This window comes from Quercus lobata, chromosome 2, assembly GCF_001633185.2.
Source record: "Quercus lobata isolate SW786 chromosome 2, ValleyOak3.0 Primary Assembly, whole genome shotgun sequence".
NCBI classification, from domain to species: domain Eukaryota; kingdom Viridiplantae; phylum Streptophyta; class Magnoliopsida; order Fagales; family Fagaceae; genus Quercus; species Quercus lobata.
In genome coordinates this window covers 68,917,397-69,061,575 of record NC_044905.1, presented here as the reverse complement: position 1 = coordinate 69,061,575, position 144,179 = coordinate 68,917,397, and the positions used below count along the sequence as shown (strand labels likewise).

Genomic DNA, 144,179 nt, shown 5'->3' with positions numbered 1-144,179 from the left:
GTGCAAGGCATGTGCTTGCTGTGGAAAAAAAGTACTATAGAAATTAAGGTTAATTCTAGATTTTATTTGTATTACAAAACAAAGATATAAATCATTTGATTTTTAAATTATATAGAGATTTACATTAATCAAAATATACATTAATTTTAAGAATTTTGATAATTATGTCGTAAAAATTTAATTATATAAATAAATAAATAACAAGCATACTCTTTTGTTATTAGCATTTTAATTATATTTATAAGGACTTCTCTTGCCTTGAAAGTTGAATGGGCAAGCCCTATTTTTGTTGGACACGTAAAGAACATTTTCTTTTTATTACTAGCATTTCGCAAGTTCTACTCTCACCAAAAACTGTTGGTCACGTAAAGATATTATTATTATTATTGATAAGATTTATTATTTTTTTTATGAAGATATTATTATTATTATTATTATACAATCGTTCTTGACTTATTATAATTACTAGTTAGGGCAGCACGTGCAAGGCATGTGCTTGCTGTGGAAAAAAAGTACTATAGAAATTAAGGTTAATTCTAGATTTTATTTGTATTACAAAACAAAGATATAAATCATTTGATTTTTAAATTATATAGAGATTTACATTAATCAAAATATACATTAATTTTAAGAATTTTGATAATTATGTCGTAAAAATTTAATCTCATTCGTTTAAGAATTTTGATCAACCACAAAGTTAGGGTAGCTATTTAACATATAAATATTTATTTAACTATAATAGTTTTTTAGTACCTACTTGCTAAAGACAATATATTTATTCTCTAAAAACTTCTAAAAATGATAATGAATATCATCATTCTAACTTTCTAAGAATTTTTATCATTTAAAACTAAAAATACGTAAAGAAAATTTTTAGAATGTTAAAATTTAGCAGGAGTAATTTAGACATTACACAATAAAATATTTTAAGAATCATAAGTTTTCATTAGGGTTTAATTGAGAGAATAATAATATGACATATTTGCTATTTTCCAAAATATTAAGGGAAAAATTGCTTGATTTTAAAGTTTAAGGAAGAATTGTAAACTACCCCAAAAATAAAGGATGAAAAATGTTTTTTTCCTAAGTTTTTTTTTTGTTTTTGTGTGGAAAACTATGTGTTTTTACTTAAAATAGTGTGTAAAAAAAATTTAAAAAAAAAAAAAAAAAAAAAAACAAACAAACAAACAAACAAACAAAATGTCAACCCAAGAAAATTGTATATGGAATAGTGAATTTTGGCTCAACAAAGTTGATTAAACCAATAAAAAAAATTTCTAAAAACACAACAGAATGACGCAACATTTTCATAATACCTTTATAATTTTGTTATATTTTATTTTAACTTGTAAAGAATTGACAACTCAGCAGTTTTGAAAATATTATGACAACATCAAGATATTTTAACATTTTTCACACAAAAAATGTTATGTCCATGACATTTTCACAACAAATTATAAGTAGTAGGTTACTACAAGTTGTTATTGGTATGCAAAAAAGTAGTTTAATTGGTAAGTTTAAATTAGAACCAATAACAATTTACCATATTTGATTTGTTGTAAAAGTATTGTGATAATTATTGTGGATAAACAAAAAATAATATAGCAAATATACTACAACTTTATGCATTCACCAAAGAAAAAAAAAAAAAAAACGGCCAGCAAAACATCGAAAGTTAAACAAACCAAAGCTACTGTAGCAAAATTACTGTAACTTTTCTCATTCACTCTTTTTATATAATATATATATATATATATATATATATATATATATACACATTGCACTTACAATGTAAATTTATATTGTAAACACATAAAAATTGATAAATATTGTACACATTTGCAAAATTTGTACAATTTTTTTTTTTTTTTTGCAAATGTAAATAATATTTGCTGCTTTTTGTGTATTTACAATGTAAGCTTACATTAAAGTAAACATATAAAGATCCTTTAAAAGAAAAAAAACAAGCTCAAACCAAGTTGGTGAATTTGAAGGAAAAAAATGAAGAAAAAGGCAAGTCACTAAACCAAAAATACTGTTAATAACACTATTCATGAGCCTATTCACTTTTTTTATATATAGAAAAAAAGAGCACAAATCGATGACCCAAAAAAAAATAATAATAAAAAGTGATGAATAGTACATATTGAACAAACCAAAAGTACTATACCTTTTACACATTCACCCAACAAGTGTCACAACATTTTCACAAAATATTTATTTTCAGTTGTGGTTGGTTACAGTTTCATATTTTATTATTTTATTTTGACTTATAAGAAATTGACACTTCAATAATTGTGAAATTTGTTGTGTTAGTATAACAATATGTTAGGTTCTAAAGTTTAGGATTTCATGTATTTAGAACTCCAATGTGTAATGTTGGCAAACCATGATCAAAACAATGTATTTAGAAGTGTTTAAAACTAGCTCAAAGTTGTATGTCAATGTAAAGTTGGAATCGAATTTAAAGCAGGAAGCACTGTGGCTTTCGGCCTGGCTCGATCGATCGAAGTTTAGGCTCGATCGATCGAAGCTCGGGCAGATTGCTTTTTGCAGATTCAACCAACTCAGCCCTATTTGTTTTAAAACGTTTTTAGGATTTCTTATTTGTCCTAAGTATAAAAGGCAAACCCTAGCCACGTTTTAGTGTTGCTCATATTGCGGTTTGTGTAAATCTCTTGTGAGATCTAGATGAGCTTTCCTTTACACAAACTTAGGGTTTTCAAGGAGGAGACATTTTCTACACCTTGATGATCAATTCAATTGCTGCCATTGAAGCTTAAAGACTACACAAGCAGGTGTGCTTGTAGCTGGTGGGAATCCAAGAAAGAAGGAGTCCGTGGATTCAAAGCTTGCACGTGGTCGTGCCAGTAAGTTCTACTGGTTGGTAGCAATAAGAAGTCGAGCGTGGGGGCTTGTAAATCTTATTGTATGAACTTCGATTCTTTCAAGATAGTGGATTCAAGTTTACCTTGAGGATAGTTAGGTCAAATCCTCCCCAGGTTTTTACCGGTTTGGTTTCCTGGGTGATCATATCTTGTGTTATTTATTTTCCGCTGCTTTGCATGATTTGATCTTTATTATTGTGATAACCTAGACTTGTTTAATTGGACTAAGTAACAACTTGGCTAATTACCTAGGTTTAATCAATTGTTTAAGGGGTCTAAAAACTGTCAAGTGGTATCAGAGCGGGTAGCTCTTTTGTTGTTGATCTTTTGATCACCGAGCTGATCCTTGACCCATTTGGTATGGATTTTTGGAAATTCTTTCTGCTTATTCATCAACTTGCTTACTTTGTATATTTGTCTCTTGTTGAGTTTGTTAAATCTTTCCTTGAGCATCTTGATCTTATCATATGTGGTAATAATTATTTGTGTTATACTGCCTTAACCGCCTTAAAGGCACGTGATTCTTGTCTTTGGTTTTTGGATAGTGGTTGTTCCAGGCATATGACAGGAAATAAAGGATTATTCAAGACTCTTTTTGAAGGAAAGATTGGGACAGTCACTTTTGGAGATGGAAGCAAATTTGTCATCAGAGGCATTGGAACTGTGGACATCCTTGGGTTACCGGTCTTTGAAGATGTTTGGTATATTGATGGACTAAAGGCAAATTTACTTAGCATCAGTCAGATTTGTGACAATGGACTAAATGTTCTCTTCACTAAGCATGAATGTGAGATACTTGATGGTGGAGGTGACTGTATGTGTGTTGGTGTATGAACAGCGAACAACTGTTATGGATTGACACCTAGCATAAGCAACAAGTTTTTTAGTGTAAAGATTGATTAAGTTGATTTGTGGCATCAACGGCTGGGGCATGCAAGTCATAAGCAGTTAGAAAAGATTTCAAAATGTGATGCTGTTGTTGGTTTACCTAAGTTTGAGAAGATAGATAAGTGCATATGTGGACCATGTCAGATAGGTAAACAGATAAAATCTAAACACCCATCTGTGGCTAGTGTTCAAACTTCAAGACCTCTGGAGTTACTGCACATTGATCTTATGGGTCCTACTCGAGTTCAGAGTTTGGGAGGAAAGAAATATATTCTAGTGGTTGTGGATGACTTTACCAGATATACTTGGGTTGTGCTCTTGAAAGATAAAGCTGAGGCTCCTGAGAAGATGATACATCATTGTAAGAAATTGCAGGTTGAAAAAGATACAGTTGTAGCCAGAATCAGAAGTGACCATGGAAGAGAATTTGAGAATACCAAGCTAGCTACTTTCTGCAATGAACAGGGCACACATCAAGAATTTTCATCACCCAAGACACCGCAACAAAATGGAATAGTTGAACGAAAAAATAGGGTCGTTCAAGAGATGGCACGTGTGATGTTGCACAATAAAAAATTGCCAAAATCTTTTTGGAGAAAAGCAGTTAACACTGCTTGCCATACACTAAACCGGGTGTATTTCAGACCTGACTCTAAGAAGACTCCTTATGAACTCTAGAGAGGAAAGAAGCCAGTTGTCAAGTATTTCAGGATTTTTGGTAGTGATTGTTACATTCTACGTGATAGAGAGCACCTAGAGAAATTTGATGCTAAGAGTGACAAAGGATATTTTCTAGGGTACTCCTCTACTAGTAGGGCATATAGAGTGTACAATCTGAGAACCAAAACTGTCATGGAATCTTCAAATGTTGTGATCAATGATGAAGTATGTCCAGAAGCACATCCAGAAAGCACTACTCAGGTTCAAGATAAGCCAATGGAGATTAATGACTCTCTCCCTGATGATTATGTTGTGAAACATAGTGATGAGGAGCTAATGGTGTTGAATGATGCAATATCTATGCCATCAAGTCCTGAACCATCCACTCCAGTTCATGAGACTCAACAGGTTCAACATGAGTTTAGTCCTTCATCAGAACAGAGAGGTACATCCAAGTCTCTGGTTAAAGGTCCTTCCTCTAGAGTGAGGCTGAATCATCCCTCCTCAAATATATTGGGAAGTCTAAATGACAATATGAGATTAAGGTCAAAAGCCTTAAGTGTAATTACACACTCATGCTATCTATCCCAATTTGAACCGAAGAAGGTAGATGAAGGACTTCAAGATGCTGATTGGGTAAACTCTATGCATGAAGAACTTCATCAATTTATTAGGAATGATGTGTGGGAATTAGTTCCTAGACCAAAGGGTGTGAATGTAATTGGAACTAAGTGGATCTTCAAGAACAAGTCAAATGAACATGGCACTGTCATCAGAAATAAATCAAAACTTGTTGCTCAAGGCTACACACAAGTGGAAGGGATTGACTTTGATGAGACCTTTGCTCTAGTAGCAAGATTGGAATCCATTAGAATATTGCTGGCTATAGCTAGTCATTTGAACTTCAAGTTATATCAAATGGATGTCAAAAGTGCTTTCTTGAATGGAATGCTGCAAGAAGAAGTTTATGTTGAACAACCTAAAGGATTTGTTGACCCTCACAGACCGGATGATGTGTATAAATTGAAGAGAGCACTGTATGGTTTGAAACAAGCTCCACGGGCTTTGTATGATAGATTGACTGCATATCTCACTGAGCACTCTCTTTATAAGAAAGGATAAGAACATAAGAAAGGATAAAAATAGTTTTGTTGTAGCTCAAATTTATGTAGATGATATTGTTTTTGGTGCTACTAATGACTCTCTTGCTCATTCTTTTGCAGATGAAATGAAGGCAATGTTTGAAATGATAGTTGGTGAACTAACATATTTCTTGGGATTACAGATGAAGCAAACAGATTCAGGGATCTACATCAACCAAGCCAAATACGCAAAGAATCTAGTCAAGAGATTTGGACTGGATCATGTTGCCCATGCTAGAACACCAATGGCCGCCAATGCAAAACTAACAAATGATCCATCAGGTGAGTCTGTTGATGTTACACTATACAGAAGTATGATTAGATGTTTGCTATATTTGACTGCTAGTCGGCCTGATATTGCTTTTAGTGTCGGTGTTTGTTCTAGATTTCAGTCTAATCCTAAGGTTTCACACTTAAATGTTGTCAAAAGAATAATTAAATATGTTGCTGAAACTTGTGACTATGGATTATTTTATAACAAAGAGTCTAATCAATCTCTTGCTGGCTTTTCTGATTCTGATTGGGCTGGTAATGCTGATGATAGAAAAAGCACCACTGGTGGATGTTTTTATGTTGGTGCTAACCTTGTTGCCTGGATGAGCAAAAAGCAAAATTCTGTGTCCTTGTCTACTGCCGAGGCAGAATATATTGCTGCTAGAAGTTGTTGCTCACAACTTCTTTGGATGAAAAAAGTTTTAACAGATTATGAGATATCCCAAGATACCATGGGGGTTTACTGTGATAACTCTAGTGCTATTGACATATCTAAGAACCCTGTTTAGCATTCTAAGACTAAGCACATAGAGATTAGGTATCACTTCATTAGGGATCTTGTTGAAAGAAAAATTGTGTGTCTTGAGTATATTCCTACTAAGCGTCAGAATGCCGACATTTTTACCAAACCTCTTGATAGAAGTAAGTTTGAGACTCTTTGTCAAGTGATTGGTGTGATTCTGTGTCCCTGATTTGTCTTTGGCCTCTTGGTCCTTGTACTTCTTTGCTCTACCCTTTATGACCATTGTTCTTTGGTTTTGTTTTTTTTTTTTTTGTCTCTAGGATTTGCATAGCATAACATTCATGCATTTCATTCTAGGTGTTTTTGTATTTTTATTTAAAAATAAAAATAAATAAAAAAACAATTAAAAAAAAATGGAAAAGGAAGCGCATTTTGTTTTGCACTATTCTTCTTGGTTTTTGAGAACAAGATTGGTCAATTTATTTTCACATAACATGTCTTTTGTACCTTGTTTAGTTTTGATGAGTTTATTTATTGCACTCTACTAGTTGAAGATTTGTAGTGCATGTTGTGTGGGAAAGATGTGTATAGTTTTTAATTACTATGTCTTAATCTTGAAGTCACATGTTTTTAAATATTGGACTTGAACTTTTAGAGAAAGGCATAAATAACCATCTCACCACTGTTCACTAGCCAATCATGAACACCTTAGTGCATATCATAAGATTTTGTGCTCGAGAAAGTGTAGCACATGCACAAAAAGAACATAAGGTGAAGCCTCGGTTAAAGTGCTTAATTCTTAAAATCAAAATTGGTGTGTACTATTAGGCTTGATGCCAAACTCACATAACTTAAAATTGGAATGTATATTATGAGGCATAAATACAAGAAACTTACATGATTGCAAGCTTATGATCTATGAGATGTGGGAGTTATATGATGTAATTCTTTAGGTGATAGTCTCTTTTAAATTCTTTGTAATGAATTTTGTAGACTTTGTGATTGATTGCTATTCACATATCACCTCACATGTATCTCAAGTCTTTGCTAGTTGCACGCACTACACGAGTTATTCTTTGCTAAACATCGTACATGTTATTGTGTGTGTTTAAGGTCTGACCAACCACGTTTTTGCAATTACTTTGAATTATGTGCAAACTAAATTTGTTGCTTGAAAATTTGTGGAGAATGCAAAAAATTTTGTTTTTGGGAATTTTGGGCTTAAAATTCTTGATTTTGAAAAACATACCATCTCATACTCATGCATTTTTGTTCTCAAAATTCAATGCTTTGAGTCAAATCATCTTGGATTTTCAAAAATTGTGTTTTTCCAAAAATGGTGAGTCTCTACCTGATTCGATCGATCCATTTTGTTTTTCAACTGATCGAAATTTTTAAAATTTTTTAAAATTTGAGAGAGGGTGTCTTTGTCTGTTTCGACCGGTCGAGGCTGATTTTCAACCGATCGAAACTTGTGGATAAGGTTTTTTAAAAGGCAGAATTGGACTTTTTCAAAGTCACTTTTCAAATAGTTTCTTGCTCTTCTCTCTCTCCGCGTTGGCTCTAGGCTCCACCATCCATTTTTTTGTTGTTTTCCTTCAAGTTTTTTTGCAAAGTTTTTTGTCCTTGGTAGCCAGTAAGTCCCTTTTGCCCTTCTTTTTCAAGTTTATTTCTTTCTTTCATGCATTTTTCATGCATTCTCATGGGTATTTTCAGCATCTTCAAACTTATTGGGGTTTTTGATGTTTCAAGCCTATTCTTGTGAAATTGATCAATGGGTTTTTGTGCCATGATGTTATATTGATGTTCCCTATAGTTTAATTTGATCAATTTTGTGGTTTTTGAAAAATTGAAAATTCTAGGGTTTTAAATTTGATCCGAATTGGGGATTTTGTCAAATTGGCTTAAATTGATGAAATTGGCTTATCCAATTGATGTATTTGGTCATTATTTTTGTTATTATATCATGTGTAATGATCAATTCATCAATATTTTTCAAATTGTTCAAGTGGTTTCTATAATTTTGGGGTTTTTGTGTTAAAAACCTTAATGTTCAAGCCAATTTTGTAATTTGAACCTTTTTAGCTTAATTCACTGCATTAGAACATGCATCATGACATTTAAACTTGTTCATGCATTATATAGATTTTGATTCTATATTTTGTTTTTATGCTAACTTGCAGTCTGCCCTTGGTTTTGGTTTGTGGTTTATTGTTCTTTCACTCTATGTTTTGATCTTATCTTAGCACCATGCCTAGGAAAACTAGAGCTCATAGGACCACTTCCACTTCCTCTGAGTCTCCCACTAGAGTTAAGCCGTTTAAGAATGATAAGTGTAGAGAAGCCTATAACTCTTTGAATTGTAAGCATAAGATCTGGTCTGAGCGAGCAGTTGTTTTAGATCAGCTTGATCCGGCCATTAGGGCCAATTTTGAGTCTAGAGGTTGGTTGCCTCTCTTAGAGATAGATCATCCACCCCCGACCGCCCTAATTAAAGAGTTCTACTCGAACCTCTCTTGCCACGTCTATGATTCCAACACCCTAGTTAGGAGTTGGATACGAGGTGTAGAGTTCACCATTACCCCTCGGGTAGTGGCTGAGGCTCTTAGGGTGTCGTTTGTTCGGGATGCTGACTATCCCTATGATGAGTCACCCTCTTTAGACGTTGTCATGTCTTACATCACTGGGTCATCTATCCAGTGGGGTTTTGATTCTCGGATCACGTCTGCTGAGCTTACCGAGATGGCCTATCTCATCTTTAGGATTGCGTGTCATTCCTTGTGGCCTATCTCTCACTTCCACACCATCCCTTTAGAGCGATGTGTGTTTTTGTACGCCTTTGCTTCTGGAGCGTCCATCAGTTTTCCTCACTTGTTCCTTCGTTCTTTGAACGAGGTTCATAAGAGTTCTGCTGTAAGGCATGTGCTGATTCATCCTATTTTCATTCATAGGATTCTATTCTACTTAGGTCTAGATGGTTTTCCGTCGTGTGAGCCTGTTCTTGTGATAGCTCCCATAGGTGCCACCTTTCTTCGTCAGAGGGCTGCTCAGTTAAGAGTTGCTCTTCCTTGTACTAGAGGTGCGTCATCTAATTGTGTTCCCCCTCCTCCCTCTTCTACAGGTACAGCTGCTGCTGAGACTTCAGGTGCTGCTGCTGATGTTGATGCTACTGTTCCTCCACCGACTGTTTCGGATGATTCAGACATTCGTCGCACGTTGGATCATGTTTTGACTGTTCAGGTGGCTCAAGGACAGATTTTGGTGGATGTACTTGATGAGATCCATGCCTTGCGTGCGGAGTTGGCGCAGTTTAGACCACCTCCCTTTTGATGATGGATATCTTGTTTGCCCTTTGGCATTCCGTCACAAAATGGGGGAGTACTTGTAGGTTTTTTTTTGTTTTTAGGGGGAGATTATTTGTTTTTGGTTGGAGCTTGTAGAGTTTTAGATAGTATCTAGGTGCTTCACTATGTACTTAACATTTTTAGCTCTTGCCTTATTTTTTATGGGATATTCATGTTAGGGGGAGTTTTATGTTTTTGTTAGTACTTTATTTGTTTCTTATTTCAAACTGCTTATTGATTTATATTTACGAGTATTCATTGATATATCTCTTTATTTGTGTGTTGTTTGAATCAAGAAGTTATTTTGTTTACTTGTATTATTTCCACACATGCGGTTATGCATTTTGTTTAGTGTTTCAGGAAATATACAGGTTGATTCAATTGAGCTGCTGTCTACACTTGCAACTGATGGATAGTAGTTAGGATTGAATTTGGTTTATGAGCATTTTTTTTGTAAAGGGCTCTTCATTTTGTAAACTTTGAGCTTCTAAGTTGTGTTTTGTCACAGATTGCCAAAGTGGGAGTTTGTTAGGTTCTAAAGTTTAGGATTTTATGTATTTAGAACTCTAATGTGTAATGTTGGCAAACCATGATCAAAAAAATGTGTTTAGAAGTGTTTAAAACTAGCTCAAAGTTGTATGTCAATGTAAAGTTGGAATCGAGTTTAAAGCAGGAAGCACTGTGGCTTTTGGCCTGGCTCGATCGATCAAAACTTAGGCTCGACCGATTGAAGCTCGGGCAGATTACTTTTCTGCAGATTCGTCCAACTTAGCCCTATTTGTTTTAAAATGTTTTTAGAGTTTCTTATTTGTCCTAAGTATAAAAGGCAAATACTAGCCACGTTTTAGTGTTGCTCATATTGCAGTTTGTATAAATCTCTTGTGAGATCTAGAGGAGCTTTCCTTTACACAAACTTAGGGTTTTCAAGGAGGAGATATTTTCTACACCTTGATGATCAATTCAGTTGCTGCCATTGAAACTTAAAGACTACACAAGCGGGTGTGCTTGTAGCTGGTAGGAATCCAAGAAAGAAGGAGTCCGTGGATTCGAAGCTTGCACGTGGTCGTGTCAGTAAGTTCTACTGGTTGGTAGCAATAAGAAGTTGAGCGTGGGGGCTTGTAAGTCTTATTGTATGAACTTCGATTCTTTCAAGATAGTGGATTCAAGTTTACCTTAAGGATAGCTAAGTCAAATCCTCCTTAGGTTTTTACCGGTTTGGTTTCCTGGGTGATCATATCTTGTGTTATTTATTTTCCGTTACTTTGCATGATTTGATCTTTATTATTGTGATAACCTAGACTTGTTTAATTGGACTAGGTAACAACTTGGCTAATAACCTAGGTTTAATCAATTGTTTAAGGGGTCTAAAAACTGTCACAATATATATGCAGGTTCTTATAAATATTTAAAAGAAGAAAAAAAAAAAAAAAACACTATAGCTACTTTAGCTATAGTTCCACTTGAACAAACCAAAGTGACACTGTAGCAACTATTCAAAACTTGAGGGCAAAAAAAAGTAGCTCAATATACCAAAAGGAGCACTGTAGAGGCATTGCCTCTTTCTATATAGTTTCATATTTTATTATTTTATATTGACTTATAAGAAATTAACACCTCAATAATTGTGAAAATATTGTAAAATTTATTGTGTCAGTATAACAATATATGTAAAAGGAAAAAAAAAAAGTACAAATGGAAGACTGAAGAAAAAAAAAAAGATAAACTAGAAAAGATAAAGTGGCTCAATAAACCAAAATGGCACAGCAGAGGCATTGCCTCTTTTTATACAGTTAATAGATATATAGAACAGTCCCATGCTTCCAACTTGTGGCTACCCCATGCGTTAGTTGGACGTACGCTCGTGGTGGTAGCTAGGTTTAGAGATTTTAGTAACAATCGAAAAATCTAGTAAAACAAATAGCTTACGAAACCAAAAGAATATTCAGATAAAACTACAATCTTTTATTATTATTTTTTTTTTTAAATTTCTAATGGGAAAAGTCATAGTTTATCTTCTCAGCACACACTACGGAACTCTACCTAACATAATACTCCTATAATGTATAGTGATATTTTACTCAACAAAATGTATCTCTCTAGTCTATTAGTAGCTGACGCTATATAATAATCCTTAGACAGTTAAGAGCTCTAATTTCTTTATCAAATTTGCTACTCTTAAAAATTCCATATACTCATCAAAAAACAAAATAAAATAAAATTCCATATATGTCATAGGTGTTTTTATAAAATGCAAACAAAGAATCTACGTACCTTTCAAACTTCTATCAATTGAAGCACTAACTATGCGTGTCTTTAGTTGTGCCGTGCTGCCAAAGTTTAGATACTGAACATGAAACCTACATGAGATCTATTTGAAACGAAATCAAAATGACAACCCTGTGTTCCCATGTATAAAAACCAAAGCTTTTCTAATCTAAAATCAATCAGCAGGGTCAGAGATCAATTAACAGGGTAATATCTGATCATGGGTTTAACGGCCAAGTCGATGGTGCCTGTTCTTGCAGTGCTATTGCTAGTGTACTTGGGAGTGGCCCATGAAGAAGCCTCGAACCCAAATTCGCTGGCGCTATGCAGTAATTTATGTGAGCAAGATGTGTTCAAGTGCCTCACAGACTGTTTGTCAAAGGGAAAGGACTTCCTGGGTATAATACAATGCCTGCTTTCATGTGCCACAAAAGGCAATACATGCTTGACTAGTTGCACCAGCATCCCCGATACACTGGGAAGAACTTAATCCTATAGCGTTCAGTTAGAACTGTTCGCATCAACCAAAGCCGGGAATCAGAATAAATACAATGACGATAATTGTAATAAATCATGCTTATGAGCATTGAATAAAATGAAATCACGACACTAGTCTTCTGGTGATTTCTTTCTTATTGAATTCATCAATTATATTTGGTTCATGAGCCAAAACTCTTCCCCCCTCCCCCCTTTTTTTCTTCTCTCTTGTTCTTTTCCCTTAAATATATAAATCAGTAATGCTACACTCCTCTTATGCAGTCAAAAGTACTTTCAAAACCAATGGAGCAAATGCCCATCAATGAAGTAGTCAGTACATGTACAGACTTCTTTTTCAACAATGTTTAATCACAATGCTGCTACAAAAGCTGGATGGTAGCTAATATTTCCTGATTTAAAATTATTTTCATTCACAATCAAATACAAATAAGTTCACAGCAATCTGAATACATTCCCAAAACAATAATTCAGATTGATTTCCAAGGAAAATAGTTGCAACAAATTTGTGTCTTTACCAAAAAGCTTAAACAATGTCATCCAGAGCCAAACCAGTTCCCAGAGTAAAACAGCTAGACTGGGGTATGCAAGAGCTAGGATAATGCGAGTCCCAGGGCACTCAAAATGGACTACAGGTGATCATGCATATATCATAATTACCCATTACGATGGTAATGGAAGCTGCAATATGAAGGTAAATATGTACAGACGGAGCAACCTATACAGCCCATATCTAGCCTTGAGATATTCGACCTCTCTTTTCCTCGACTGAGAAAATCTCTGCCGAAGAACTTGCATAACATCTTCTATTTTCACATCTTTATTTGCCAAAAGAACCATGGCATGATAGAGGACATCTGCCATCTCTGAGGCAGTACGTGACTTATCTTCATTCTCCTCCAATGCTCGACACAACTCATCAGCCAGCTTACCTAAGCTTACTATTTCTTCGTTGACATATTATCTTAATATTTATATATTTACATACCATCCCAACAATTAATTAAAACCAAGATGCCAAGATCTAGAAAGATTGTTGCACTCATCACAAACCAAAGAGAGAATGTTTGTAGAGTTAAAAATATAGTGACAAAAGCAAAATATACAGTGATAAAAGGAAAAAGGGAAGAGGGCCATAGAATTCATTTTATATAATTATGTCTTCACTACAAAGGGAGCGTTTATTTGAATAATCCAAATCTTAGTAATTATGGCTTCACCATAAGATGAAATAGTATACTGCCTAGATTTGCATAAGATGAAGCCTGTGAGAATTATCAGAATGGTTTATTCAAAAGAAAATAACAAGCAAAGGTAATGCATCCATGCAATCAAGGGGGGTGGGGAGGGGGGAGAATAAACAAAAGAGGAAAAAAATGAAACCAGTTGCTACTGGTACAAGTAATTATGTAATTGAAAGTTTATGGTGTCCCACAAAGCTGAAGTTCATATAAAAGTTCCTTTCCAACATCAACAACAATATTGAAATCTAGAGCCCATATGTGGCTCACATAATCAATATATGTTGATTATGATCAGGCCACCATGAACACCGCAAGAGAAATTGGGAACATGATTCTTAAGTAGTATTATCTGTCTTCTCTTTGCCATAAATGTGAAGGTCCATACCACTATGACCATAATAGAAACTTAACCATGCGCAGTTGACTTTAACAAGAAACGAGATGTCAAACAGTATGTAATCAGAGGGTGCAGGGCCTGCTGGCTCAAGCAACACTAAAGGCGCAGTAATGTGCATGCGTGTGTGCAGGAGCAAGCACACACACCTTTGGGGATACATAATACGTGCATAATACCTATTACCCTTAGGTATGCAACTAAGCATGGATACAAATGTAATTGTTGGCCAGTTTGGATAGAGGGCGAGAGAGGAGGAATAGAAGGGAGTAGAATAGAGTTGGCCAAAAATGATTATCTTGGAGGACAAGAGGGAAAGTGGAGGTTGGAATGTAAACTCCAGTTTTTTTTTTTTTTTTTTCGCAAGTATATATGGAGCCCAGATGTAGCTTGAGTAAGGATATAAAGCATATAATCAAGCAACAATGGACACCTTCAAGAGATATTTATTAGATGAATGGGAAACCCATCCATCAGATTTCCTTCTCCCTATTTTGTTTTCCAGACGTGTAACAGTACCTACCATAAGTCCATAATGGCCACAGTAGACACCTGACTATGGCTGGTTAAATCTTGAGCTTTCATTATTAAATAGATAATGATGTTGTGACAGCCTGACAGGGTTTTCTCCCCCATTAACTTTACCAACACAAATTTGGGAGAAGATAAAATAGAGATTAGTTGGGTACGATTACTAGTGCATTCTGGTAGACAATTTCTGCCAAGGGTCTCAGTCTTTTTTTCTTTTTCTTTTTTCATCTCTAAACTAATACCACTCACATAATATCAAAAGCCAATTAATTTTCGTATCCCCACCATGTTGTGTCTTAAAGTTTCAAGAATTGACATGTCTCATGTAGTGTCTGTGTTCGTGTCTATACTTCTTAGGTTACGTTTGGATTCGGCTAAAAAAGCTTGCGCATCTACGTCTGACATTTTTTTTTTTTTTTCCATGCATTTAGGAGACAAATTTTACTGTTACGGCTACTGTTCATGAACAGTAGCCATAATATTTGATTTTTTAACTCTTTTTTAGCACATTAGTGGGTCCTGTGCACTATTCATTGGACCCACAAACTTGCAACTTTTTCATTAAAAATGAGTCTTACAGTACTATTTACATATTTAAAAATTATTTTGCTACAATGTTTTTCAGTTTTCAATTGTATCCAAATGGACCCTTAGTAACAACTCATAACCATAATTGCAAAGACACCACTATAAATTCCAATCCTATCATTTGCAACACATTTCATCCGTATTAAATTGCCACATTCTTATTTCCAAACTTTATTCCATGCACAAACACACATGCACACACACATGCTTTATATAACTAAGCTAAACTAATAAAGAAATGGTGAAATGGTAAATTGGCTTTTGATATTATGTTGATACTTAGAAGATCAAATCATTGATTCAGTCCTTAGAGCATCAACCAATGCACACAATATATAATCACAATTGAACAGTCCAAGTGAATAACAAAATAAACACTAAAGCAAAACAACAAGCACATAAGAGGCAATAACTTTAGATTGTTTTAGTAAAGTACCTTGGATTCAAGACAAAGACCTTTCCCTTGTTTATTAATGGAAGCATAAACAAGATGATGGGTCTTCTTCTTATGGTTGTCCCAACTGTAACCACTATGGGAAATGCAAAGACGAGATCCAAAGGACACTCTGAGAGATTGAGGGTAGAGAAAATATGACACCGCCATTATAGAATTGTGAGAGATCGCGCCCCCGGCCCGTTTTCATTTGGAATGTTGGGCCAAACCCACGTGAATGGGTGAAGTCATGTTATTGCCTCTCAAAATGGAGGTTTGACTAGTTATATTTTTCCCTTTAGATTAAGGGTTTCACAATGGAGTCTCCACTTATTTAATTATTGGAAAAATAAGAAAACCATGAATGAAAAATTCCTCATTTTATTAATTTGAAATTGAATTTACATTGATCATAGGAAAATTACATGGCTTTGGTCCTAGATACAATCTAAGATAAAGTACATGGCTTTGTTTTCTAGTTACAATCTAAAAATAAAAAATTACATGGATAAGTATTTGATCTACTAACCCTTGATTTAAGCTCGGAGGCTATGTTACAAGATGGGAAGGTATTAGGCACCCATCTTGCCCGGTGAAACCGGTCTTCTAGACTATGGTGGCCAACATTCATATCACATCATCCAATATGTCAATCAATTTGTATGTTGAATTTAATGTGTGTGTATGTGATAAACCCTAATTCAATTTATTAAGCATGACATTTGGATTGAAAAATAAATTCTAGTGAATATGTGTGGATAGTGATAACCTAGATTCAAGGATTTGAAAGCATTACTAAACAAACATGTTTTTCACATTTTTGATGTGGAGTTAAGATTAAATCTAGTGATATGCATGAACATGTGATGAACAACTAAGAACATGTGAAGAACACATAAAAACAATTAAGAACATTCAAACATATTCAAGAGAATTATCATACTTTAATCTTAAATTCTCATCATGACAATATAAGCAAACAGTTAGGGAAGGGGATTATACCTTCATGCAAGATCCATGTAATGGAGGAGGAGATTCTTGATGGAGGTCCTAAGGGTGGAGGAAAAGAAGAACTAGGAGAGGGAGAGTGAGTCTCACTCAATACCTTGAGTCTCAGGAAGACCAAGATATGACAAGACTACTCAACTTTACTAGAACTCAAGAGAAGAGAAGAGAGAGGATTTTTTTTGTGTCCTGGAATGAAGGAGATAGGAGGTTTATATAGTAGTGGTGGAGGAAATATGAATGGAAGGCCATTTAATGAGGGTTAACAAAGAATCATGAACCTAGACCTCATTTTAGGCTTGGGGGAAATCTGGTGCATTAAATGGAAAGATATGTAGGAGTAAGGAGCAAGCCAAAATTCGGTTTTCCCGTAGCTGCTATAACAGCCTATAGAGCCAACTTTGAAAAATCATATCTGCCTCAATTATGATCGGAATTGTCTCATTCTTGTGCTAAAATTGAAGCCCTGGATGTCTAGTTTCTGGAAAAAATAACCTCATTCACAAATTCAAAATATTCTGAAAGATATTGATGAAATGGTGAGCAGAGATCATTTGTTAGAAAATAGTTTCAGCACAATTAACACCAATAGGTCCCCAAATTAGCTCCCAATTAACATTAAATGGCTCCAATCATTTCCATTTCAGACTTAATTGGTTCCAAATTTACTCTAATTAAACGATAATTGAACAAATTACTCATTGAATAATTAATGTTTAACTATCTAATTAATTAGGTGTGTGTGACCTTACCATAAAATGTAGTCCTAACCAACCAAATTATGACACATCATCGATCTCAAATTGATTATATTTATAACCAATTGAAATCAATTGTTCATAATCACATATAGTCGGACTCAATTTGTGATAGTGCATCTCAGCCATTAAAACTTGATTTGATGATAACTTTCAATCTAATAGTCCGATTAGGGCTCATGATCAGTCGATTTAATCGTTACAACATCAAGATCACTTTGGTGAAATGAGATTAAAAATCTAATGACCAGAATCAAGATGCATATTTTCAATGTGAAATTACCTTTTTACCCTTTATATGAGGTTAAATACGAGTTGCAAAATAGGGTGTCAACAGAATGCCCCTCATTGGTAAAGCTTGAAAAGCGAATGCTAATGTATGAAAGAGACACCTAACTTTGCAATCAGTATTTAACGTTGGTGAATGTATGATGCATGCAAATAAAAATGCAGACAGTCATGTTCTAGATCAAAATGTGGACCGAATCTCGAGGGAGATTGCCTACGTACCTCTTAGTGGGAGGATCAGGTCTAAATGTAGTTCATGCATGCAGAATTTTTTTATTCTTTTTTTTATATATTTTTTATGAGTACAAGATATGCTTACCTAGAGGACGACGGATTTGGGCTTTGGCTCATGCTTTTAGAGGACCAAAGGTTCTAGATCCTGGCTCATGTTTTCAGAGACCTAGGATTTTTGGATCTTGGCTTATGTTTTTAGAGGACAAAAGGTTTTTTGGGCTTTGGCTCATGTTTTCAGAGGACCAAAGGTTCTAGATCCTGGCTCATGTTTTCAGAGGCCTAGGATTTTTGGATCTTGGCTCATGTTTTCAAAGAACTAAGGGTTTTTGGGCTTTGGCTTATGTTTTTAGAGGACCAAAGGTTCCGGATCCTGGCTCATGTTTTCAGAGACCTAGGATTTTTGGATCTTGGCTCATGTTTTCAGACGACCAAGGGTTTTTTGGGCTTTGGCTCATGTTTTCAGAGGACCAAAGGTTTTGGATCCTGGCTCATGTTTTCAGAGGCCTAGGATTTTTGGATCTTGGCTCATGTTTTCAGAGAACCAAGGGTTTTTTGGGCTTTGGCTCATGTTTTCAGAGGACCAAAAGTTCTAGATCCTGGCTCATGTTTTCAGAGGCCCAAGATTTTTGGATCTTGGCTCATGTTTTCAGAGGACCAAGGGTTTTTTAGGCTTTGGTTCATGTTTTCAGAGGGCCAAAGATTCTGGATCCTGGCTCATGTTTTTAGAGGCCTAGGATTTTTGGATCTCGGCTCATGTTTTCAGAGGACCAAGGGTTTTTGGGCTTTGGCTCATGTTTTCAGAGGACCAAAGGTTCTGGATCCTGACTCATGTTTTCAAAGGCCTAGGATTTTTGGATCTTGGCTCATGTTTTCAGAGGACCAAGGGTTTTTAGGCTTTGGCTCATGTTTTCAGAGGACCAAAGGTTCTGGATCCTGGCTCATGTTTTCAGAGGCCTAGGATTTTTGGATCTTGGCTCATGTTTTCAGAGGACCAAGGGTTTTTGGGCTTTGGCTCATGTTTTCAGAGGACCAAAGGTTCTGGATCCTGGCTCATGTTTTCAGAGGCCTAGGATTTTTGGATCTTGGCTCATGTTTTCAGAGGACCAAGGGTTTTTTGGGCTTTGGCTCATGTTTTCAGAGGACCAAAGGTTCCGGATCCTGGCTCTTGTTTTTAGAGACCTAGGATTTTTGGATCTTGGCTCATGCCGATGTGTGTGGCCTTTTATACTAGTACCTGCAAAATAAACGTTTTCAATTAGTAACAGAGTTATTCATTGAAAAGAAGTTGGCATACCTGGCGAATGCCCCTAGTTTTGGACATGTTCCATGCTTTGATGAATGTTGAGGGTGGACAGTTGACTTGATGTTGCACCACTGGAAAATGTGGAAGAAGATCATAGTTTTCTGTTCCTGGAGAAGAATTTAATGAAGATTTTTTTTTTTTTTTTTTTAAATTTTGGAAAACCTGAAATTTTTTGAAGGAATTGAACATTTTGATTGATGATTTTTTTTTGGAAAGAATTAGAAAGAATTGATTTTTTTTTTTTTTTTTGAAAGATTTAAAAAATTGAATTTGGAAAACTTGAATTTTTCAAGGAATTGAAAATTTTTGATTGATGATCTTTTTTTTTTTGAAAGCAACCTAAGAAGTATGAGCCCAATGCCCCTAGTCCTAAGGCCTTTTTTTGAAAATTTCCTTTTCTTTTTCTTTTTTTTTTTGAAAATTTTGTCTTTTTTTTTTTTTTTTTTTTTTTTGAAATATGAAGATTTTTTCATTATCAAAAAGTGAAGAAGATGAAGATGGAGTAAAAGTGATGAAGATTTATTCATGATGATGTTTTTTGAAAAACCTATCCTTTGAATAAGAGCAACTTTCGTTGGGAGTTGATGCAGATTGCTGGATAAGTCCTTGCTTAATTCCTGCAAAAAGATAATTTCAATTAGCAATGGATTTATTCATTGAAATGAATTGGAAGTATTTACCCAATGCCCCTAGTTTGAGGCATATTCCATGCTTAAATTGAAGTTGAGTTCATTTGATGTTGCGACAATTGGGGAACATGAGAGAAGATCACGGTCCGTCATCATTGGTTCCTACAAAAAGGCTTTCTTTCTCTAGCTTGTTAGAAACCAATTATCATGAAAACTTGCATACAATATAAATAGGCCAATACTCTAAGTTTAAACATGCTTAATGCAAAACAAATGAGTTTAGCCTAACATGCACCCAAACAATTTTGTCACATTATTTTGACTTTGTTCTCCAAGGTTGTTTGAGTGAAAGGGACCAGGCCTCTGCAAGGCTGCCTACATACCTCTATCACAGAGGATCAGGTCAAGACGTAGTTCAAGAGAACTGGATTTTGGAAAAGAATGAATTTTTTATTTTTTTTTTTTTTTTTGAAATGAGATTTCACTTCTTTTTTGAAAAAAAAACAAATTTCATGTAATCAAATTTGCTTCATCCTTTTGAACATCATCAGATTAAGTCTCTAAAGGCAATCAAGAAATGAAATGTGATAATATTTATGAATCACATTGTTGGGTGCAAAAAAGGAGAGTGCTCCAAGTTTGGAAGTTCTTTTGAGTCATTTTAAGGATTTGAGAATTTGAGGAATTTTTTCTCGGACATGTCATCCTATGGAGTTTGACAATTTTAAGCATTTTTCATTTTCAATTCAAGAGAAAATATTATTAGAGTTTAAGATGCGCCTACAATTAGCAAGACTTCAAGGAGGTCTTATTCATGGGTTGTAATGTAAGTCGGGTTTGGGTTATGAAATGAAAGATATAAAAGGCTCAAAATTCCCTATGATGTTTCCCCCAAGTATGCATTACTTGAAAATCAAGCATTGAAGGAGTTTTCCCATTTCTTCTTTGTCATCTTTGCACTAGTCTTCATTGGTCACTTGTATCAACAATTGTTTTTATGCTCATTCCTCTTGAACCATACCTCTAGCCTTTTATCTTGTAAAAATATTCTCTTTTTAGGTTGCATCTTCTAGTTTCCAATTTTTTCTTTTCTTCTTCTTCTTTTCTTTGGCCCTAACTTTTGGCTAGACCGCCCTTTTGGGTTTTCAGCCTAGCGGGCTCTTTTTTTTTTTTTTTTTTTTGGCCCTAGCTTTTGCCTAGACCGCCCTTTTGGGTTTTCAGCCTAGCGGGCTTATTTTCTTTTCATTTTTTGGGTCTTTCATCTCTTGATTGAATGAACTTTTGGGGACCTTTTGCCCTCCTTGTATTTCTCAGCTTAATGATTTTTGGTCATTTTGATGCACTCTCTAAACTTCTTTCTTGCCTCAATGCACTTGCACCTTTTTGTGCTTGATGAATTTTTTCCTTTTTTGATGAACTTTCTTTTGGATGAACCTTCTACTCTTCTTGGCATGATGAATTTTTGGTTCTTTAAACTTGATGCACATTTTGTTCTCTCACATTGATGGAATTTCATTTCTCTTTTCTTGATTGAGTGAAAACTCCTTTTACTTTGATGATCTCTTATCTTTAGCTTAATGAATTCTCCACTTGTCTTTCATGTCTTCTAGGAGAGCTTTATCAATTAACTTCAAAGATACAAGGTCGACTCCTCCTCAACATGAGATTTAAGCATGCATACTTTGAATTTTCCCACCCTAGGTTTAGATTTTAGTGGATTCATGCAAAAAAGAGGTTAAGTGTTTAAAGGCTCAAATGGGCCAGCAAAGGATAATGATCATTCTAGGTATTAAGGTATAATCTTGTTTTACTAAAGACGGCCTCCTATTCCTAGTAATGCTTGCTTGCAGGCACAGTGACTTGAGCTCTTTTAATAAATTACTCTTAAAAGAAAAGGTATGAATGCTCTATTGGAGACACAAAAGTTTTCAAAAATTTGGAATGAATGCATGAGCTTTTTGAATTTTCTGATGGATAGATTTTCTTTGATTGCCTTGTAAGACCATTTCTTCTTTTATTCAAAGTAATTTAGCAAAAGTGTTTACATGGATCAAATGAAATTAATCCTTTCTCAGTACACCTTGATCGTTCAAGCCTTTAAACATCACAACTTAGAAAAAATTTTGTCCAAGGGATCCTCATGTACCATTTTGAAAAGGAGGCTTCTTCTTTTTTCTTTTCTTTTTTTTTAAAAAAAATCTTGAAAGAAGAAAAAAAAAGGGTCTTTTTGAAAAAGTCACTAGGAAGTCCAACGCCCCTAGTTCAAAGATTTTTTTGTTTTTTTTTTTAATGACTTAAGGGCTCAATGCCCCTAGTCCAAAGAATTTTTTCATTTGAAAATTTTTCTCTTTTTTTTGGGAAAGATTTGGAAATATTGAAATATTTTTTGAATTTTTTTTTTTAAATATATATACACAAACAAAGCTCATTAAATGCTACATGAAATTTTTGAATTCAAAAAAACATAGAAACAAACTTTAAGCTTAACCATGATGTTGCAAACCAAATGTGGAGTAAAGCAAAGTTGGGCCACTTGCTTCTTCTTGGTCCATTTAGGATGCTTGAGGCTTGGTGTGCTTGAACCTTGATTATGATGAAATGGCTTGGTCTTGCACTTGGAAGGCTTGCATCTTGTGAGCTTTTGGCCTTTGATGTTGATCATGCTTATACACCTTTTATGGGCTCAAGTGTTGGGCTTAGACTCATTCAAGAAACAAATTGACTTCCATTTCAAGTAGAGTTCAATCTCAGGCCTTTGGGCTTGAGTTCATTCATAGCATACAAGGTTCAAAAAATTATGATGGGCTTAAGCGTTGGACTTAGGCTCATCATGGTTCAAGCAACAGCCAAACACATGCATAATGCAATGCAATTAACATGGTCCGACCTAAAGGTAAGTTCTATGGGTCATTACAATATGGGTAAAAGGTAGGTTCCCCACAAGCTAGGACGTTGTACCTCCCAACTTGTGACGCCAGGAGCGCCGCGTTGGTCCGAACGGTACAGTTTGTCCCTATGAACCACCATGGCATAACCATGATAATCCTTGTCGCGGTGGGTGGTAGGTTCACCACTGGGTATGTGAGTCTCAGGAAGACCACAATCCACGGCTAATACTACCGGGCTTCCGGGCTAACACACAAATAAAATAAATTTCATTCAAGAAAATGATGCATGAAATGCAATAGAATGACATATTAGACATATTTTATACAAAAAGTAATAAACAAACAATGACATGGTTGGCCACCATAACCTAATTGAAGCTTAGCCCTCAATGTCCCCAGTGGAGTCACCACTGTGAGAGACCGCGCCCCCGGCCCGTTTTCATTTGGAATGTTGGGCCAAACCCACGTGAACGGGTGGAGTCGTGTTATTGCCTCTCAAAATGGAGGTTCGACTAGTTATATTTTTCCCTTTAGATTAAGGGTTTTACAATGGAGTCGCCACTTATTTAATTATTGAAAAAATAAGAAAACCATGAATGAAAAATTCCTCATTTTATTAATTTGAAATTGAATTTACATTGATCATAGGAAAATTACATGGTTTTGGTCCTAGATACAATCTAAGATAAAGTATATGGTTTTGTTTCCTAGTTAGAATCTAAAAATCAAAAATTACATGGATAAGTATTTGATCTACTAACCCTTGATCTAAGCTCGGAGGCTATGTTACAAGATGGGAAGGTATTAGGCACCTATCTTGCCCGGTGAAACCAGTCTTCTAGACTATGATGGCCAATATTAATATCACATCATCCAATATGTCAATCAATTTGTATGTTAAATTTAATGTGTGTGCATGTGATAAACCCTAATTCAATTTATTAAGCATGACATTTGGATTGAAAAATAAACTCTAGTGAATGTGTGTGGATAGTGATAACCTAGATTCAAGGATTTGAAAGAATTACTAAACAAACATGTTTTTCATATTTTTGATGTGGATTTAAGATTAAATCTAGTGATATGCATGAACATGTGATGAACAACTAAGAATATGTGAATAACACATAAGAACAATTAAGAACATTCAAACATATTCAAGAAAATTATCATGCTTTAATCTTAAATTCTCATCATAACAATATAAACAAACAGTTAAGAAAGGGGATTATACCTTCATGCAAGATTCATGTAATGGAGGAGGAGATTCTTGATGGAGGTCCTAAGGGTGGAGGAAAAGAAGAACTAGGAGAGGGAGAGTGAGTCTCACTCAATACCTTAAGTCTCAAGAAGACCAAGATATGACAAGACTACTCAACTTCACTAGAACTCAAGAGAAGAGAAGAGGGGGGATTTTTTTGTATGTCCTGGAATGAAGGAGATAGGGGATTTATATAGTAGTGGTGGAGGAAATATGAATGGAAGACCATTTAATGAGAGTTAACAAAGAATCATGAACCTAGACCTCATTTTAGCCTTGGGGGAAATCTGGTGCATTAAATGGAAAGATTTGTGGGAGTGAGGAGCAAGCCAAAATTCAGTTTTCCCTTAGCTGCTGTAACAGCCTATAGAGCCAATTTTGAAAAATCATATCTGCCTCAATTCTGATCGGAATTGTCTCATTCTTGTGCTCAAATTGAAGCCCTGGATGTCTAGTGTCTGGGAAAAATAACCTCATTCACAAATTTAAAATATTCTGAAAGATATCGATGAAATGGTGAGCAGAGGTCATTTGTTAGAAAATAGTTTCAGCACAATTAACACCAATAGGTCCCCAAATTAGCTCCCAATTAACATTAAATGGCTCCAATCACTCCCATTTTAGACTTAATTGGTTCCAAATTTACTCTAATTAAAAGATAATTGAACAAATTACTCATTGAATAATTAATGTTTAACTATCTAGTTAATTAGGTGTGTACAACCTTACTATAAAATGTAGTCCTAACCAACCAAATTATGACACATCATTGATCTCAAATTGATTATACTTATAACCAATTGAAATCAATTGTTCATAATCACATATAGTCGGACTCAATTTGTGATAGTGCATCTCAGCCATTAAAACTTGATTTGATGATAACTTTTAATCTAACGGTCCGATTAGGGCTCATGATCAGTCGATTTAATTATTACAACATCAAGATCACTTTGGTGAAATGAGATTAAGGATCTAATGACCAAAATCAAGATGCATATTTCCAATGTAAAATTACCTTTTTACCCTTCATGTGAGGTTAAATACGGGTTGCAAAATAGGGTGTCAACAAGAAACCCCCCCCCCCCCCCCCCCCCCAAAAAAAAGAAATGTAAGCTCTCAATGTCTCTTTTCACATTAGTTTCGGGCTATCATGGAAATATAAAATGTGACAATGAATTAAATTTAGGTAAAAATACCATTTTTCAAACTTATATTTTTTTGGTTATTGTCAATTTAGTCATTTGTTTTTTTTATACAAAATAAAAATTCTACTATAACTTAATCTAAATGTATATGTGTTAGACAAATCTAATTTAGAATTTAAAAACCACTAACACACTACCAAAGTAAATTAGTATATTAAAAAAATTACAAATTATATTATTTAATTTTGTCATGTAAGGGCATTTGGCACACCAAACACTAAAAACCCACCAACATCAAATATTCCAAATGCCAAATAAATTTGTCATTTGTTACAGTACCATCCTACTATTAGAACAGTACGGACAACACTATTGCACACCCTTGATGCAATGGTCACTTCACAAGTATAAGTGCTTATGGAGAGTAAGGGTAAGGGCTAGAGTTCAAGTCTCTAGGAGGGAGCTTCACACACATATGCACTTAGATTAGGTTAGAGTAGAAATTTTATCTTGTATAAAAAATAAAAAATAAAAAAAGAACATTACGGACAATCATGCTAAAAATATTTATTATTATTTTATTAAACTTTTATCTCTCTCTCTCTCTCTCTCTCTCTCTCTCTCTCTCTCTTATTTGCTAAGCTCACAGCATTGTCAAACTCACCAAATCGTTCACCATTCATTTGGACCACCCACCTTTAGATCTCTCTCAATTAGCCGGTTGTTATTGTGGTGGTAGTTTTTTTTTTTTTTTTTTGGTTTATGGGTTGTGGTGGGTTGGTTGTGGTTACAATAGCGGGTGGTGGTTGAGTTGATTTTAGGTTTTGGTTACAGGGGTCGGTGGTGGTTGGTTAATTTTAAGTGACAACAGGTTTGCAGTAGTGGTGGATTGTGGTGGTGGTGGTAGTAGAGATTTCAATTTGGTGGAGGAGAGCTGTGGGTTTTGTATTTATTGTAGGAGTTTTTAAAGGTTATTTTAATATATTGTATATATTATTTTAATGTATTGTATGGAATAATAGAATATCTGATGTAGATGAATTGTAAAATGGTATATTAAAATAGATAAAGATAACTTTTTGATGTGTCAAAATTGCATTTTTTTTACCACAGCTAATATTGATTCTCATATAATTAAATCCTCTAATTGTTTTATTTTATTTTTTTCACTTCATTTCAATCCTTTTAACTTTAACATGTTTTTAAATTAATCCTTCTGTCCAAACCACACTACTCAAAAATGATATATAGTTTAAGTTTCGTGAGTTTTAAAAATTAAAGAAAAAAAGCTACAATGAATTTAAAAAAATAAAATAAATACGTAAAATCAATTAAAACCCACACAACATCACTCAAAAATCAAGAGACACTATTTTGGTGATGGAGAAAGTTGAGGGTGCAAATAGAGGAAAAGCACCAAATCGAAACCCAAAATTGTCATCCAAGTCATCTTCATTATTAATTTGTAACATTTAGGGTCTGTTTAGATATCACTTATTTGCTAAAAGCTGAAAACTTATTGCTGAAAATACTGTAACAAAATAATTTTTAAATGTGTGAATAATACTGTGGGATCCAAATTTATATTGAAATCTATGTTTGGATGACTTTTTGATAGTATTCATGAGTCCCATAGTACTATTTCAGCTAATTTTTACATTTATTTATAGTACTTTCAGCAAAATAGGTGGATCCCAAACAAATTCAAAAAATTATATAAAAGTTAATTATATTTTTCATTTTTGAGAGAAAGAAAGTTTTGACCTATGGTGTTCACTGATAACTCTTTATTATCAAACCAAGATGACAATCAGTTTTTGATGTAGGCAGAAATTGAACGCTGGATCTCTTATATAACTACTAGAGACTTTACCAATTGAATTAACTGGAACCCATATTTTTTATTTATTTTTATTTTTTTAGTAAAACTCAATACAATTTTATATTTATAATATCAAACTTTTTGGTAGGATAAGTTACAAAGGATGATCTAGAATAAAGGAGCTGTATCACCGGCAGGTAAATTTAGCATAGCTGATTGTAATAATGAACTAGAAAAAGTGTATTCCGTAAGCTAAGTCGAAGCTTGATTCATACGCCATCACTCTCGCTAAAGTAACTGCGGTCTGTTTCTTTCTTTAGTCTCAGTTATAACAAGACGGTATCAACTGCCTTTTACTTTCAATTTTCATTCACGTTATTATCTTTCCGCTTTCCCAGATCAAAATTGAAAAACCATGTTGATCTCTCAAACTCAAACTGAGCTTGGTGCTTCAGCTACTCCTCCAGTAACTCCACCACCATCCCAACAAAGCTTTGCACTCTCACTTTCACAGAGAATGCAAAAGGACACTTGCTTCCATTGCCGTCAGCAAGGCCACTGGGCCAGAGATTGCCCCCTCAAGAAATCTCAGCCCTCCACCTCTTTCTCCAACGGTCTTGATCTCCCCCTCTTTCGCTGCCCATGTGGCCTCGGATTCTGTCTTGTTCGGGTTTCCCATTCCGACAAGAACCCCGGCAGAAAGTTTTTCACTTGCCCTGGCATTAACGTAAGATCAAAGACACACTCTCTCTCTCTCTCTTTTCAATTTCCAATACTTTCTGATTTTTTTTTTTTTTTTTTGCTTTTGTAGGGTAATAAATGTGGGTTTTTTATTAAGTGGTGTGACGAAGTGACAACGGGTGAAACTAGCAAGTCTCCTCCTGAGTGTGTGTATCCGTATCCTAAGTGTTCATGTGAAGCCGGAGTCTGTAAAAGAATTATGCTGAATAGGAGCCCAAATGCGGGTCGAACCTGCTTTGTCTGTCGAGTCCCAAGGGTATGTCCTCATTGTTACTTTGGATTTCCTTAATTAGATTCCAACTTGAAGTTGTATGTACGTGGTGGTTCTTTAACGTAATTCCTGTAGCTAATTCATAATTTCTGGATTCTTGTGTGGTTGCTTAACTATATGGTCGTACTCGTACCCCGTGTACAAAACTCCCACTTTTGAAGACTATGGTTGCTCAAATATATGACATGCACAGAAAATATTGATTTAAATAAGTTCACCAACTCATAATCTCATGGTATAAGTCACACTAAATTTGGGTCTTTCTTTGCCATGGCGTGTCATTTGTATTGGTACAACAAAATATGCGTGCGGGATGCTTAAATGTAGTTTGTTTCATGTTCTATCTTTCTGATTGGCACTTGTCATGGAATTTCATTTGCTTCAAACAATTGAATCATTTGATAGTATTTGATTCATTTATCAATGACACTCATGTCTTATGTACTTGATGACAAGATAAATTTTTTATGCCAAAAAGGGAAACTCAAGATCAAGAACAGCTGGGTATATTGTTGATGGCGTGATTAATCCTTCTTGCAATACCTGTGACTTATTAACATGCTATATGATGGAAATGTGAATACTTCTTGTGCTCATAGCTGTATTTTCCATTTAACACACATTTCCATTGATCCACCAGCAAGCTTAGGCATGGGGTACGCATTTGCACAAACTGGAATTCAATCATCTTATAAATCATAAAGCAATATTTTGTGATATAAGTTCTCTCAGTATGCAAAATGCAAACCGTGTGGTATTTTGGGTCCGTTTGGATTGAACTTATTGCTGCTGAAACTGAAAACTGAAAGTACTGTAGCAAAATAATTTTTAAATGTGTGAATAGTACCGTGAGATCCATTTTTAATATTTTTTAGTACGTGAACAATACTATGAACAGTGATAAACAGTGCATGAATAATAGTGATTTTTGTCCCGTGAACTCATGTGAGGTTACCGTTCACGTGTAGGGGAAAAAAAAAAAAAAAAAAAGCATGAAAACGCAAAACGTGGACGCGTGATTCAGTGGAATCCAAACGGGTACTTTGATGATTTTAATTTTGGCATTAAATTTTGTGAAATATATGGGCCAAACATATGATCTTGTTCAATTCCAACTACACATACATCACCTTGTCCTTAAACTAAGACACATTTGAATAAACTGAGTAATTGGATAGAGTTTGATCCGATGGTGGCATTTCAGGAGAGCAGCCTGTGTATCCTTTTGTAGCATTTTAAAATCTTGGATTTGCCATTTTATTGCATGTTAGTTGATATCTGATTAATGGACTGTGGCTTTGAGACAGGGTTTTGGAGCTTGTTGTTTCCTCCAATGGGAGGATACTCAAGAAATTACCACAGTGAATGATATTGCAGATGAAAGCAAACATGAAATATATGCAAAGACTACTTTGAGAAAACGTCCATTTGATATTGACTTGGGTGATTCAAGTATTGAGAATCCAAAAAGGATGAAGTTTGATTCACTGGAGATGGAAAGTCCTCAACATTTCCCAACTGTCGCGCATGCACGTGAACTTTTTGGGAAAGAACAAGAACCCCTCATGGAGAGGGGGGAATGTGATGAAAGCTCAGATAAAACTCCCTCAAAGGGTATTGAGTCCTCTTCAAATCTGCAAGGCCTAGTTATGCTGGAGGCTGAGTCGAGGAGTCCCATTATGAAGAAATCACTGGTAATTTCCCATCTACGGTCTCCGTCTCAGATTTGTCGCCGACAGGCAGAGTTCTGGAGGCAGATTACTGCTGCTGGAGACACATCTACTGCAGGTATTTACTATTTTCTTGTGTATATCCATGTATCTATCTGTATCTTATACTTGATGGCCAAAACCGAATCTTTGTCTTATATTTGATGTTTCTCTTGCTGCTTTTTCTTTTAGCTAACTTGCCACACCCTTGTCTCTTTTTTGTGTTAATCTTTTTTTCTTCTTCTTCTTTTTTAAATGACAGATCGTAGCAATCAAATCTTAGGTCTTCATATTACAGGTTGGCTAGGCCGGCTTGCTTTCCCTCCTCCTAGATGTTTATCAGTTCTCCTACCACGGTGTTTCTTTTGCTGTAAGTGTGGTCTTACACTCCATTTCTTTGTTTTTTTTTTTTTTTTTCCTACCATGGTGTTTCTTTTGCTGTAAGTGTGGTCTTATAGTCCATTTCTTTGTTTGTTTGTTTTTTTTTTTTTTTCCTTTCACCTTTGGTTATGACTCCAAATTCATATTTTTTTTATAGGTGTTTTCCCTTCATTTGATCCCATGTTCGTTCCTCAAGATAAAAATGTGTCTAATTATGAATGCTTTAGTTACCTGCCTCATAGTCCTTTAATTGTTGAATTTGATGAGCCATCATCACAAATATCCGGTCAGGATGCTCAGGCTTTGTGTGATGTTTCTCTGGAAATGCCAATTGCCAAGAGTCCTCCTGCTATGTCAGAAAGCAGTATAACAACGTTAAACATGGAGGTTCTTGAGCAGACAGTGTTGGATGTCCAAAATATGTTTCTTGCCCATCTAGAGTCCATGGCACAGGAAGCGGAATCAACTTTTAATGTTTTGGATATTCTATTAGTCAATCATGCACCTTTTCATGAGCTAGTGAAGAAATTCATTGTCTGTGCATCATCACTAGCTGACAAAGAAAAGTCAGTCAACCAGGAACAATCTTTGCAATCATTGATTGAACGGTATCATAGTGAGAAAGTTAGATATGATGATATTTCTTGCATCCATGCTGAGACAGAAACTGCTTTAACAGCCTCCAATCGTCACCTTGTATCACTTCGTGAAGAGGCTTCCTGTGTCAAAGATTTGCTTCTTCGAATTGAGAATCAGTTGTCCAGTTGTGAGGCTGAGACAAAGGAGCTAGAGACTCGTTTGGGCAAGATTTCTAGGAATATGTTGGAGTCCCAAAAGAGTTTGCAGGCTGCATATGGGGAAGCAGAAGAGGCACTGAAGCTTCATCAACTGAAATTCTGTCAGCAGAGGGAGCAAATGCAAAATGCAATCATGGCAGGGCTAGAGTTAGTAAGAAGTAAGCTTCGGAAGTGATTTTATATTAACCTTTAAAACAGTGTAAAATATGACATGATGCTAATATAAAAAAATGTAGATAGTGCCACTTATTATTAGTAGTGTAGGTTGATGTGTCCTTCCCCTTCTCTCCGAGCAGAAATAATTATAGCTCAAGTTTTTTTTTTTTTTTTTTCTTGGTAATTCAGGGGATTAAAGAAACAAAACAATCTTACAAAGGGTCTTCTGGACCACCAAAAACAGGGGAAACAATCCACACACATACACAAAAACCACAGCATTGAGTCTGAGACAGAGCAACACTAACAAAGTCAGCAAAATCGAAGTGAGCATCAACTTATCCTTGCATCTGCTATTTTTCCTATATTATTCCAGAATTAAACTTGCCAAGAAAAAAAAAAAAAAAAAAAAACCAAATCTTTTTAAATTCTGTGCCATTGGGCTGTCTAACTCCAGAGGAGGGTGGCCCAAACCATGGCCCAATATGCTGACCCAAACGCCACCTGTGAGATTCATTGTAAAGCAAAAACATACAAACTCTTTTCACAATATTATTGTGATTTGGGATCAGCAGAAGTGCATTTTACACTAACAAAAAATTAAAATGACAATACGACCAAAAATTTCTAACATAGTTCAACTTGTTTCAAGCCTACGAGCTATGATCCAACAAAAAAATCCACTATCAATTGTAAAGATCATACCCATTCTTCCAAACTTTTTTTTATAAAAGCACAAACATAAAATAACCCAAATCCCTATGATCTTGTTTGGATGTAGTGAGTTTTGAGTGATATAACTCAGTTTTTTGTTTTCATCATCCAATTCATGTGGGTCCAACGGAAGAGCACTTGTTTGGATGAGTTTTGGATCATTATTTTCATCACTTAATTCTCTGATTTTTAAGTGATGAGTTGTGAAAATTGAAAACACATTTTAATTGTTTTTAGTTTCCATAACTCTGTTTTCAATGACATTTTCGTAATTAAACATACATTGAGGGACCCACTAGTCAAGTCAGCCGTAACTTTTGACTTTTTTTTTCTTTTTTTCTCACTAGGTTCGGTGAGTTTGGGTATTGGTGGTTCAAGAAAAAAAAAAAAAAAAAAATACTTTTTTCAACAAAAATAACTTTAAAATTGGGTCTCATAGTACTATTTACACATTTAAAAATTATTTTACTACAGTATTTTCAGTTTTCAGTAATAAGTAGTATCTGAACATACCCTTAATACACCGCCTTGTTATTCTTATAAAAAAAATTGCACAAAAAAAGTCAAAAGAATTTACAAATAAAAAAAACTCTACTCACTAATTAGGATTGAGATCTAGGTATTGCACTTGATGCAATAGCTCTCAATGGTTAAGATTCAAATTTGAAAAAAAAAAAAAAATTGACTTTCAGTCTCAACTATTGAATAAATAAAATGAGAAAAAGTTAAATTATGAAAGTCAAAAAAGTTAAAGCAGTAAAAAAAAAAAATATATGAGTATAGAGGGGATAATTGCTCCAGGTGCAAATGCCTAATCCCACTAATCTCATATACAAACTCTAACACTATAAATCTTCATAGTTCATAAACATCCAAATATCATGTTGTTTGTTCCTAGTGATGGTGTCTTTGTAAAACCACTGGAGGATGGACTGGAGACGATAGACTTGATTATGTGCAAAGTTAAACATAACTAGAAGAATATTACTAAAAAAAAACAAATAAGATTAAAAAAGTAGATCATCATATATAATATAATTTAACATCAAATACAACAAGTCAAATCCATAACATGCAGCCTTTATTTTCCAAAGTTCACATCTCTCTTTTCTATCTTTCCCAAAACAAAGTGATATAAAAGAAGTAACATAAAAAAGAAGAACAAAATGTTCACTTATCACTCTCTCTCAAAGTAATACCATCACCACCAAAGTCCCAATTCCCATAACAACAGTCATAAATCCAGCGCTTAATCCATGAGCATAACCAGGATTTGGTGAATTTGCTGGTGCTAGTTCCGGAGAACTATTTGTTATCGAAGTGTGAAGGCTATGTTCTCCATTAGACAAGACAACCACAATTAGCTTCTGACCTCTTTCATTACATTTCCCCTCAGACCCACCTATGAAATAGAATGGTCCTGAATGGTTCAACTCAATCTAGGTCATGCCCTCCTTGTATTTTTCAATTGGCTTCGCTTTGTTGCAACTCTCGTAGTCCTCTTTTGTCACTCTTAGTACTGAGTCAATTTTGGGGTCATACTCAAAGACTGTGTAGGCAAGAAAACGAGGATACATGCAGTAGTATTAAAGTAGAAAGAAGATGCAAGAATAGAATTAAAAATAATATGGAAAGTAATAAAAAATAAATCAACAAAAAGATGCTAATTCATGATAACTCGATGGATTGCATGGCCATCGTGCTAGTAACACATCATTCAAATTTCTACCCTAATCAACTTGAACTAATTTAGACTGTAAAACTGTGAATGACTCATTAAATCAAAGAAATTAGCAGAAAGATGTCAATGATAAAATATGGCACACAGCAATGTTTGGAGAAAAAAAAGGAAGTTCCCTTCTCTTTTATCCAGCAATTCTCCTTATAATTTGGAGGTAATTTCAAAATCAAATTCTAAATTTAAAAAAAGAAATTAATTAAAACATTAGACTATTTAAATTATTTAAACTCTCCTCCTTTGAGTATTATTGTTAATTAAAATTTGAAAGTAATGAAAGTAAATTGCATAACATTTATTTGATTTTTGAGTACCAAAAGACCCGTAATATAAACATCACGTGGTATTTTATTGGGGAAAAAAAAATCACATCTTTATTAAACTTTATTTATCTGTTGGGCTTTTTCAAAGTTTTCTTCATAGTTTATACAATTTGTTTTGGGGCCAAAGTAATATATGTCATTTATATGGAAGCCACTTTTTTATGTTTAAATTGAAACATTTAGAAAGTTTAAGTTTTAGTTAATACTTTTTAAAATCACCTCCAAATAATAGGGAGAATTACATAATCTATAATCCATCGAGAAAAGTTATTTAATAGTGCACGGATACAACTTTTTTCACAACTAATTTTACAATTTTTGAAGTGATTGATAGTGAGTGATAGAAAAAAAAAAATAGTGAGCCTAAGTGTTAGTTGTCTCTATTACTCATAATCGATCACTTTAGTAATTATAAAATTATTTATGAAAAAAAAAATTGTCCTTAGCATTATTGGCAGTTACTAAGAATTGAGATAGAGAATTACTCGTGGTTTTAAAAACCGGACCGAATTGGCCGGTTCAACCGGAAACCGGCCTTTAATCTGGTTCGGTTGAGTAAAAACCAAAAATAGCTTAAAAACTGGGAAAATTAGAAAACCAATCGGTTCAATCGGAGAATCAGCAACCGACATGGTCGAACTGATTACTGACCGATTGGGATTTTTTGACTTTTTCCCAGCCTAAAACTACGTCATTTTGGCTAGGAAGCTAAAATCTAACCCTAAAGTCCTAACTCCTAGACACTCTCACAGAATCATGCCTCTCTCAAAGCTCTCTGCCTCTTTGCCTCACTCTCACGGTCTCACCTTACTCAACTCATCTCAACTCTCAAGCTCTCTACCTCATGCACACGACACGCCTCTTAATCCTCACGACATCTGAAGTGTTCTCTGTTCCCTCAGGTCTTGCCATCACCATCGATATTTTTTTCTTTTTTCCTTCTTGGTCTCGCCCTCGAGCTCTTCTCTTTGCTTTTCGGCTTCATAAGGTAATATTCTTTTCTTCTGATTTTGATTATTGATTTTGATCATTTTCTCGGTTCTTTTTTTTTTTTTTTTTTTTCATTTCATTTCTCTCGGCTTCATCTTAGATTCTATGTTCATGTTCTCGACTTCATCTCAAGTTCTCCGTTTTGTGACTTCACTGGTAAGTGGTAACTTCTATCGTTAATTCTCATTTCAATTATTAGTTTACAGAGCATGTTGTGGATTTGATTTACAGAGCATGTTGTGGATTTGATTTACAGAGCATTTGTGTTTGTGAAATATAGTCTATAGAGTATTATACTATTGTTTGTGTATTTTGTGTTGATAAATTTATTTGTTGATAAATGGTTGTTGCCAATCTGAAATTGTTGAGTGAAATGGAGTCTGCCTCTATACCATCTAATGAACATGCTTCTACAATTGAGTCTAATGCTAATTCTTCATCTATGAGAGCAAAATGTGATGTTATAAACTTATTTGCTTGAAACTTTAAAACTAATTTGCTATTTGGATGTAATGAACTTATTTGTTATTTGCCATTTGGATGTAAATGTAATGACTAATGAACTTATTTATTTGGTTTTGTTGAAATTTTATTATGTTAAGGATGATTGTTTGTAATGTTATTATGTTAAATTCTTTAAAAAGATGTTATATACTTATATACTTGTATTTTTTTTAAAGGAAACATATATATTACTATTGGTTTGTTAGTTTTAGTATATTAAAAAACTTATTAATTATTTATATAATTTAAATAAATAATAATTAAATTATCTATGATGTCACCGGTTCGACCATTGGTCGAACCCTGGTCGGACCAGAAAACCGGTAATTAGCTCATTTTCCGGTTCTATTACTGTACCAGTTTTTAAAACCTTGGTTTTAATCCTAAAATTTGGCCATGTACTACACATCCATAACAAAAAGTTAAAACAACTTATATTTAAAATTTAGCAACTACCATTTTTCTTTCTTTTACGGTAAAAGGATCAGTTTTAATCCTAAAATGTACTGTTTTAATCCTAAAAGTTAGCCACTTACTACAAATCCATAACAAAAGTTAAAAAGAGTTTAAATTTCAAATATATTTCTTTTATAGTAAAAGGATCAATTTTAATCCTAAAATGTAGTGTTTTAATCCTAATAGTTAGCCACTTACTACACATCCATAACAAAAGTTAAAAAGAGTTTAAATTTCAAATATATCAACTACCCTTAAAATTGAGAAAAAGGTACGTAACATTTTTTTAAGGTGTAGTAAATTAATAATTATTAAAAAAAATGGAAATTGAATTTCACATAGAATTATACAAATGATAAATATAATTTATGTTACAAAAGAAATTTTTTTACAACAATTTATTAGATAACAACCACCTCATGTAAGACTTGAACTTATCTAATATTCCATTCTAATGCCTTTGCAATGCAATCCAATTAATTTGTACATACATCAACCTGAGAGAGATAAAAGAGTTAGGTTAAATATAAGATTACTTATACATTTTGAATGAGAAGTTAATTTTTGGTTTTGGATATTGGGAAACAAAGTAGCGTGTAATACCCTCCAAAACTAAGAGTAGCGTAAATTACATTTAAAAAAAAAAAATCCAAAAAGAGAGTTTGTGTTTGTTTTAAATTGGGTAACTATTAACATGATTCACCAAATATATAATAATACCCTCTAAAAAAAAGTAGCATAGATTACATTTAAAAAAATTAGTGTAAATTACATTTTTTTTAAAGTAGCGTAAATTACATGGCAAAGGTTGTTTACATTTGTTTAGGTTCCAAAAACGAAATGGTCGATTTTGCATTGCTTACAATTCATGTGTCTAGGAAATTGGCTATGTTCAAGTCTGGGAATAAAAATTGGTGTATAATTGATGATATGCCTTCGGTTAATGATATGCTTTTGCCTTATGATGATGTTGTTTTGTTATCACAGAGAAGCGTAATTCCTATAAAAAAAAAGGGAGTAAATTCCTATAAATAAATTAAAAAAAAAAAAAAACTAAACCAATTATCTTAATTCCCTTAAAAACAATACCGTAAAATCCAAAAAAAAAAAAGCCCTTACCAATATTCTTTTTCAAGCAACCAGTTCAAGCACAAATCCTCCTATTTGAAATCTCAAAGTCAACCATGGTAATAAGCCACTGTCAAACACCCTTGAATCCCTAATCACATTCACCCATAGGTAAGTACTCCTCAAACTATGAATACTTGGCAGCCATGGCAGGTAAGAACTCAAAGAAAGTCAATGATAAACAAAAGTAAAGAAAAGAAAACAAAGAGGAACTTGCAAAAGATAGAACCTGAAAAGTTGTTGAAGCCTTTGATAGTAAATATCTTCAATCTAAAGAAAAAGAAAAGAAGGATGTAGAGCTAAACTAAATGTCTTCAATTTAAAGAAGAATGAAAGATAGAAAGTGAGATAGAAACTGGCAAAGCGTACGTGAGTTTGTAAGTCTTAAAGTGTAGGAATTTTAATTTACATACTTGTAAGTGAGTATGATGATGATATTTTAGGCATCAAAATTGAGGAATCCAAACAAGAGAAGCTCCTTAAATAGTACATAGATAACTTGACATAAAATAAAATAAAATTTTAAAAAAAACTGAATGATTCTAATAAAACCATGAAATTCAGTATTTTTCTATTAAAAATAAATTCTAGTTTTTGATGGTTTAATTGGGTTTTTGGAAAATCCGGTATTTCTTCATACCAATCCAGAAATTTTGTATGTTTCATCGGTTTGATAGTTCAATCACTAATTTTAGTATGCCAATGACAACTATGTTAGTGATAGAGTAATTGCCAAGATTGCATGTGAAACTTGTTATTTGATTACCTATACCTCATTCTCTTGCAAGACAATGACCAACAAATCGTTATGGTAGGAGTAAAAGATGTTAGAAAAAAGTTTGGTTTGGTTCTAGTACAAGGCTAATAATGAATAAATCTTAAATGGAAAAACTTAGATACAGTACCTTAGATGCTGTAACTTAGGTTCTCATCTTAAAATTCAGCAATATGGCATTATTCTCATGGGATGGAAGTGTATTTTTAGTTAAATACAACCACGTGGTTCAATTTTAAAAGCAGAATCTAAGGAATAGCACCTATGTACTATACCTAAGTTTTGTCAAATCATAAAATTGTACAGGATTGAAGATATGTTCAATTATTGAAATTTGTATTCATAGATTCCCAAATGGACTAAATTGCAGCACTGAAAATATGGCACCAAGGGAGTGGTGCAAACAATAAATTAGTTATGGCTCATGTTAACAGATGCCCTTAAGGCATTTATTAATAAATTATTTTTGAAAAGTTTTGATACCATTTTTATGAAAAATATTAAAAATTGTCAAAAAAGTCAATTGTTTTTTTTAAAAAATGGTCCATTAATAAAATTAAGGCATTTGTTATCATTTCCCATTAGGTATATACTAGCTCTATAGGTTAGAAACTAAGATCAAACCAATCTAATACTTAATAAGGGACTAAAATTGAATGCACTCCATAATTTAAAAGACCAAAAACGCAGATAAAAAATGGCCAAAAAAAAATTAATTGACGAAAAAAAATAGACAAGTATACTAATAAAGTATTATAATTTAAAATTTTAAAATATCAAATCAAAAATTGAATCAATGCAATATTTGAAGGACAAAAGTTTTTGATTTACCCCTTCTTATCATATACTATTAACATTACTAGTGTGTAGTCTCGTGCATATACACGGATACAATTGAAAATAATTACAATTACATGGTTCAAATTATACATGGTATTAACTTATACTTTTTTAAAACCATACATTTCTAAAATATGTAATGATTTATATATATATATATATATATATATATATATTTATATATATATATATGATGGTGGGCTAAATCAAGTTCCATTCGTCCATGATGGTCGTCTATGCCAAACTACGTCCAGACTAGTTCACGAGAAAGGCAGCCCAAATAAAAAGTACCACAGATAATGAATAGGATTCATCCACAAACGTCATGACCGTCCAAAGTAACCTAGTCGTCTATGTCACATAGAGACATGGACGACCAAATGACACTTAGTAAATTTCGAAGGATTTTTCTACAAACACCAAGTAATTAGACCACAATCTATCATTTCAGAACGTGTGGAGGATTCCTCAATATCCGCTCCATTTTCTCCACTAATTACACACATCTCCCATGATGGTAGTGGATCCAAACAAGTAGACCCACTAAAAACTCTCTATAAAAGGGATCTAACCCCATCAACCCAAGGTACATTATGTTATTCATCTACTCACTATTCTTGTATTCTAGAGAGAAAAATTGACTTAACCGTCGGAGGGTCCTTGGTTGGTTCACCTCGGTCACCCTTGACAATTGTTTTCTTTCTCTTTAGGTCATCAAATAGTCGTTGTAGCCTGGAGCATTCAGCCTACTAATTTTAGTACGTCATTAGTTGGCGCCATCTATGGGAAGGTAAGCAAAGTTTTGAAGTGTTAACCACCTTGCTTTCCAAGACAAAAGGCTGCATGGTTTTGACTAGGTTGATGGCCACAAGTCTAGAACACTAGTAGAGTGAAAATGCCTTCAGTCATTCAAATTGTGCACCAACATCGCAACCAGCATCTGTCCAACAACAGTTGCAGTCCATGGCAGCTACAATGGTAGACTTGACGCAACAAAACCAGGAGTTAACTAGAGAGGTCAATAGCGACGCGCCGAGGAACATAGGCAAAACTCAAAAAATGGAGGGACGAAGAATGGCGCTGAAGGAGGAGATCAGCCCAGAGGTATCATCACTCAAAGTGTGCCACATTTAGAGAGAGAAATGGACTAGATGAAGAAGGCCATGGAGGAGATGAAGGACTCCATAAGGAGGGCGAACCATGTTGATGATCTCATCCACAAAACTGACTCTCCATTCACTGCATCCATCACGTGTCATCCTCTACCCTCCAAGTTCAAAATGCCTACCTTGGACTCATATGATGGAATGCGAGATCCTTGTGATTACATTGCCACGTTCAAGACAACCATGCACCTCCAAGGCGTTCTAGATGAAATCATGTGCAAAACCTTCCCTACTACGCAGAAAGGCCCAGCCAGGGTGTGGTTTGGTAAACTACCACCAAACACCATAACTTCATTCTAGGAGTTAAGTAAGCTGTTCATCAACAACTTCGTCGAAGGCTAAAGACATAAGCGTTCCTCGTCCAACCTACTGAACATAGAGCAAGGATAAAATGAGAGTCTTTAGACTTTCATAAGTCGTTTTAACAGGAAAGCCCTATTGGTAGACGAGATAGACAACAAAATCCTCTTGGCAGCCTTTTACAATAGAGTTACTTCTGATTTGTTCATCCATAAGTTGTGTGACCAAAAGCCATAGACGATGGCCGAGCTAATACACGCATCCCAAAGATTCATGAATGCTGAGGATGCGATTATTGTCAAGAAAAAGAAGAAGATTGAATGAGTGGAAGCTAGGTACATGCACCATCCAGAATAAGGCTCTTGTCTAAAGAAGGCCAAGACGAGAGAAAAAAGAAATTGAGACGGTAGGAAAGCAGGATCGTCCTCAACATGACCAAGTGTTGATGCAAATCAAGGATGACCCATCCTTGAAATGGCTAGAGAAGATGAAAGGAGACCCTAGCAAGCGGAACAAAAGCAAGTATTGTCGTTTCTGCTGAGATCATAGACATGACATAGACGAGTGTTATGACTTAAAGCAGCAAATTGAAGTTCTTATTAAGTAAGGAAAGTTGAAGAATTTCCTTGGACGAGACCACAAGGACGAAAGGCTACCATTGAAAGGCAAAGCAAAAGAACCAGTGTGTCAACCACTTGGAGAAATAAGGGTTATTGTAGGAGAAATATCAACTAGAAGTTCGTCCAAAGCCAAGAAGACTTACTTATGGGTAGTTTAGAATGTTCAACTCACTAGCCGCCCATTAAGGATGTCCAGAGTAGACGAGCCTGCTATCACTTTCACAGGCAAAGATGCAAGGAGATTGCATCATCCTCATGATGATGCAATTGTTATCACTTTAACGATTGCGAATTACATAACAAGAAGAGTGTTAATTGATAATGGGAGTTCTACAGATATTCTCTACTATTCGACCTTCCAACAAATGAGGGTTAGCAAGGAATTACTTCATTCAGTGAATGTACCTTTGATTGGGTTTGGAGGAATGAAAGTTCTACTGGTGGGCACCATTTCCTTACCAGTCGTGGTTGGTTCTTACCCACGACAAATCAATAAGGAAGTAAATTTCCTTGTTGTGGATTGTTCGTCCTTATATAATGCCATCATAGGACGACCAAATTTAAATAGTTGGAGGGCTGTAACGTCTACATATTACTTGTCCCTTAAATTCCCAACAGAATATGGCATAGGAGAAGTACAAAAAGACCAGCTGGCAGCTAGAGAATGTTACTTGGCTATGTTAGCAATGGAAGAGCAGATGCAGACGATGAACATTGAAGAAAGAAGAATAGTTGTTGAGCCAATTGAAGTATTGGAAGATGTCCGAGATGTCGCCCTAGATGAGTCCAACTCAGAAAGGTTCATTAGAGTCGGAACAAGCATGGAGGAGAAGACGAAGTAGGATCTCGCCCAATTCCTCAAGATGAGCTCAGATGTTTTTGCTTGGAGCCACGAAGACATGCCTGAGATTGACCCAAGTGTGATTACTCATTGCCTAAATGTGTCTTCGTCTTATAAGCCCGTCTGTCAGAAGAGAAAAGTGTTCACCCCAGAATGAGACAATGCCATCAAAGAAGAAGTCCAGAAGTTGGTAACAATAGAGTTCATCCGCGAAGTCTATTACCTTGATTGGCTAGCTAATATAGTGATGGTAAAAGAAGCCAATGACAAATGGAGAATGTACGTGGACTTCACAAATTTGAACAAGGCATGACCCAAAGATAGTTATCCCCTTCCACGCATTGACCAGCTGGTAGATTCAATAGCTAGGCACCAATTGTTGAGCTTTATGGATGCATTCTCGGGGTACAATCAGATCAAGATAGACGAGGCAAACCAAGAGAAAACATCCTTTATCACAAGCCAAGGTTTTTTTTTGCTACAAAGTAATGTCTTTTGGTTTGAAAAATGCAAGGGCAACTTATCAGAGGCTAGTCAACCATATGTTTTGTCCACAAATTGGACGAAATGTTGAAGTGTACATGGACGACATGCTAGTCAAAAGCGCAAAGGAGGCATAGCACTTGGACGACCTCCAGGAGACTTTTGACACGCTTAGATGATACAACATAAAGTTAAACCTAAGCAAATGCGCCTTCGGAGTTTCATTAGGAAAGTTCCTTGGTTTCATGGTTTCACAGAGGAGAATTGAGGCAAATCCTGACAAAATCCAAGCGATACTAAGCATGGAGCCGCCAAAGAATTTCAAGGAAGTGCAAAGTCTCATTGGATGAGTAGCAACTCTCAACAGGTTTGTCTCAAAAGCTACTAACAAGTGTTTGCCATTCTTTAAGGTGTTAAGGAAAGCACTTGAATGGATGGATAAATGTCAATGAGCATTTGAAGAACTCAAGGCGTATCCCACAACAAATCCCTTGTTGAGCCCGTCCAAACCGAGTAAGGAACTATACCTCTACCTAGCAGTTTCTCCTCATGCAATAAGCTTGGCCTTAGTCAGAGAAGAAAGAAAGGCACAGAAGCCCATCTACTAGACCAGCAAAGCTTTAAGAGGAGCTAAAGGAAGATACCCCCCCCCCCCCCAATAGAGAGGTTGGAATTTTCGTTGATAACAGCGGTAAGGAAGCTCAGGCCTTACTTCCAAGCTCACATCATCAACGTCTTGACAGACCATCCACTCAAGAAGGCCACAAACAAGCTAGAAGCGGTTGGAAGATTGATTCAATGAGCAATTGAACTTAGTGAGTTTAACGTAAGGTATCAACCAAGAGAAGTGATAAAAGCCCAGCCCTTGCAGATTTCATTGTAGAATTCACTCCTGCCCATGATCAGCAGCGTAGGGACTAAGAGGCAAAAGAATGGGTCGTCCGTATGGATGGTTCGTCCACTTAGCATGCAGGAGGAATTGGAGTAGTATTGCAGTCACCTGAAGGGGATCGTCTAAAGTATGTCGTCTGTTTATAGTTCCCGATAACCAACAACAAAGCTGAGTATTAAGCTTTTATTAAGGGCTTAAATCTAACTAAGGCATTGGGAGCTGAATCATTGGTCGTTCAAGGAGATTCACAACTGATCATAAGTCCGATGAATGGAACATGCAAAACTAAGGAGGAACGAATGAAGAGATATTTAAGCAAAGTTAAGTAGTGCATCAAAGGCTTCACAATGGCAAAGTTTCACCAGATCCCAAAGGAAGAAAACATGGAAGCTGACAGCCTAGCCAAGGCAGCATATGCAGACAAGTTGATTGAACCCTTACTCCAATACCCAATTGGACTTGTTCTGTAGTGACAATCTCTCTTTTTCAATGCACGGCTCCCAGAATGTGACTACCCAATTGAGCGGATCCTAGTATGCGACTTCAATCACCAACTAGAGAAGGTTGTTGGTTACAAAGTTCTTCTGTTCATCACTCGATTAAGATCATGAAGTTGCTTGGTCACAAAACCATATGGTGTACAAAACACAGCAGGTTCTTGAAGAGAATGAAGAACTAGGGCAAACTAGGTTTCCGGTTACACTTTTCTTCACACTTATGCAATTTTATCTTGTGCAATTGTGCGTAACCTTTTACGGCCCTTAAAATAATCCTTATATATGTTAAGGGTTGTGAGAAAAGAAAGCTCAAACACATACTCGGATTGGATGAAAAACAGTCCTGAAAAACTGAGTTTCATAAACCTCAACAAATACCTATCTGTCGAGCAACTGTCAAGCCACGAGATGCAGACAACTCTCTAAGCCTTGATAGATGCTAGCTGTTGAGCTTTAATGAGCAGCACTTTCATACTTGATTCTTGGACAGACTTGCATGACTTTAACACTTGAACTTGAAACCTTGTTTCTTGAGGCATTAAACATCCTAAATCTACCAAATTACAGGTAAAGTGCGTTTTGTCAAAGTATGAGCCAATTACATAAAATAGTGATATATGTTCCTAACATTGAATCACATATGTCCTAACATTTAACTCTTATTCCTCCCACAAGCCTGCTGGCTGTCATTCCTGCCATGTTGGTCCATTGGGTTACTACCTCTTTCCTTGGGCTTCTTTGGCCCATTTACTCTATATGTACCTCTTATTCCTCCGACGGGCCTACTGGCTGTCATTTTTACCATGTTAACCCATTGGGCTTGCTATCTCTTTCCTTGGGCATCCTCGACCAATTTACTCTATCTTTACCTCTTATTTGTCCCAAGGGCCTGCTAACTATCATTCCTGCCATGTTAGCCCATTGGATTTAATAACTTGCTTTTACCATTCATATTTCCTTTTCCTTCCACTTTCCTTATTGTTGGGCTTTTTCTGCTATTGGGCTTTTTGTCAAAAGTGGGCATCAACAATGATAAAGAGTAATCATCATGGAATAGACATTATAAGTTGAAATTCTATCCAATTTATAAAATTAATATAATAATAATAATAATAATAATAATAATATACATAGGACTGTAAAACTATAAATCATATTTTTCAATATATTTGAATTTACCATTTCAAATAACATTTCCAGGCTGTGTGCCCAAGCAAATTGGCAATGTGTGCCACAAAGACAATACCATCTACTTGACTGGTAGGTTCAACCTTTCAAACCTGAAACTAGAATATATGCCACCGAATAAAGGCATTTAGAGACCGTTGGAGTGCCATCATTTTCTCGCAAGAACTACCTAACCTACTCAAATAGTTACAAGTTATAGATTATAACTAATTCACTGCTTAGGGGGAAAAAGAGTTATCACCAATTTACTGCCATTTATTTAAAGAGCGAAAGTAAGCTAACAATAGCATTTTTTTTCAAGCCTCCCAATCTTATATACGAAAATTTCAAACAATCAAATGTAATAGATATGGATTGGCTTAGCTTCTTGTGGGTTTTTTCACTATTCATGGCACCCCCAAAAGGTAAGTGGAACATTGCACTCACCCAATTGACAATTGAACTTATCTCCCAATTTACTGTCATTTATTTAAAGAGTGAAAGTAAACTAACAATAACATTTTTTTTCTAGCCTCCCAGTTTCATAGCAAGGTTTTAACAATCAATGCGATAGACTATGGATTGGCTTTGCTTCTTGTGGTGTAATCATGGCACCACCAAAAGTCAAGTGGAACATTGCACCCATTCAATTGACATTATTTTCCACAAGTCTTATCCATCTATGCAATCTTGGTGCAGTTATTAAGATTTGTTTCTTAAGAAAATACACATTTGCAGGAGTTACTAACTGCAAATATGGTTTGTAACTCAATGAACACTCTCTAATGGAGATTTCTAAACTTCCTCATTGTATCTATCCAATTTTATTGCAAATTTTCAACAAATATGATTGACAATGGGTTGGCTTTGTTTCTTGTGGGTGTAATCATGACACAACCAAAAGTCAAGTGAACATTGCACCCATTCAATTGACCATTGACATTACTTTCCACAAGTCTTAAGTCTTAACCCATATATGCAATCTTGCTAGAGTTATTATGATTTGTTTCTTAGGACAATACACATTGATAGAGTTACTAATCACAAACATAATTTGTAGCTCAACTAACACCTCAAAATATTTCCAACCGAAACTTTTAGAATTCAAATCCTCTCTTCTCGCTATATCTATCCAATTATATAAAAATAAATAAATAAATAACAAGCATACTCTTTCGTTATTAGCACTTTAATTATATTTATAAGGGCTTCTCTTGCCTTGAAATTTGAAAGGGCAAGCCCTATTGCTGTTGGACACATAAAGAACATTTTCTTTTTATTACTAGCATTTCACTAGTGCTTCTCTCACCTTAAATGGGCAAACTAAACTGTTGGTCACGTAAAGATATTATTATTATTGATAAGATTTTTTTTATTATTATTATTTTGATGAAGATATTATTATTATTATTATTATTATTATTATTATTATTATTATTATTATTATACGATCGTTCTTGACTTGTTATAATTATATATAGAAGTCCCATGATTCCAACTTGTGGCTACCCCATGCGTTAGTTGGACGTATGCTCGTGGTGGTGGCTTGGTTTGGAGATTTTAGTAACAAACGAAAAATCTAATAAAGCAAATAGCTTACGAAACCAAAAGAATATTCAGATAAAACTACAATCTTTTATTTGTCTTTTTATTTATAATGGGAAAAGTCATAGTTTATCTTCTCAGCACCCTCTACGGAACTCTACCCAACATTTATATGTATAGTGACATTTTACTCAACAAAATGTATCTCTCTAGCCTAGTAGCTGGCGCTATAATAATCCTTTGACAGTTAAGAGCTCTAATTTCTTTATCAAATTTGCTACTCTTTAAAAATTCCATATGTCATAGGTGTTTTTATAAAATGCAAACAAAGAATCTATGTACCTTTCAAACTTCTCTCAATTGAAGCACTAACTATGCGTGTCTTTAGTTGTGCCGTGCTGCCAAAGTTTAGATACTGAACATGAAACCTACATGAGATCTATTTGAAACGAAATCAAAATGACAACCCTGTGTTCCCGTGTATAAAAACCATAGCTTTTCTAATCTAAAATCAATCAGCAGAGTCAGACATCAATTAACAGGGGTAATATCTGATCATGGGTTTAACGGCCAAGTCGATGGTGCTTGTTCTTGCAGTGCTATTGCTAGTGTACTTGGGAGTGGCCCATGAAGAAGCCCCGAACCCGAATTCGCTGGCGCTATGCAGTAATTTATGTTTGCAAGATGTGTTCGGGTGCTTCATAGGCTGTTTTTCAAAGGGGCCGGTGGTCATCCTGGATATAATACAATGCCTGCTTGCATGTAGCCTACCTGCCAATACATGCTTGACTAGTTGCTCCAGCATCCCCGATACACCGGGAAGAACTTAATCCTGTAGCGTTCAGTTAGAACTGTTCGCATCAACCAAAGCCGGGAATCAGAATAAATAAATACAATGACGATAATTGTAATAAATCATGCTTATGAGCATTGAATAAAATGAAATCACGACACTAGTCTTCTGGTGATTTCTTTCTTATTGAATTCATCAATTATATTTGGTTCATGAGCCGAAACTCTCTCTCCCCCCCCCCCCCCCCCCTTTTTTTTCTTCTCTCTTGTTCTTTTCCCTTAAATATATAAATCAGTAATGCTACACTCCACTTACGTAGTCAAAGTACTTTCAAAACCAATGGAGCAAATGCCATCAATGAAGTAGTCAGTACTTGTACAGACTTCTTTTTCAACAATGTTTAATCACAATGCTGCTACAAAAGTTGGGTGGTAGCTAGTATTTCCTGATTTAAAATTCTTTTCATTCACATTCAAATACAAATAAGTTCACAGAAATATGAATACATTCCCAAAACAATAATTCAGATTGATTTCCAAGGAAAATAGTTGCAACAAATTTGTGTCTTTACCAAAAAGGCTTAAACAAAGTCATCCAGAGCTAAACCAGTTCCCAGAGTACAACACCTACACTGGGGTATGCAAGATCTAGGATAATGCGAGTCCAAGGCACTCAAAATGGACTACAGTTGATCATGCATATATCATAATTACTCATTACGATGGTAATGGAAGCTGCAATATGAAGGTAAATATGTACAGACTGAGCAGCCTATGCAGCCCATACCTAGCCTTGAGATATTCGACCTCTATTTTCCTTGACACCTGACTGAGAAAATCTCTGCCGAAGAACTTGCATACCATCTTCTATTTTCACATCTTTATTTGCCAAAAGAACCATGGCATGATAGAGGACATCTGCCATCTCTGAGGCCGTACGTGACTTACCTTCATTCTCCTCCAATGTTCGACACAACTCATCTGCTTCCTCCCTGCAAATGAAAGTTCACATAAAAATCTTAAGTCAAAACACAGACACAAACACACCCCTCACACAGATAATTCTCTTTGGTTTATTGAAGATTTCTTCTCTGACTCATTCTTTATTCTTTGACTGAAGCAAAGAAATCCACCAGAATCAATCGACAGTCCAATAAAATCCATACTACCTGATTTTTGAGAACAGAAGTTTATTATCAAGTAACAATCATTTTGTCCACGAGCGTTTTCCATTTTGTTCTGCTGCTAATTCTGCTTTGCGTTGGGAGATTGTTGACTCTAATGAGTACAACGTGCTTAATGCCAACTTATTTCCTTCAACCTGCAAAAAATGGTAAGCAATGCTAACATACCTCCACTTTCTTCAAGATTTATCAATACGTGGGTGCCCAAGTATCGTATCCTTTCCGGAAGAGGGTTCCCCACCAACCTTAGAGAGCTTAGTTTGTCAGGGGCGAATATCTGTGGGCAAGTATTTGAGTTTGGACTGCACAAACTCACGTCGCTTACATTTCTCTGGATTGGTTATGGAATTATGGATTCGTTTCCAGAAGAGGAAGATGGGAAGACGATGTTGATGTTGCCTACATCTCTCACTACCCTGAGGTTTTTTGAAATTCTAAATTTGAAATTCCTCTCCTGGAAGTTCTTTCAAAACCTCTCTGCACTTGAAGAACTTTCCATCTTTTTGTGCCCTAAACTCGCGTCTCTCTCAGAGAAGTATTTTCCTCCCTCGCTTCAGCAATTTCATTTTTATGAATGTCCTGTGCTGAAACAAAACTGCGAGAAAGACAAAGGGATAATGTGGTCAAAGATTACATATCAAGTTGAGGAACAATGATCAATGGAGATATGCACATAATGGCAGGATGGCTTTTTAATATGATGCCTGAGCAGCATGTCATTTTAACCAAAGATCATGCCTTGCACAAATGATCAAAGCATTCTCACCTGTGCTGCACATGGCAGGTATTTCACAATATAAGGTCTGATCAAGTACTCATTCTACATTAACCAAAACTAATCCAGGTCATTTGTAAAATAATTTTTCAGGTAGTTTCCAGTATTAGAAACCAACCAATCAAGACAAAAGAGGAACAAACTATTTTTTAATTAACAGTTAATATTAGTTCAAAGTGAAAATAGGTATTACTGTAACTTTTTTTGGCTTCCCCACACCAACCTCTTTGTTTATAGGTAAGATAAAATTTTATTAAAAAAAAAAAAAAAATACCACATGGAAATAGAACATAAGGTAGCCAAGAAAGTAGGTATCATAACTGCCACGTAGTGTCAAAGTATTTCATTGGTTCCAAAGCACTTTTGGGGTGAAATAAAATATCATAGATTCATTATAAATTTATAATGTGAACAGACCTTATATTAGAATGAAATAAACAAACTTGATTATTCAAATAAGTTACGTTGATACTCACCATTTCATTAGATATCCTCCACAGATGCTTGCTTTTTTTCTTATGTTATTCTTGATATTCTTTGTAGATTCAGGAATGTGACCATATGGTCATGATCTGTCAAGGTGTGCAATTGGATACAATTTGGCGATAGTCAGCAGTGGCAAGTGTTGATCTTTGGTGGAGGTGGTGGGTTTGGAGCGGGTGAGGTGCACGCTTTGTTATAAAATTTGTGAAGCATTATCCTATGTACTTGCGAAAGGTGTGGTAGCTGCACTTGTACTTACGAGTATGTCTGGGGTTTACAGCCTTTGTTGTGGATTAAAAACATGAAGCTATTAACATATTGTTGTGCTGTTGGTGAATTCCCACTAAGGCTCATCACCTGGAGGAGCAGCAGCAATAATTGTATAAAACATATTTACACAATTGGTACCACCCGTGTGGAATGCATATTCAAGGTAGTGGATGCAAACTTTCATGCATTTCTTTTATAATTTTTGGTCAAAAGGTTTCATATTCTTCAAAGGAATTTCATTCGTAGTTTTCATTGGGGGGACAATATAAAATTTACCTTGGTGATATAAATTTTGGTCCTTTGTGTGTTTTCACACTTTCACGTCTGTGATGAACTATAGCTATTAAGAGACATATAAAGCCTTATTCTGTGGGTAATTGGCTTGGGAACAGAAATAGTTCATTGGCTAATGACAATTACTTAAAAGGAAAAGATTTTTAGATTTGTCAATTCAACATAATAAATTACTCTTTTGCAGCTACAGGCTGTGGGTGATTTAGGCTTTCAGAAACAAAGCTACCACCAAAGACAGTGAGTGAGATCAAGGCTGTGACAGTGCTTGATTATAGTAAAAAAATGGAACAGCTTTGTAGGGAGGCTTGCTTGTTAAAGAAGGACCGAGTTATCAAGCTGAGGGAAGTACTTTGGATGTGGCAAGTTAGAGGCAGACAAGGATGGCAAGTCCTGGTTATGCAGGATGTGATAAGAGATGAAGTTGGAAAGGGTAATGTTGTTACCGCTGGATTCTTTAGCTGGGAAAAAAAACTCCAAATCCACTGCCTTCCTCCTCCTTTTGAGACAAGCTCTGTGGCCTTGAAGCATATGGGAATTCTAAGTGTTTTTGTGCTCTCAACCGGCATATAGCTTGAGAAACTTTTTGAAAACAGACAAAATCAGGACTGGGTGAGTGCCGGTGTTATTGGTGACCTTCAAAGTCTATTCACCAGTGTAAGAAGTGTTGGCTCTAAACTCTAATAGGATTGATCCCAGAATTCTTTGTCAAGTCAGGCACCATGCTAAGATGACATCAAACTGCTATATGACTATCTTTGGGTCCTCTGCTGGTAGGTAGGGGCTCTATTTTGGTCTTGTCTATATCGAACCTTCTGCTGTGTTTGTGTCTTGTCTCCTTTGTATCTAACTTATGTTTTGTTTTGTGCCTAATCAAAGTTACTAGTTTACACTATATACTAAGGGATGTGGTTGACGTGCAACCAGTTTGGACAATTTGTTGGAAGATTGTTTTTTGAAACCTTAGTTTCAGGTTCAGTAGTCAAATAATCTTGGCTTACAAAATCATTCAGACAGCATTACACATTGTGCTTGAAATCGCAGCTTCTCGATCAACCACTATGGTGAGCACAATAATTTACTATATAGTTAGACAATCAATATTTTTTTTGATAGTGTTAGCACAGAAATTTCAGCATTTGATTTGTTTATCTAGCTCGAATTCATTTCAAGTTTTCAGCTACTCTTTGATGATGGATGGTTGCATTCATTACGGGTTAATTAGTAATATTCCAGCAGTACATTGATTTGTTGGATTCTAGGTGAGATGATCACATTAGCTAAATTTGGGGATCTGGTAAAAATAATAAAAACTTTTCTCATAGCTTCTCATCATTGTTAACTCAGAAGGCTAACTATAATACAAATTTTTGATCAATAAGGAAGACACAAATTGAATTTCTCCCCAAGGGATAAAGGATTTTAATTTTGATTATGGTCTTTTTTTTTTCAAACTTCCCAGAGTTCATGTTCATTTTCAGCAATTTCACAAAAGATTTATGAAAGAAAGGCAACAAGGAGAATAGAGGTGTGCTCTGTAATTGACAAATATTTCTCTCAGTTTGCACGCTGAGCCATGTTCAGGATATTAATAGTTTCATCTTTTTTTACTCATGATCAATCTTGATGAATTTCGAGGCACAGATTATAGTATTATACCCTTCCACTACACTATCTGAGCCATCAATTTTAACTTATTTATTAGTTCCATTGAGTTAACCTATATTATTAGGAGGTACTTTTCTGTATTTTTTTGAATGAAACAAAACAGCCTATTATTAGTAAGGACACATTCCCTAACACGAGAATGAGATATAAAAAAAAAATGAAATTATATCATGGAATGTACATAGTTGTCCCAGACTAATTATATGATAGATACAAGTGTTAGATAGAAATGAGAAACTTTGGCTTCATATTTCTATTTGTTTGATCTGGATTGTAAGGGTCATTATAACCCAACATGGATTTTTGTAAATTTTACTAAGCAAGATGATAGTTGCCACTGAATTTTTCATTGAAAATTTTCAAGAACGTTTTTCATTGGTTGTACTGTTTAAAGGAGGCCAACCTATTAATTATATATGTGCTAAACAATTGAGAACATGGAAGCAGCAAAACATCTGAACTCAGTTTGCGAGTCTGGTAATTACAAATATTTTCCTTATCTTCTTTTCATGTTTAAGTATATAAATGCCTTTGTCTGCTTGTTCTGCTTGTTTCCTTATTGGTCTTGGAGAATAGTACAATGCGTCTGCTTCCTCGCTAAATGATTTGATCTTGAATTTGTCCACAGGCATCTGCAATTCCAATAAGAGACATTTGGAAGCAAAATCACCATATGGCAATAAATGCTCTCTTCATTTTTTTGTGGATTCCCTGCCCCTTAGTTGTACGTATCATAAACACACTTGTAATAGAATTGTGAAGAACATTCAAAGCACCTATACAAACCTTACCAACTTGTCTCTCCTATATATATTTACTTAAAAAAAAAATCCTCCGTTAATTGCTATCACAATGTTGCAGTTATAGAATATGTTTATGTAGATTGCTTAATCCGACAATATACCCAAATTGAAAGAACAAAATCATCTTCTTTCCTCCATGTGTGTATTTAGACAATGTGACTTTTAAATTTTGAACCTTAACCTCTTATTAGCTAATTCTTGCGGTGGGGCAGTAGAGGCTAGCTTCTGAACTCCTAAAAGCTTTTCTTGAATTTCCAAAGTTGGAGAAATGTAAAATTTTGGATTATGTTATGTACATTCATTTTTTTCTTCTTCTTTTTGAACTTATGGCACTGAATTTTTAGCTCATCAACATCTCTTATAGTTTGTAAATTATTTGAATTGTATGAACCTCTTATCCCTAAGGACATGTAACTGCTTGATGAAAGGACTAAAGGAGATATTTTATCTTGGAATTTGATTGATTGCAGATTATATATCATGTTGTGGAAGACGGTGATTAGTGGATATGCACAAAATGACAGGATAGCTTTTTAATAAGATGCCTGAGCAGAATGTCATTTCTCCCAAAGATCATGCTTTCGAGGATAGTCAAGCATTATCACCTGTGCTACAGAAGGGCAGGTATTTCATTTGTTCCAAATCACTGTCACCCCACCATTCCTTAACTTATGCTGATGTTTTTTTTTTTTTTTGTTTTTTTTTAATAATATTTTTTAGATAGCTGTTGTATGATGAATAAGGAAGCAGGACACTTGTTCAATGACTTAATGGATTCTGAGATCTTGGTTTTTACTAATTTAACCATTGCTGCTTCTTAATCTCATTTTTCACATTGTTTTTGTTTGCTCTCAAAAATAATAATTTTCTTTCTATTGTGAACTATGGACATTTTTAATTACAACATTTTATTCATTTTAGTTGATACATGCTCAAAGTGGAGAGCAAACTACATTTCTTGTCAAACACCAAGGACAAGCTTATAAGTTTCCTATTGAGCCTAGGTGTTCCCATATGTTGTAGCTAGGGTTGTCCACGGGTCGGTCCGGGTTGGGTTTGTGCCCAACCCGGAACCGACCCGCCGGAATCGGGTGGGGAAAAAATGCACCCGCCACCGACCCGCCTGAGTAATCGGGTCGGGCGGTCCAGATTATGAACGGATGGCGGGCGGGTCGGTTGGAGTCAAAGATCTGAGAAGACGGCGAGAAAACGGTGAAAAAAACACAGATCCGGCGAAGAAACCCATATTTCGGCGATATTTCCCTTAGATCCAGCGAAAATCTAACTGGATTTGATGAGATTTCGCAAGATCCGATCAAAATCTCACTGGATCTAAGGGAAATGTTGCCGGAATCTGGGTTTCTTCGTCGGATTCTGGAAAATTCTTGCCAGATTCTGGAAAATTCTCACCGAAAACTGGAAATTCTTGCCGGGATCTGGAAATTTTGGGGAACTCTCCTTTTTTATCTCATTAATATATGTAATAGGTTGTTTTTGAACTAAAGTTTTTTTATTTTTATAATCTATTTTAAACTTGATCAATACGGAAGACACATTGATTGAGTTACATTCTTTGGGATAAGAGTATAATTTTGATTGTGTGTGTCTTTTCCCCTCTTAGAGCTCATGACCATTTTTCAGGGATTTCACAATGGAAACATGAAAGGAGGCCTAGAAGGAGAAGGGGGGTTGGACCGTAATTCACAAATATTCTTCCTAGTTTGTACCTGCTCTATATGTAAAGCTGATTCCACTTCAGGTTGTTTACTATTATCACTTATTTGTATCTATAGTCCATCTTTACTTGGTTAAGTCTTCAGGCACAAATTAAACCTTCCCACTATACTACCATTGTAAGGTTGAATTTATTCAACCATCTTATTGGCTTTATTCCGTGCCAAATTTGCTTGTAATTCAGCATTTAGTAACCCTGTATTTAGGTGGGTTTGATGTAAGGGTAGTGAGTGAGATAGAGTGAAGTTTGCTCAAGAGTGTGCAAGAAAACAGAGTGTCGCGGCTGGGTCTCGCGGGTGACTCGCGGCTTCAAGCCGCCAGAAGCAACCTCACGTGCCAAGCATGCTGGAAGGTGAACAGTCTGCTAGCTGGAGCACTACAGGACAAAACAGGACAACTGGCCATACGGTTATCTCGCGACTGGATCTCGCGACTTAGTCAAGCCGCGAGGTCAAGCCGCGAGCCACCCCTGTTTTGTAAAAAACCTGACGTTTCACATTCCTCTCCACTCCAGTATAAATACCCCTATTACCCACGATTGAAAGAGAGCTTCCAGAGAGAATTTTGAGAGAGAAACCCTAGAGAAAAACTAGATTGATTCACACACAATCTATACCTTAGAGACTCTTCAAATTCCTCAACTCTCTTCCTCTCCATTGTCAAATCCTTGAGAGGCTTTATACCAAACCAGGTTCTCACCATCATCATCTTTGTGAGTCTGCTGTTTGGATTTCTGGGAAGCAGTTAGGAAGGAACCAATCTTCATTGGTTGATGCTACGGTCTAGTAGCGGAATCTGGGAAGCTAGAAAAGAAAAAGGTTCGGCGCAACCTCGTTGGAGCAAGAAGCTTGGAGGGCTTAGGTGCACTGGGTAGATTAGGCTTGGAGGGTCTATTGCTGTCCTTGTATCCCAACTATATTTTCTAGTGGATTGATTACCGCTTGGAGGGCGGCGGAGAGGTTTTTCGCCGAGGACTTCGGTTTCCTCTTCGATAACACATCGCGTGTTGTCTTTGTGTTTGCATCTTCCTTCCTCTATCTTTGCCTTTAAATTATCTGCTGTGGATTTTATTTTGTTATGGCTTAGATAGTATTTAATCAATTTCGTATGATAGCATATGTTAAGTTTCCGCACACTAGTTGTTTGACATATTGCTTGAATTGATTAAGTTGTTATTTGGGGGTCTAAACGTTCAAAGGTGTTTTTACACGTTTTTGAACTTTCAACCATCAATGTAACCTACTTAATAACTCCATTCAGTAAACATATACTAAAAGGAGGGCTTTTCTATAGCTAATAAATGAAACAAAATTGCATTTTAGTAAGGCCTAGTTTCCCAAAGCAAACAAAAATGCATATACTCAAGAACCTGAATATGCAGAGTTTCAGAAACAAACACTAATCATAACACAGATTTGAGTTTTAGATTGAAATTGGAAACTTTCTACATATTTCTTGTGTGATCTAAATTTAAGTTAATTTTGGTCTGGCAGATGATTCACCTAATTATGTTTCATTGGAAAAAACCTTCCATGCTATTATATGAACTTTAGAAGTAAAAATTCATTGCTGATGTTAGCTCTTGTTGATTACTCAAGGCATATCTTATTTGCTGACTGTTTAATTTTTTCATTTTCCATTTATTTTCTATTTTGTTTTTTGATGTTCCTCTCCACTGGCCATTTTATGGACAACTTGGCATCTTGGCACAATTCCCAGAGGACTTTAAGAGCGATGGAAGGAGGCATTCTGGTTTGAGAGAACAAAAACCTAATCAAATTTTTCACTTGTGTTTATGTAAATAAAAAGGTACGTGCCCCTTTCTTTGACCTTGTTCATCCTTCTATACACCATCAAGTTAGAGATAACTTATAGAAATTTTTGTTGAATTCTATTATTTTTTTCATTTTCAAAGTTCTGTCTCTTTAGTTTAGTGTATGCTATAGTACCTTCTTTCCCACAAATATAACATGGCAGTATAGTACAAAAAACCAAGACTTATAGTTGTCACTGAATTTTCGTTGTAAACTTTCAGGCAAGTTTTTCATAGGTAATTCGTCCCAAAGGAGGCTAACCAGTTATTGACCTAAAGTTTTATCCCCATGAAATGCTGGAATGTAGGACATGTTTGAAGGGAAGGTTGTCATGCTTCTTAAGCTATTAACTGTTACATTCACATGATCTTGATCTGTTAAGAAGCAATGGTTGGGAATTGTTGTAATGAGAACCTGCTTTGTGCAATTGGATACAATTTGTTGATTGTCAGGCATGGCAAGTGGGAGTTAGTACCAAAATAAAGAGTTGCTGGTGAGGTGTAGGCTTTGTTAGACAATTCAAAAACCTTATCTTACATACTTATGAAAGGCCTGTTGGGCTTTTTGGAGCCTAGTTTGTTTGATCCGGTTCGAAGACCCGACCCGATCTGACCTGAATAATATTGCCTGGTTTTTAATGGGAGATTTACTAAGGCTTAATCCATGGAGTGGAGGCTTAGGCCGATAAGCCCAAGCCGGAGCTCATTGTGGAACCGACTTTGGTGATTAGGGTTATTATTGTGAGTCGGTTGCCGTGTTTATATAGAGTGAAAAATCTTGTAGCCGCACTGTGTATTGTACTTTTCCTTGATAATAGTGAAATCTCTGCAACTCCATGGACATAGGCAAATTGCCGAACCACATAAATATTGTCTTGTGCGTTTGATTGCTTTCTTTGGCGTGTGTTTTCTCTATTTTTTGTTTCTCACATGTTGGGATTTCGGTTAAATTCCCTACAAGGCGTGGATTGCACTTGTAGTTATCAGTAGCCTCTAAGGCAAGCCTTTGTTATGTAAGCGGGATAGGCAAGCTGTTAAAGAAGACATTACTTTGCTGCGTTTGCGATTTTTAAGTTATGGTTTCATCATAGTCCCTGGTTGAATGCTCACTAATGCTCGTTGGCTTGCCACTTTTACGGCTTCCTCTTTTCTACATATTGCCTGGTTCTCTTTGTAATGTGACTTTTATGTTAAACATCATACGTTCTATTGAGGTATTTTAAGCTGTTTTTTGGCTTCATCTAAAAAGAAGCAAGGTTACCAGTTTACTAAATATAGCTAAGGATGCGGTTGACTTGTATCCAGTTGGATCAATGTGTTGAAATTTGTTCTTTGAAATAATCTTGGCTTAAAGAATCATTTGGACTGAATCAAACATTGTGCTTGGAATTATAACTTTAATAGCTACCACTTTGATTGGTACTATAATTTACTATTGGAATATTTAGTAAGACCATCATCATTATTTTAAAAAAATTTCTAGAAAATGAAAAAAGAGAAATTTTATCCTCTACTATGTAGTTTATCTAACTCAATTTCATTTCAAAATTTAAACTCCTTTATGTGTGAATGCTGTAAGTAATATGTGCTTATTAACTAGCCTTACATTGATTTATTCCATTATTGCCGATATGGTCACATTAGCTGAATTTGAGGATCGTGTAATGAAAACTTTTGTCATGGTTTCCTATTGTTGTTGACTTTGAAGGTCAGCTGAAATACAAAAGTTGATTGATGAAAAAGACACACTGATTGAATTATGCTACTTGGGAACCTGAAATTATCTCTTGCAGAATATACAGGGATATATATAGAAATGGGGAACTTTCGCTTCATATTTCTACTTGTTTGATCTTTAGTTTATTTCAATGTGGTGAGATTCTTCACCTTATGGTATTTCAGTGGAAATAATCGTCACTACTATTATATGATCTTTATAAGTAAAATTTATTGTTGATGATAAATTTGGTAGAATGCTCAAGTAAAATATATGAAATTTTCTGCCTATTAGCTTTCATTTTCTCTTTTCTTCCATTTTATTTTTTAGGAAAGACAGCATTTTGGGCTTCAGAGGTCATATAACTAACTAATTGACTTTTCTTTTGTGATCATGTGAATAAAAATGTCAATTTCATCGATCTCATTGGTCTTTCAAAAAACCAGCACGTTATAGTTAAACCCCTAGAATTTTGTGATGATAATATGTTTCCATTTTCAATGTATTGTCTCTGATTTAGTGTATGCTATGGTATCTTCATTAGTGTAAATGTCATATGGCTGTATAGAAAACAAAATTAACCAAGGTCTTAGACGTCACTGATCTTTTATTTGTTAACCTTCAAGCAAGTTTTTCATTGGTCATTTGTCCTAAAGGGGGCTAAGCAAATTATATGGATGTTCTGAACCATTAAGAACATAGAAATGACAAAGCAATTCAACTCATTTTGCAAGTATGATAATCACAAATATTTTTCTTGTCTTTATCTATATATTACTAAAAGCTGAAGCATAGTGTTTAATGTTGTTGCACTCACGTTGCGTCATGTCAACGGTCATGTCATTCCAATCCTTTCCCCCCCCCCCCCTAAAATTTTAAAATAATTTTTACAAATTTCAGAATAATAATATATTTGCATAATAAATCCCAGCCCTATAATAAATCTCAATAATAAAACCCAGCCCACTCTTTATCTATTTACTTCCATCATAAAACCTAGCCCACTCTTTATCTATTTACTTCCACCATAAAACCCAGCCCAAGGTCTTTTCAATTTAGACTGTGTTTGGCTAGGTGTAAAATATTTTCTGAGTGTAAAATATTTTCAAATGAAAAGATTTTCGGGAAAAGAAAATATTTTCAAGTGTTTGGCTGCATTATAAAAATTGTTTTGGAAAATGTTTTCAAGTATTTGGTTGCATTCTAAAAATGTTATTTTCCTACTAATTCCTCACATTTTCTTAGCTTCCAAACAAATTTTATAACAAAAAATTTCAATAAATAAACTTAAAGAAACAAAAATCAAAACAAAACTATTCGTTAAACTTAAAAATTCGGTCAAACTAAGAGAGGGTGGAGGAAGAGAGAGTGATCGCAAATTGAGGGAAAGGGAGAGGGAGATCGAGAAAGAGAGAGATCGGTTATGGGTGGGTCATGGGCGACGAGACTGGTCAAGCGGCGGCAGGCTTCATGCTACGCGATCTTGGCAGGACAATCTCGACGGCGCGATCTCACCGGCGTGTCTAGGGTTGGGGCAGTGGTCCGATGGCTTGTTTGTTCTTCTAGCTCACTCTCTCTACTCTCTCTTCTTGCTCTTTCTCTCTCTCTCTCTTTGGATTTCTGTGAGTCCGAAAATCATTTGAATGTAAAACAGAAGTGTAAATGATTTTCCAGGTCTACGGGCTTATTTTACAGTCAAAGTTTAAGATTTTCCGTTTGACTTTACTTACATGTGCACCCAAACACGTTGCTGGGTGTAAAATATTTTTTGGAAATCATTTACATCCAAAACAAACACAACCTTAAAGGAAAAAATTGAAACCGTGGAACCTTGAAGGCTTTTGTGTGAGAAGCACAGTGTGAGGACAACCAGAGAATTCAAAACAGACCATTTGAATTTCTCCCACCTTTCTATTCTACGTTACGCATTGTTTCAAGGACAACTAGAGAGTCTGAAACCGTGAAGGGAAGGAATCTGATACCATTTGAAATCGTGAAAATCTCCCCACCTTCCTGCTCTACGGTTTCACAATAACGACCGCTTATCTGAGTTCCTTCCTTCCTGTCTTCCTCTCCTCACAGTATATAAATACTAACGGAACTTGGCTAATTCAGTTGAGGTATCTCTAAATCCCAGTTCTTTTTGTGCTCCATTCTTTTGCTTGATGTTTTTTGTTTCCCTTTTTACATTTTGTTACGACCTCTTTCGTGCTGTGGTGTGGATGATTGTTATGTTTGCTGTGGTTTTTAATTGGTGATTTTTCTTTTGGTTTAATACTGACAAACCTACAGAAATACTGCCAATAGATTTTCTTTTGATTTATGTGGATTGGTGGTAGTGGTTTGCTGCTCGGTTTTGAACACAACTCAGTTTTTGAGATTATAAGGAAGACAAACACACATTTAAAAATTGAATCTTTATTATTTGTCCGAGAATATGAGTCTTTAACAGAGATATAATTGATTAATTGAGAGAGAGAGAGAGAGAGAGAGAGAGAGAGAGAGAGAGAGAAGCCCAAGAAAACTGATACGGATATGGACTCTTTAAGTCTTATCTCTATCTCTACGCTATTCTTGTAATTCACGGGTTTAGTGGAGTGTGCTTTGGCAAATCATAGAAATGTGGATCAACTTTCATCCAAAACGTTGTCTTTTACATTGTATTTTCAGACTGACAGAAGCTTTAAGAAAAATGCCCAACATAGTGTTTATACCTTTGCATTTTCTTTTGCAAGTTGGCACAAAGCCATAGTAGGACTTTTCCTAGGTTCTTTTATTTTTATACTTTCCCTTTTACCATTTTTCTTTTCTGCGTCCTATTTTTATGCTTAAGGGAGGTTTTAATTTATGAAATAGGTTATAGGTGAGATTAATACCCAATTAGTTGTGGTGAAATTATACCTTCTAGCTTAGGCAACCATGCCCACTGACTGATTGGAAATAACTTGGAATGCAAATGTTCAAAGCCCTGTTGTTTTGCAACTTATCTTTGATTGGACTTGGAAATAGCTTATCATTTATTAAAATTTCGGAATTGAAAATCCATTTTTATGGTTGATTGATGCACTTATATTGGCTTATTTCATTATTTTCCCCACAATTTTCCTGCCAAACTGAGGTTTGTTGGACAACAACTATAGAGCAAAACAGTGAGACAGTGAGAGTTGGACAAGATCTGCAACTACAACCTTAGATTCCTCAAAACTTTTCTACAACCATCCCTCAATAGATTCCTCCCCTACACAACTTTGATGAAAAAAAAGTTAAAAAGTTAAAAGTTAAAACCTTACATATAACATAATGTGATAATATTTTCAAATAATAAAAAAATTGAAGACCTACTTTGGGAATACCAACTCTTCCATCTACCATTTTTTTTTCCCCTAAATTTCGACTGGTCATAGTTTACCCCACTTTTCATGTGTTGTCATGCTTCCAAGGACTCTATCTGTGTTTGTTGAAATCTATACCCCAAATCTAGTGTACAATGGGCTTCTCTCCTCATGGAAATAAGTATTTTAAGTATAATAGAAGCAAAACCACTCTATTTCTTTGAGCATTCAGATCAATGGAATTTTTGTATCTTTTTTGTGTATTGAGGTAGCACCATGAAGGGTTAATAGCAAATAGGAGGAATCAATATGTTTCTAATTTGTAGATTCCATTATTATAAATATTTTTTGGGATAATTACACATAACCCACCTGTGGTTTGGGCGAAAATCACTTTGCCTACCTGTGGTTTGAAAAGTATCACTTAACCCACCTGAGGTGTGTTTCCGTCACTCTCCGTAACCCACCTCGGTCTCTGCCGTTACAAAAACACCTTTTAACCCCAAAACAAAACATAACGCGAATCAAAACCCCCAAAACTCAAACACCTTTCGAGAGAGAGACCCGAGGTGCGATCAGCTTGTTCTTCGTGGTTTGGAGCGCGTGGAGAGGGAGAAAACACTTGTTTTGCATCATCGAACCTAGGCAAGGTATGTGTGACTGCTGTTCATCTGCATTTGGGTCTGTTCCTGATTTAGGGTTTCAAATTTTGTTCAAGTGTGAACTTACTGTGTGAAAGTCTAAATTTGTACTTCCCAGGAATCGTGTTATGTTGAGATGTCTTCATCAAGTGGTAATTTCTCGGGTTCATGTGGACATATGTGCAATGAGCAGACTTGTGTTTTGAGAACAAGTTTGAGTTTGCACAATTTTGGGAGGAGGTTCTTGGGTTGTAGCCGTTATAAGGTTGGTCCTAAGTGTCCTTTCTTTGTTTGGATTGATAACCCAACCTGTCCTCGTGGGAATGAAACTGCACCTTTGGCTCTAGAGAAGATGTCTAGGCTTCAGACTGCTCTCCAACTTGCAAATGAGAGGGAAAGGACAGCTCTGGAAATGGCAGAAGAAGCTAGGCAAATGGCAGAAAAGGTTCTTGAAGAGGAAGCCAAAGCCAAGGAGAGGGAGAGAAAGGCTCGAGCTGTCTGTGCAAAAGCTAAGGAAAAAGTCATTCTTGCTGAAGAGAAGCAAAGAATGTGGAAGTCTGCATGCATTTTGTCATGGATCTTTTTTGTTATTGTTATGTTGTTGTGTTTTGGCTCAATTGAGTTCTCTGGAGTGAAGAGACCTAGATTGTTGCCCCTGAAGTAGTTAATTGGTTAGTAGAGATAGTTATGGCAATGGTGTTAATGAATTTGCATTGTATAGCACTAGCCTACTGATGTAATGTTTTGATGTGTCAATGAATGAAGAATTGGTCAATTATTGAGTATTTTGTGCATATCATAACAACCATTCAATGGAAGAAGTAATGGTCAATTATCAATTTGGCTGTGCATACCATAACAACCATTCCACAATAAACACTTCCCATACACTCTATTAGAAAAATATACTTGGACACAATTTGTAGTAGCAATAAATAAACTTCCATATAATCTAGTTTGGACAAATATTGTTCCATACAAACTGTAATATCACAACTTCCATATAACAACCTGGAGTGTATTGTACCTTAATTACAAAAAAGCACATTCCAAGGCCAGCAGTGATTGTTTTTTTACACTAATTAGTAATTACAAAAAAGCACATTCCAAGGCCAGCAGTGACTGTTTTTTACACTAATTGATAATTACAAAAGGCCAACAGTAGTCTTCACAAAAAAAAAAAACCAAAAAGGCCCACATGTTCCCACTAGCTTTACTCCCAATGCTGGCATGCGTACCCACTAGCTTCATTCATTTCTTGCCTTTACTCTTTCCTCTTTCCACCCACTGGATTCATTTTTGGTGGCCTTTGTGCAGCAAGCTGTCCTCTAGTCCTCACACCACCAGTGCTCCCACTTGCATGTGAAGGCTACAAAATAAAAAATAGATCCACTTGTTAAAAAATATCCCAAGCTACACAACCATCCAGGACTAAGTTACCTGTGAAGACCTTGGTAAGGTATCCCAGGTCTCCCTAGGTGTGTGAAACTCTGGTTGTGAGGAAGAGAACCATCCTGCTCTCTTGTGAGATGGCCTAGGTTGATTTCCTTGCTGTGAGGATGAAGGCTGAGTGGCAGACATCATGTTGTAGGTCTGGGTAGGCTGCTGGGATGGTGGCTGAGGTGCAGATCTAGGTGCAAGCACCCCTTCCCTTGCCTGCAACAAAACCCAATTTCAATACAATGTTTATTGTAAGTTTAAAAACAAGTTTTTTTTTTTTTTTTTCCATTTAAATCATAATTACTTACAGCTTTTTCTCTTTGAAGTCTCTGTCTCCTCTACCATGATGTCTCCCCAGTGATGCCAGCCTTACACCCTCTTGAGTTATGCCCTTCCTTTTTGCATTTCCACATCTTATAGGTCTGTTCAGTCTACTTGCTTTGTAAGGGTTCTTAGGCTCATCAGAAGCCCTCTTTCTTTGCTTGGGTGGTCTGGTGGTTTGTATATGTGAGGTGACAGGGGAGCAGGTTGTCCAGTCTTAGCCCATTCTGACTGGCAGGCATGGGAGGAAGTACCTCCTTGTATATCTCCATGTAAGTTTCTTTGAAGTAGCATGGGTGGGTATAGTCTTCTGGTGTCTCAATGTTTGTATAAATGGCTGTTATGGCATGTTTGCAGGGAATGCCATTTAAATCCTCAAGACCTACAGCTACATGTCTTCTTCACCAAATCAACTACATGCCTCTCATACTGACTGCCTACCTCATAAAGGAAACTACCAGCTGGGGTAGCACTAAATGCCTTACTTTCAACCTTCAATTTCTCCAACCTATCTTGTATGCTTGGACACAACTTTCCAGCATACTTCTGTATCCCTTCCCTTTTTGTGTAAAGCCTAGTCATAAGTCTAACCCTAATCCACTCCAACATTGCCAAGATAGGCTTGTCCCTAGACTTCAATATCATTGCATTAAAAGACTCACTCAAATTATTTACCAAACAATCTGTTAAGGCCCTAAGAGTGAAGTGTGACCTTGTCCACTGTGCAGGTGCAATGTTTGCAAGATACTCATATGTCTTTTCATCCAAATCCCTTATGTACTGCATGCATCTCTCAAACTCCCTTACTATTGTGGCAGCAGCACACCTCCATAATGCATCTTTCAGCTCCAATTCCTTGTGATCAACTTTGAAATTGTTGTAGATGTGTTTCACACGGTATCTATGCTCCACGGTAGGGAATAGTGTCTCTATTGCAGGTATAAGCCCCTGTAAATAAGCAAGCAAACAAACAAACAAAACAAGTTAGTTCAGCAAACAAAGTCAACTATTCAAGTGTAACTGAACAAAACAAAACTTGCATACCTTTTGCCTATCAGAAATGAAGACCAACTGAAGCTCCTCTGGCCTCCCTATATCATCAGCAAAAATTTCCAAATACCATATCCAAGACTCCCTGGTTTCTTGTTCCACAACAGCCATGGCTACTGGAAAAATGTTGTCATTTGCATCCTTGGCAGTGGCAGATAAGATTTGCCCACCAAATCTGTGCTTTATGTGACAACCATCTAAACCTATAAATGGCCTGCATCCACCTAAAAATCCTACCTTCTGAGCATTGAACCTAACATATATCCTCTTAAATTTTGGTTAGGAAGTCTCCTCAGCCATTTCTGTCTGCAGTATAACCCTACTCCCCTTGTCTACAGTGGTTATCATTTGTGTATAGTCCCTAAGGACACCATATTGCAGTTGCTCATCTCCATTTATCAAATCTTTTACCTTTCTCTTTAACCTATACACTTGGTTTACACTTAGGTCAACAAATAAATTTTGCATCACATGGTTGTGTACACCACTCACCTCCCAATTTGGATTTTTGCTAAAATCCTCAATGAACCTCTTAGCAACATAAGCTGATGTTGCTTGGCTGTTTTTGAAAGACTTAGGACAAGTACAGTCATCAGTCAAGGTCTTAATTTGAAATGTTAACTCTCCACTTATTTGAGATGCATAACATCTCCACCCACACCCATTCTTGCAGTGAACTGATATCTTGGTCTTCTCATTAAGCTTGAATTTGATGTCAATAGGTTTTTTGATTGCATACTCCCTCAAAGCAGCTCTGAACACCTTTGCATTAGGGAACTTCATCTCCTTCTTTAGTACAACATTTCTCATGTCACTCTTAGCATTAAACTCTACTTGCTCAGGTACCTGCTCATCATCAGACCCATCCATGCTTACCAAGTCATCCTCAAGGGTTGGCTCAGCCCACTCAGGGTCTGTGTGGGGTGCATTGCTTGATTCTGGGGCTGTGTGGGGTGCATTACTTGATTCTGGGGCTGTGTGGGGTGCATTGCTTGATTCTGGGTTTGTATTGGGAGCAGAACCTTGTGGAGCTGAGTTTTGAGCAGCAAATACATCATTACCAAAGCCATCCCCCTCTAGGCCTTCATTTAGCCAATCATCATCATCATCATCATCATCTCCTTCAACATTCTGTTATTCATCTCTTGCATCAATGTCAACATCCTCAACATCTTCTTCATCATCACTCTCATCATTATTCTCATCATCTTCATCATCATCACTATCCAATTCTATTTCAACCCTTGCTGCATTACCACTTACATCACCACCTGCATGACCACCTACACCACCATCTGCCACTCCCCCTGCATCACCACCTACACCACCATCTGCCACTCCCCCTGCATCAGGATACTCAACTGCCAATGGCTCCACATCTATGTCAGTATAGATTATGATTTTTTCAGCATACCATGCCTTATGAAGGTTAGTCATGTTTACGACATCTGTATCTGTTTCTATGTCTCTTAAATCATGCTGTAGATCACCATCAGGAATTAAATACTTATATCTACTGTGTTCCTTAGGAGCACCAACTAGATGGCATAAATCCCGAATTTCAAAGTAACTCAACTTGTCAGGGTCAATCTCTGTCAGTAAACATACAGACCCACCCACATATTGTATGGTTGGCTCCTCCACAAAACATCCCCTAACATGAATTTCAAGGTCAAATGTGAAGTCAACCATCTGCAATTAAAATAAGTATTTTGTTTACACACACTGACATGCAGAAAGTGACAAGAAGCCAAAAGAGACAACAAGCCAACAAATTGACAACAACACACGGACAAAGGACCACATAAAACACATGCAAAACCAGATTCCCAACAAATTCATAGGGACCACACTACCCACACTTCACAAACAAGTGCAATCATTGACAAATAAACTTGATTCCTTCAGGTATATGCATTATAGAAACAATCATAGCAAAATGCATATCCTAAGCGATTCTACACATAAATAGCAAAATGCTAATTTAACATACAAAAAAAATTTTGTTGTGCAGATGAACAGCAAAACCTAACTACGTGGGTGGGTCACCATAAAAAAATGACATCAAGAACCCAAATGCAGATGAAAAACAATCACACATACCTTGCCTAGGTTCGATGATGCAAAACAAGTGTTTTCTCCCACTCCACACGCTCCAAACCACGAAGAACAAGCCTGATTGCACCTTGGGTCTCTCTCTCGAAAAGTGTTTGAGTTTTGGGGGTTTTGATTCGCGTTATGTTCTGTTTTGGGGTTAAAAGGTGTTTTTGTAACGGCAGAGACCGAGGTGGGTTACGAAGAGTGACGGAAACATACCTCAGGTGGGTTAAGTGATACTTTTCAAACCACGGGTAGGCAAAGTGATTTTCGCCCAAACCACAGGTGGGTTATGTGTAATTATCCCATATTTTTTAGTTACCAGAAATTATGCTTCCCTCTATTACAACACCTATAGAGTAACCAAGCTCTATTTCTGAGTTATATCTGCTAGGTGTTCGACAAAATGCCTCTTAGAGCAACTGGTGTTACTTGGCATTTTCACACCTATGTTAGATTACAAGCTTGAACAGATGTTGGGATTATAGCATAGATAAACTATCATAAACTATTTGATGATGACCTAAAAAATATCCTAGACATTGGGTTTGAATATTGGAAATAGAATTGTTTGGACTATTTGATCTGCTCATTCCCACACCTTTTGATTTATGTTTGAATTGGGAATTCTTGGTTTTAGGCTACATTCTAATGTTGAAATTTTCTAGAAATTGATACTTTTAGAGATTTTTATTTTTCAATCTGTGGGGTTTTTTATTATTTATACATAGATATAAATCATGTCAGATGTCAAAACTCATATACAAATTAGTCCTCAACCCTCATTTGGTTGCAAGCTAAACTATAATGAGAAGGTTGTTTGTCAGTTGGTTTACAAATTAGTTGACACGTGATAGTTTATCATTCAATATCTTTCTCTCTTCCTTCTTGCTAGAAGTTATTTAACAACTATTAGCATATTGGACAAAACAATATGAATTAAATATATTAATTTTTTTTTTTGGTTTAGGCTTGGTGCTCCACAAACAAGTATGCTCTTCTTCAAAGTTTTTTTTTTTCTTCTCTTACTATTTTCTTGGCTGATTTATTAAAATTTAGAAATTGTGTTTGGGTTCATCATTGGTTTATATGCTATGATTTGGGCTAAAGCTATAGACCTGGAACTGGAAGAGATCAAACTAGATATAGTCGTAGAGAACAAGAGTATTAAATGTATAAATTTGTGAATAGCTCAACAAAATGAACTGGTTCCATGGTATTAAAACACAATTATGAGCATGTATAAACAATTCTATCATACTAATTTTGCTTTCTCCTACCCCTTTTGTGTTATTTATTGATTGACTAAGATTTACTACACATTTAGATTCTTCTGTTTTTCAGGTTCATTAAATTGTGGAGAAAAGATTCTATAAAATAGTTGATTTTCATAGATGAGTTTAGTGAATATCAAAATATAAATTGTTAGAGCTTGGTTTAATAAACAAAGTTTGTATAAATTGCTCATTAACTTCTCAAAAAATGAAAAATAATGTTAGCTTCCATATGACATAATCAAGATTCATTTTCATGTTCTAATCAAGATTATACATTCCTCTATTTTTTTTTTTTTTTTTTTATTGTGTTGGGTTTTGATGCATATTTCGCTATATTATAACATGTTACAAAATATCTTGCCATATATAATAATTGAAAGCAAATTGCAACATGTTTCCTTGGAAATATATATATATATATATATACTTCTTTACCTACAGAATATATACTACTCCATATTACAATGTAATCACATTATTTTGAGATGAATTTGTGACTATTACTTATAAGTCTCAAGTCCAACTTAGGTCGCCCCCTCTACCCATTTTTTTCATTAAAAAAAAAAAAAAGAAGTCTCAAGTACTATTGTCATTTTTAACTTCACCACCAAAAAAAAAAAATTGTGATGTCAAATTTTCCCACGCATTGCGCATTAAAATTTTTTCTACAAAAGCAATTGTGTTTGCTATAGCCATGTAGGCCCTTTGATTGTGAAGCATGTTTAAGCATTCCCACTTTCCTAGGTACAGAGGTATTCTTCTTTTCCTTTTTTTTTTTTTTTGTTCATTCTTTTATTATCATATATTTATTTGTTTTTAAATTAATCAACATATCATATAACATTATAATTTATAAATGTACCTGATTAAAATTTACTTCTATTTATCATTTAATTAATTTATAGATACACACAACACACTCTTAAAAGTTACCATGGCTTTTCAGTGGAGTTGTGGTGTGTCTTTGTGTTAGAACCCCTTTCCCTCTCCCCTGTGTGTGTGTGTGTTTGTTTCTAAAAAAAATAATAATAATAATTTATAGATAAAAATAATATAACATGTATTTGGTTGTACTTGTATTTTATTAGATGATTTTTATTCATTGAAGTTTGAATGATTGTTTTTAAATTATTAGTATTTTTTTTTTTTTATCTTAGTCATTATACTTTGCCCATTTCGTAGTTGATTAAAGATATTAAATCTTTTTGTCAATTTTGTCTCATGATTGTTTAATTTTAATTAGATACAGATTTTGTAGCATATATTGAATTGTAAACAACTTAACTTGTATATTGATTATTAAATTGTACGTACATTACTATTTTAGATTTTATAGTGAAAAGTTAGTCGACTAATTTTATGTTCCACCCCCCCCCCTCAATGTTAATTTCTTGTCTCCTCCTTTTGTTCTTCCTGTCTTTTACGGTTTCAAAGAATCAAAAAACAGTATATTCGATGATTCACTTCAAGTTTCCACATCAGAAATTACACATTTAAGACTTGAATGCAACACTAGGTGCTGCTTTATTTACTTATTTATTTAAATGTTAAATTTTGTATAATGGGTTTTATTTATATTAATCATTATGATATTTGCAAGTGAACATCTTTACAGTTTTTGCTGTCACAATTTTTTTTTTTCCTCTGCATCCCCCAATGAAGGGTTTTTTAGCTAAGGTGTGAAGAAAATTGGGCAATGATATTAATTACTAAATTAGTCTTCCCCACTAAAGTTGATATAATTTCTTAATTACTAAATTAGTCTTCCCCTCCCTTTTTGTGTACTAAATGGTTTTTGGGTAATCTCAATTTGAAAAAAAAAAAAACCTTGCCTTTTTTTTTTTGGTGTTATAAACAATTGTTTTTTCAAAGACTTTTTATTTGCTTTTGGAAAGCAAAAGGGTTTTTTTTTTCCTTTTAATTTTGACACAAAGCAGTAATCCTATGATATTGAATTGGTAAATTTTGAATTTTCCTATTTGTTTTCTTATTTAAACACCATATGACTTTATTCACTCTTATATGATCTTCCACTCTGTGCATAGCATGTGCTTGTGTTGTTGTGCAAGTGCAAATGTTTTTCTTGAATTAGTAACCTAATATATTAGGTTATAAAAGTAGCAAAGATTTTGGGTAAATAGTTTAAGAAGGTTCATATTTTTTTCCTCATTAAGGTTTAGTGGCGAATCTATGTGTTTTATTGTTTTTTATTTTATTTTTTAAATTTTTTTTAATGGTTTTTGCTTTGTTTCCTAGGTTTAGATGGTTTATCTTTGTTCACTGTTAAAAGTTGTAGTTAAAGCTTGAATGTTGTAGTTTAGTCATTTGATTAATGGAAATTAATCGTTTCTTTTAATTTTTTGGCTTTTAAACAGAGAAATAGGTGTTAAAGTTTGTTGAAAAGGTTGTTGATGGTCATTGCAATGGAATAATTTCTTTTAAGAACTAAATCATAAAATGATCATTAATAATATTCTCAGTTTCCCACGCATCGCGTGGGTCTACAGCTAGTTTTAACTTTTATGTTAAAGTACATACACACTACTGCTCTGCTAATTCTATTGTTTCTCTTTTGGTCCTCGTGAAAATTGTATAGTGCCTCCACTTCCCTGCTAATTGATTTGGTCCTGGAATTCTCAAGAAGCATATGCAATTACTATAAGAGTCTTATTTATTAGAAGCAAAAGTGTCATAGCATCAAACTTTACCTACTTGTAAATGGTAATATCTCACCTTCACAGCTTCATATATGATGGAATAGTCCTTTCTTTGAAATTCTGAAATTCTTAATACTTTAAGGATCTATTATAATGTTTCTACTTGCTTCTTTTTTACTAACATTTCCATCAAATATTTTTGAGGTGGGAAGTACAAAGAAATATTCATTTTTATTTTGAAAGGACATTGTATTTTTATTGGTCAACTGAATTTTATTTTAGATATAATTAATTAATTAGTTTATCTATATTTTATTTCTTAAATAATATTTATTTCCAATATAAACTTTTTCCGTTGAAAAAATTGCAATTTATACATCTTCAATTTGCTTCATCTCAAAAAATTTGGAACAATTTCTTTGGAAGAAATGCCTCTACATATAGATGAAGTGCTAGTAGACCAGTAGAGAGAGTGAACAAAATTGGGCTGTAGTCAGCCCATTATAACTTTAGACCTAATAGGCTTTAGGTCTAGTTTTTCCATGCTCTTCAAAGATGAAGCTCCACTCATTTTGGTAGCCTGTATTCTATTATGTTGAGAACAATTTTGCATTCCTATAGAGCTGAGCTAGATGATTACTATCATGTATATAAGTTATTATCAATCAAGCAACAATCAATTTAAGTATTTTAGGATTGTTCTATGGTTAGACTCTCTTAGTAGACACAACATATTTATTAAATAAGTGAGAACCTTCTTTCTGATGTTGTTTAACTTCATTCATAAAAATGAGTCTTTTTGATGTTGTTTAACTTCATTCATAGAAATGAGTCTCTAGTCTGATTGACTGTCTAATTCTCATATGCTCAACAATTAAAACTAATTTCATAAAAATATTTATAAAAAAAAAAAAGAAAGAAAAAAGAAAAAAAAAGAGAGCATTTCTTGGATTTAAGAATAAGAGAGAGAGAGAGGGGGGTAACTAATGTTGTTTCGTTCACTTTTTACATTTGCAAAGAAGCCACTTTGTTTTTTGGGTTGGTTTTTTTTTTTTTTTTTTTTTTCTGGGTTTTGGTTTTGTTGAGGAGGACCTAAAAAAATCAATTTAAAAAAAAATTCTTAGACCAAACTATTTATTTATTTATTTTTTTTTTCTCTTTGGTGGGATGCAATGGGTTGTTTTAGATAGGTTCAAATTCTCTAAAGGGCTAACTGTTTTTTTGGGTTAATAGATCTTTTATTAATTTATTTTTTGTTTTGAGTTATTAGGTGGACTTAAAAACCCAACCAAATATTCGAAAAGTGAGGATTCTATCCAATATATATATATATATATATATATTAGCCCTAACTCCTAAACTCCGGTCAATTATGGATACACATTATACTAATTTGGATTGATCACATATATTTTTATATTTACTTATCCAATAACAGGGTATCATGCAAGTTATGTTCCATTACAACTAATGTTACAATTCACTTGCAGCCACATATTCGAAATTAATTCAGAGAAGTGCTTTAAAAATAGAAAACAATATTATGGTCTAGCTAAGCCACATGAAATAAAGGTGATGCCTAAAACTTTCTTAAAAAGAGCTTTTGGTTTGTTGCATATTGTGTCCTTGGCAACGGACTCTCTTGTATGCTTGTGTTTTTAGGGTAAGGTCTGTGTGTGTCTTTTTTTTCTTATTTTATTTTTACAAGTTACCGCTAACCATTGGTTTTGTATTAGATGTGATTGATCACCTATTTGTCTAATTTTTTTTAGTTATATATACAATTAATTAAAAACCAATTCAAGGGTAATTAATTAATTAAAGTAAATCAAAGTCTCAAACCAGAGATTTTGGACTCGGAAGTTTGATTATGGGTGGGGAAGGTGTTAGGTATCCCACACCACCGATCCAAAGAATAGTACTCCATTTTAATTTTATTTCCAATATTAACGTTTTAAAGAAAAAATTAGATACTTGGCACTTGGAAAAGATTTTGTACAATCAATATAATTCATGCCCTTTGGCTGTGCCCACACTTAGCATCGATTTGGCCGAGATTCGAATCCTTGTTGGAGTTTTCGCACCGCTACTCACTTTCACGGTTTCAGTGAGCTTGTGCAGTATGTGATAAAGGAAAATAAAATTTTAGAGCTCTTTGTTCAAAGAATTGGACTATTTAGTACATAAGGAATTTGCTAAGAGCAAGTAAGAAGTCTTTTCAAATAAATCAAATCATCCCAGATGTACTTGTTGCCCTTTTAGGTTTTGTTCAAACTTCTCTTCCCAAACCACCTAATTCTAATAGTCAAGTTCCTCAAAACGGGTAAAGTGAAAGTCTCCTTTGAGATCTTACTTCAAAATCAATTTGGATAGGGCTGTGTTTAAAGAGGAAAACGCAGCTGCTATAGGTGTTGTAATCCGGGATGAAAAGGGTCATGTAATGGCATCCATGGCCGAGAAGATCCTCCTCCCAAATTCAGCTGCAATTGTGGAAGCTATGGCAACTTTATTGTTGGTTATATGCAGCAGTTTCAACCTCTAACTCTGCTATTACTTAGCCGTTAAGGGTTTTTTTTTTTTTTTTTTTTTTTGTGTGTGTGTGTGTGGGTAAGAACAAATTTATTTTTGTTTAGAATTTTTTAAAGAGCAGGGCTATTTATTTAAGGTAAAATTGGTTGATTGGGCTTAATTTTTTTTAGTTTTACTATTGGTATTTTTTTATTTTTTATTTTTTGTTGAGATAATTTTTTTGGGCTTGTATATTTTATTTTAGATTTTACATTTAAAACTTTTTATGGTCACTAAAATGAGGAAAATGCTAGAGCTACAAACTTTTTTTATAAATTGCTGATGTGATAAGTGGTTATTAGTAAGTAAAAAAATAATGTGAGTGATGGGCCCGTATGTGAATCAATAAAAATTTGCTACCAAAACAGTTTGTAAAATTATTGTAAAGTTTATAAGTATAGCATTACTCTCAAAAGAATCAATGATATTGTTTAAGAGGAATAAAATGTAATTTTATAGAATAAAATTGCTAAAATTAGTACACCTATATATAATAATATATATATATTTTTTAAAAAATTAGGGGAGGCAATGGCTCCCCTAGTCCAACAGTGGCTCCATCCCTGCTGAAGAGTAAGGATGTCTCCTTGGTGTCTTATGGTCATTTGATTGATGAGGCAAAATGTTTAGGTGAAAGCTTTACTTTTGTTTTTTTCTCTCATGTTAGAAAGTAGGGTAATTTTACTGGTCATAACCTTGCTAGACATGTTAGCAGTGTTCTTAGTATGGATGAAGGATGTTCCTTCGAATCTCAATACTGTAATCTTAGCCAATATAGCTGATATTTCTTAATAAAGCTACAGTTTTTTTTATCCAATATATAGATACACACACACACGAGTATTTATTTACATATAACATATCATGTGAATATTTATGATAAAGAATTATTTACAAACAAAACATGTGAGAGTTTTCTATGTTGCAAAAATAACACATATAATTTAACATGTGAGTGTTATTTATTACATATTTAACATGTGAATATGTACATAAACAATAAAAGATAGAAGGAAAAATGTGACCTTTTAGCAAATTTATCCTCCAATTTCTCATTCTCATGCGCAAACATAATGAACCAAAACATTAATGCAAAGGGGAGGGGGAAATATGTTAGCTTGATTGGTGTCCATTGGCTCAATGGAAATGAACCATAGACACAAACCTAAAAAAAAATGCAATTCCAAAAGATTCAAAACAAAGCATATATAAAAATGCAATTTCTTTTAGGAAAACTCTTGACTTTTGGGAAAGTTTTATTTTGAAACGAAGGTTTACACTTTTGCTTTTGTGGAAAAATGAACTAAAAAGATCTTCTCTTGGTTTTTATGAAAAAGGGATTTTCTTTGATGTGAAAAGCATAAAGAATATGTTAATTTTAAGCATGTGAGTTGTATAGATAGCAAGAGTATAAATATTAGTTAAGGCATTGTGTGGTTAGGTAACTATGAAATACCTTACCTCCCATGATGACACTATTATCCCAACCTATACAAGCTTGTAAACTAACATAGATGCAAAAATACCAAGTAACACCAGTTTCTTTATCTAGAGGTCTTTTGTCAAACACTTAGCAGATATATCCAAGAAATAGACCTTGGTTCATCTACAGGTGCTGTAACAGAGGGAAGTAGAATTTTCAGCAACTAAAAAATACATCAGATTAAAATTTAAGGGAAAAAATATATATTTACTCACTTTCTCTAGACGTCTTTTGTCAAACACTTAGTAGATATAACCAAGAAATAGACCTTGGTTCATCTACAGGTGCTGTAACAGAGGGAAGTAGAATTTTCAGCAACTAAAAAATATATCAAAGTAAATTTTAAGGGGAAAAAATATATTTACTCAAGTAGAAGTAGATAAACTTAAAAAAATATATATAAAATAATGAACAATCTATCCAAAACAATCTATACCAACTAAATAGTGTGGAAGATAGTGGTTCTTGAGGTGATGGGGCTACGACGTCTTGGAGACTAGGTTTTATAGAAATAAAATCAGCAGCTTATCAAGGGCGGCAAAGATGTAAACAATGCACATCATGTGGTAACTCTAAAAATATCGTGAACAACTACTGAAATAAAGCATTGAGATGTGGAAAATTGTGGTAGCTCTAGAGTTGATGTGGACTACAATTCTGTGTTTGGACTTTGGAGTAAAATAGTCTTTAGACTTCTCACTTCTGGCCCTTTTTTTTCTTTTTTCCCTTCTGTTTTTTAATTCACAAAAACTGAAAGTTGTACAAAAATTTTACATTTAATTCTTTTCAGAATATTATTCGTTAGAATAATATGTTTCAATTCAAAGAATGTCTAAAGTTATATATATATATATATATATATATGTAAGGGCACGTTTTTCAAGCCAAGCCCAAGATGCATGAAACCTTTGACTAGCGAGCCCGATACAATGAATTTGTAGAGAGTGGGCCAAAGAGCTGGGCTTTCGTGTATGGACAACGACCATCACGGTGTTCCTCATGGGCCAAGCTTACCAGATAGAATTGGTCTTTGGCACGATCTAAGGAGCTTTTCCTGGTGCCTCTGGTGTGTTGGGGATTCTCCCCTCCCCCTTTGTTTCTCTTTACTCCCCTTTTATAGTCATTTTTTCTCCTCATGACTAGGGTCCCCAGAGTAGGTACTTGTCCCATCCGCCCCTACCTCCAGTTGTTGGGAGTGGTTGTAAGGACAGAAAAGTATGGCTGTGTCAGGCACAAGGCACTGAATACAATAAAGGCTGCCTTCCCTTATACGCTTTCGTTCTATCTATTGTCTTTCTCCACTTTCGTGCTTTCCCTGCCTTGTGGAACGGTCTGGAGTTTCGCCATTGATGTTCTGTTACCTCTTTTACCCTCGGCTATATCCATCCGAGGAGAATTTTTCTATGGTCGAGGAGGGGTTTTTCCATGGACTGGGCCTCTGGCCCAGTATAGATATTGAAACAGGCCTATTAGTCTTTTTCCCCCCACAATAGCCCCTCAAAATCCTGTTGTTCGGCTCCTTAGACGGACAGGAGGGTTTTGGTGACATCGGGTCTCTGTCACGATTTCACAAGCCTTGTCTTCCATTAACGCCTGAGTCTCTTCGTTTGCTCGAGGCGCATTCCTGATTATGAGACATTCTTTTAATCTATCCCCGCTAAATCCCTATCGTTTCGGTACACGAGGCACGCTTTAATTAGGGCTCTTTCACGAGGTGACATAAATCCAACGACTGAAGGTTACTTTGGAATTCAAAAGAGATTAATCTCGTCAGTAATTCCTTACTGGGGTTTCGGAGCGAATTGATTGCCTCCAGATTCGTCCTCCATATAAGACGCGCAGTGGGAGATAGTCCATCCTTATTTGCAAAATCTTGAGTTTTCAGATTTCTATCTCCTCAAACGTTCCCAAAGTCCCTACTAGGAGAGTGACTGAGATTTTGAGGGGTAAAATGATCATGGTTAGGATGAGGGTGAAGGAACAAAACCCACTTCAGAAACCTTAGGTATCTCCAAGATTCAGAATGGCACGGTCAGGACAAGGGAGACAAAGGCTCAAGGCCTCCCTTCTCCTTGATAAGGCAAGAAAGGAGCCTCTTTTTCTTTCAGCCAAAATCCGAAGCAGGTGGATGTCGCATCAGATTTTTGTGCGACAGCACTGAGATTTCCCATCGTCGGTACCATCTACTCCCGCTCGATTGTTGCTAACATGATACTTGCTCGATTACTGTCAGAGCTGATACAGGGGTTTGGTATTCTCACTTCTTCCTCTCTTCCATCACTGGCGCCATCCGGGTGCCTCCGCTTCTTCTTCTCTTCCATCACTGGCGCCACCCAGGCTTGCCTAGTCGTTGTTAGAGCAGAATTGAAGGATCTATCGTCCCCGTGTATTTTTTATGTTATAATTTTTATTTTCAGTTAGCTTATGATTTCAGGCTTGTCTAAGCCCCTTTACGTATATTGTACCATCTCTTTATCTAATAAAAGATGAGTTTATTGCATTTTACGTATCCTTTCTCTTTTGCAATAATTATGTGAATAGATGTACCGGTGTTTTTTCTTTTGAATCGTATTTAGAACTGATGACCTCGTCGATAGAGTTATTTATCGAAATCGACGAGCACAATAGTGCCGATTTTAAATAAGTTAACCATACAGAACAAACCAGGATAACAGCCGCACGTTCCATATTGTGAACGGAGTAACCGCCTAAGGATGTGCAATCTGAAATAAATTGTCCGAAGGGGTCGCCAGGCATTAGGGTCCTTTCCCTAGTTTCCGATGATATTCGTAGCTTTAATTTGTTTTAGGTATATGGCCCGAGGACCATGCAATACCCTGGTTACGTCCAGCACTTAGGCTTTCAGTGTTCGATGTGCCTAGTTTCCCCATAGGCCTGAGTCCGAGGACTATACAAGGCCTTGGTTCTGTCTAGCACTTAGGCTTTGTTTTCAATGTGCCTAGTTTCCCCGTAGGCTTGAGTCCTAGGACTATATAAGGCATTGGTTCTGTCTAGCACTTAGGCTTTCAGTGTTCAATGTGCCTAGTTTCCCCACAGGCTTGAGTCCGAGGACTATACAAGGCCTTGGTTCTATCTAGCACTTGGGTTTTGTGTTCAATGTGCCTAGTTTCCCCATAGGTTTGAGTCCGAGGACTATACAAGGCCTTAAATCTGTCTAGTACTTAGACTTTCAGCGTTCAATGTGCCTAGTTTCCCCATAGGCTTGAGTCCGAGGACCATATAAGGTCTTGGTTCTGTCTAGCACTTAGACTTTCAGTGTTCAATGTGCCTAGTTTCCCCATAGGCTTGAGTTCGAGGACTATACAAGGCCTTGGTTCTGTCTAGCACTTAGGCTTTGTTTTCAGTGTGCCTAGTTTCCCTCATATGCTTGAGTCCGAGGACTATACAAGGTCTTGGTTCTATCTAGCATTTGGGTTTTGTGTTCAATATGCATAGTTTCCCCATAGGCTTGAGTCCGAGGACTATACAAGGCCTTGGTTCTGTTTAGCACTTAGGCTTTCAGCATTCAATGTGCCTAGTTTCCCCATAGGCTTGAGTCCGAGGACCATACAAAGCCTTGGTTCTGTCTAGTACTTAGGCTTTCAGTGTTCAATGTGCCTAATTTCCCCATAGGCTTGAGTCTGAGGACTATACAAGGCCTTGGTTCTGTTTAGCACTTAGGTTTTGTTTTCAATGTGCCTAGTTTCCCCATAGGCTTGAGTCTGAGGACTATACAAGTCCTTGTTCTATCTAACACTTGGGCTTTGTTTTCAATATGCCTAGTTTCCCCATAGGCTTGAGTCCGAGAACTATACAAGGTCTTGGTTCTGTCTAGCACTTGGGCTTTGTGTTCAATGTGCCTAGTTTCCCCATAGGCTTGAGTCCGAGGACTATACATGACCTTGGTTCTGTCTAGCACTTAGGCTTTCAGTGTTCAATGTGCCTAGTTTCCCTATAGGCTTGAGTCCGAGGACCATACAAGGCCTTGGTTCTGTCTAGCACTTGGGCTTAGGTTATTAACTTCTCTCTCCATAGGGGATTCAACGGACTGCACTACTAGCCTGCGAGAGTTAGCCCCTTGTCAGGTGCCCAGAGCAAATGTCTGACGTCAGAAGCCCCTAGGACCACGTTTCACTTAACAATGCTTTCCACGTAATCAACGCTTCGAAGTATGGGCCTGAGTGGAGGCTAAATGATGACAACGATGATGTGTTTTGGGAGACAAAGGAGGGGCCTTCGTGTAGTTTGTACCACCGCCACAACGGTCTTTCTGATGGACTCCTGGTGGTAGGAGCTTGACCCCCGTCGTGATTGGTCGTTGCATTTGCTAACGCTCCAGCTCTCCCCACAGACGGCGCCAATTGTAAGGGCACATTTTTTAGGCCAAACCCAAGATGCATGGAACCTTTGACCAGCAAGCCCGATACAATGAATTTGTAGATAGTGGGTCAAAGAGCTGGGCTTTCGTGTATGGACAACGACCATCACGGTGTTCCTCATGGGCTGAGCTTACCAAATAGAATTGGTCCTCGGCACAATCCAAGGAGCTTTTACTAGTGCCTCTGGTGTGTTGGGGATTCTCCCCTCCCCCTTTGTTTCTCTTTACTCCCCTTTTATAGTCGTTTTTTCTCCTCCTGACTGGGGTCCCCAAGGTAGGTACTTGTCCCATCCGCCTCTACCTCCAGTTGTTAGGAATGGTTGTAAGGACAGAGAAGTATGGCTGTGTTAGGCACAAGGCACTGAATACAATAAAGGTTGCCTTCCCTTATACGCTTTCGTCCTATCTGTTGTCTTTCTCCACTTTCGTGCTTTCCTTGCCCTGTGGAACGGTCTGGAGTTTCGCCATTGATGGTCTATTACCTCTTTTACCCTCGGCTATATCCATCCGAGGATGATTTTTCTATGGTCGAGGAGGGGTTTTTCCATGGACTGGGCCCCTGGCCCAGTATAGATATTGAAACGGGCCTATTAGTCTTTTTCTGCCCACATATATATATATATATATATATATATATAACTTTAGATATTCTTTGAAATTTTTATTTTTATTTTTGAAATGAGTGTGTATGTTTTGAATTGTATATATTTGTAAACAAGTTTATAAAATATCAAATTATTAATTATAATATTTTGATAATATAAATAATCTATTTCATAGTAAAATTTAAACATTATTATTAGCAAATACAAGGTTAGTGATTCTAATTTTTGTAAGTTTACAAATGAAAATCATTCTATCTAATTAATTCAAATAATATGATTTTAGTCATAATTTACTTATTAGTATAGACTTGTGAATGGGTAGAAAAATTTAGTCATTGAGTGAACTTTATATGAAAAAAGAATCATTTAATCATGTAGCTCAAGCTTCTTCAACAAGTAGAATGACCAAGCTTGAACATATAATTCTAAACTTTTAATACTCAATAAGACTTGGCTCTTTTACAATCCTAATATTGATAAATTGTGTTGTGATACTTTTGATAGATACAATAGAATTTCAATATATGATGTCTATTCCATGATGATTGCACTTATCACCATGCAAAGACACAATTGGTTTTTGGTGTAGATTGATTCAAACCTCAGATCTATTATTAGATGACAAAAAACTTTATGAGTTATGCTAATTGATACACAACTAGACCAGATTTTATATTAAGTGTTCTATAACTCTATCAGTCCATCCATCTCCTAGCTCCACTCTAGTAGTAATAGATGCTTTTATGTGGGTTTTGTCGTTGATTTCACTCAATGTTTAAGGGATACTCCTAAGTGAATTTTTTGTACTGTATCATTATCACGTCCATTTTCTTCTTCTTCTTCTTCTTTCTTTTAAATGTAATTTTGAGACTTTATTTATCATAGTAGAAAAATATGAGAGAGAGTCACTTGAGCTAGTTTGGTCATGTTCAAAGAAAAGCAAGTAATGAATCGATAAGAAAGAGCATAACTTCTTTTTTTTTAAAAGAATCCAAAGTGTAACTTCAAATAGATAGAATAGAGAAAAAAAAAATTCATTGGCCGACCCAATCTAATTTGTTAAGAATCCATAATTAACCCTACATTTTAAAACAAAGGCTTTGTTGTTATCGTTATTGTTAGTGTATTTATTAATTTTTTTTGTTTAACTTCACTTGCAAATCATACCTTAGTCCAAAGTCCATTTCCCCATACATATATTGTATTTTTGAATCCTCATTTTTCTCATTCACGATGGTATGTTCTAAATTTCGAAAAGGAAATTGTTGCTAAAATTGTGATAACATTGTTAGTGAAATTTGTATTTTCTTTTGGGTTTAAATAGCCTTTGAAATTACATGAACAACAATTTCTAAGGGTTTTTTTTTTTTTTTTGGCAGCTAGAGCTGGACTTGGATTTGAGAGATTGATTACAGTAGATATATTTTCCACTCTATTATCTTGTCTTTTTGGATTTGAGAGATTGATTACCTTGGATATATTTTGCACCCTATTATCTTGTCTTTTTGGATTTAAAAGATTGATTACACTGGATATATTTTGCATTCTATCATCTTGTCTTTTTGGATTTGATAGATTGATTACACGGATATATTTTGCACTCTATTATCTTGTCTTTTTTTCTTTTTTCATTTTTTTTTTTTTTTTTGTAGACTATTGTTTGAACTCTTGTTTGTGTTTTTGTGATTAATGTGTGTTTCTTTGCATGATAATTGGAAGTTTGGAACCATGATTAGGGGTCCTTTGTATATGAAATTTGGGCATCAAGTTTAATGATTCAAGTCCAAACTCATGGATATAAGCCCACAAAGAAAGATAGGAAAGTGAGAGTCTAGATACATGTGTTTTGCAACCGGTCTTTTGATGCTCAAGTTAGACTAATTTCTTTTAGTACAACAATTGTTCACTCAAGAATGACTTACCTTCTCCTTTTGGATTGGTTCCTTTCAAATTAGTGCGAACATAACCTTTCTGTTACTGTCACTTTGTGTGATTATGGGAGGTGTTATAGTGATGTGTAATGATAGATATGGCACTTCCCATATTCTCTATTAGGAGCCATTACTCATGAATACTGATCTTTTGAGATTGCGGAAAATTCTCAAGTATTCCTGGAGCACGGAGAAATGATGTTTCTTCTTCTCACATTAATAGTGGACTCCATCATGAATTTAGTGAGTGGACTCCACGAGGAATGTGAGCAGAGGGAGCCCCATTCTCCGTGTTATGAGAGTACCTAAGAATTACTCCACACACCATTTTATTTAGAGAAATGGTATGTCCACAACATTTTCACAACAAATCATAAGTAGTATGTTGTTATTGGTTGTAATCGGTGAGCAAAAAATTAATTTATGTTATGGATTTAAATTAGAACCAATAACAAATTACCACTTACGATTTGTTATGAAGATGTTGTGAACTTAACATTTTTCTTTTATTTATCATTTGATTTGTTGTGTGTGGGGATCTCCTTTTTTTCACTCAATTATTTATTCTTTTTCCTTTTCTTTTTATAAGAATGCTACCCTAATCTAAATATATGTGTATATGGAGACACAATTGCCCCCTTTCCGGCTTTTCAAAAGTCTCCTTAATAGAATGCTTATTTTATAATTTGACCCAAAAAATAAATTAACTTGGTCCCCCTAACATCTTAAAAAAAAAAAAAAAAAAAAAAAAAAAAAAAAAAAAAAAAAAACCTCCTAAATTAGAGTTGGTCTAGTCACTTTAGAAAGTAAATAAAGTAACCATATGTAAACTCATAGAGAGTAGAGAGTAACCTTAGTGAATTTCAGGTTCCATAAAATTAGTGCTAAATCATACCTCCTTTTTCTATATTTAATCTATTTATTGGTTTCAGTGGTTCTGTCTGGGAACTATAATTAGCTATTCATTTTTTTTTTTAATTCTCAACCTACCAAAAAAAAAAACTTTTGCATAACAAGATGAATCTTACATTCTTACTTTTTTTTTTTTTTTTAAATGCATTTCTAAGTTGTCACAACTCACAAACCCGTTTCTATTGTTTGGAAGAAAGAAAGGAAAAAAGAAAGTAAAAATTATGCAAAGATTTATATCAATTGCAAAAAAATCCATAATTAAAAATCATGATTTTTTATTAAGACATTTTATTAAATCAATGAAAGAAATAGTGTCATAACTCTTTTTTTTTTTTTTTTTTAATCTTTTATATTTTTTTTTTGTTTTTGAGGTAGTGTCATAAATCTTTTAATGGAATGTTAGAAAACCCCTGTGACCTGCCTTATGTTTCCTAGAATTTTTTTTTTTTTTTTTTTTTTTTTTGAGAAGAAGGTTTCCTATATTATTGAAAAGAGCAAAGCACCACAATTAGCTAGAACTAAAGTTAATAATTGTGGATTTGGACCGTTTGGCTGCTCGGCTACTACACATGTCTAATAGTTGGCCAATTGATTAAGATTTATTGATTCTCCAATAAATAAACAAATAAGATTAAAAACTCACCACCTAATATCACTTGTTAGTTCTTTTTTTTTTTCCTTTTTTCTTTTTAAATAATAGTAATGAAGTCAGCTCCTTAGCTATTTGATACTCCAAACAACTTATCAAAAAAAAAAAAAAATACTCCAACCAATGTCAATATATATACACACTCCAACTATTAATTTCTAGTTATCTAGGAAAAAAAGAAAGACAAAATCTAGGCCCATATTATATATTTGTAAAGAACAACTACCTCCAACTTGTGTCCAAGCTAGGTCCATATCAAAAAAAAGAAAAAGAAAAAGAAAAGACAGAGTCTAGTCCCAGCTTCTGTACAGTCTTCAGGCCTAGTTGTAAAGAAGGATCCCTCTTTTTGTTATGATTTTTTCATTTACAATGCCCAGCATTGATATTTGAGTCTGGGCCTCCCAGTGAACCTGCGAAGCTTAAGGCCTACTCCAACTTCACGAATGGGGACAGCCCAGCCTCCGTCCTTCATGTTTTTTTTTTTTTTTTTTTTTTTTTTTTTTGGGCTAATTAAATACAAGCTTCCTCCAAATTCTTTTTTAACCTTTTCTTTGAAGTATTTATCAATTTCATTTCCAAAAATAGGATTTGAGTTCAACCCAATTTATTTGGTTATTTTAAATTTTTACTATAGAGAGTAGTGTTTGGGTGAAAGTTGTACAAAATGAACTTCCTTATCTCTACTTGGATAATTACTACTATACACATCAAAAAAATCCAAAATAAAATAAATATATTTGTAGGTTTAGATTTCCAAATGTAATATATTAATATAATTATATTTCTTAATATATTCCCCCACTCGTAATCCTACTTGCTATTAAACAATTTTAAAATCCTTTTTGAGTAGTTCTAGAACTACAAATTATTCTACAATTTTTTTGTCACAACTTTGATGTAGCAGACTGTGAGCGATTAACCAACACTTATACATAGATTCGTTATTTTTTCTTTATCAATTGCATTTTTTCACGTTACAATATGGCAAGAAATTGTGAAAATTTTTTGTGGTCCTAAACTTTTTCATCATTTTTACTTCTCAAGAGTGTCATTGATGAAGTGTCACTAAAAAAAGACAAAATTTTAATAGAAAAAATTTCTTTAACAATCAATATACCATGAAATTGAATCCTTCCTTGAACAATATCATGAAGTTGTCTGGTTTGGTTGGCCTCTGTTGAATTTAACATAGTCTTCCTATGCCCATCAATCTTTGGATTTTAAGCAAACCTCGCTATAAATCTAAAATAGTTCTTTTCTCACCTAACCCTTGGGTCAAACCTCATTACTCGGTTCCATTAAGGCAAAATTTCATAAGCTTTGGTTAGAGAAAACTTGACCTCAAGTTTTAAAGTGCTGAAGGATCAGATATTTGACCAACAATACTTGTTGATGCTCGTGCTTCATTATCAACATTATACTCTAATGTTACTTGATGTTTCTCCATTACCAAAATCTCATTAGTTTGAGTCTTCACTTTCTTCACCTAAGCAACCAAGTCTTGAAAAACCTTTCATGAACATTTTATATAAATCTTAGAGATCTTGACAAAAGCTAGATTGTTAAAGAGTAACACCAAGGACATGAAGTGGGATGAGAACTTATCGTATTTTCTTCGAATCATGCAATTGGCTATTTATTCCATTTCCTCATACAATCACTTTAATCTTGAAAATTATCACACTAAGATTGGTATAAATACTTAGTGTCCGTTTGTGATCCACTTATTTTGTTAAAACTGAAAACTTTTTTTTGAAAGTATTGTAGATAAAGGTAAAAGTTAACTGAAATAGTACAGTGAGACCCATAAATAGTGCAAAAAAAGTGCAGTGAGACTCATAAGTAGTAGTAAAAATAAGTTGAATATTAAAAATGGTTGGTAAAAATAATCCATGTCAAACGGACACTTAGCTAAAAAATTTAGTAAAAAATATTCATCACAAAGCTTTTCTTTTATTTATTCCATTTCCTCATACAATCACTTTAATCTTGAAAATTATCACACTAAGATTGGTATAAATACTTAGTGTCCGTTTGTGATCCACTTATTTTGTTAAAACTGAAAACTTTTTTTTGAAAGTATTGTAGATAAAGGTAAAAGTTAACTGAAATAGTACAGTGAGACCCATAAATAGTGCAAAAAAAGTGCAGTGAGACTCATAAGTAGTAGTAAAAATAAGTTGAATATTAAAAATGGTTGGTAAAAATAATCCATGTCAAACGGACACTTAGCTAAAAAATTTAGTAAAAAATATTCATCACAAAGCTTTTCTTTTATATTTTTCTAGACAATAATGACAAGTTCATACTTTATATAACGAAGATATTCAAGGCCCTCCTAGAAAAGTTGTACTCCTTCTATTAACTTTAACTTTGCATACCTAACTTTTATGTTATTTGCAAAGTTTGGCCACTCAAAGAATTGCTTCATCTCATGGGTTATTTTTAGTTATTTACAGCCATCAAAATAAGCTGCTTCAGATTTTACAATAGATCACAGGGCAAAAAGATTTTGCCTACTTGACTTCCTGAGTGCGGCCCAAAAAAAAGGCATTGCCATTTGAGCAAATAAAGCTTCACTGTTTGAACACTCATAGAAAAATTAATGTATAAATGTGGACTGGGCTAGCCGTGTGAGTCTAGGCTTGGTTTTTTGGTTCTGGGTATGGTTGTTGGAATGGGTTGCCAATTGGGCCTAATTAAGTTTTCAAAAAGTGAAAAATGAAGTTTTGCAAGTTCTTTTATAAAGATTCTCTAAAAGGAAATTCCAAAAACTCTCTTTCAAAATAAATTTTTTTTTTAAATCATAATTATACTAATAACTAGTCGCTAACCTGTATGATGCACGAAAAACTGATAATATATTACCAACTATAGTAATTTTTGCATATTTTAAGTCCAAAACATAGCACCTATCTACTAATTAAAAAAAAAGACACAGCACCTATCTAGAACATGTTCAATTTAGCGTTCTTGCTCATATTCCATTTGGAAATTATAAGGATTTGATTTCACTGGATTTTCCTTTTCTCTTAATTAAGTTCAACTGATTTTGTAATAAATTCCTGCCCAAATTTATACTAAGCATGTGTTTGGATACCGCTTATTTTGCTAAAAACTGAAAACATTGTAGCAAAATAATTTTTAAATGTGTGAATAGTGCCACGGAACCCATTTTTAATGAAAGTTTTGTTGAAAAAAGAGGTTTATAGGTCTCGTGAACAGTGCATGAGACCCACTAAAAAAGCCACCACAGCTATAGAATGTGCTTGAAAAAAAAAAAAAAAAAAAAAAAAAAAAAAAAAAAAAAAAAAAAAAAAAACCCGTAGATGTAGACGTTGTAATCTGAATCCAAACGGGTACTAATCAAGGATATCAATACCATACTGGAGGCCGTACCGGTTTGGCCACTAGTACGATATATTTCGGATACCGGTCAATACCAGTGTACCGTTTCGGGTTTACTACTATTTTTTATATTTATAAATAAATATATATATATATATATATTTATATATATGTATGTGTTTGTATAAATATATATATATATATATATATATTATAATAAATATAAAAGTTTACCATAAAACATTTCCTCAATTCACAACTAATTATTCATGGTTTTAAATTTTAGTATCAATTAAAAGGGAAAAAAAATAAAAAAAAATAAAATAGAAAGTTTAAAAGTTACCATTGCATACTAAGAAAACAAATAATACTAATAAGTTAATGCAAATAAGTTACCATTCTTTCCTAACAAAAATTCAAAAATTACAAAACTTAAAAAAAAAAAAAAAAAAAAAAAAAACTTTTTTCTGTACCGGCCGATATGCCCGGTACCGGTTGGTATTGCCTGAAATTGGCCGGTATGGCCGGTATTTTTTCCGGTACGAAACAGGGAGGTCGAGCGTATCGGATTACTGGCCAGTACGGTATATTCCGGCCGGTACGGTACGGAATTGACAACATTGGTACTAATTCTACTCCTAGAATCCCTTATAGTCTTTGTCATCTAATCAACTATTTTCGTTTTTTATTTATAATTTTTTTTTTGAAGATCAAATGGCATGCACTATAATTGTTGTTAAATTGCTATAACATGAACACTATTTAATAACCATCTCTCAAAAATAAATAATATCAAACCTTGGAACACAAATAGGACATAAAACGAACACATACACAAAACAAAAACACACATAGATTGTTTACTCATCATCCAAAATTCCAATAGCTCAAACATGTAAAATCCACCAAAATATACATCACAATTTAATGCATAAAACCATGTGTTAGGTAGTAATTAACACTCATTGCTTTGTTTAGTTCTTAATAGATCATGCTAGCAAAAACTCCAAACTCTTATGAGTCTGAACTAAAAAGCAACCAAAACACTACAAAGAGCCATGAAGTCTAGAAATACAACATGTTATCAAAATATATTATATATTACATCAATACATAAAACTTTAACCTCTCTTTTTCTTTTTCTTTGTGCATTCTCTGATTCCCTGCAGCTCCTTGTGTACTTTCTATTGATCCTTGCAACATTAGCTATGCCAGTGATATAGCCCAAATCCTGTCAATAATTAAAGGACGTCCACGTGACAATCCATGAATTTGATGATGACTGTGTTCTTTAGAACCCTTTTTAGTGTCAGCCATGTGGTTACGGTCCCAATCTTGAACTTTCTTGTCTCCATAATTGTTATGGAGTCAAAATATAAAATAAAAACAATTAAAGGGTTTGTTTGGTTAGGAGGATAGAAAAGATTTTAGTTTCACTCATTTGTATTTGAATGGGAGGGTGGAAAAGTAGAGGGATGGAAAAACTTTTTTGATTGGTTGAAAATAAAGTTTTGTATAAATTTACCATCATGTCACTATTAAATAAAATAAAAAGTAACACATTATACTTTTAAAAATTTGTGTATAAATGGACAATTCATTAAAGTAAAAAAAATACAAAAAAAGAAGCCAACACATTGAAGGTGAAGTCCAACATGAGGGGTATTTTTGGAACCCCACCCCTCAGTTTTCTCCCCATTTTGGGGAGTAACTTTTTGATTGGCCAGAAGAAAAAACACTTAGGCACCCGTTCTCCACCATTTATTTTCCTTTCTCCCCACCCAACCAAACACACTCTAAAAACATTTTCCTTCCCATATTCTCTCCAAAGTTTTCCATCAATCCTATTTCACCTCCAAACAAACACACATTTAAGGTAGAGACAAAAGGCATGATACAAAGAATCAAAGGTAGAAAATAGCCTCAAATATCAATGTCTACACAGGAACTTGAAAAACAGGGAGATATATTGGGGTTTGGCCACTTGGGACTGAAGAAAAATAGCGAGTGTTTGAATTCTGAAAGAGGGAGAGGAGTAGAGGTTGCGTAGGTATCGAGAAAGGGAGAGTATTTTTTTTTTTCTATTTTATAATATTTGAGTTTTTCATAAAATAAAACTTAAATACAAATTAATGATGTGAAAAATATGGAAAATTGTGGAGCTTGCAAAGCTGACGTGTCAAAAATTTAAAAGATCAACAAAAAGTCAAAAACTTCGGTTTTGATATTATATATAGATAAGAATAATAATTTTTTTTTTTTAAAAAAAAGTAGACTTAAACTATATATAAGGTTAGAATAAAGTTTCACTTTGTGCAACTCCTAATTAATTTTATATCAATTATTAATTTAATATATACAAGAAATAGTAGACTGGAAAAAAAATTCAACCACAACATTGCTGCCCTTTGAATCTAGATACACATACATCTTTGACCGTAGAAATCAAGGTAGGGAGTGTGGATTTGTTACATGATTAGCCCATTGCAAAGGAGGATTAAGAGGGCATTAAAGGACTAAATATGAACTAGGAGTTACACATCCTAATTAATTTTTTACAGCAGACTGGAAAAAAAGTTTGATGTCATCAGCCAAATAGTAGGGACTAGGGAAAGCATTCTCAAAAAAAAAAAAAAAAAAAAAAAAAAAAAAAAAAAACGAGAAGGGGAAAGGAACTTCTTTCAACTTTTGCTAAGTGCTTTGATACATGGTAGGAAATGGATCATCAAGATTACTATAAAAGCTAAGATTATTTAGACATGAGTTCTTTAACAAACCAATAATCCAGTCTTTTTAAAAAAAAAAAAATGATATAGAAAACGTTTTTAAAGAAGAGCTCTTTATACTAGTCTTTAACCAGTAAAATCTATGGGCAACTAACTTTACCCATCAAAATAAGTTGACAGGTAATTCAGGCTCATTCCCCCTTAATGGGCTAAGTAGTTTTTGACCCATATGCAAGTGCTTAAGAGTTAAGGATTCGTATCAACTTACCAAATTTTTTTAAAAAAAAATCTATTTTGAAAATGATATCAAATAGGTAATCTTTCTAAGACTAGACCTCCATTCAGTGCACAAAAGTATTGGACAAAACTTGAAAATTGACATGTGGTTATTTATGGATATGGGATGTGTTTATGTCTCATAAATTGCTTTGAAGTACTAAATACAAGTCAAACTCACATTTCTAAATCAATTTTTTTTTAAAAAAAAACTAGAATAATTTTTTTGTTTTTAGCATTTGTGTATGTACGGTACTGTTCATCAATGCCAAATATTTTGATATTTAGAACATCTCATGTGAGAGATTTTTTTGGAGTTTAATGTGCCTCAAATAGTAATATTGTCTTAAAATAATTCAATTCATTTCTTTCTATGTTACTCTCAAAAAAAGGTACTTAATTTCATTCCATTAGTTTATTTTCCATTCATTTCCTTTATTTAAATACATTCAATACATTCTATTCCATTCCATTTTATTCATTTCCATTCCTTTATGATCATTCCATTCCATTCCTTTATAAACTCCCAAATGAAGCCTTAATAATAAATTTTGCTGAGAAAATTTATATATTTTTAAATGGATTGGAGACACTTCTAAATGAGCTTAAAGTAGTTTTAATTGACCAAGAAGTGGGTTTTTTTTTTTTTTTTTTTTTTAATTTTAATAATAATAAAAAAGGACGTAAAATTAAAGCACTTTTTTTTTTCTTTTCTTTTCTTAATAGAATCAATATAGATATTTTATTACTCAAAACCATGGCTAATCAGAAGCCATAATACGCTCTACTAGAGTAGGTAGCAACCCATGTTTTCATCCCCTCCATAAATCTTTAGCTAATCATCATAGTGCATGTGCCATACTATTTCTTCTTCTTTTAATGTGTACCAAGATGGATCTGCCTAGAACCTTAAAAGCTAACTTGTGGATCATCTATTGGGGTTTTAAAGGAGCCGAATCAAGTCAAATATTTAAAGTTTAAATTTGTTCATTATTTAATTTTATTTTGAACATGAGCCAAGCTAGAACTTTATCACCAAATAAGATTATATATTCAAGTTTGGTTCACTTGCTTATTAAACAAAATCGAGCTTATTCACAACTTGTTTAATTAACTTATTATTTTTCAATTAGTAAAATCATGACTAAAAATTGTTCAATCATTCACAAATTTATAAATTTTTAGTCAAGGGCGGCCCAACATAATTTAGGGCATAAGGCAAAAATTTTATTCAGGGCCTTTAATATGTAAATATTAATTAAAAAAAATTATTTAATATTAATCAAATCAAGGTTAATTTGATACATTAAATTCATAATTTGATGAATAATACCAACTGTGAGGCCTGAGGACCGAGGAAGGGTACAATGAACTGTAGTCGTCACTATTAAGGCATCAGGAGCCCGAAGAGGGGATCTACTCGAGGAGGGGAGGAGAAGAGACAAAAGACTTCTAGAAAGTTTGGATAAGGAGGATGAGGTGTAGAGAGAGAATCGTGGAAGGTAGAGGAAGTTTCTAGTGAGAATTAGCCTATTGCCTCCACATTAAATAATTGGCAATAGCTTTATCAGCTGCATTAATGAAGAAGTGACACGAACAGTGGAATTCATAGCTAAGCAGCTCCTTCTACCACTTTCAACAGAAGTTTAAAGGGACAAATGTCATAGTGAGAGCTTGGGTAGGTGGAGATGAAGGGCCAAGATGTGGAGGGTTGAGAAGTATATAAGGGAAGGGAACTTTCAGAGGAAGGGAATCTAGAGAAAAATAGTCTAAGCAAAAAAATTAGAGCAAGAACATTGTAAAAAGAGAGTGAACAGTATACCATCCAGTGTAAAAGATTTGTCCTTGGATGAACTTCTATATATCTAACTAGGGACTTTGACCATTCTTCTTGTGTTTTTATCATCGGGATAAGCCCTTCCCCTTTGTTTTACCCCACTCTCTTCATAAATATCTATTGTTTGGGCCCAATTAAGTTGCACCGAACCCACTATTCCAAGTGGGCTTGGGTCACTTGATCTTTGTGTCCTTACACCAACTAAACTAATGTTAATTTCATATAGATAATTGAATATCATAGTTAAATCAAATATTAATAAAAAGAAATAGAAATATATTACGATTAAAAAATATAATTTATTTTGGACATATGACGAGATATAGTTACATAAAGTTGTGATCTAATTTTGAATTTTATATATTGTTTTTAAGAGAGAGAAATAGATATTATTTGGTGTGTGGCTTTGTAGGATATTAGTTTATCCAAATTAAAGTCTAAAAACTATCATGGGAGATTAATCTATAATTGATGATTTAACACATTTGTAACATTTTTTTTGAAACATTTTAGGGTTCTATTGGTCTCGTACTTTAAGAGTTTTAATAAAAATGAAAATGAAAAATGCACTAAAAGCACTATAAAAACAAGCTTAAAAAAATTTGTAGTATCCTTAACATCACTACTTAAAAAAAATGCACAATTTTTTAAAAGATATATATATATATATATATAATTTTATCAAAATTTAGCCCTTTAACCATGGGAAGTGGGGCCTTTTCCCCTAAGGAGAATTTTTTTTTTGGGTGAGGCCTTAGACTTAGGCCTTGGGCTGGTCCTATTTTTAATACGAATAGATTGTTTATATTGTTAATAAATTATAAATAATAATTTGATATCATGGTTGGTGGCATTACTATTATCTGACTTGTCAAAGCAACCATTTTTCCTTTCTTTCAGTATCTCGGATAATTATTTCAAAACCAGCCTCATCATTTCCACGGTAGAGGACCCCATTAAATTGGAGCATTTGAATCTTTGTTTTAGATGCCACTTTATACAAAAGTGTATTGTAATCATTGGAAAATTCCTTTCGACATTAAATTTGAGTTCCTTTGGCTGGATTCCAAAAGTCATGAGCAGAGAGCTGGATTCCTTACGAAATGGAAGCAAAAGTCACTAGCAGAGCCCCACCCAATGAATAAAGCAAAACCAATTATGCAGTCAATCTTGGCGTGTTTCGTTTTGTATCTTTCACACTTTGTATCATTTCTTCCTACTAAGTAATATTGATTTAATACCTTTCTCGGCCTTTTGGCTAAGATCAAGTGTGTAGTGGAGTAATATTGATTTAGATCGTGCAAATCTTAGGGGCTGTTTGGTTTAGATTAAAAAAAAAATGGTATATTTTGTTTTCATTTTTAGTTTTTAGCGAGACTCAACACTAAAAAAACTAGTTCATTTTGTAGCATTATTAGTTTATTTTTATATTACTATTACGCATCTAATTTATTGTTAAATGCTACTGGATATTGTCAATTGTGTGTGTTAGGTTCTAAAGACTTAGTATTTATGTATTTAGAACTCTAATTTGTATTGTTGGCAAACCATGATCAAAACAATGTGTTTAGAAGTGTTTTAGTTTTGCTCAAAGTTGTGTATTTAATGTAAAGTTGGAATCGAGCTAATGCAGAAAAGATTAATACATTTTAGCCTGGCTCGATCGATCAAAGCTTAGGCTCGATCAATCGAAGCTCGGGCAGAATGTTTTTTCTGCAGATTTTCCAACTCAGCCCTAGCTGTTTTAAAACGTTTTTAGGATTTCTAATTTGTCCTAAGTATAAAAGGCAAACGCTAGCCACGTTTTAGTGTTGCTCATATTGTAGTTTATGTAAATCTCTTGTGAGATCTAGAGGAGTTTTCCTTTACACAAAGTTAGGGTTTTCAAGGAGAAGATTTATCTACATCTTGATGATCAACTCAGTTGCTGCCATTGAAGCTTAAAGAAAACACAAGCGGGTGTGCTTGTATTTGGTGGTGAATCCAAGAAAGAAGGAGTTCGTGGATTCGGAGCTTGCACGTGGTCGTGTCAGTAAGTTCTACTGGTTGGTAGTAATAAGAAGTCGAGCGTGGGGGTTTGTAAGTCTTATTGTATGAACTTTGATTCTTTCAAGATAGTGGATTCAAGTTTACCTTGAGGATAGCTAGATCAAATCCTTCCCAGGTTTTTACCAGTTTGGTTTCCTGAGTAATCATATCTTGTGTTATTTATTTTTCCGCTGCTTTGCATGTTATGATCTTTGTTATTATGTTAACCTAAACTTGTTAAATTGGACTAAATAACAACTTGGCTAATTATCTAGGTTAAATCAATTGTTTTAAGGGGTCTAAAAACTATCAGTGTGTCCTAATCAAGCAGAAGCATCTGGGGGTTTAATTTTCTTATTCGTAATGAACTTAGGAGCATTGTGCTAATGTTTTTTTAATTTTTATATTGGAGTGTATTTAGTTCTTGTTTACTCTCAAAGAATATCAATAAGACAACCTAAAATCTTATCAATTAGATCTGTATTTTCTTGGCAACCAAACATGACCTGAATTTGGCCCTCGGGCTTTTGCTTTTTTGGTAAAAGGGTTATTGTTTAGTCTCACCAATTTAATATTTCAGCAAAAATTTATCTAAACTCAACCAAAACAAACATGCATCAATTTCACTAAATTAACTAAAATTTTTAAAGATGATAGATTCATCTTTATATGTAATGAGCCTCTATCCTTACTATATTAAATTTCAATGTTGATAAAGTATTAAACTTGATATATGTGTGTGAATATAATAGATAGTGAAACTAGCAAAAATAGAGTTTTAATTTTGGATTAATTTAGCTAAATATTTAAGGAGAATATAACGTGAATGCTCTTATTTATATGATTTCTTTCTGTCAATAAAGCTGTGGAGCTTGGCACCCTTCATTCTTTGTGTAACTTTATTCTTAATATCATCTTTGCAACCGCGAAGAATACACAGCCAGACCACCATTTGAGAAAGCAAAACAAGAAATCAAAACAATAAGAAATTAACACTTAAAACTAGAGTTCTTGAACTTTCACATCACAACTAATTGCATACTTCTTGTTCGCTATCTAGCTAGTGGCAATAATTGAGGTATGAAACTTTATATTTCTAGCTTTTGAAATTATCTGGAGCATGCTTAGGACAATGAAAGGTATATGATGCTAGGATATTTTAGAATATTTTGCAAAAAAATAAATTTTAGAAATTGACCTACTTTTGTTAGGCTATTATTTCATTGGATGTATTGGGATCCAAATAGACCTACTGTGCTCTTTGATTTTATTGAGAACTTGGCTATGTAATTCGTCTAAATAAAATTTGGCTGTATACGTCATGCAGCCAACTCCATATATTCTTTCTTTGGATTTTTATGATAAATATCATTATTATATAAAAATAATAATAATAAAAATTTTGACATGGCCGCATTTTTCTTTTCCCTTCACCTTCGGAGAAACCTAACAAGCATAATATTTGGTAGATTATAACTTTTTTTTACTTCATAAATTTTCTTCTTCTTTTTTTCAATAATTTGATAGTTATATTGGGGAGGAGAAATTTGAACCTTGTATGTCTTAAAAACATGAGGAGATGCCAACCAATTGAACTACAAAACTCTTGACTTACATTTTAATTTTAAGAAATAAGAATGTAAAAAGTTAGTCTATTTTTATATACTTAATTTTTTACTTTACAACATGACTTCTCTTTATTTTGATACATTGAATTTACTTCACAAGCATATGCACGGACACAGGACATGGGTACAATACGGACGCGAGCTATTTTTGAAAAAATATAACATGATATGACAAATAGAATATTTTTACGACATGGGTATGACAAAGATACAATATGAGTAAGGCATACCAGATGAAGTGTTTGTGCATCTATCTATGGAGTATATAAATATATAAATACAGGCCAATGTATCCTTGACGATATTGGGGTCCGGCAGCAGAAGTCAGTGTAGTTCTCTAGTTTTTATTGTCGTGTATACCAGGGCTCGTTCCATCTGGCAGAGTCGTTCCCTTGGGAAGCTTACTAAAAAGTACTCGTCCATATTTCCCGGCAAGTCTTGCAGCCTTATAAGGAAAGCCTAGTTTGGGCTTGCTGGGTTCCATGTCACCAGGTAGAACATGGTGTGATTCTTTGTCCAAAGAGTAGGCCACAACAACCACATTTTCTTCAGGAAGCTCAAGCTCCAAAAGTGGTTCATTGGCAGCAAGGTTCAGTGGCTTGTTCACGGGCCTAGCTGAAGAAGAGGATGGGAAAGATATTATGAGAAACATAAAGAAGATCACTAGTATAGGTGTAAGATAGTAAGGTTTTGCCATTAGAGAGAGATCTAGTATGAAAGCTTTGGTGAAATAATTTGATTTGATGAATTGGGAGGAGAAGATTGAAAAAAAAAAAAAAATGTACTTGTGTTGTGTTTGAAATTTGCGAAGGTTTATGGGGTTTTTATAATGGATGAGTACTTGAGTTTCGCTAAGAGTACTTGCAGTAGTGGAGCTAAATAGCTATATTGCTATTTTAGATGTGCCAAATCACAAAAAAAGAACCCATGCAGCAGTGGAGCAATAGCTAAAATTTTTAGCTAATTTGCTATAGTGCACATCTATAGATAGATGTGCACTGTAGCTTGAAGCTAAAATAAAAAATAAAAATTTTATTCACCGGCTTTTTTTTATATTCATTCCCTCATTCACTCCGGTCTCAATCACTCTCTCCTTATTCACTCAAAGTCTCTCCATTCACTAAAGCTCAAATCTCTCCATTCATTGAAGCTCAAGTCTCAAGCTCACTCTGACCGCCGCCGGCCTAACCATCGTCAACGTCATCGCCATCCACCATCAGCCTCCCAAGCCTCCGCTCAGCTCAGACCTGATCGTTGCCACCAATTGTCGCCACCCGATCGTCACCACCGATCGTCGCCACCGATCGTCAACGTCTGTTTCAACACCGTCCCAAGCAGCCAATAGCTCAGACCAACCACCGATCAACTCTTTCAGCTTCAAGCCCACTGCCATCCGCCTTAGACCCACGCCGCCGATCGGAGTGCTTTCTCGCAGACGTTGTGCTTGGTGATTTTTATTATATTGTCTGTGATTGGTGATTGTTTTGAGGTGTTTGAGAAAAAGATTAAAAGATTTTTTTTTTTTTTTTTTTCTGCTGTGGACTGGTGGTGGTGGTGGTGGTGGTGGTGGTGGTTGTGGCTGTGGCTGATGGTAGAGGTGGTTGTGGTTGTGGTTGGTGCTGTGGATTTTTTTTGGAGTGAGATATATTATTTTATTGTAATGGTTATATTATTTTATTGTGTTAAAAGCTAAAATAGATCCACTGTTGTAGCATGTGTACAGCTAAAATAGATAAAGTAACTTTTGGTTGAGTTAAAAACCTAAATTTTTAGTTTCACTACTGTGAATGCTGCAAGAGCGAAGCCGCATGGCCCCCCAATTATTTATTTATTTATTTCTCCTCTAGAGTAGCTAGGAAAATGACATGAGCCCCACCTAAAATAAATATCCGGCCTCTCCAATTTATTCCCAAACTTCTTTAAGCTCTTTTAGTTCAATAGGCATCTTTCCAGCCAAAAATAAATAAATCCAACAGACATCTATTATTTTACTCAAATAAAACAAAAATTGGCCCAAAACGAAACTTCATGCTTCATCCCCAATCTCAAAAAAGCTAGGTATTTTTTCTTTTTCTTTTTTTAAAATATTTTTTAACACTGCCAACACAGCCCAGCCCTAAATCCCAACTCAAAGCAAACAAAACACAACCATCATCAGTCGCACCTCTCATGCCTCCTTTGCTTCTCATAGTCCCAAAAAAAAAAAAAAAAATTAAAAAAAATAAAATAGAAAGGAATAAACCATTTTTTTTTTCCTTCTCACGCTGTGACGCCACAGCCACTGGCCCACTGCCCAGCCATTATCGCCTCTACCTTAAACCTTCACCTTATCTCATTCTCATCTCAGTTCTCTCTCTCTTTTTCTCTAGAACTAAACTTAATACTGAATAGCTAAATAGGAATATGTGCATGTGATATCCCATTGCCAGCAGTGTATGCTTATTTGACTTTGTCTTTATGTGTTTATTGTTATTGTATTTCTTTTATACTTAACCCGTTGATTCTTTTATGCTAACATACCTCCACTTTCTTCAAGATTTATCAATACCACGTATTTGCTAAAATATGTTTGGAGTAATGCAGTGAATAGATATGTTAGCATTGCTTATCAAATTTGATTGAAGGTACAAACCTGTTGGTGTTCTTTTAAATCAAAAACTGATGTATAATAACAAGTTTCTGACCCTGTGTGGCAGTTAGTCCCATCAGGCTTCCCTAGGTAGATTATCTGACAAATATTTGTGAGTTAAAGTTGAATGAAATCTAAGAAGAAGAAAAATACAAATGAGCTAAGATTTTCCAAGTAGAAGTCTTCAAAACATACAGAGTCACGATCACAATAAAAAAAAATATCGTGAATATTGATGAAATTGTTTGAGGTCTCTCCCTTCGTCCACAACATCGACCGTGATCTGCTATAGAATGTTGCCTTCCGAGAGGAAATGGCTGTAGCGACTGCATCTCGGTTTGCAAAGCCTTGCATTAATATGGTTCCTGTATCAACATTTTGAGCTATTGCCACCGCCAAACCTTTGTCATCCCATTTTACACTGTCCAACAGTGTCTGAACCTGAAATACTATTTGATTACACTCCCAATTTATTTGTAAATGCAAAATTTCAGTCCTTAAAGAGACTAAAGAATGCATGAACATATAATAGAACCAAGAAATAAATTAAAACAGATAAGGCACCATCTTTCATATTACAGTCCATGTGAACATAAAGTTAAATCAAGAAAAAAAAAATGATAGATGGATAGATAAGGGATAACCTTTCAGATTTAAGTGTCATTAGTACTTTAAAGGCTTCCTTTCCTTTCATATTAAACTGCAACTATGGGTGTGGCCTTAAATAGCTCCAACTATCACAAATATAATCGATTTTTTCACAAATCTCAAACCATTGACAGAAAGCCCACCGCCTGCTGTGGGGGGGGGGGGGGGGGGGCTCGGATAGCCTACCTAAGTTTTCTATTTTGTTGACATATTATCTTAATCTATATATATATATATATATATATATATATATAAAACCGAAACCTCTACTGACACCACAATTTTCCACATTAGCACAACACAATATTAAAAAAATTAAAAATTAAATTAAAAAAGCTACTTTCAAAACCTAATACTTTTTTTTTTAAAACCTAATAGTTACCTCTCTCTTCAAGCTGCCCCTCATTCGTTTCTCTTTGGCTTAAATGCAAAGCATCCCTGTTCTGTCAGTCTCGCTCTCTCTGTACACTTCTGTCAGGTTTTGAAGCTCCCACATTTTTTCACATTAACCATATTTAAAAAAAAAAAAACAAAAAAAAAAAAAAAAATTTCTAATTAAATTTTTTGCTTATGTTTTCCCGATAAGCCTCTTTGTCTTTGCCTCTCTCAATTATCAAAACCCTAAAAGTCTAAAACCGACCGTTATCTCTGCCTTTCTAAGCTGTTCTCTCTATATCCCTAATAGTCCACCATAGCCATCTCTCCCACCCATGATTGAGCCGTTACCCATCATAGCCATCACAAAATCTCCAATGTCGCAAGACCAGTTACGCAGGTGAGATGCTCTTAATATCATGTATCTAATTTTTCCCTCTCTCTTTCTCTTTCTAAATATTTGTTTTTTAATGTTCATTGGCTTTGCTTCTTTTTGTTGATTCCTTGACTGAATTACTGTTGTTGTGTACGTAATATTTTGATTTTCTATTAAGTTCTTTTGCTAATGCTGTTGTTGGGTATTGTTAGGTTTTTTTTTTTTTGGATTTAATTTTGTGAATTCTTATCTGGGTTCATGTGGCTACCACTTAGAAACTTGATTTTAGTGTATAGTTTCTCTATAGGCATTGATCTATGAGCCTTTTAATTCTAGATATAAATTCGAAATTCATTTGGAATTTTAAATTCTGATTCTGTGAGATTGTTTATTTGAAATTTTAGTGGAAATTGAGCTATGGGTTTGAATTTTTTATGATTTATATGTTAGATATTGGGATTGGTATTGACGGTGAGATAGGTTTATATAGTAGAAAGGAGATTAATTAAATCACAATGGTCTCTGAGATTATCAATTTGAAAGTTTAAGGGATATTGAGAAGTGGGTTTGATTTTTTATTGATTTATTTCACGGTAAGTTTGTGCATTGAGATTAGAGTTTGTGAATTTGGATCTAATTTGATTCGTTTTTAACTATCTAGAATAATTTGCGCATCGTGTATCTTAAAGTGCTTAATTGGGATCATATATAAAACTGTCTTTTTAATATATATATATATATATATATATATATATATATATATGTGAAGACTCTTGGGTATCATGGTCATATCATAATTTCAAACCCATTGCTAAGGATAGCTTAGTGGTTCAACGGCCCTTGGTGAATGAGAGGAGAGTGAGAAAGCTAAAATCTTATTAAAAAACCCACAGGATATAAATGGAAAAGACCTAATGAATGTCAAATATGGAAATAGGTACACCATTGTAAGTTATGGTAATTCTAATCTTGATTTTTAATCCACGAATTTTATTTGTTAGTTATGGTAAGGTTTGTACAGTTCACACACTAAAACATGATGAATGTCAACTTTGGTGTTTGTTTGCATCTTTATTCTTTTACAAAAAGACCATTAATTTTTGGTTTGTTTATTTCTTTTTCCTCCCTACTGCTTAGAATGGTCCTCAGCCACAAGGTAAGGTTGTTTTTGCTCACTTGGTAGGGACTTAAAACTATTTGCTGCTTTACTTATACTGACCAAACTCTATTGTGTTAGTTGGCCTATTTTGAAAGTTCCTTCAGTCAATGTGTAATATATTATGTTATCTATCTATTGAGCCAAGCTTGGTTTTGATGCAAGTAATGCAGCTGGAGCTGAATTTGAATATGAGGGTATAATTCAATCAACAATTTATGTATTTATTTTTAGAAACCATTTTGTAAGCAAGTTTGTGTATAGCTCAGTGATGAAGGCAAATCTAAAATAGGGACATTTTTTGGATCTTCACGGTTCACTGAAGAAAATAAGTCTCTACGGCCAAGTAATACATGATGAAACTCCATACTGAACCGCATGCTTCACTTTCTTTAACTCATCTTCATTAGCATCTGAAACAAAAACATGAAAAACTATATGAATACCTTGCAGTAGGTCTATCAAATCACATATACACTAATTTGCAAACTTTCTACATTTATTGTTAAGGAACGCTAACATAGAGTGAGAAGGAGTGTTAATTTAGCATTTGTTTCTTAAGTTTGTGGTAGAAATTTATTTGTTCTGTTAAGTCTCAGAATAGGCAAAGGAAAATGCAATCTTCTAATCTTAATGTTTTGACGGATGATTTTGTTGATGATAATTCAAGAATCTCATTCGGCCAGTTGATACTTATATTAAATGAACTCCATAAGGTATGCCACGTCTCTTCTTGCTTCATTTGTTCTGTTCATTCTACTGCACATACCTAAGCTAGCATATAGATCATCTTTTAATTTGAATTAAATCATTCTAAATCAAAGTAATATTTCATGCCTTTGTAGTAAGCCAAAGAAAGTTGTGCAATGGTGATTTTATGAATTTAAATGAGAGCAACATATAATGTATATTGGATATTCAAGTGATCAATGAGGTTGGAGGGTCTACCACTTTCTGATATGCTTAGATATATTCTTATCATTATTAAGCCATATGCCTGTGCAGTAACCTTTTCAGAATACTTTTTCTTTAGGAACAGCCTTTTCAAATAACCCCATTTTCCAAAAGCTGAAAAATAAGCTATACCAATCTGGCACGTAAGTATTTAAACATATTGTTATCCTTATTAAGTTATATAAGCATTTAGACAATTTTGAAATTTTGCTATTACTATTGCTGCTTCAAATAAACCTCATGTAAGTTCTGCATCTTGAAGATCAAGTAGAGAATACCTTAAGAGAAGATTTCTCGAAGAGAACTCCAATGAGAGTCTTCTTTCTGTAACAAATCTTGCATATTGGTGTTAGATAAGCCTTTCCCTCTTCTTTTTTTATTTTTTATTTTTTATTTTTTTTAATAACATATATAAATTTCCTTAACATTTTTCACATTACTTTTGTTATTTTCTAAAATAAATTTGTTGTTTGGTGTTAATTTCCCTATTTGATGCAGAAAGCTTTGTTGTTTTCTAAAATAAATTTCATGTTTGGTGTTTATTTCCCTATTTGATGCAGAAAACAAAATATTATAAACAATTATTCTTTTCTTTTTTTTTTTTTTTCCTTCTATTCACTTATCTGTTGAGCTTGGAAAGTCTTTCCCCTTTCATTTCAAAATGCACGACATCGCCCCTCATCTTTATGATAATGTCATGATAGGTGATAAGTATCTTTATTTTAGCTTAGGGTAGTAGTAATTTTTATTGTGAACATGATGTGATGATGCAACACACAACACACTCCGATGGTCATCTAGGTATTCTACTAAAGTGCTGACATTTGTCACAAGCTTTGATGTAAGCCTGGGAATTTGCTTGCATTGATGGCCAATAGTATCCTGCGCAAATTATCTTGTAGATGAGGGATCTTGCCCCTGAATGATTTCCACATGCTCCTTCATGTATGTCTCTTATGACGTGGTGGGACTCGTCTGGAGTCAAGCACCTTAAGTAGGGCTGATAGAAGCCCCTCTTATACAATATCTTGTCCATGAGGACAAATTTTGCCACTCTAACCCTCAACTTCCTTGCTTCTTCTCTATCGTCGGGGAGGAGTCCGTCCTTGAGATAGGATACAGTTATAACGGAGGCCAAGATACAACACTTCGTGTGGAAAAACCTTATTTGTGGATTTGGAATTCCACGCGTCATCATCTCCAACAATGGACAACAGTTTGACGGCCACAAGTTTAGGGATTTTTGCAAGGAGCTAGGGATAAGGAATCACTATTCTTCACTTGGACATCCACAGGCAAATGGCCAAACAGAAGTCACAAATTGGACTTTGCTCAAACTGATCAAAACCCGACATGAGAGGGCAAAAAGGGCATGCCTGATGAGCTCCCAAGAGTGTTGTGGGCTTACAGAATGACGGTGAGGACACCAATGGGCAAGACACCCTTCAAGATGGCGTTTGGAACCGAAGTAGTAGTTCCTGTGGAAGTTGGAGTGTCTAGCCTCAAAAGGATAAGTTACGATGAACAAAGTAATGACGAAGGCCTCAAGCTAGCTCTTCCTTGCTTACCCGAGGTCAAATACGCATTCTTGGAAGGTTTTCTTGGCGTCCTTGGCGGTTTTTCCATTGGTGGGGAGAGCCTTCTTCATGATCCAGCTAATGTTTGCAATCGGAAGAAATCAGTCCTGCTCATGAACGTTGGAGTGCAAGCTCTGATTGCTGCTCTCGTTGTAGCTGCCTCCTCCGTTCGAACTCGTTAAAACTTCCACCATCGCAACCCTAGAAGAAGCACTAGTCCATCACAAAACGACATCGTCAAACAAAAAAATTAGAGAGAGAGAGAGAGAGAGAGAGAGAGAGAGAGAGAGAGAGAGAGAGGAGAGAAAGAGAGAGAGAGAGAGAATGGGACTTGTGGTAGTTTGGTTTGTGTGAGTGAGTGAGAGAGAGAGAGAGAGAGAGAGTTGGAATTGTTTACCCTATTAAAGAAAAATGGGCGCGAGAGAGGGAGAGGCTTTGGTTGGAGTTGGAAAATGGAGGATTGGACGCTGGAGAAGAGAGAAGAGAGGAGAGAGGAGATGACTAAGATGAGAGAATGAGGTTTATCAACACCCGTTCGGTTTTTTTTTTTTTTTTTTTCCTTCTTTGAGGGGTGAGGTTTTCTTTTTCTTTTTATTCTCTCTCTCTGTCTCTGTTTGTTTTTGTTTTTTTTTTTTTTTGGCTTTGTGTTTGTGTGGTAGGTAGGTAGATTTCGTTTTATTTATTTTATATAATTTTTATTATACTGAAGGTTGCTACAAAAAATATTACATTTAAAATCTTTTTTGTTTTTTTTTTTTTTTTTATAATTACATTTCAAATCTACCCCTTTTAAACTTTAAATTAAACTCTTTACTAACAAAATAAAATCAATTTATATCATAAATCATTTACATTGATGTAACCCTAACAATTTTTGAAGCTTCAATTTCAATTACATACTTTAAAAAATGTTTAAATTCAAACAATAATGTCATTTACTTTGTAGTTGTTAAAATTAAATTCAATATTCAATTCCTGACAACGTGTGGATTATATAATTAACTCAACTAGTAAATTTTTTTACCAAAAAAAAAAAACTAATGAAGTATCTTATTGTTGAACATTATAATAACTTTTTTTTTAGAAAGAAACTGATAGATTTTATTAATAAAAAACAACATTATAATAACTTAGAGGTACACAACATCGTTTATTTAAGCATTTTCTTGACAATGTATGCTACATTTGTTAGGTCAAACAATCCTATTATGATTTTAAAGGCAAAAAATAAATAAAATTAATTGTATATTTAAAGGATAATTAGGAGTTTAGGGGAAATGAATGGAATTTTGTAAGGAAATATCTATTTCATTCTATAACCTACTAAATATACCATCCACTTTTGGAAGGAATATTAATTTCTTAATTAAGATTTAGATAATTTTTTAGAATTTATTTGTGTGTGTATATATATATAATTATTTTTTTCTATTATTTCTCTTATAAACTTTAAAAAACACCATTTATTTCATGAATAATACTAACTCTCAAACTTTCTCCAATATTTTTAAAAAAAAACTCTCAAACACACTTGAGGAAATTCTAGGCAGTATACTATTTCATCTTATGGTGAAGCCATAATTACTAAGATTTGGATTATTTAAATTTAAACGCTCCCTTTGTAGTGAAGACATAATTATATAAATTGAATTCTATGGCCCTCTTCCCTTTTTCCTTTTATCACTGTATATTTTGGTTTTGTCACCATATTTTAACTCTACAAACATTCTCTCTTTGGTTTGTGATGAGTGCAACAATCTTTGCTAGATCTTCGCATCTTGGTTTTAATTAATTGTTGGGATGGTATGTAAATATATAAATACTAGTCGTCAACCTATGTGATGCATGGAATAATCAGTTAAATAACTATTACAAATGGTTTTTAAAAAAAAAATGTTCTTTGATTACAAATGTAGGATATTCCACATAACACATAAAGGCCACACCTTGGTTGCTTTATGGCAATGAAAACATTATTACCAACATTCCAATAGCTCATAAATCATAGCTTCAAACACAGATTTGGGCACAAGATGAGAGTAGGACCTGTAAAATAAGTATTATTAAGTTATTAATATGTAAAGGGAATAATTTATAATAATAATAGTTTTATACTGATTTTTTTTGGTTTAGCAGTTATTAGTAGAACGTAATTAGTTTAAATTTCTTTATTAGTTCTATCATTTCAGTCCAAAAAAAAAAAATCTTTATTAGTTGATTAAATTTATTTATTAGATAAGAAAAGAAAAGCGAGAGTTATATATTAATCTAAACTCTGTGATTGGTTTTATATAGAATGGTGATTTTAAATTTCTTTATTAGGTAAGAAAAGAGAGAGTTATGTATTAATCCAAACTTTGTGTTTAGGTTAAACTTATCTAATACAATATTCTTTAAAATTGGATAGATTGGATTGTTATAAAAAATATAAAGTTATTTTGTTAAAATTATTTTGGTAATAGGTGGGATAAGAATAAGATGATCCAAAAAAAAGGTGGAGTAACATTGAAAGCAAATTTTTACATTGCAAATACTTTGAAGGGATAAGCATACTTTTTTTGAGAAACAAACACACACACACACACACACACACAAGGGAGAGGGAAATGGAGTGTGTTGTGTGTAGTATAACTTTTTTGGATCATCTTTTTTTTTTTTTTTATCCCACCTATTACCAAAATAAATTTAAAAAAATAACTTTAAATTTTTTATAACAATCCAATCTATCCAATTTTAAAGAATACTGTATTAGATAAGTTTAACCCGAACACAAAGTTCAAATTAATACATAACTCTCTCTTTTCTTATCTAATAAAGAAATTTAAAATCACTATTCTATATAAAACCAATCATAAAGTTTAGATTAATATATAACTCTCGCTTTTCTTTTCTTATCTAATAAAGAAATTTAAATCAACTAATAAAGATTTTTTTTTTGGACTGAAATGATAGAACTAATAAAGAAATTTAAACTAATTACGTTCTACTAATAACTGCTAAATCAAAAAAAAAAAAAAAATCAGTATAAAACTATTATTATTATAAATTATTCCCTTTACATATTAATAACTTAATAATACTTATTTTAAAGTTATTATTCATGAAATAAATGGTGTTTTTTAAAGTTTATAAAAGAAATAATAGAAAAAAATAATTATATATATACACACACAAATAAATTCAAAAAAAATTATCTATATCTTAATTAAGAAATTAATATTCCTTCTAGAAGTGAATGGTATATTTAGTAGGTTATAGAATGAAATAGATATTCCCTTATAAAATTCCATTCATTTCCCCTAAACTCCTAATTATCCTTTAAATATACAATTAATTTTATTTATTTTTTGCCTTTTAAATCGTAATAGGATTGTTTGACCTAACAAATGTAGCATACATTGTCAAGAAAATGCTTAAATAAACGATTTTGTGTACCTCTAAGTTATTATAATGTTCAACAATAAGATACTTTATTATTATTATTATTATTATTATTATTATTATTATTATTATTATTATTATTTTTTTTTTGTAAAAAAATTTACTAGTTGAGTTAATTATATAATCCACACGTTGTCAGGAATTGAATATTGAATTTAATTTTAACAACAACAAAGTAAATGACATTATTGTTTGAATTTAAACATTTTTTTAAAGTATGTAATTGAAATTGAAGCTTCAAAAATTGTTAGGGTTACGTCAATGTAAATGATTTATGATATAAATTGATTTTATTTTGTTAGTGCAGAGTTTAATTTGAAGTTTAAAAGGGGTAGATTTGAAATGTAATTATAAAAAAATAAAAAAAAAAGATTTTAAATGTAATATTTTTTGTAGCAACCTTTAGTATAATAAAAATTATATAAAATAAATAAAACGAAACGTACCTACCTACCACACAAACACAAAGCCAACCAAAAAAAAAAAAAAAAAAACGGACGGTGCTGGTAAACCATTCTCTCATCTCAATTGTCTCCTCTCTCCTCTCAGCTCTCTTCTCTCTTCTCCAACATCCAATCCTCGATTTTTCAACTCCATCCAAAGCCTTTCCCTCTCTTGCGCCCATTTTTCTTTAATAGGGTAAACAATTCCAACTCACTCAGTCTCTTTCACACAAATACACATAGAGAGACTCTCTCTCGCTCACTCACTCACACAAACCAAACCACCAAGACCCTTTCTCTCTCTCTCTCTCTCTCTCTCTGATTTTTTTTGTTTGACGATGTTGTTTTGTGATGGACTAGTGCTTCTTCTAGGGTTGCGATGGCGGAAGTTCTGACGAGTTCGAACGGAGGAGGTAGCTACAACGAGAGCATCGATCAAAGCTCTCACTCCAACGTTCGTAAGCAGGACCGGTTTCTTCCGATCGCAAAAATTAGCCGAATCATGAAGAAGGCTCTCCCCACCAGTGGAAAGACTGCCAAGGACACCAAGGAAACCTTCCAAGAATGCGTCTCTGACCTCGGGTAAGCAAGGAAGAGCTAGCTTGAGGCCCTCGTCAGTACTTTGTTTGTCGTAACTTGTCCTTCTGAACTTCCACAGGAACTACTGCTTTGATTCCAAACGCCATCTTGAAGGGTGTCTTGCCCGTTGGTGTCTTCACCGTTGTTCTGTAAGCCCACAACACTCTTGGGAGCTTGTCAAGCATGCCCTTTTTACCCCCTCAAGTCGGGTTTTGATTAGTTTGAGCAAAGCCCGATTTGTGACTTTTGTCTGGCCATTTGCTTGTGGATGTCCAGGTGAAGAATAGTTATTCCTTATCCCCAGGACCCCAGCTCCTTGCAAAAATCCCTAAACTTGTGGTTATCAAACTGTCGTCCATTGTCAAAGATGATAACGCGTGGAATTCCAAATCGACAAACAAGGTTTTTCCACACGAAGTGTTGTATCTTGGCCTCCGTTATAACTGTATCCTATCTCAAGGATGGACTCCTCCCTGAGGATAGAGAAGAAGCAAGGAAGTTGAGGGTTAAAGAGGCAAAATTTGTCCTCTTGGACAAGATATTGTATAAAAGGGGCTTCTATCAGCCCTACTCAAAGTGCTTGACTCCAGACGAGTCCCACCACATCATAAGAGACATACATAAAGGAGCATGTGGAAATAATTCAAAGGCAAGATCCCTCGTCCACAAGATAGTTTACGCAGGATACTATTGGCCATCAATGCAGGCAAATGTCCAGGCTTATGTCAAAGCTTGTGACAAATGTTAGTGCCTTAGTAGAATAGATGACCATCGGAGTATCTTACTCCGATGATAGTCCCTAGGCCTTTTGCCTAGTGGGGACTTGACATTCTTGGTCCATTTTCCATGGGGACAAGGCAAATGAAGCTCTTGGTGGTGGGATTATCTCACTAAATGGGTGGAAGTAGAGCCATTAGCAAAGATCACTGAGCAAAATGTCAAACACTTCGTCTAGAAGAATATCATCTGCCATTTTGGAATTCCTAGGGTACTCATCTCTAACAATGGACAATAGATCTACAATGCACCCTTTAAAGAATTCTGTGAACAACTGGGAATCAGGAATCACTACTCCTCACCGTTCCACGCATAGGCCAATTGATTGGCAAAAGTTACAAACTGATCCTTGTTGAAGATCATCAAGACTCGACTTGAGGGGGAAAAGGGGATATGGCCAGACAAACTATCCAACGTCCTTTGGGCATAAAGGGCGATAGTAAGGACTCTTATTGGAAAAACCCCCTTTAAGCTAGCATATGGAAATGATGCAGTGATACTCGCAGAGATTGGCCTGACTAGCTACAAGGTGGCCCACTATAAGGATGAAAAAATGAGAAACAACTTTGTCTAAACCTCGATCTCATTAACAAGGTGAGGATGGACACAGAACAGAGAGTAGCACACTGCAAGAACATGATGACAAAGTACCACAATACAATGGTAAAGCCTAAGCAATTCAACATTGGACACCTCGTCCTAAGAAGGCTATCTTTGGCTACTAAGGATTCTGCTCATGGAAAGTTAGGACCTAATTGGGAAGGACCATACAGAGTCATCAACTACAAAAAAACGAGGATCGTACTATCTGGAAGCCTTGGATGGATGAAGGTTAGAGCATCCATGGAACGTGGAGCACTTAAGGAAGTACTATCAGTGAAGACTCATCGAGAAGGTCAACATTGACGACCTTAGCCCCTACAGAGTATTGGTTACCACTAATAGCCTACCTATGTTATCTTTCAGCACTAATGTTTTCTATTAGCATTTTATGTTTTCTAGTATTTGAATTCCCTAAAAAGCAATAGCTACTGGCATGTGCAATGTTTGTAGATGTCATTTTGTTATGTGCAAAGTTCCTAGTTTGTATATAAAGCAATTTGGATTTTCTACTTAAGTGTTTTAAATCCTTTATAAAATTAAAGTCCACAAGAAAGGCTAAAAGCCATAGATGAGTAGAGTCCTTAGATGCAGGGATGTATTGTCATAAGCCTCCTTTAGATGAAGGAAAGGCAAAACACCACATAGTGGAATAAAACCTTAAGGTAAAAATAAAATAAAATAAAGGAAGGAAGAAATACCTGCCACATATACTCGTCTACTTGTGATGAGTGATGGATGAAGAAAAACAGGCATGCAATGAACATACGATATTTATGGATAGAAAATGGCCAAAATCTCTAAGTGAAGTCTAGACCATGGACAAGCAAACACAAACATTCCAAAATCCGTAAATAAGTAAAGTCCAAACCTTGGACAAGCAAGCTCTAAAATTTTAAAGCTTAAAAAGTAGTGAAAAGGGATAAAGACGAATGGCCAACCATGAATATATTCATAAATTAACTTGTTCAAAAAGGGTAGACGACCATCGTCCTTCGTTGGAAGAGGAATGGAGGCATCGTCCTTAATGTTCACATCCTTTTTGCTAGACTAGAGTAAAAAACTTTCAACTGCAATAGAAGGCTTGATGGAATTGAAGTCCACCCTAGGAACGGCTTCAATGGCATCCAGACAAAAGTCCACAAAGCCTACATCATAGTTCTTGTCCAAAAGTTCAGTGAACTCATTGGATGTCTTAAATTCTCGGATAGCCTCATCCTTAGCCTTGCTCAAAGAGGAAGTGAACTCGTCGCTTCACTTCTAGAAATGATCTAGATGAGCCTCCTTCTCAACGATATCTACCTTCAACTACACGACGAGATTCTTCAACTCCTTCACCTCGTCCTCCAACTTTACTCTCTCCCCAACCTTGTGACTTGCCTCCTATTCCAAGTCACGAACCCTCATCTCTAGCCTAATCCTCTCTTTGTCTAACTTAGTGGCTTATTTGGATGCATGAACTTAGACATGACCTATATTAAGGAATATAGACGTGAAACAAAAGGAAGAATAAAGTTCAACTTGTCATAAGTGACTATCGACAAAAGAAAATACATTGAAGAGATCATGAACTGTGGATTGTTCAAACTCCTTCATGAACATGTCATAGCAAATGGTGACATCCTTGTTTGTTACTACCTGCTGGAACCTATCCCAAGCAAGACACTCACTTCTCAAGAGAGTTAATAGACAACTCTTAGGAGGTGCAAGAGCAAATGGTTTCAAGGATGAGCTCGCATCAGGGAGAGGAGTTTTGGCCCTCAACGGTTGATTAGAAGTAGTAGGAGGAATGGAAAGGTTAGTCTAGACGACTGTGAGCTTGGATAAAGTAAACAAGCCATGTTTAGGCTTCTTATTGCCTCGACAGCTGAGAAGACTTCCAGTATCAAACATCTTGGATATAGTCTTCCTTTTCTCGGAGGCTACTGGACGAGACTAAGTAAGGACGCACTTCTCTATCTGGACGACTTCATCACTTGCAGGGCCTTTTCCCTTATTCTCCTTCATTGTTGCCATTCCAATACAAGAAAAGGAGAGAGAAGATTGTCAAAGTATAGACGAATTAAATAAGAATGAACAAGTAAAAGTGCAAGAAAGTAAAGAACTTACGTTGATGAGTAGTGAGCTTGTGAGCTAACGCTACATTTGTAGGAACAAGCCCAAGTCCCCAAGTTGATAGACGATGAACGTCACTAGAGAATGAAAGGTTCTATCAACAAAGGAGCGTGCTTGCTGGATGCAGTTCAAATAAAATTTTCTCAACAAAGGATAAGCTACCACTGAAAAGAAAATAATAACAGTTAGACAAAGATAACAAGATACACAAGACAAGACAAAAGTAAGCAACATACCTTGAGAACAACCCATTTCACTAGTGTAAGGAAGGAAGGTATCCCTACCTACCTCAATAAGGTTTCTAGCCCAACACCCAAAGACAAAGAAGAACTCCATCTTCCACCTCCTATTAGACGAAGGAAGTGACCTAATTAACCTACAACTAGGGCCCATAGCTAAGAATTGGTAGAAACCAATGGATTAGCTTATCTCAAAGGGCTTATAACAATACAAGAACTCGTCCACAGTAAGAGGACGGTTCTAGTCGAAAGCCTCTCTCTATTGTACTTGCATAGACACTATGGTTCTCCACGCATTGGGGTTAAGTTGACTTGGCCCTGTACCTAACCTATGAAGGAGTTCTCTGACAAAGGCAACTTAAGGCCCCCTAGTAGGTAAGCCTCATATATACCAACCCCAAGAGAATTTAGGGTATAACATCATTCACCAAGGGTAGCAAAACAAGGATTAACTTTATCAGGAATTTGGTATTTATCTCTAAGCATGAAAAGTCCCTTTTCGTCTACTCTGGATGGATAATTCACAGTACAACTATATATGATGTCCACCTCTTCTCTAGGGGAAGGAATGAATGGTTCAACATTTGTGAACGGGCTAGTAGACGACCCAGAAACTGCCCTCCTCCTCATCTCCTCCCGAAGGACCTCTAGAGGAACCCCAGGAACTCCAGATGAGTATTGCTCATCCGCAGAATTACTTTCACTACTACTACCACTACTGTTACTCTCATTGTGATACTGGTCTATTTCTCTCTCATCCCTATCACTAGATGAGGACACTATAATCTCAGCCATTTGTAAAGAATTCTAAAGAAGAAAACCTACAGACGAAGAAAATAGGATACTCGATTCTAGATGGAGAGGACTAAGGATGGAAGGGAACTTCTAGACGAGGCGAAGGACAACTAATGTTAGACAAGAAAATATGAGAAAGTGAGAGGGTAGGAAAGGTATTAACCTATTTATAGGCAACAAGGAGGGACATCGAAGTGATGCGGACCAACCAGAAAGTGCTATATGGCGATTTTCTCAAAAAACAAAACGACGCAATGTGCAAACCATCAGGATTAAGCCATGTGGCGATATCCAGCATGTCTGATCCCAAGCTACCCCACAATGCCACATGGAAAACTCATCAAAGACTGAAAAATTGTCGCATGTAAAATAAAAATAATAATAATGATTTCAACAGTGATATGGATGACACAAGAACAAAGGGGCAACTGATGGTAGGCTAAATCAAGTTCTATTCATCCATGATGGTCGTCCATGAGCAAATTACATCCAGACTAGTTCACGAGAAAGGGAGCTCAAATAAAAAGTACCACGAATAATGTATAGGATTCATCCACAAACATCATGACCGTTCAAAGTAACCTAGTCGTCCATGTCACACCGAGACATGGACAGCTAAATGACACTTAGTAAATTTTGAAGGATTTTTCTACAAACACCAAGTAATCAGACCACGATCTATCATTCCAAAACGTGAGGAGGATTCCTCGAAATCTGCTCCATTTTCTCCACTAATTACACACATCTCCCATGATGGTAGTGGATCTGAATAAGTAGACCCACTAAAAACTCTCTATAAAAAGGATTTAACTCTATCAGCCCAAGGTATGTTCTATAATTCATCTACTCACTATTCTTGTGTTCTGGAGAGAAAAACTAACTTAACTGTCGGAGGGTCCTTAGCTGGTTCACCTTGATCACCCTTGGCAGTTGTTTTCTTTCTCTTCAAGTCATCAAACAGTCGTTGTAGCTCGGAGCACTTAGCCTATTGATTTCAATGCATCATCAATATATATATATATATATATACATATATGATTTAGTATGTAATTGGTTTTAGACTCTTCGGTTTATGCTCCAAATAATTCACTTGCCACAAAAATGAAATACTTAAATGGACATGTGTGTAGATACCGCATTTTATACCTCTTAAGACTTGGGTCCCTGTTCCCCAGTGATGCTCGAACTCTAAGGCCCAAGGCTAGTTTTGAGCCCAATCAGATATTAAATTGACTTGAGAAGTATTAAAATGGAAAATATAACTTCTTAAATGAGTAAAAATCTATTTTTGGAAAATTAAATGACCAAAGTGGCCCTCTGCCTGCATACGTGAGTCGTGGCCTGCGTATGTGTGCTAAAGCATGCATGCGTAGGCACATTCTTAAGTACGGAGCTAGCGTTTCAGAAGCATAAAAAAGGCAAGTTTTTTGCAATAATGGCTGAGGTTTGAAACGAATCTCACATCGTTTGGGAGCCATTCCAAACCTCATTTTTTCCACTATAAAAAGCCTTACATGGTACATTTTCAAAACACACAAAAATCTCACAAGAAAAACTTAAGATTCACTAGAAAATAGTGTATCAAAAGGGAGTTTTTCACAAAACACCCTCAAGTCATTTTTTATTTGATTGGGACATTTTCTAGCCCAAATCCTTTGAGTTTACGATTGTCGTATATAACACCACTAAGGCATGGGAGAATGCGTAAATGGTTAAATCTGGACTCTACACATGGAATGGCTGTGAGCAAAGGGAGAGGAAGCATTGGCTAAGGGATCTTGTCTTGGTCCGTGCTAAAGGCGTGACTGCCTTAGGAAGGAAGTAAGATTTACACCTGATATGGTACTCAAGCACTCACAAAAAGGGAGATAGTGACTTTCTAAAGTCAGAGACTATAAGGACACCCCTTATTAGTTGAGTGCACAATGAGTCACCTTAGAAACACGCGTACCAATCACAGTACTTCTGATGTCCCTCTCAATATCCAAGACTTGTGTCCTAAGTAATGGCAAAGCTACCTACCTACTGGTCTTAGTGCCATGTTGTCGTAGTTCTTATCCCTTAGTCAGCATATAATGTCATAGCCATGAAAAGATCCAAAAAGAGAGAATATGATGACTTGACACCTGTCCTTTGTATTCAGTCATATTCCTTAGAGTATAAAAGGAACATGCAACTGTGCTATTAAGGCAAGAACCCAACTAGATATTTTGAGATGAAAGTGGAGAGTTGGTAGGAAGGAAAGGCAACTTCATTTTATGCTAATCTCCTTTTTTACATAATACAAGCTGAGCTGAGAAAGAATATTATGTTCATGCTCCAATCGTGGTTTTTTTATCCCTTCTCTAGGGTTTTCTATGTACATCATGTGTTGTTTTGATAGTCAGCTTCTTCTTCTTGTTTAAATGTGCGTCTTTTTCAAGTCCTACCATCACTTTCTTTATTTCTTGTTTGAGTGTCATGTCAAAACTTGCATCTTTTCGAGCTTTCTCATGTAGATGTACTATTAGATAACTTATTTCACTCCTATAAATAAGCTCAAATCTAACTTGCAAGTACAATTGCTAATCATTATTTTCTTGAATTGTGATAGATTTGATTGGGGAGAATGGTAAAAAATCCCATAATGTATGATCTAGCCTGTGCACACAAGTCGAATTCATGCATACGCAGACCTATTCTAGCGTGCATGATGCCGTTACCTAGAAGCCCTAAATTCTTGTTTGTTTTGTTTTTGTTTTCATGTGTTTGTTTTGTGTAGCCTCTTTTTCGTATGTTTTAAGCCACATAATTGCTTGTCTGCCTTTTAACATGTTTGTTTGTTATCACATGTATAGATTAGGGTTTTCTTAGTTTTAATGTCATTCATTCACATGCTCATGCATTGATGCCATAGGTGTTGTGCTGCTAAAAGGTAAGTAAAGGGTAAGTCATACATTAGCAATGTCCATGCATTTGTGTTAGGGTTTTACTTTGATGATATGATGGAACATGCTTAGATGTTTGATTAGGGTTTGTAATAAGTTAATTCCTTGCTGTCATGTTTAAGTTACTGCCTTGTTTTAGATGTATGATAGGGTTTTCATATGTTAGATGAATGCTAGGGTTTCCTTTGTGTTTGGTTCTCTTTTGTTTAAGGGTAGATAGGTATGTGTTTTGGGATGAATTATGCCATGATTGTATGCTTAGATGTATGCTAGTGTGTGTGTGTGTGAGTATAGATACAAATGTTAATCATATTTTTAATAAGGTTAGGATGTAAGACATGATGATGGGAGGCCAACCTTAGGGTTGGGTAATCTTGGGTGCCTAACACCTTCGCAAGAGTGTACCTAAACTCTGAACCCATACTCTGGTAGTAAGACCAAAGGTCCTTCCTCAAAAGGACACTATATTCATGGTCCCTAGACCATATAACTAGGTGGCGACTTCGACACTTCTCCCTTGCACCCATAACGTGGCAAAAAATTATACTCCAATTTAGAATTTAATTGGATTGGGACTCTTTGATTTTTACATTCAATAATTCACTTAACATAAAATTAAAAATTAAATAGAACATGTGGCACAAAATTAAGAATCCAATTAAAATCTAATTAGATTTTCTTTAAGTTTTGACTATATATATATATATATAGAGAGAGAGAGAGAGAGAGAGAGAGAGAGAGATTGGGTGTTAATTGTAGCACTAAGTCAAGTATTGAGGGGTAGTTGAAATAACTAGGGTCAAGATTAAACCTAAGACTATTTCAAATACACTTAGATTGGAGATGGTTTCCAGTTTCAGAATATGATAAAACATTATTTCTTACTATATTAGTCCAAATGTTAAAAGTGGGGGGGGGGGGGAAGACCTTTCTCACTAGTCCCAATCTCTTGCAAGTATCAAAAATGCATGTTCTTGTAGTAAATAGAACACAATTGCTAAGTCTGTCATGAGAAGCAATCTAAATATAATATATTTGATAAGTCCAGTATGATTTATACCTTTTGGTTTGTAGGGGCCTTTTTTGTGTGGTTGGGCCTTGACCCTTCTACTGTATTAAGGCTTGTGAATTTGGGATAAGGGAGTTGGGATTGGCCTCGTTAGGATTGCGCCGCAGGCTAGCTTGTGCGTAAGTTAGGCTCACCTAATGTTAAGACAACCTGGGGAGAGCACCACAAGCTAAATATAAAGTGTAGTTGTGGCGAGACAACTGCTACAACAAAAATATGCCACGACAAAATGTTATAATAAAACGCGCTAGATAAAGTCACAGTAAGCAACTAATACCATAAATAAAATAAGTAGGGTTACAGCAGAACAACTGATACAACAAATAGAAAAAGAAGAAAAATACTACAACAAGACATATAACACTAAAGCAAAACCAGTAACATCAAGATTGCCAACGTAAACTAATAGGGACTGTCGTAGAGCGTCTATTAATGCAATAGGGATGGCCTTGTTCACCCCAATCTTAGCCTAGGCCGTTCAGCAGGAACAAGTCTAGAAAGGAAGCCAATCCCTAGCACGAGTAACCTTAATGCAGATTCCTGCTATAGAAATTACATGTGCTAGGAAAAGGGCCTAAATGGTTTTGAGTTCTGATTTGTGGGTCAAAGAGAATGGGAATGTCAAAGGAAGAGAAAAGTTGATCTACCAATGCATGCCTCTATTTCCTTCTATTTTACATTTTTACTCTTCCTTACCACTTAGTTTCCTTATTCTCTTTTGTTAGGTTTCTTTTCTTTTCTATTCTCTGTGTTTTTCCTCCTCTCTCCATATGTGCCTTCCATCCCTATTCATGGCTACCTCTCTTCCTTTTATATTGCTTGAATTCATGGGATTTCTCCCTTTTATCCCTAAGGCTATACCAACCATTTTTGGTTTCTTGCAGGAATCTATCTAGGATTGCCTACTAAACTGTTGGTTGTCCGGCCACTGCCTCTGCTCAGAGTGTGCTTGCCACACCACTCTCCATTTCCAGACAAAATTCATTGTTTTGTTTCCTTGCCCCTCACTACCTTACCTCCCCCTAAACGGATAAGGGTTAAGGGTTCTCTACACCTACTCCTATGGCATGCATCAAGTGGTCCCAGCCTGTGTTTACTTCTTTTGGGAGAAATGTCATCCCAGCAAAGCATTCCCATGAAAGAAGCCTCAGTAGGAACTCTATAATAGACTTCTTTCTCCCCACTACCAAACCATACCCCTTAAATCCCTTGACTGAGGGCCCACCTCCCATGTATTGGCTAGGTACAAGTAGGTGGTGTCTTGGGCCTTGCGCCTGTGCTACTACCATCTGCATTTGTCTCATTTTGCTTTCATGCCACTCGTACCGTTCCTACGTTGTCCTCCTCTACTATGTGTACTGGGTCGTGTTTTTCTCCTGTGGCATGAGCGGTGTGTGGGCTTTTGGGCTTACATTACCTTCTTTCGTTCCTCCATGGATGGGGTATTGTTTAGGCTAAGGTATATGCCTGTATAGCTCACTGGGCTTCCACTTCTGCCATTCCCCTTCTTACCCCGGCCATAGGCCTTGTGGCTATTAGTCCTGCCATATGAGCCTATTGGGTTTGTTACATCCTTCCTTGGGCTTTCTCAGCCCATTTACTCTATCTTTATCTCTTATTCCTCCCACAGGCCTACTAGCTGTCATTCCTGCCATGTTAGTCCATTGTGCTTACTATCTCTTTCCTTGGGCTTCCTTGGCCCATATACTCTATCTTTACTAATAGGCCAAAAACGTATTGACTCCTTGTGATAAATTAATTGATTAATTAGTCAAATTTATTAATTAATCAACTTAACATGCAATGTACGTGGTAGCACAAACAAATCACTAATTAAACTAAGTATACAGCGAAAATTAAATTGACACGGTGATTTGTTTACGAATTGGGAAAACCTACACGGCAAAAACCCCACCTGGTGATTTTAAAGTCACTACTCCCGAGAATCCACTATTATCAAAACAAGCGGTTACAAGTAAAGGAATTCCAATACCTTATACCAACTTATAGTTGAACCCTTATCCCAATACCCAATTGGACTTGTTCTATAATGACAATCTCTCATTTTCAATGCATAGCTCCCAGTACGTGACTAACCAATTACGCAGATCCCCGTACGCGACTTCAATCACTAACTAGAGAAGGTTGTTGGCTACAAAGTTCTTTTGTTCATCACTCGATCATGAAGTTGCTTAGTCATAAAACCCTACGGTGTACAAAACACAGAAGCTTCTTGAAGAGAATGAAGAACTAGGGCAAACTAGTTTTCCGGTTACACTCTTCTTCACACTTGTGCAGTTTTCTCTTGTACAATTGTGTGTAACCTTTTACAGCCCTTAAAATAATCTTTATATATGTTTAGGGTTATGGGAAATGAAAACCCAAACACATACTCACGGATTGGATGAAAAACAGTCCTGAAAAACTGAGTTTCATAAACCTCGACAAATACCTATCTGTTGAGCAGCTGTCAAGCCACGCGATTCAGACAGCTCTTTAAGCCTCATTAGATGCTAACTGTTGAGCTAGCTGTCGAGCTTTAATGAGCAGCACTTTCACACTTGATTCTTGGACAAACTTGCATGGCTTTAATAGTTGAACTTGAAGCCTTGTTTCTTGAAGCATTAAATACATCCTAGATTTACCCAATTACAAGTAAAGTGCGTTTTGTCAAAGGATTAGTCAATTACATAAAATAGTGACATATGTTCCTAACATTGAATCACATGTCCTAAAAATCTCCCCCTTTGGCAATCCGTGACAAAACCATAATAAACAAATGAACATATGAGAGAAGTCATAAATCACTCAACTCATATTCACTTGTTAAATACAATAAAATCTATCCTAACACAAACTCTTAAAAAACTTTGCAAGAAGAGAGTTTATGGCAAGTAGACTTTGACAACTTGTATTTCTGAAACACTTTAAACAAAATTCATCAAGGCATTTTAATGTGAAATAGAAATAATAGATTGTATACATAATATAAGAAACATGTGTATAAAGATAGAAAAGAAACAACACATGTAACGGTAGGTGAAAAACATACATCAAAAATGGTCACAAGACCCATGTACAAGATATAATGTATTTGAAATAGAGAGAAAAGAAAAAAAATATATCAAATGCTCACTACATCCCTCAATGTACACACTCTGCCTAACAAAAATCTCCTATACTAACCCCTCTCCAAAGTATGACTACTCTCATATCCAAAACTACTCTCCCATTTTGTCACGAGTGACAAAGGGTAAGAGTATCAAGTAGACATCTCGTCAATGCTAAAAGAGCTAGCATCCCCATCCTCATCATCATCATTGTTGTCGGAGTCATCATTGTCCTTGGATGCCTCGGATGCCTCGAGAAGAGGAGAGGGAGACTCCACAAAGCCACCAAGGCGAGCCTGCCGTCTAGCAATACGGCTAGCATAGGTGTTGACTTGATACATCTTAGTAGTGAATGTATCAAGGCGAGCATCCATGCGCTAAAGCTACGCCCTGATCACATCCAGAGTCACACCTCACACAAAAGTAGAGGGAGCGGAGGTGGATGGAGCTGAAGGAGTGGTAGGAGCTGCCAATCTAGACTGCCTCGAACGAAACTACACCCCGCACCATTTAACGGTAAGGGCGTCAATGGCACACATAACGTGGAAATGGTCGAATAAGGGAAAAGAACAGAAAAATGGCATAAAATTCTTGTGATAGTTGAAGGGAAGATGAACTTATCATGGGTCACCGTATCCCTATTTACATCTATGATAGAAAGAATGAAATGAGAGGGAAAATCTATAGTGAGATGCTTTAAAAGAGAAAGCAAAAATCGAGCACAAGGCTTGATAATAGAGTTATAATAAGAAAGAGGATATAAAATAAAAATCATGACCACGTTAAGAAACCGAGGGCCTTTATCAAAGGCTGTACAAGGAGTGAACTGATGCTCACCCCACTCAGAAGGGCGCTCATAAAAAGGAGAAATAAGCTCATCTTTAGACACAATCTTTAGATGATCACAACCGGGATAGTCAGGATGCTTTACCCTCGGAACTTGGAGCACATTGGATACAATATCCGGTATGACCATAATGTGCGTACCTTGAACTCGAGTAACAAAAATAGGTACTAAATAATCAAATTCATGCATGTTGGAGTAAAACTCTTGAATCAACACGGATGGACAAGTGACCAGAACGTCACACAATGACTCCCAACCCCTACTATGAATGAGTGGGTAGGTCAGTGTTGGAGAAATCCGACAAAATGACTTGGCGTTCCAAATGAATGCCTCGTCTAGAGAAGTTCTCAAAGAAGTCCATTTCGGCCTTCTCATCATGAAACCAAATGTGTGAAAGAGTAGGATCAAAAGAAGAAGAAGATGTCCAGGAACGAAGAGGGTTCTGGGATGGAGTAGACTTACGTTTAGGTGCCATGACGCACTAACGCAAACTAGAGAGTAAGGGGGGGGGGGGAGAAAGAGACAATCAAAAAAGTCCCAAAATAGTTCAAATATATCAAAATATATAGAATGTAAAGGACGTATGCATGAAAATGCATGAGCATGTGATATGCAATAGTAATTGCATTATGGGCTCAACCCAGTCCAATTCTACCAACACACAATCAGTTTAACATATATAACACACATCTAAATGCATGACAATATAGTTATAATGCACATGAGATGCAATGCATGAAGTTTTTAAGATCAAATCTACAAAACCCATTTCAAAAAGTTTGCAAAAACCTCATCAATTTGAAAATTCCCAAACATTTTCCAAAAACCCCAATTTTTAGGTCAAAAGATATGAAAATGCATGAAAATGAAGGATTAAGACACTTACCAATTGAAGGAAACTTGATTAAGGCCGAAGAATCCTTGAGGAAGAGGTTTGGAGTGAGAGAGAGAGGTTTTGGGAGGTGAAAAGTCTAGAGAGATCGAGCAAAGTGAAGTCCGAATCGTGCTGACCCTATGTATAGAAGCTCAGTAATTCGCGACAGTTAGATAGGTGTCGAGAGGTATCGAGCTTTAAAAGGGTCGATAGATGCAGCTATTGAGCAGGTGTCCAAGGCAAAAAGAAGCTCGATGGATCAAGGATCTTTCGAGGAGCTATCGAGGAGATAGAAATTTTCTTGATCGATCCACTAGCTATCGAGAGGTGTCGAGATTGCGATAAAAAGCAACTGAAGAGCTCGATAGATAAGCTAGGTATCGAGAGTTGCTGAGGAGCTGTCGAGATTGCTTAAAAACAGTTTTTCAAGAAGGGAAAAACACAGACATGAATGCAATCAATCATGTAACTCAACCAATGATCCAAAAAACATTTTAAGCTCTCTCTAAATCATCTCTCAACAAGAAAAATGATAAGCATATAAATCCCAAAACACACACACACACACACACACACACTAAACAAGTCTAACCAATTTTATATTTCAAAAACAAGTTAAGACAGTTTAATGAGCATACATTAACACATGTAAACCTTGTGATGGCCAAATCACATTGTACCTACACATGTACTAAGAGTAGCAAAGAATATTGTGTGTTGTGTGTGAAAAACATCTCAATATTGCATAAGTGTCTACATGTTATGACAATTTGAGATATGAGAAAATCACTTTAACTCACACACAATCATAACTGTTTGATGGGGACTATCACCTTCGAGGTACATCCTATAACTCCCACATCTCCTAGAATACACGCTTGCAATCATATATAAAGCATTTTTATTGTTTTTGCTTTTATTTTTCTTTGCACATTTTTCTTTTAAGTAAATCATGCATGGGCATATATGAGATAGAAAAGAAATACTCAATTATGTTAAGCATTTTGACATTCCACTTTTGCTATGCCAAAGCATACAAATGTCATTTCATGATTGGCGGGCAATAGTGGTGAGATGGTTATTTATGCCTTTCTCTTAGGATTTTTTAGTCAATCCCATCAAAAAGAGTGATACAAGTGTTACGTACAAGAGATTACTTAATCTTACTCATCACAAACATAAGTCACAAAACTCACTTGCTTAGTTGTGCATATATAGAGATGCTCATCTAAGCTACAAAAGATACAAAGTTTAGAAAATTTTATTTTAATGGCCATCCAAGGTACACAAGTACCAATGTACACAAACATACACTATTTTTGTATTTTTCAATTTTTTTATATGAAAAAAAAACCAAACTGAAAAGAAAACAAACAAAAACAAATTAAACAATCAATGCATAAAACTAGACTGACTCAAAAAAATAAAGCAAAATACACAAGTAATGCAAAACAAAAATACGAAAGAGAGAGAGAAAAAGTGACAGAATCACTTGGAGCCATCTTCCTTCCACACCTTGGAAGAGCCTTTCCTTTGAGTGAACCCTTAAACCGGCGGTGAGGGGGAAGAATTGAAACCATTCAAGTTTGAAAGGAACATGAGGGTTTTGAGAAGATCTCCAAGGGGAGTAAAAGAGAATGGAAACTGATTCTGGTTTCCTAATGTGATCATGTCGTTGCTCTGTTAAGTGGCTAACCACTTATAGCAATTAGGTTGAGTATGATCAGCTGTTCCACAGTGATGACAGAGATATTGCTTCTTTTGTTTAGGCTTTTGAGAGTTAGCCTTTTTAGCCCTAGAGTTTTTACTTTCTTTCTTATCAAGCTTAGGAGGTGCTTCTAAGATAGATTTACCCTTGTCTATATTCTCACTAGCTAATTCATTTTTAACATCATTATTCTTAGTTTCAACAATATTAGTAGGAGGAACAGTAGTACTAGTAGAAGCAATACTAGGAGAAGAGAAATCATACCCTAAACTAATTCGATTGGAAGCAAATTTCTTGGTGGCCAACCTATACATCTTCTCATGCTTTTCTACGACCTTATATAACTTTGCATAGGCTGTGTGGATGTCGTCTTATTCATCCATCTTCTCAAACTTGGACTCCACCAATGCCTCTTCTTCATCCACATCTTCAACAATCCCCTCAGTAGGATTGACAATAGTAGTGAAGGCATTCAGGATTCCTTCATCCTCATTGTTAGACTCATATTCAGGATCGATGTCACTCAATGTAGCATCAAGTGCCTTACTTTTCCCAATGGTCTTGAGATATGTGGGGCACTCTTGTTTCATGTGACCGAAACCTTGACACCGAAAGCATTTTAGTCTTGAGGGAACAGTATACTGACCTCCATCCCTAGCATCCTTCTTCCCTTTGTCTTGGCTCTTGAACTGTGAGGAGCTAGATTACCTATGGTCCTTGTCGAAGCCCTTCCCATTTGCATTCTTCATGAATTTATTGAATTGCTTGGTGATGTAGGACTTCATCTTAGAATCTTCATCATCTAAAGACTCATCCGTGTCACTGCTCTTAGCCTTCAGTGTCATGCTCTTACTCTTACTCGATTTCCTGATTCTAGACAAACCCGACTCATAGGTCTGTAGATTTCCAACCAGCTCTGTCAAAGGAATTTTTTCAATATCCTTCGATTCCTCAATTGCAGTGATCTTGGCATGAAATCTCTCAGGTAGAGATCTAAGCACCTTTCTCACAATCTTGGGTTCAAGAATAGTTTCCCCAAGATTAAAAGCTGAGTTTACTATGTCCTTGAGCTTGGCATAGAACTCATCAAACGACTCATCCTCCTCCATCTTGATTTCTTTGAAGCTTGTAGTTAGCCTCTGAAGTTTCGAATCCTTGACAGCCTTAGTTCCTTCATAGGTTGTCTGGACGACGGTCCATGCTTCCTTAGTAGTTTTAATGGAAGATATCTTTTTGAACTCCTCATTTGTGACCATACTGAATAAAGCATTCAATGCCCTGCTGTTAAAGTTTGCTGCATTGATCTTAGGATCATCCTAATCGGTCGACACTTCCTTTAGCTTGGTCCAACTTATCTCCATAGTTTGCCACACTTTCTCATCTAGAGACTACAAGAAAACTCTCATGCGTACTTTCCAGTATGCATAGCTAGTGCCATCAAATAAATGAGATATAATAAGAGACTGTTCTCTATCTATGACAAATAGGGATCAATGGATCATACAGCAAAGATTAACCCAAATCACAGTGTGCCTACTCTGATACCACTTGATAGGCCAAAAACGTATTGACCCCTTGTGATAAAATAATTGATTAATTAGCCAAGTTTATTAATTAATCAAATTAACATGCAATGTACGTGGTAGCACAAACAAATCACCAATTAAACTAAGTATGCATCGGAAATTAAATTGACCTGGTGATTTGTTTACGAATGGAGAAAACCTACATGGCAAAAACCTCACCAGGTGATTTTAAGGTCACCACTCCCGAGAATCCACTATTATCAATACAAGTAAAGGAATTCCAGTACCTTATACCAACATATAGTTGAACCCTTACCCTCATACCCAATTGGACATGTTATGTAGTGACAATCTCTCATTTTCAATGCACAGCTCCTAGTACGTGACTAACCAATTACGCGAATCCCAGTACGCGACTTCAACCTCCAACTAGAAAAGGTTGTTGGCTGCAAAGTTCCTCTGTTCATCACTCGATGAAGATCATGAACTTGCTTGATCACAAAACCCTACGGTGTACAAAACATAGCAGCTTCTTGAAGAGAATGAAGAACTAGGGCAAACTAGGTTTCCGATTACACTCTTCTTCACACTTGTGCAATTTTCTCTTGTGCAATTGTGTGTAACCTTTTACGGCCCTTAAACTAATCCTTATATATGTTTAGAGTTGTGAGAAAAGAAAACCCAAACACATACTCACAGATTGGATGAAAAACAGTCCTAAAAAACTAAGTTTCATAAACCTCGACAAATACCTATCTGTCGAGCAGCTATCGAGCCACGGGATTCAGACAACTCTCTAAGCCTCGATAGATGCTAGCTGTCGAGCTTTAATGAGCAGCACTTTCACACTTGATTCTTGCACCAACTTGCATGACTTTAACACTTGAACTTGAAACCTTATTTCTTGAAGTATTAAACACATCCTAGATCTACCCAATTACAAGTAAAGTGCGTTTTGTCAAAAGATTAGCCAATTACATAAAATAGTGACATATGTTCCTAACATTGAATAACATATGTCCTAACATTTACCTCTTATTCCTCCCACGAGCCCGTTGGCTGTCATTCCTGCCATGTTGACCCATTGAGTTGCTACCTCTTTCCTTGGGCTTCTTCAGCCAATTTACTCTATCTTGACCTCTTATTCCTCCCACGGGCCTACTGGCTGTCATTTCTACCATGTTAACCCATTGGGCTTGTTATCTCTTTCCTTGGGCTTCCTCGGCCAATTTACTCTATCTTTACCTCTTATTCGTCCCAAGGGCCTGCTGGCTGTCATTCCTGCCATGTTAGCCCATTGGATTTAATAACTTGCTTTTACCATTCATATTTGCTTTTCCTTTTCCTTTCGCTTCCCTTATTGTTGGACTTCTTCTGCTATTGGGTTTTTTGTCAAAAGTGGGCATCAACAATGATAAAGAGTAATCATCATGAAATAAACAATATAGGATGAAATTCTATCCAATGTATTAAATTAATATATATATATATATATATAACAAAAGTATACATAGGACTGTAAAACTATAAATCATATTTTTCAATATATATATATATATATATATAGAATTTACCATTTTAGTCCCCCCAAAGGGTCAAACAAAATTTCTAGGCTGTGTGCCCGAGCAAATTGGCAATGTATGCCACAAAGACAATACCATCAGCTTAACTAGTAGATTCAACCTTTCAAACCTGAAACTAGAATATACGCCACCGAATAAAGGCATTTAAAGACCGTTGGAGTGCCATCATTTTTTCGCAAGAACTGCCTAACCTTCTCAAATAGTTACAAGTTATAGCTTATAACTAATTCACTGCTTAGGGTGAAAAAGAGTTATCACCAATTTACTGCCATTTATTTAATGAGCGAAAGTAAGCTAACAATAGCATTTTTTTTCAAGCGTCCCAATCTTATATAGGAAAATTTCAAACAATCAAATGTAATAGATATGGATTGGCTTAGCTTCTTGTGGGTTTTTTCACTATTCATGGCACCCCCAAAAGGTAAGTGGAACATTGCACTCACCCAATTGACAATTGAACTTATTTCCCAATTCACTATCATTTATTTAAAGAGTGAAAGTAAACTAACAATAACATTTTTTTTCTAGCCTCCCAATTTCATAGCAAGTTTTTAACAATCAATGCAATAGACTATGGATTGGCTTCACTTCTTGTGGTGTAATCATGGCACCACCAAAAGTCAAGTGGAACATTGCACCCATTCAATTGACATTATTTTCCACAAGTCTTATCCATCTATGCAATCTTGGTGCAGTTATTAAGATTTGTTTCTTAAGAAAATACACATTTGTAGGAGTTACTAATTGCAAATATGGTTTGTAACTCAATGAACACCCTCTAATGGAGATTTCTAAACTTCCTCATTGTATCTATCCAATTTTATTGCAAATTTTCAACAAATGTGATGGACAATGGGTTGGCTTTGTTTCTTGTGGGTGTAATCATGACACCACCAAAAGTCAAATGAACATTGCACCCATCCAATTGACAATTGACATTATTTTCCACAAGTCTTAAGTCTTAACCCATCTCTGCAATCTTACTAGAGTTATTATGATTTGTTTATTAGGACAATACACATCGATAGAGTTACTAATCACAAATATAATTTGTAGCACAACTGACTCCTCAAAATATTTCCAACCGAAACTTTTAGAATTCAAACCCTCTCTTCTCACTATATCTATCCAATTATATAAAAATAACAAGCATACTCTTTCGTTATTAGCACTTTAATTATATTTATAAGGGCTTCTCTTCCCTTGAAAGTTGAAAGGGCAAGCCGTATTGCTGTTGGACACATAATGAACGTTTTCTTTTTATTACTAGCATTTCGTAAGTGCTTCACTCACCTTAAATGGGCAAAATAAACTGTTGGTCACGGAAAGATATAATTATTATTATTATTATTATTATTGATAAGATTTTTTATTATTATTATTTTGATGAAGATATTATTATTATTATTATTATTATTATACGGTCGTTCTTGACTTGTTATAATTATATATAGAACAGTCCCATGCTTCCAACTTGTAGCTACCCCATGCGTTAGTTGGACGTATGCTCGTGGTGGTAGCTAGGGTTTAGAGATTTTAGTAACAAACAAAAAATCTAATAAAGCAAATAGCTTACGAAACCAAAAGAATATTCAGATAAAACTACACTCTTTTATTTGTCTTTTTATTTATAATGGGAAAAGTTATAGTTTATCTTCTCAGCACACTCTACGGAACTCTACCTAACATTAATATGTATAGTGACATTTTACTCAACAAAATGTATCTCTCTAGTCTAGTAGCTGACGCTATAATAATCCTTTGACAGTTAAGAGCTCTAATTTCTTTATCAAATTTGCTACTCTTTAAAAATTCCATATGTCATAGGTGTTTTTATAAAATGCAAACAAAGAATCTATGTACCTTTCAAACTTCTATCAATTGAAGCACTAACTATGCGTGTCTTTAGTTGTGCCGTGCTGCCAAAGTTTAGATACTGAACATGAAACCTACATGAGATCCATTTGAAACGAAATCAAAATGACAACCCTGTCTTCCCATGTATAAAAACCAAAGCTTTTCTAATCTAAAATCAATCAGCAGGGTCAGAGATCAATTAACAGGGTAATATCTGATCATGGGTTTAACGGCCAAGTCGATGGTGCCTGTTCTTGCAGTGCTATTGCTAGTGTACTTGGGAGTGGCCCATGAAGAAGCCCCGAACCCGAATTCGCTGGCGCTATGCAGTAATTTATGTTTGCAAGATGTGTTCGGGTGCTTCATAGGCTGTTTTTCAAAGGGGCCGGTCTTCCTGGATATAATACAATGCCTGCTTTCATGTAGCCTACCTGCCAATACATGCTTGACTAGTTGCTCCAGCATCCCCGATACACCGGGAAGAACTTAATCCTATAGCGTTCAGTTAGAACTGTTCGCATCAACCAAAGCCGGGAATCAGAATAAATATATACAATGACGATAATTGTAATAAATCATGCTTATGAGCATTGAATAAAATGAAATCACGACACTAGTCTTCTGGTGATTTCTTTCTTATTGAATTCATCAATTATATTTGGTTCATGAGCCGAAACTCTTCTCCCCTCCCCCCTTTTTTTTCTTCTCTCTTGTTCTTTTCCCTTAAATATATAAATCAGTAATGCTACACTCCACTTATGCAGTCAAAGTACTTTCAAAACCAATGGAGAAAATGCCCATCAATGAAGTAGTCAGTACTTGTACAGACTTCTTTTTCAACAATGTTTAATCACAATGCTGCTACAAAAGCTGGGTGATAGCTAATATTTCCTGATTTAAAATTCTTTTCATTCACAATCAAATACAAATAAGTTCACAGCAATATGAATACATTCCCAAAACAATAATTCAGATCGATTTCCAAGGAAAATAGTTGCAACAAATTTGTGTCTTTACCAAAAATTGGACTACTGGGGTATGCAAGAGCTAGGATAATGCGAGTCCCAGGGCACTCAAAATGGACTACAGGTGATCATGCATATATCATAATTATCCATTACGATGGTAATGGAAGCTGCAATATGAAGGTAAATATGTACAGACTGAGCAGCCAATGCAGCCCATACCTAGCCTTGAGATATTCGACCTCTCTTTTCCTCGACACCTGACTGAGAAAATCTCTGCCGAAGAACTTGCATAACATCTTCTATTTTCATATCTTTATTTGCCAAAAGAACCATGGCATGATAGAGGACATCTGCCATCTCTGAGGCCGTACGTGACTTATCTTCATTCTCCTCCAATGTTCAACACAACTCATCTGCTTCCTCCCTGCAAATGAACGTTCACATAAAAATCTTTAGTCAAAACACAGACACAAACACATATCCCTCACACAGATAATTCTCTTTGGTTTATTGAAGATTTCTTCTCTGACTCATTCTTTATTCTTTGACTGAAGCAAAGAGAGTATCCACTAAAATCAATCGACAGTCCAATAAAATCCATACTACCTGATTTTTGAGCACAGAAGTTTATTATCAAGTAACAATTGCTTTGTCCACGAGGGTTTTCCATTTTGTTCTGCTGCTAACTCTGCTTTGCGTTGGGTGATTGATGACCCTAATGAGTACAACGTGCTTAATGCCAACTTGTTTCCTTAACCTGCAAAAAATGGTCCGAATTACTTAAAAAATCAAGCTAAAATATGTTTGGAGTAATGCAGAGAATAGATATGTTAGCATTGCTTATCAAATTTGATTGAAGGTACAAACCTGTTGGTGTTCTTTTAAATCAAAAACTGATGTATAATAACAAGTTTCTGACCCTGTGTGGCAGGTAGGCCCATCAGGCTTCCCTAGGTAGATTATCTGACAAATATTTGTGAGTTAAAGTTGAAAGAAATCTAAGAAGAAGAAAAATACAAATGAGCTAAGATTTTCCAAGTAGAAGTCTTCAAAACATACAGAGTCACGATCACATATCAAAAAAAATATCGTGAATATTGATGAAATTGTTTAAGGTCTCTCCCTTCGCCCACAACATCGACCGTGATCTGCTATAGAATGTTGCCTTCCGAGAGGAAATGGCTGTAGTGACTGCATCTCGGTTTGCAAGGCCTTGCATTAATATGGCTCCTGTATCAACATTTTGGGTTATTGCCACCGCCAAACCTTTGTCATCCCATTTTACACTGTCTAACAATGTCTGAACCTGAAATACTATTTGATTACACTCCCAATTTATTTGTAAATGCAAAATTTCAGTCCTTAAAGAGACTAAAGAATGCATGAAAATATAATAGAACCAAGAAATAAATTAAAACAGATAAGGCACCAGCTTTCATATTACAGACCATGTGAACATAAAGTTAAATCAAGAAAAAAAATGATAGATAGATAAGGGATAACCTTTCAGATTTAAGTGTCATTAGTACTTTAAAGGCTTCCTTTCCTTTCATATTAAACTGCAACTATGGGTGTGGCCTTAAATAGCTCCATCTATCACAAATATAATCGATTTTTTCTCAAATCTCAAACCATTGACAGAAAGCCCACCGAGAGGGGGGGGGGGGGGGGGGGGGGGGGGGTGGGACTCAGCCTGCTTATCTAAGCTTACTATTTTGTTGACATATTATCTTAATATTTATATATTTACATACCATCCCAACAATTAATTAAAACCAAGATGCCAAGATCTAGAAAGATTGTTGCACTCATCACAAACCACAGAGAGAAAGATTGTTGCACTCCCACCAGGGCTCTCACGCTAATGCACTTAACTACAAAGTTTTTTTTTTTTTTTTTTTTTGAATGCTTTTGTCTTTGTAAGGTTGAAATGCTTTTGTCTTTGTAAGGTTGAATTTAATTCAACTCTAATTGGCTTTATTCCGTACCAAATTTGCTTGTAATTCAGCATTTAGTAACCCTGTATTTAGGTGGGTTTGATGTAAGGGTAGTGAGTGAGATAGAGTGAAGATTGCTCAAGAGTGTGCAAGAAAACAGAGACTCGCGGTTGGGCCTCGCGGGTGACTCGTGGCTTCAAGCCGCCAAACACAGCACACGTGCCAAGCATGTTGGAAGGTGAACAGTCATGCAAGCTGGAGCACTACAGGACAAAACAGGACAACTAGCCATACGGTTATCTCGCGACTAGATCTCGCAACTTAGTCAAGCCGCGAGCCACCCCTGTTTTGTAAAACCTAACATTTCACATTCCTCTCCCACTCCAGTATAAATACCCCTTTTACCCACGATTGTAAGAGAGCTTCCAGAGAGAATTTTGAGAGAGAAACCCTAAAGAAAAACAAGATTGATTCACCCACAATCTATACATTAGAGTCTCTTCAAATTCCTCAACTCTCTTCCTCTCCATTGTCAAATCCTTGAGAGGCTTTATACCAAACCTGGTTCTCACCATTATCATTACTGTGAGAGAGGTTTTTGGAGTTTTAGGAAGCATTGGAAGATGCCAAGGATGGCAGATGCTATGGTCTAGTAGCGGAATCCAGGAAGCTAGAAAAGAAAAGGTTCGACGCAACCTCGTTGGAGCAAGAAGCTTGGAGGGCTTAGGTGCACTGGGTAGATTAGGCTTGGAGGGTCTATTGCTGTCCATGTATCCCAACTGTATTTTCTAGTGAATTGTTTACCGCTTGGAGGGCGGCGGAAAGATTTTACGCCGAGAGCTTCGGTTTCCTCTTCGATAACACATCGCGTGTTGTCTTTGTGTTTGCATCTTCCTTCCTCTCTATCTTTGCCTTTATATTATCTGCTGTGGATTGTGTTTTAATTTGGCTTAGATAGTTTTTACCAATTCCATATTATAGCTTATGTTAAGTTTCCGCACACTAGTTGTTTGACATAATGCTTGAATTGGTTAAGTTGTAATTTGGGGGTCTAAACGTTCAAAGGTGTTTATACACATATTTGAACTTTCAATTGGTATCAGAGCGAGTACACTTGTTTTGGTTTTATTACCTAAGTGTGATCCTTGACCCCTTGTGTGTTTTGCCATGGATAATGTTTTGTATGCTTCTATGGATATTGTTGATTGTAACATGCCATGTGTTTGTGAAAATGCCTCTATGAGTGTTAATCCTCATAATTGTGATGACATGTTACTTGAATCTATGGGTGTTGTTGACAAACTCTTGAAGAAAGGAGCTAAGAAGTTTCAAAAGAATTTGAGCAAGTTAGTTTGTGAAAAGGATGATTTGATTGCTAAACTCAATGAATCCAACAAATTGGTTGAGAAATATAAGAATCTTGCTGAAATTTCTCTTGAAAAGCTAAAAGAGTTTGAATGTTTAAATAAGACTTGGATGCTAAACTTGTTTTGTCTAACAAACTTGTTGATGATCTTAAATCTGAAAATGAATCTCTTAAGATGCATGCCAAGTGTTTGATTGCTGAACCTGTTGCTAAAATGGAAGAAAATATATGTTGCAATCATGTTGTGGTACCCGATTTTGTGCCTATTATGTGTTCTACCTCAAAGGACAAATCGGTGTACATTCCTCCACACAAAAGAAATCAAAAAGTTGAGAGAAAGGCTCTTAAGCCTAAGCCTCTGTTTAGGTCCCAATCTAGGGATTTGAGTGGATCTAAGTTTGTTCCTACTTGCCACCATTGCGGTGTGATCGGTCACATAAGACCCCAATGCCCCAAGTTAAAAAGAGAGCAAACCTTTGTTGTTAGATCCCTTCCCAAAAAGCCTAATGGACCTAAATACATTGTTTGTCACCATTGTGGTGCCTTTGATCATCTAAGACCTCATTGCTCTAAATTTCAAACTCTTAAGAGAATCAAAAGAAAAGAGAAACTTGAGCTTTTTGGAAGTTGTGCTTTGAAAGCTAAACCGGATTGGATGGAAAATGGTAAGTTGTTGAAGAAAGTGGTTAATGCTCTTACCTCCTTGTCTATGTGCATTTCCAGTTTTCATTCTTCCAACTCTCGTCTCACTTCCCATGAGACACTCATTCCAAACAATCATTCCGTTTGGATGAGGAAGGGTTCCTATGGTTGAACTTGTGCTCTTTCTGGTCCTTGATCTAATTCTTTCGATCTTTGTAGGACCCTTCATGCATTAAATGTCATATCATCATGCATTTTGTGCATCTTGCATTTATTTGTATGCATTGTTTTGTTCTTGATCTTACTTTTATGTTTCTGCTTTGTGTGAGTAAAAAATCCAAAACCACATAAAAAGTGAAAAATTCAAAAAGTTTGATCGTATATGTTTGAGCACATATCTCATGTGAGTTTGGCCTTGTACCTTTGTACAAATGGCTTTGTGCATTTACGAGCTTAGCTTGTTATTTTTACACTTATATCTTTGTGGAAAAAATCTTGACATCTTTGTGTGATTGTTGTAAATCGATCTTCAAGCTTGTCATGAATGATTAGTCAATAGTCATGTTGGTTTTGATACATGCGTAGACTTGTACTTATATCTCTTCCCACTCTTTTATTTTTATTGCTGAAAGAGCTCAATAAATGTAAATCTCAAAATGAAAAGAGATAATGAGCTGCAAAAGCCGTCGCACATACTAGTATTCAACTAGGAAAAAGGGAAAGCGACTTATATGAAAATGTATGATGCCCAAAAAGCCAAAGGCTTGTTCATCAAATTGAAATATCACAAATTTATGGCATCAATCTCAAAAATGAGATGTATTGCTCAAAATGAGTTGTATTGATTCAAAATGATCAAATGATATAAACTGTAAGAAGCCAAATGAAAAGCTTCAATCTTATGTAATCATTTTCTTGTGGGAGGTCATATATGTTCATTTCTATAATTGAGATAGACCACTTGACTTAGTACTAGTTGTGTATGACTTGATTGAATTGATCATTGAAGCTTCACTCTAGACTAAGGACTATTCCACATTTGATACACACACACAACACACATGCCTAATGTTCAATAAATGTCTTATTCATTTGTTAGATTGTACTTGTCTAAATGTGATGTGTGTGTGCTCAATCATATATGGTTCAATCCAAAAAGATTTTTGATCATTTTATATGTTTTTGGAAGTGATTTTTATCATTCTTTGTGTTCATGTTTAGTGTTTACTTTGTTTTTCATTGTTTAATCATGTTCTGTATTGAAAAACAGGTGTCAGAGTTTTTCGCGGCTCAACTGGTGACTCGTCAGTCGCGAAATCCCAGTCGCGAGCTCATCCAGAAGCTTTTGGCGACTCACTCGCGGCCTGCTCGCGACTCACTCGCGACTCGCGAAAATTTTCACAACTGAAACTCGCGACTCGCGGCTTGGCCTCGCGGTTCACTCGCGACTTGCAAAAATTTTCGCGACTGAACCTCGCGACTCGCCCAGTCGCGAAACGCCCAGAAACAGCTTTTTAAAGGGCTTTTTGTGGGGAACTTGTTTTAAACCTCTCCCATCCTCTCTAAAACCCCTCTTTCAATATATTTACATCAAAACCCAACCAATTTGAATGGTTTTTCATTCCATTAACATTTCTAAGGTAATTATAAACTCTTTTCATTAATTTTGATCCTTAGATTATGTTTTGGAGAGTTTTGTGCTCTTGGTTGGAATTTTTATCATAGGGGTTGGGAAAACTTAATTTTTGTTAAATTTCTTCATGGAATTGGTTTCTTTTGTTGATTTGCATTGGATGTTGGCCCCTTGTGGCAGAAAGAACATGTATTAAGGGTGGATTTCATAATGTTCATGCATTGTTTCACATTATTGTTCATAGTGTGCATGCTAGGTATTTGATAAAATGCCTCTTAGACATTTTCTCGCCTGTTTGGACTCCGATGAGTATCAAACTTTGGGGTTTCTCATGTTTCCTCATTAGGAACATGTTTGGTTCATTGGTTGTGTATTTAACACACCTTGCCCCACATGTGCATTTTTCATGTATTGGTCATGCATTGCACTTAGCCACCTCTTGCACACACCTTTGCTACCTTTGTTATGCATTGGTCTTGACCTTGCTTCTTCATCCTAGCATGTCATGTCTACCTTATGCTCTGTAGCATTTTACTTTGTCTTTGATTTGAGCTTCATTTTCTCATTCACCTCACATCCCTCATGCATCATTATCATTGCTCGTTCCTTCATCTCTTGCTCTCGTTTCTCCTTGACCCTTTGTCTATTCCTGACAAAAAGGGGGAGAGTATACTTTAGAGAGTATACCGGAGTGTTTTGTCATTTCTATATGACTCTTGTGCACATCCTTAGGGGGAGAAATTTTATTTCTCATGCACATTTGTAGGGGGAGAGATATTCCATAGGGAAGATGCATATACCAAGGGGGAGAAGACATTGTGTTAACTAGAAAACTTTGTTCTGTTTGTTTTCTTGTTGACTTTATGGTGCGTTGAGTTATGCTTTATTGTTCTCATTGCATCATGTTTGTGCTTTGGACATGCATATATTCCTATGCTATTGTGCTTCTTTGAATGCATGTTCGGATGATCATTTGCTTTGCTATGTGATCATTGTAGTCATTTCTATATGACTGTTTTGGTGTATGATCAAGTTGCTCACATGTTTCACATCATATTTACTTGATCGCAATTTACTTGTTACATTATACTTGTCCTTTTATTACTTACTTTACCTTGAGGGTCTAATGTGTTTTGTGCAAGTGTTTCAGGTTACAAGTATATATGTTCCTAGTGCATCACAGCTTCTCATCATTTTGAATGGGAGAAACTTTAAGCACTTTTAGTTTATATTGTTTAAGTTTTTATTCAATATAATGTGGTTTGTACCCATGTGCTTTTGTAAGCTTTTAGGGTTAATATTTTATGCATAGTTTGTAAGCTTTATGGTATGTACCTTGCTTAATGCAACCTTTATGCTTTGTTGAAATCAATACTTTAATCTAAATGTCTTGCATTTTGGTTTATGTACTGTCACTCTTGTGCCCTTGTAGGATTGTTCCTAGATGCATATACCTTGTGTATTATGCATTGGTTGAGTGTTGTTCATACAAGTATCTTGTCTTGTGCTTGTTAACTTGTATGTCCTTATGTTCATTCCAAGTGTGAATGAGCACTGTGATCACTACCTTGTGGTGTTCACTTGGTTGATCAAGCCATGGTTTGTTTCTTAATTCCATCTTTGCTTGATCTCATATTGCTTGTTTCATATGCATTTCACGATTTTCTGCTTAACAATGATCATGGTGTATTGTTGTGTTTCAGGAGTCTTATGTTCATATGATTCAAGTGCTTCACAACTTCTAGAGTTAGGTGTGAGTGAGTTTTGTTCAACTGTTCCCAACTCACATGTTAAGTCTAGAGTTTGTTTTAGGGTTTTGTCACGGAATAGCCAAAGGGGGAGATTGTAAGGTTGAATTTATTCAACCATCTAATTGGCTTTATTCCGTGCCAAATTTGCTTGTAATTCAGCATTTAGTAACCCTGTATTTAGGTGGGTTTGATGTAAGGGTAGTGAGTGAGATAGAGTGAAGATTGCTCAAGAGTGTGCAAGAAAACAGAGACTCGCGGTTAGGCCTCGCGGGTGACTCGTGGCTTCAAGCTGCCAGACGCAGCACATGTGCCAAGCATGTTGGAAGGTGAACAGTTATGCAAGCTAGAGCACTACAGGACAAAACAGGATAACTGGCCATACGGTTATCTCGCGACTGGATCTCGCGACTTAGTCAAGCCGCGAGGTCAAGCCGCGAGCCACCCCTGTTTTGTAAAACCTGACGTTTCACATTCCTCTCCCACTCCAGTATAAATACCCTTTTTACCCACGATTGTAAGAGAGCTTTCAGAGAGAATTTTGAGAGAGAAACCCTAAAGAAAAACAAGATTGATTTACCCACAATCTATACATTAAAGTCTCTTCAAATTCCTCAACTCTCTTCCTCTCCATTGTCAATTCCTTGAGAGGCTTTATACCAAACCTGGTTCTCACCATTATCATTACTGTGAGAGAGGTTTTTGGAGTTTTGGGAAGCATTGGAAGATGCCAAGGATGGTGGATGCTATGGTCTAGTAGCGGAATCCGGGAAGCTAGAAAAGAAAAAGGTTCGGCGCAACCTCGTTAGAGCAAGAAGCTTGGAGGGCTTAGGTGCACTGAGTAGATTAGGCTTGGAGGGTCTATTGCTGTCCATGTATCCCAACTGTATTTTCTAGTGGATTGTTTACCGCTTAGAGGGCGGCGGAGAGGTTTTACGCCAAGGGCTTCGGTTTCCTTTTCGATAACACATCGCGTGTTATCTTTGTATTTGCATCTTCCTTCCTCTCTATCTTTACCTTTTTATTATCTGCTGTGGATTGTGTTTTAATTTGGCTTAGATAGTTTTTACCAATTCCATATTATAGCTTATGTTAAGTTTCCGCACACTAATTGTTTGACATAATGCTTGAATTGGTTAAGTTGTAATTTGTGGGTCTAAACATTCAAGGGTGTTTATACACATATTTGAACTTTCAGTCTTTAACTACTTACATATCAAAGCTACATATCAATGTATTTATAGGGACTATTGCCTCCCCTACTTAAAAATAAATTAAAAAAAAAAATCGGTGCAAAACTAGTACTCCGTAGGATTAGTGCTCTTATCAATGTTGAAAGTAACACTTAGTGTGAGTTTGGATACAACGTTTGCGTCCATACATTTTTTAGTGGGTCTTGTGCACTATTCACCTACAAGTACCTTTTTCAGCAAAAATAATTTTAAAATTGAGTCTCATAGCACTATTCACTCATTTAAAAATTATTTTGCTACAATGTTTTCAGTTTTCAATTTTCAGTTTTCAGCAATAAGCAGTATCCAAACATACCATTAATACACCGCCTTGTTATTCTTATAAAAAAAAATTGCACAAAAAAGTCAAAGAATTTACAATGCAAAAAAACCCTACTCACTAATTAGGATTGAGATCCAAGTATTGCACCTGATGCAATAACTCTCAATGGCTAAGATTGAGAGTTGAAAAAAAAAATTGACTTTCAGACTCAACTATTGAATAAATAAAGTGAGAAAAATTTAAATTATGAAAGTCAAAAAGTTAAAGCGGTAAAAAAAAAAATTTTGAGTGTAGAGGGGATAATTGCTCCAGGTGCAAATGCCTAATCCCACTAATCCCATATACAAACTCTTAACACTATAACTCTTCATAGTTCATAAACATCCAAATATAATGTTGTTTGTTCCTAGTGATGGTGTCTTTGTAAAACCACCGGAGGATGGACTGGAGGCAATAGACTTGATTATGTGCAAAGTTAAACATAACTAGAAGAATATTACTCCAAAAAAACAAATAAGATTAAAAAAGTAGTTCATTATATATAAATATAATTTAACATCAAATACAACAAGTCAAATCCACAACATGCAGCCTTTATTTTCCAAAGTTCACATCTCTCTTTTCTATCTTTCCCAAAACAAAGTGATATAAAAGAAGTAACATAAAAAAGAAGAACAAAATGTTCACTTATCACTCTCTCTCTCAAAGTAACACCATCACCACCAAAGTCCCAATTCCCATAACAACAGTCATAAATCCAGCCCTTAATCCATGAGCATAACCAGGATTTGGTGAATTTGCTGGTGCCAGTTCTGGAGAACTATTTGTTATCGAAGTGTGAAGGCTATGTTCTCCATTAGACAAGACAACCACAATTAGCTTCTGACCTCTTTCATTACATTTCCCCTCAGACCCACCTATGAAATAGAATGGTCCTGAATGGTTCAACTCAATCTTGGTCATGCCCTCCCTGTATTTTTCAATTGGCTTCGCTTTGTTGCAACTCCCGTAGTCCTCTTTTGTCACTCTTAGTACTGAGTCAATTTTGTGGTCATACTCAAAGACTGTGTAGGCAAGAAAACGAGGATACAAGCAGTAGTGTTAAAGTAGAAAGAAGATGCAAGAAATAAAATTAAAAATAATATGGAAAGTAATAAAAAATAAATCAACAGAAAGATGCTGATTCATGATAACTTGATGGATTGCATGGCCATCGTGCCGGTGATGCATCATTCAAATTTATGCCCTATCAACTTGAACTAATTTAGACTGTAAAACTGCAAACGACTCATTAAATCGGAAAAATTAGCAAAAAGATGTCAATGATAAAATATGGCACACAGCAATGTCTGGAGAAAAAAAAGGAAGTTCCCTTCTCTTTTATCCAGCAATTCTCCTTATAATTTGGAGGTAATTTCAATATCAAATTCTAAATTCTAAAAAAAGAAATTAATTAAAACATTAGACTATTTAAATTATTTAAACTCTCCTCCTCTGAGTATTATTGTTAACTAAAATTTGAAAGTAATGAAAGTAAATTGCACAACATTTATTTGATTTTGAGTACCAAAAGACCCGTAATATAAACATCACGTGGTATTTTATTTGGAAAAAAATAATCACATCTTTATTAAACTTTATTTATCTGTTGGGCTTTTTCAAAGTTATCTTTATAGTTTATACAATTTGTTTTGGGGCCGAAGTAATATATGTCATTTATATGGAAGCCTCTTTTTATGTTTAAATTGAAACATTTAGAAAGTTTAAGTTTTAATTAAGACTTTTTAGAATCACCTCCAAATTATAGGGAGAATTACATAATCTATAATCCATCTAGAAAATTTATTTAATAGTGCACGGATACAACTTTTTTCACAACTAATTTTACAATTTTTGAAGTGATTGATAGTAAGTGATAGAAAAAAATAGTGAGTCTAAGTGTTCGTTGTATCTATTACTCATAATCAATCACTTTAGTAATTACAAAATTATTTATGAAAAAGAAAATTGTCCTTAGCATTATTGGCAGTTACTAAGAATTGAGATAGAGAATTACTCATGGTTTTAAAAACCGGACTGGACTGGCCGGTCCGATCGGTTCAACTAGGAACCGGCCTTCAATCCGGTCTGGTTATGAGTAGAAACTGAAAATAGCTTAAAAACCGGGAAAATTAGAAAACTGATCGGTTCAACCAAACAATCGGGGACCGGTATGGTCGAACCAATTATTGACCGATTGGGATTTTTTTGACTTTTTCCCAGCCTAAAACTACGTCATTTTGGCTAGGAACCTAAAATCTAACCCAAAAGTCCTAACTCCTAAACACTCTCACAATCTCACACCTCTCTCAAAGCTCTCTGCCTCTTTGCCTCACTCTCACGGTCTCACCTCACTCAACTCATCTCAACTCTCAAGCTCTCTGCCTCACTCTCTCTACCTCACACATGCAACACACCTCTCGATCCTCACGACATCTGAAGTGTTCTTTATTCCCTCAGGTCTTGCCTTCGCCTTCAATTTTTTTTCTTTTTCTCTTCTCGGTCTCGCCCTTGCCCTCTAAGCTCTGCTCTCTGCTTCTCGACTTCATAAGTAATATTCTTTTCTTTTGATTTTGATTACTTGATTTTGATCATTTTCTCAGTTTTTTTTTTTTTTTTTTTCATTTCATTTCTCTCGGCTTCATCTTATATTCTTCATTCATGTTCTCATCTTCATCTTAGGTTCTCCGTTCTGTGACTTCACTGGTAAGTGGTAACTTCTATCGTTAATTCTCCTTCCAATTATTAGTTTACAGAGTATGTTGTGGATTTGATTTACATAGGATTTGTGTTTGTGAAATATAGTTTACAAATTATTATACTATTGTTTGTGTATGTTGTGTTGATAAATTTATTTGTTGATAAATGGTTGCTGCCAATCTGAAATTGTTGAGTGAAATGGAGTCCACCTCTATACCATCTAATGAACATGCTTCTACAATCGAGTCTAATGCTAATTCTTCATCTATGAGAGCAAAATGTGATGTTATGAACTTATTTCCTTGAAACATTAAAACTAATTTGGTATTTGCATGTAATGAACTTATTTGTTATTTGCCATTTGGATGTAAATGTAATGACTAATGAACTTATTTATTAGGTTTTGTTGAAAGTTTATTATGTTAAGGATGATTGTTTGTAATGTTATTATGTTAAATTCTTTAAAAAGATGTTATATACTTATATACTTTAATTTTTTTTAAAGGAAACATATTTATTACTATTGGTTTGTTAGTTTTATTATATTAAAAAATTATTAATTATTTATATAATTTAAATAAATAATAATTAAATTATTTATGATGTCATCGATTCGACCATCAGTCAGACCCCGGTCCGACCAGAAAACTGGTAATTAGCTCATTTTTCGGTTCTATCACCGTACCAGTTTTTAAAACCTTGGTTTTAATCTTAAAGTTTAGCCATGTACTACACATTCATAACAAAAAGTTAAAACAGGTTATATTTAAAATTTAGCAACTACCATTTTTCTTTCTTTCACGGTAAAAGGATCAGTTTTAATCTTAAAATGTATTGTTTAAATCCTAAAAGTTAACCACTTACTACAAATCCATAACAAAAGTTAAAAAGAGTTTAAATTTCAAATATATTTCTTTTACAGTAAAAGGATCAATTTTAATCCTAAAATGTAGTGTTTTGATCCTAATAGTTAGCCACTTACTACACATCCATAACAAAAGTTAAAAAGAGTTTAAATTTCAAATATATCAACTACCCTTAAAACTGAGAAAAGGTATGTAACATTTTTTATGGAGTAGTAAATTAATAATTACAAAAAAAAAAAAATGTAAATTGAATTTCAAATAGAATTATACAAACAATAAATATAATTTATGTTACAAAAGAAATTTTTTTACAACAATTTATTAGATAACAACCACTTCGCGTAAGGTTTGAATCATACAATAATTCTTGTAAAATTTCTTACCTGTACTTATCTAATATTCCATTCTAATGCCTCTGCAATGCAATCCAATTAATTTGTGCATACATCAACCTGAGAGAGATAAAAGAGTTAGGTTAAATATAAGATTACTTATACATTTTGAATGAGAAGTTAATTTTTTGTTTTGGATATTGGGAAACAAAGTAGCGTGTAATACCCTCCAAAAATAAAAGTAGCGTAAATTACATTTTTTTTTTTTTAATCCAAAAAGAGAGTTTGCGTTTGTTTTAAATTGGGTAACTATTAACATGATTCATCAAATATATAATAATGCCCTCTAAAAAAAAGTAGCATAGATTACATTTTGAAAAATTAGCGTAAATTACATTTTTTTTTTTTTAAGTAGCGTAAATTACATGGAAAAGATTGTTTACATTTGTTTAGGTTCCAAAAATGAAACGGTCGATTTTGCATTGCTTACAATTCATATGTCTAGGAAATTGGCTATGTTCAAGTCTGGGAATAAAAACTGGTGTATAATTGATGATATGCCTTTGGTTAATGATATGCTTTTGCCTTATGATGATGTTGTTTTGTTATCACATAGAAGCATAATTCCTATAAAAAGGAGTAAATTCCTATAAATAAATTATAAAAAAATAAAAAATAAAAAACCAAACCAATTACCTTAATTCCCTTAAAAAAAATACCATAAATTCCCAACAAAAAAAAAAAAAGCCTTACCAATATTCTTTTTCAAGCAACCAGTTCAAGCGCAAACCCTTTTATTTGAAATCTCTATGTCAACCACAGTAATAAGCCACCGTCAAACACCCTTGAATCCCTAATCACATTCACCCATAGGTAAGTACTCCTCAAGCTATGAATACTTGGCAACCATGGCAGGTAATAACTCAAAGAAAGTCCATGATAAACAAAAGTAAAGAAAAGAAAACAAAGACGAACTTGTAAAAGATAGAACCTGAAAAGTTGTTGGAGCCGCTAATAGTAAATATCTTCAATCTAAAGAAAAAGAAAAGAAGGATTTAGAACTAAACTAAATGTTTTCAATCTAAAGAAGAATGAAAGATAGAAAGTGAGATAGAAACCGACAAAGTGTACGTGAGTTTGTAGGTTTGAAAGTGCAGGAATTTTAATTTACATATTTATCCCCATTAGTTGAAAACTTGTAATGAGTATGATGAGGATATTTTAGGCATCAAAATTGAGGAATCCAAACATGAGAAGCTCCTTAAATAGTACATAGATAACTTGACATAAAATAAAATAAAAAATTTAAAAAAACTGAATGATTCTAACAAAACCATGAAATTCAATATTTTTCTATTAAAAATAAATTCTAGTTTTTGATGGTTAAATTGGGTTTTTGGAAAATCCAGTATTTCTTCATACCAATCCAGAAGTTTTGTATGTTTCAACGGTTTGATAGTTCAATCACTAGTTTTAGTATGGCAATGATAACTATGTTAGCAATAGAGTAAATACCAAGATTGCATGTGAAACTTGTTATTTGATTACCTATACCTCATTCTCTCGCAAGACAATGACCAACAAATCATTATGGTAGGAGTAAAAGATGTTAGAAAAAGGTTTGGTTTGGTTCTAGTACAAGGCTAATGATGAATAAATCTTAAATGACAAAATTTAGATACAGTATCTTAGATACTGTAACTTAGGTTCTCATCTTAAAATTCAGCAATGTGGCGTTATTCTCATGGGATGGAAGTGTATTTTTAGTTAAATACAACCACATGGTTGAATTTTAAAAGCAGAATCTAAGGAATAACACCTAAGTACTATACCTAAGTTTTGCCAAATCTTAAAATTGTACAGGATTGAAGATATGTTCAGTTATTGAAATTTGTATTCATAGATTTCCAAAGAGACTAAATTGCAGCACTGAATATATGGCACCAAGGGAGTGGTGCAAATAATAAATTACTTATGGGTCATGTTAACAGATGCCCTTAAGGCATTTATTAATAAATTATTCTTGAAAATTTTTGATACCATTTTTATGAAAAATATTAAAAACTGTCAAAAAAGTCAATTGCTATTTTTTTATTAAAAAGTTTTTGAAAATGGTCCATTAATAAAATTAAGGCATCTGTTATCATTTCTCATTAGGTATATACTAGCCCTATAGGTAAGAAACTGAGATCAAACCAATCTAATACTTAATAAGGGACTAAATTTGAATGCACTCCATAATTTAAAAGACCAAAAACATAGATAAAAAAATGGCTGGAAAACAATTAATTGACAAAAAAAAAAATAGACAAATATACTAATAAAGTATTATAATTTAAAATTTTGAAATATCAAATCAAAAATTGAATCAATGCAATATTTGAAGGAAATTTTTTTTTGATTTACCCCTTCTTATCATATACTATTAACATTACTAGTGTGTAGCCTCGTGCATATGCACAGATACAATTGAAAATAATTAAAATTATATGGTTCAAATTGTACATGGTATTAACTTATACTTTTTTTAAACCATACATTTCTAAAATATGTAATGTTTACTCATTATATATATATATATATATGATGGTGGGCTAAATCAAGTTCCATTCATCCATGATGGTCGTCTATGACCAAACTACGTCCAGACTAGTTCACAAGAAAGGCAGCCCAAATAAAAAGTACCACGGATAATGAATAGGATCCATCCACAAACATCATGACCGTCCAAGGTAACATAGTCGCCCATGTCACATAGAGACATGGACGACCAAATGACACTTAGTAAATTTCGAAGGATTTTTCTACAAACACCAAGTAATTAGACCATGATCAATCATTCCAAAACGTGGGGAGGATTCCTCGATATCTGCTCCATTTTCTCCACTAATTACACACATCTCCCATGATGGTAGTGGATCCAAACAAGTAGACCCACTAAAAACTCTCTATAAAAGGGATCTAACTCCATCAGCCCAAGGTACATTCTACTATTCATCTACTCACTATCCTTGTGTTCTAGAGAGAAAAACTAACTTAACCATTGGAGGGCCCTTGGTTGGTTCACCCCGGTCACCCTTGAAAATCGTTTTCTTTCTCTTCAGGTCATCAAATAGTCATTGTAGCCCGGAGCATTCAGCTTACTGATTTTAGTACATCATTAGTTGGCGCCATCTATGGGAACATAAGCAAAGTTTTGAAGTGTTAACCACCTTGCTTTCCAAGACAAAAGGCTGCATGGTTTGAACTAGGTAGATGGCCACAAGTCCAGAACACCAAGAGAGTGAAAAGGCCTTCAGTCATTCAAATTGTGCAATAGCACCGCAACCGGCGTCTGTCCAACAATAGCTGCAGTCCATGGCAACTGCACTGGTGGACTTAACGCAACAAAACCAGGAGTTAACTAGAGAGGTCAATAGCTACGCACTGAGGAACATAGGCAAAACTCAAAAAATGGAGGGACGAAGAACGGCGCTGAAGAAGGAGATCAGTCCAGAGGTATCGTTACCCGACGTGTGCCACATTTGTAGAAAGAA

The 144,179-nt window shown here is 35.1% G+C and overlaps 2 protein-coding genes, 1 long non-coding RNA gene and 1 pseudogene across 8 annotated transcripts; 3 read left to right on the top strand and 1 right to left on the bottom strand.

The window, feature by feature from the left end:
- The first annotated feature begins 4,628 nt into the window (after positions 1-4,628).
- On the top strand, positions 4,629-6,360 carry LOC115969350 (uncharacterized mitochondrial protein AtMg00810-like). The gene is made up of 3 exons (XM_031088970.1): positions 4,629-4,881; positions 5,660-6,238; positions 6,281-6,360. Exons 1-3 carry the CDS (start codon positions 4,629-4,631, stop codon positions 6,358-6,360), a joined length of 912 nt encoding a protein of 303 aa, XP_030944830.1.
- Positions 6,361-27,253: 20,893 nt separating this feature from the next.
- LOC115976334 lies at positions 27,254-31,351 on the top strand. 2 transcript variants are annotated; one of them, XM_031097544.1, is made up of 6 exons: positions 27,254-27,671; positions 27,756-27,941; positions 29,264-29,744; positions 29,928-30,035; positions 30,204-31,001; positions 31,189-31,351. In XM_031097544.1, the coding sequence occupies exons 1-6, from the start codon at positions 27,360-27,362 to the stop codon at positions 31,194-31,196; spliced, it is 1,893 nt and encodes a 630-aa protein (XP_030953404.1). In that variant the 5' UTR covers positions 27,254-27,359; the 3' UTR covers positions 31,197-31,351. The 2 variants fall into 2 exon arrangements, with proteins under 2 accessions (XP_030953404.1, XP_030953403.1); XM_031097543.1 differs by lacking the exon at positions 31,189-31,351 and having other exon boundaries at positions 27,255-27,671; positions 30,204-31,151.
- A 15,232-nt stretch (positions 31,352-46,583) lies between these two features.
- Positions 46,584-97,757, bottom strand: LOC115976331 (annotated as a pseudogene).
- Positions 48,089-54,003, top strand: LOC115976332. 5 transcript variants are annotated; one of them, XR_004088297.1, is made up of 6 exons: positions 48,089-48,738; positions 49,273-49,446; positions 49,561-49,645; positions 49,961-50,837; positions 52,715-52,868; positions 53,886-54,003. It is a non-coding gene; the product is annotated as an uncharacterized LOC115976332 (long non-coding RNA). The 5 variants fall into 5 exon arrangements; XR_004088296.1 differs by having other exon boundaries at positions 49,273-49,645; positions 49,961-50,550; positions 50,653-50,837; XR_004088294.1 differs by having other exon boundaries at positions 49,273-49,645.
- Positions 97,758-144,179: the final 46,422 nt, after the last annotated feature.

Coding starts and splice junctions, on each gene's coding strand:
- LOC115976334 (XM_031097543.1), top strand. CDS start 27,360: ATGTTGATCTCTCAAACTCAAACTGAGCTTGGTGCTTCAGCTACTCCT. Junction 27,942..29,263: donor TTGTCTGTCGAGTCCCAAGG/GTATGTCCTCAT, acceptor GCTTTGAGACAG/GGTTTTGGAGCTTGTTGTTT. Junction 30,036..30,203: donor ACCACGGTGTTTCTTTTGCT/GTAAGTGTGGTC, acceptor TTTTTTTTATAG/GTGTTTTCCCTTCATTTGAT.
- LOC115969350 (XM_031088970.1), top strand. CDS start 4,629: ATGGAATCTTCAAATGTTGTGATCAATGATGAAGTATGTCCAGAAGCA. Junction 4,882..5,659: donor TCCTTCATCAGAACAGAGAG/GTACATCCAAGT, acceptor ATTCTTTTGCAG/ATGAAATGAAGGCAATGTTT. Junction 6,239..6,280: donor AGAATATATTGCTGCTAGAA/GTTGTTGCTCAC, acceptor AAGTTTTAACAG/ATTATGAGATATCCCAAGAT.